Below are 144179 nucleotides of genomic sequence, written 5' to 3'. Positions count from 1 at the left end.
ATCTCCAGGTGGGGTATTCTCTAGATGGTCTTTCCTTCAGCCCCTCCTCCACTCTTTGTCCCTGTATTTCCTACCTAGAGTATTTTGTTCCTCCTTCTAGGAAGGAAAAAAGCAACCTCAGTTTGATCTTCCTTCTTCTTGTGCTTTATATGGTCTGAGAATTGTATCTTGGGTATTCCAAGATTTGGGGCTAATATTCACATATCAGCAAGTGCATACCATGTGTGTTCTTTTGTAACTGGGTTACCTCACTCAGGATGATATTTTCAAGTTCTACCTATTTGCCTAAAAATTTCATAAAGTCATTGTTTTTAATAGTACTCCATTGTGTACATGTACATTTTCTGTATCTGTTCCTCTATTGAAGGACATCTGGGTTCTTTACAACTTCTAGCTACTATTAATAAGGCTGCTATAAACATCATGGAGCATGTGTCCTTGTTATATGTTGGAGCATCTTTTTTATTTTTTTTCTTAAAATTACATTTAACATGTTATCCCCTTTCTTGGTTTCCCCTCTGGAAATCCCCTGTCCCATCCTCTCTACCCCTATTTCTATGGGGGTGCTCCCCCACCCACCCACCTATTCACCCATGCATTCCTGCCCTGGCATTTCCCTACACTGGAGCATCGAGCCTTCAGAAGACCAAGAAATTCTCCTCCCGTTCATGCTCAACAAGGCCATCCTTTGCTACATATGTAGCTGGAGCCAAGGGTTCCTCCATGTGTATTCTTTGGATGGTGGTTTAGTCCTGGGAGCTCTTCGGGACCTGGTTGATTGATATTGTTGTTCTTCTTAATAAGTTGCAAACCCCTTCAATTTCCTTGATTTCTTTTTCTAACTCCTCCATTGGGGACCTCATTCTCTATCCCATGGTTGGCTAAGAGCATCCACCTCTGTATTTGTCAGGCTCCGGCAAAGCCTCTCAGGAGACAGCTATCTATCAGGCTGTTGGAGCATCTTTTGGGTATATGCTAAGGAGTGCTATAGCTGGGTCCTCAGGTACTACTATGTCCAGTTTTCTTAGCAACCACCAGACTGATTTCCACAGTGATTGTACCCCTGGTAGCAATCCCACCCACAATAGAGGAGTGTTTCACTTTCTCCACATCCTCTCCAGTGTCTGCTGTCACCTGAGATTTTCATCTCACCATTATGATTGGTGTGAGCTGGCATTAGTGCTATAAACTTTTCTCTTAGCACTGCTTTCATTGTGTCCCATAAGTTTGGGTATGTTCTGCTTTCATTTTCATTAAATTCTAGAAAGCCTTTTGTTTCTTTCTTTATTTCTCCCCTGACCAAGTAAGTGATCATTAAGTAGAAAGTTTTTCAGCTTCCATGAAATGGTAGGCTTTCTGTTGTTTCTGTTTTTGAAATCCAGCTTTAATGCATGGTAGTATGATAGAATACAGGGGATTATATCAATTTTATTGTACCTCTTGAGAGTTGCTTTGTGACTGAGTATGTTGTCAGTTTTAGAAAATGTCCCATGAGGTGCTGAGAAGGTATATTCTTTTTATTTGGGTAAAATATTTTGTATATATTGGTTAGGTTCCTGTGATTCATAACACCTGTGGGCTACATTATGTTTCTGTTTGATTTTGGTGAGATGACCTGTCCACTGGTGAGAATGAAGTATTGATCTCTCTTACTATTAAGGTGTTTAAGCTTTAATAGTGTTCCTTTTACAAATGTAGTTACACTTGTGTTAGGAACATAGATGTTAAGAATTGAAATGTCATCTTTGTGTGTTGTGGATTGCTGTCTGTATTTTCTGCCCCCTCAAAAGGGGTGCCTGGTCTTTTCCTCCAGCTCACCACTGGCAATCCTATTATCGTCATGGGCCACCGCCCTGCCTAGTGTTACTGGTATTGTAAGAACAAGCCATAACCAAAGTCTCGTTTCTGCCGAGGTGTCCCTGATGCTAAGATTCGCATCTTTTGACTTGGGACTGAAGAAAGCAAAAGTGGATAAAATCCCACTTTGTGGCCACATGGTGTCAGATGAATATGAACAACTTTCTTCTGAAGCACTGGAGGATGCCCATATTTGCTCCAACAAATACGTGGTAAAGAGTTGTGGCGAGAGCAGAGCCTGGCCTACCTGCCAGGTGGAACGGCGGCTCATAGAGGCTGAGCAACTGCGATTGGGAACAGAAAATTAGAACTTCTGTTTCCACCAGGAGGCGACTTCCGGATGCAGAGCGGAGCCTGGCCTACCTGCCACCCAGATCGGCGGCTCATAGAGGCTTAGCAACTGGTGGGTGGGAGACCTGGGCTGCAGGGGAGCAGAAAGATCTCTGTGGAGTACACAAGGAAAGTGCACCCCCTGCCTTGCCCTGCCCTGCCGTGCCTGATCCAGCAAACAGAAACAGAACGTTGGAACTTCTGCTCACACCCGACAACTCTGAGGCATAAAACAGGGCACGACCCATCTGACACCTCAATCAGTGGAGAACCAGGGACACAGACCAGATACAAGGGAAAGGTAAGAACATATCACTGACAACAAAATGGCAAGAGGAAAGAGAAAGAGTATATCCCAAGGGAACCAAGACAATCTAGCAACACCAGAGCCCAGCTCCCCCATAACAGCAAACATCAGAACTGCAAACACTCCAGAAAAAGAAGACACAGACCTGAAATCATGCCTCAAGACGCTGATAGAGTTACTTAAACAAGAAAGGGAGGAAAAGCAAAAAAGATTCAGAAGCTTTTAAAGAAGAAACAAGAAAAACACTCAAAGAACTCAAAGAACTAGAGGAAAACAGAACCAAAGAAATAAAGGAATGGAAGAGGGAAATTAAAACAGAAATTGACACTATAAAGAAAACGCTAAAAGAGATAACCCTAGAGTCAGAACAACAAAAAAAGAAATCAGGAGTCACAGAAGCAAGCATTTCCAACAGATTACAAGAGATCGAAGAGAGAATCTCGGGGGCAGAAGACAACATTGCAAACATAGACAAAACAGCCAGAGAAGATGCAAAAAACAAAAAGCTCCTAACCCAAAATGTCCAGGAAATACAAGACACAATGAGAAGACCGAACCTAAGGATAATAGGAATAGAAGAGGGAGAAGAGTATCAACTAAGAGGCACAGTAAATATCTTCAACAAAATCATAGAAGAAAACTTCCATACCCTCAAGAATGTGATGACCACAGGCATAAAAGAAGCCTTCAGAACTCCAAATAGGTTGGACCAGAAAAGAAATACCTCCCAACACATAATAGTAAAAACATCAAGCGCCCAAAGTAAAGAAAGAATACTAAAAGCAGTAAGGGAAAAAGGTCAGGTAACATATAAAGGCAGACCAATCAGACTCACAGCCGATTTCTCAACAGAGACTATGAAAGCTAGAAGAGCCTGGACAGACATCATGCACTCCTTAAGAGAGCACAAGTGCCAGCCCAAGCTGCTATACCCAGCAAAACTATCTATCACCATCGATGGAGAGACAAAGATATTTCAAGACAAATCAAAATTCACACAATATCTGACCACAAACCCAGCACTACAATGAATTATAGGTGGAAAACCCAATACAATGAGGGAAAATACAGCCTAGTAAGAACAAGAAAACTCCTAAACAAGAAAACTAAAAGAAGAAAAAAACACAGACACAACTCAACCCAAAAAAGCAAAAATGGCAGGAAACAGAAACAATTATTCCTTGATATCTATTAACATAAATGGTCTCAACTCCCCAATAAAGAGACATAGACTATCAGACTGGATACATAAACAAAATCCAGCCTTTTGCTGCATACAGGAAACTCATCTCAGAGACAGAGACAGACACTATCTCAGAGTAAAAAGGTGGGAAAAAACTTCCAAGCAAACAGCTCCAAGAAGCAAGCTGGAGTGGCTATTCTAATATCGAATAAAGTAAATTTCCAACCAAAAGTTATCAAAAAAGATAAAGAAGGACACTTTTTACTCATTACCGAAGAAATCTGTCAGGAGGTACTCTCAATCCTTAACATATATTCTCCAAATAAAAAATCACCCACATTCATAAAAGAAACTCTACTAAAGCTCAAAAAATACATTTCACCCCACACAATAATAGTGGGAGACTTTAACACCCCACTCTCACCAATGGACAGATCAGGGAAACAGAAACTGAACAAGGACACTGCAAAACTAGCAGAGACTTTGAACCAACTAGAATTAATAGATATATACAGAACATACTATCCTAAAGTAAAAGAATACAACTTCTTCTCACCACCCCATGGCACCTTCTCAAAAATTGACCACATAATTGGACACAGAACAAGCCTTCATCGATATAAGAAGATTGAAATACTCCCATGCATCCTCTCAGATCACCATGGTCTACGGCTGGTCTTTAACAACAACAAAGACAACAAAAAGCCCACATACACATGGAAACTAAACAACACTCTGTTAAAGGATAGCAGGGTCAAAGAAGAAATAAAGAAAGAAATTAAAAACTTTCTAGAATTCAACGAAAACGAAAACACAACATACCCAAACCTATGGGATGCAATGAAAGCAGTATTGAGAGGAAAACTCATACCCCTAAGTGCTTCCAAAAAGAAACTGGAGAGAGCTCACATCAGCAACCTGACAGCACACCTAAAAGCCCTAGAACAAAAGGAAGCAGATATACCCAAAAAGAATAGACCGCAAGAAATAATCAAAATTAGGGCAGAAATAGACCAAATAGAAACAAAAAGAACCATTGAAAAAATCAACAAAACAAAGAGTTGGTTCTTTGAGAAAATCAACAAGATTGATAAACCCCTAGCCAGACTAACTAAAGGGCAAAGAGAGAGTATCCAAATTAACAAAATCAGAAAGGAAAGTGGTGACATACCAACTGAAACTAAGGAAATTCAAGAAATCATCAGATCCTACTACAAAAACTTATACTCCACAAAATTGGAAAATCTGGAGGAAATGGATGAATTCCTAGAGAGATACAAGGTCCCAAAGTTTAACCAGGACCAAGTAAACCATCTAAATAACCCTATAACACCTAAAGAAATAGAAGAAGTCATCAAAAAAAAAAAAAAAAAAAAAAAGAGTTGTGGCGAGAGCAGAGCCTGGCCTAACTGCCACCCAGATGGGCTGCTCATAGAGGCTTAGCAACTGGTGGGTGGGAGACCTGGGCTGCAGGGGAGCAGAAAGATCTCTGTGGAGTACACAAGGAAAGTGCACCCCCTGCCTTGCCCTGTCCTGCCGTGCCTGATCCAGCAAACAGAAACAGAACGTTGGAACTTCTGCTCACACCCGACAACTCTGAGGCATAAAACAGGGCACGACCCATCTGACACCTCAACCAGTGGAGAACCAGGGACACAGACCAGATACAAGGGAAAGGTAGGAACATATCACTGACAACAAAATGGCAAGAGGAAAGAGAAAAAGTATATCCCAAGGGAACCAAGACAATCTAGCAACACCAGAGCCCAGCTCCCCATAACAGCAAACATCGGAACTCCAAACACTCAAGAAAAAGAAGATACAGACCTGAAATCATGCCTCAAGACGCTGATAGAGTTACTTAAACAAGAAAGGGAGGAAAAGCAAAAAGATTCAGAAGCTTTTAAAGAAGAAACAAGAAAAACACTCAAAAAACTCAAAGAACTAGAGGAAAACAGAACCAAAGAAATAAAGGAATGGAAGAGGGAAATTAAAACAGAGATTGACACAATAAAGAAAACACTAAAAGAGATGACCCTAGAGTCAGAACACCAAAAAAAGAAATCAGGAGTCACAGAAGGAAGCATTTCCAATAGATTACAAGAGATCGAAGAGAGAATCTCGGGGGCAGAAGACAACATTGCAAACATAGACAAAACAGCCAGAGAAGATGCAGAAAACAAAAAGCTCCTAACCCAAAATGTCCAGGAAATCCAAGACACAATGAGAAGACCGAACCTAAGGATAATAGGAATAGAAGAGGGAGAAGAGTATCAACTAAGGGGCACAGTAAATATCTTCAACAAAATCATAGAAGAAAACTTCCCTACCCTCAAGAATGAGTTGACCACGAGCATAAAAGAAGCCTTCAGAACTCCAAATAGGTTGGACCAGAAAAGAAATACCTCCCGACACATAATAGTAAAAATATCAAGCGCCCAAAATAAAGAAAGAATACTAAAAGCAGTAAGGGAAAAAGGTCAGGTAACATATAAAGGCAGACCAATCAGACTCACAGCCGATTTCTCAACAGAGACTATGAAAGCTAGAAGAGTCTGGACAGACATCATGCACTCCTTAAGAGAGCACAAGTGCCAGTATTTCAAGACAAATCAAAATTCACACAATATCTGACCACAAACCCAGCACTACAACGAATTATAGGTGAAAAACCCAATACAATGAGGGAAAATACAGCCTAGTAAGAACAAGAAAACTCCTAAACAAGAAAACTAAAAGAAGAAAAAAACACAGCCACAACTCAACCCAAAAAAGCAATAATGGCAGGAAACAGAAACAACTATTCCTTGATATCTATTAACATAAATTTAATACTTTTTGATAAGGTTTTCCTAAACCAGAAAAGTTATTAAAGTATTAATATTAAGAAAAAAATTATTGTTAACTCATAATTTTAACACATCAATATAAAATTATTGAAATATTGCTCTATTTTACATGAAATTCAGACAGCAAATTTGCTTAGTTTTAATTATTTTTTTCTTTGGTATCTATGTAATTTTTTATCTGAAATTATAAGTATAAGTATTTAAATGTTATGACGTTAGATACAATAGATGATCAAGTATCCCAACCTATCAGTTTTTAACTTATTAATAACTCCAAATGATTTCCATGTGTAAATATATTTTTCTGAACTATGACACCTTATTCTATATATTTTAATTAAAAATATTATGTACAATGATAGTAAAATTATATTCAAGCTGAAAAGAATAAAATTGAAAAACAAAATGAAAAAATGATAAAAGTTAAAGTAGAAAAGAACCTGCAGTAACTTTTTTACTATACATAAATATGAAAGCAAAAAGCCAGATATCAGAAACTATTTTTTAGGAAGCAAGATGTACAAGAACTCAAAATTCATAAACAAAAGACAGATATCAATACACATATTTTGTCTCAATTTGATAGTTAATAAAAACTATAAAGCATGATTAAAAAAAAAGAGTTGTGGCAAAGATGGTTTTCATATCCGGGTGAGGCTCCACCCTTTCTATGTCATCCGTATCAACAAGATGTTGCCTTGTGCTGGGGCTTACAGGCTCCAGATAGGTATGTGTGGTGCTTTTGGGAAGCTCCAGGGCACAGTGGCCAGAGTTCACATTGTCCTGGTTGTCATGTCTATCCATACCAAGCTGCAGAATAAGGAACACATGATTAAAGTTTTGTGGAGAGCCAAGTTCAAGTTCCCTGGCCACCAGAAGATTCATATCTCAAAGAAGTGGGGTTTCACCAATTTTAATGCAGATGAGTTTGAAGACATGGTTGCTGAGAAGCGGCTCATTCCTGATGGCTGTGGTATCAAATATATCCCCAATCGTGGTCCTCTGGACAAGGGGAGAGCCCTGCATTCTTCAGGGCTTCCACAGTGCTCTCCTATACCCTACCAAATCATATTCAACAATAAATCTCACATCAAGTCTGAAAAGAAAGGGGGGGTGCCTGTATGCAGGTGATATCAGATAATTAATCAGATAATGCTACAGCCTGTGATTAGGCAATGGAAAAAGGAGGAGCTGAACGTTTTATAAAGAGAAGAGATGGAGTCTGTGAGAGAGAGATGATACGGGGATGGAGAGAAATGTAGGAAGAAAATGAATCAGAACGATGTGGCCTGAAAGAGTCCAAATAGCTATGAATATCTTAGAAAGGCATTAGAATAATGTAAGTACCTTTGCCCCATCTAGGTATGCAGTTTGTATTTATATCAATTAAGTTTGAAGCTCTTTGTGTGGACATGTTTGGGATTGAATATTTACTGTTATAAATCTGGTTGATAAATTACAAGCCTCTGGAGTTTTCATTTTACAGAGTTACAGAGATTTGTGCCAAAGGCAGCTAGCTTTCTGCCAGCTAGCCACAGGGGCAGTTAGCCTGGGAAGATTGGTGTGGCTCAGCAGATGACTTGCTGATGGAACCATGGAAATGGGTCTGCCATTGATGGTGCTTAGCTGGTCATAGGATGAATTGTTTTTTGTAATTACACAATACATTTGTGTATATTTTTCCTTTAATGAATATGAAATGTCTTTAATTTCTTTGGATTAACATTTGCTTTAAAGTCTATTTTGTTAGATATTAGAATAGCTACAGCAGCTTGCTTCTTGGGTCCATTTTCTTGAAAAATATTTTTCCAACCCCTTACTCAGAAGTAATATCTATCCTTGCTGCTGAGGTATCTTTTCTTGTAGCTAGCAGAAGGATGAATCCTGTTTGCATATCTGTTCTGTTAGCTTTATTGGGGAATTGAGTCCATTTATACCAAAGGATACTGGTGACCAATGATTGTTAATTCTTATTTTGTTGGTGATGATGGTCATTGCAATGATAGTGATAATAGTGTTGATGTCTGCCCATACGTGTGTGCATGTTTGTGTGTGTGTGTGTGTGTGTGTGTGTGTGTGTGTGTTTCCCTTTGGTTTCTACTGGATTGACATTACTTATTGCCTGTGTTTTCATGCATGTAGTTAACTTCCTTAAGTTTGAGTTTTCTTCCTAATACTTCCTGTATGGCTAGATTTGTGGGTAGATATTGTTTAAATTTCCCTTTGTCATGAAATATCTTGCTTTATCCATCTATGGTGATTGACAGTGTGCTGGGTATAGTAGTCTATATTGCCATCTGTCATCTCTTAGGATCTGTAAGACATCAATCTATGTCTTTCTGGCTTTTAGATTCTTCATTAAGAAGTCGGGTGAGAATGGCCGAAAAACATCTGAGGAAGTGCTCGACATCCTTAGCCATCAGGGAAATGCAAATCAAAACAACCCTAAGATTCCACCTCATACCAGTCAGATTGGCCAAGATCCAAAACTCAGATGACAGCAGATGCTGGCGAGGCTGCAGAGAAAGAGGAACACTTCTCCACTGTTGGTGGGGTTGCAAGCTAATACAACCACTCTGGAAATCTGTCTGGCGATACATCAGAAAATTGGATATAGTACTACCTGAAGACCCAGCTATACCACTTCTGGGCATATACCCCAGAGACACTTTAATACACAACAAAGATATATGCACCACAATGTTCATAGCGGCTCTATTTATAATAGCCAGAAGCTGGAAGGAACCCAGATGTCCTTCAGAAGATGAATGGATACAAAAATTGTGGTACATATACACAATGGAATACTACTCAGCCACCAGAAACAATGACTTGACCAAATTCTTAAGAAAATGGCTGCATCTAGAGAATATCATCCTGAGTGAGATAACCCAGTCACAAAAGAACAGACATAATATGCAGTCACTGATAGTGGGATGCTAACTCCAGAGGCTTGCACTCCCCCAGAAACAACTCACAGACTGTATGAAGTCCAAGAAATAAAGAAAACAAAAAATATACATATATTCACAAAACAAGAAGACTTTGACTATTTCCATGTTGTGTTTTGTTTTGCATGTACTTTACACTTATTGTAACTAGTACGTTTTCAATGCATACTGTCAAGCCCTTGAAAAAAATCAAGTACTGACTAAAAACATATTCACATGGTTTTATGTAAAATTTATTTTAATGTCTGAAAAAACAGTACTGACAAAAATGTATAATTTTAAGCAAAAAATATTTAAAATCTTTACATTTATCTTTGTTTTGCAAAATAAAGTCGTTTAAAAAAAAAAAAAAAGTCGGGTGAAATTCTAATGGGTCTCTCCTTGTTACTTAGCCTTTGTTCCTTGTAGATTTTAATATTCTTTTTTTTTGTTGTTGTTGTTCTGTACATTTAGTGTTTGATTACCATGTGCTGAGGAGATCTTTTCTGGTTCAATCTATCTAGTATTCCGTAAGATTCTTCTACCTTTAGAGGCATGTCCTTCTTTAGATTAGGAAATTTTTCTCCCATAATCTTGTTAAATATCTTTTCAGAATTTTAAGTTGAAATTGTTCTTTTATTTCTATTATTTTTAGGTTTGGTCTATTAGTAGTATCCCAGATTTCATGAATGTGTTTTGTGTTAGGAATTTTTTAGATATATTTTCTTGGACTGAGTAATCTATTTATTTTATTGTATGTTCAACACCTCAGAGTGTCTCTTCCTTCTCTTGTGTTGGGTAGGTAATGCTTGTGTCTGTAGTTCCTGTTCACTCACCTATATTTTCCATTTCTGGGATTCCTTTGATTTGTATTTTGTTTATTGCTTCTATTTTCATTTTCAGGTCTTGAACACTTTTCTTCAGATCTTTGATTTTTCTTGGCTTTCTTGATACTCTTTAATGGATTTGTTGGTTTTCTCCAGTTTTATTTTTGTCTTTTCTTTGGCTTCTTCAAAGGACTTTCTCACTTCCTTTCTAAGGACTTCTATTATCTTTATAACATTTGGCTTTAAGTGGCTGTTGAGATGGCTCACAACCATCTATAAGAGGATCCAATGCCCTCTTGTGGCCTGAGGATGTATATTTAGCTTTCTCTTGCTGTTGTAGGACAGCTAGGCTTTGGGGGCTCCCTAGCTGCTGCTGATTGTATTTTTAACTAACATTTAGGCATCTGGGTTTGGGATAATTATAGGTCTAGGTGCTGATTTCTGATTTGGTCTTTGTTGAATGGGTGTTTGTTTCATGGTTTTTGTTTCCTTTTTAGTCTTCTGGTATTATGGCACAGACTCTGTCAGCTGGCATGACTTCTAATCCAGCATGGAGTTTCTTCCAAGTTGGGAGCTGAACTTCTGGTAGCTAGCTAGGCATTTGATCAGCAGGTGGTCTCTTCCTGAGTTGTAGGAAATGAAATAACTCAATGAGAAGGACAGTGAGGATTGGGGGCACCAAGAGAATACAACTGCACTACTGGTGGGGCACTTACCTGTAGTTCTGGTGGTCAGTGTGGCATCAGGTATAGGAGTGAGTCTTGGTCTTAGTTCACTTATCTGTTTTACTGAATTTCTGGTCCTGTACATTTACTACAAACCGTTGTGGTCTGCATAATTTCTTCTGACTGGTGTGGCCTGCTCCTGGGCAGCAGTAGTTTGTCCCAGATAGACCCTTAGGCACAACTCCAGGAAGGGATGTCAGTAGGGAGGGATGGGGCTATAAAATGAGTCTTTGAGGATCAAACTAAATAGTGAGACAGTTCTGCTGGCAGGCAGGCCACTCGAATCTTCTGACTGTTGTGGCTTGCACCTAAGCAGCAGCAGTTTTGTTTTGTTTTGGTTTTTTTAAATATAATTTTGGCCATAATCAGCAGACATGCAAGAGCATCTTAGAGAAAATAAGAAGAAGATAATACAATGGTTTGACTAGCTTGAATTATTATTGTAAAGAACCTAAAAATTATTACTTGATGAAGCTGAAGATGACATAGCCATTGAAAGCTATTGCTGCTCTTGCAGAAGACCTGAGTTTGATTCCTAACAAACACATCAAACAGCTCAAAACTGTTTATAATTCAAGTTCTATGGGATCTGATACTCTCTTCTGAGCTTCTTGGACATCTGCATGCAGATGTCACACATATGAACAAGCAGAAAAACACACATACAAATAAATAGTATTTAAAAGACAAAGTATACAGTATGGTATCTCCATGTTGAATGCCAGGAACAACTAATACTGAGTCTCTCAAGCCTCTGAGAAGGGAAAACTATCTCTGTCGTTTGGGTCCTGACCCAAGAGATAAGAATCTCTATATGCTGATCTGTTGAGTTCATGACTTAGTGAGCTGTTAGGCTGTAGCTACATATTTTTACCCAGAAGCAGTATGCTCTGCTGGATGTTCCTCAGAAGCACTTTTACAAAATAATGCTGGAAACCTTCTGGAACCTTAATTTACTAGGTGACTACTGCACAAACCCTATCTGGTCTTCCAGACTTGTAGAGAGCAAAAAGCCTTCTCAAGTCTCTTATACAGTAGAGTATCTACAAAGTTTAGAGAATCAACTAATACAGAAGACTTGGTTGTTCTCCAAAATACCAAAAGTTAAGTAAAATCTAATTTTAAAAAAAGTAGAATTGACAAAAAAAAAATTGATACTCTACATCTAAACTGACCATTTCATTGTGGTAGTTTGAATAAGAATGGTCTCCATAGGGTACAATATTTGCATGCTTAGTGACCACTTAGTGAAACTGCTTGAAAGGATTAGATATAATGAAAGTTGTGTATGGCCTTGTTGGTGGAAATGTGTCACCAGGGATGGACATTGAGGTTTCAAAGCTTATGTCAGGTCCAGCATCTTTCTCTGCCTGCTGCCTGAAAATCAAGGTGTAAAACTCTCAGCTATTGCTCGTGTCTGTCTGCTTATCACTATGATGATCATGAACTAATGCTATAAAACTGTAATCAAGCCCCCAGTTGAATGTTTTCTCTTATAAGAATTGTCTTGGTCATAGTATCTTTTCATAGAGACTAAGACACTCATAATGTCATTCAGAACAAAAAAAAAAAAAAAAAAAAAAAAAAAACTGAAAGTCAGTGTGGTGATTTGAATAAGAAATATCCTCCAAAGGCTCAAATATTTAAATACATGGCCCCCAGTTGGTGGTGCTATTTGGAAAGGTTATGGGAAGGTACAGTCTTCTCAGAGGTAATACATAACTTGGGAGGTGTAGATTGTCCTGAAGCTGTTTGTTTTTTAATGTTAATTCCACTTCCCCAAGAAGGGCTGCCTAGTCATATGACTCCAACTGAACCTTCCCATTTTAATTAGTAAAATAAAGGAAAGCCAGTGACAGAGCAGGGCATGGGAGGTGGAGAGGGCTGAGAGGTTGGGGGAGGTCAGAGCATGGAAGTTAAAGGTTGTGGAAACATGAAGGCTCCCAAGGACCAGCTAGACCCAGGTGATATTAATTGGCATTAAATAGCTATGAGCAAGAAGGGCTTTATTGGTTTAGTATCTTATATAAAAAGGCAGTTTATATCTTTGTCTATTTGATGTAACCTTGTTGTGTCGAGGGTTTGTGGATTGAGAGTTGAATATATAAACTTTTATGAAAATCTATCAGGCTGTAGACCTGTATTTATGTGGAATTTTGAGGTAGGGAAACAACCTAGGATGAAGCCAGAGAACAGATGGTAGAAAACTGCCAGGGAAGGGAGTTGCACGGACAAGTTGGGCTGGTAGCTTGGACCAGTCACCAGAGGTGAGTGCAGCTCCGTATCAGGGTCGGGTCTGAGGAGTGAGACCTCAGGGATGATAAAGAGATAAACCCTTACTTTATTTTTTAATATTTACTACAACAGGGAGGAATTTGGATATATATAGTCTCAATTCACTTCCTTCTCAATCTCTGTTTTATGTTTGTACTTTAAGATGTAGCACCAATGAATACTAAAATTAACTGATGTTAGGTGCCAAGTCCTAACATACATAGTTAGTCTCATCAGAGCTGGATATATAGTGGGAATGACAGCTCCAGTGGTAAGGAAGTGGAGGATTTAGAGCTCCTGATCTAGAAAACAAGGGCCCTCTGGCAGCAGATATCGCCAAGAGTTAGAGCTCACATATGCCAGTTATTCTACAGCATGAGCTCAGATAAATACACACAGAATATTTCCTAATTCCCAATCTCTGCTGTCCTCACTGTTCTCACTCCTCTCATTCAGCGTAGCCCCATGAAGAGCTTCTGGGATCTCCTAAAATCTTCTCATCTATAACAGTTGATTTGATTTTGTTTTTTGCTTTTGATTGACAGTTTCATACATTGATATAATGATCCATCATATTTCTTTTTTGTGCTTTGATCTCTTTGTATCTCCCACTGAAATTATTCTTCTGGTCAATTTCTTGTCCTACTTTGAGATCTTTTTGTGCATGATCTACTATATTTAGTTTCTCACACAAGTGAGATTACTTACTGAAATATGATTTCTCAGTGGGTATACCACTGCAGAAAACTATACATCTGCCACTAACAACAAAGAGAAGGGTGGATCCTCATGGGCCTCCCCCATCCATGATGAACTGTTGAAGGGACCCATCTAATAGGGACCTCGTGTAGATAACATTAGCTTTAGTGAGTTCATAAGTGCAATAGCTGTATCTTGACCTTGTTCTGTATTGTTGTTTGTATGTTTTTAGTATGAAACAGAGGTAGAGTCTACGATTTGCCCCTTTTGCTGTTTATTCTTTGGTGTTGTTTTTGTTTCTGTTCTCATTTTTGTATCTATGTTTATTTTTCACAGTGTTTGTTTGTGTATCTTGGTTTGGTTTTTGGTTTTTAAGACAGGATCTTGATCTATAGCTCTGCCTCATCTTGAGTTTGTGACAATCATATTTCAACTTCCTAACTGTTGAGATTTTAAGCATGCCCCCAGTCTCCAAACTATTTTGTGACATTTTTAATTCACGAATTTAGAAATAAGAACTTAAGAGGCTGGGACATATAAAAGACTGCATTACAAAGCTGCCCCCATGTTTGTTAGAAGAAACAGAGAATTTGAAAGCAGGATAGAGATTAATGCTTTACTAATTTTTATAGAGTGAGTTTTAAAGCCAAATTTTGGTATTATCTGTTCATTTTTAATGGTTATTTTATTTATTGACATTCCAAAATTTATCTCTCTTCCCAGTTTCCCTTCCTCACACCCCTATCCTCTCTGTCCCCCCCCCCCCGACACTATAAGGGTGCTACCCCATCCACCCACCCACTCCTGCCTCAGCATTCTAGCATTTCCCTATCCTGGGTCATTGAGCCTCCAAAGGACTAAGGTGCTTCACTTCCAGTGATGCTCAATATGGTAATACTCTGCTACATATCCAGCTTGAGCTGTGTGGTGTTGGCTGGTTTTGTGTCAACTTGACACAAGCTGGAATTATCACAGAGAAAGGGGCCACAGTTGAGAAAATGCCTCCATGAGATCCAGCTGGAAAACATTTTCTCAACTAGTGATCAGAGGGGCAGGCCCAGCCCATTGTGGGTGGTGCCATCCCTGGACTGGGTTCTATAAGAAAGCAGACTGGGGAAGCTAGGAGGAGTGAGCCAGTAAGTAACATCCAAATTAACAAACTCAGAAACAAAGATGGGGACATAATAACTGAAACTGAGGAAATTCAAGAAATCATCAGATCCTACTACAAAAGCCTATACTGAACAGAGCTGGAAAATCTGGAGAAAATGGATGAATTCCGAGACAGATACCAGTTACTTAAGTTAAAATAGAACCAGGTAAACCATATAAATAATCCCATAACACCTAAATAAAGAAAAACAGTCATCAAAAGCATCCCAACCAAAAAAGTCCAGGTCCAGATAGGTTCAGTGCAAAATTCTATCAGACATTTATTGACGACCTAATAAAAATACTCTCCAAACTATTCCACAAAAGAGAGTAAGATGAAACACTACCTAACTCATTTTTTGAGGCCACAATAACCCTCATTCTTAAACCACACAAAGACCCTACAAGGAAAGAGAACTTCAAACCAATCTCACTTATGAACAATGATGCAAAAATACTCAACAAAATCCTTGCAAACCTAATCTAAGAACACATCAAAATGATCATTCACCATGATCAAGTAGGCTTCATCCCTGGGATGCAGGGATGGTTTAATATAGAGAAATCTATCAACATAATCCACCATATAAACAAACTAAAAGAAAGAAACCACATAGTCATCTCACTAGATGCTGAGAAGGCATTTGACAAAATTCAAGACCACTTCATGTTAAAAGTCTTGGAAAGAACAGGAATCCAAAGCTCATACCTAAACATAATGAAAGCAATATACAGCAAACCAATAGCCAACATCAAACATAATGGTGAGAAACTTGAAGCAATCCTACTAAAATCAGGGACTCGACAAGGCTGCCCAATCTACCCCTACCTATCAAACAAAGTACTGGAAGTCCTGGCCAGAGCAATTAGACAGCAAAAGGAAATCAAAGAGATAAAAATTGGAAAGGAAGAAGTAAAAACATCACTGTTTGCAGATGACATGATAATGTATGTAAGTGACCCCAAAAATTCCACAAGAGAACTTCTACAGCTAATAAACAAGCTCAACAAAATGGCTGGATATAAAATTAACTCAAACAAATCAGTAGCCTTCCTCTACTCAAAGAACAAACATGCAGAGAAAAAAATTAGGGAAAAGATAACCTTCAAAATAATCACAAACAATATGAAATACCCTGGTGTGACTCTAACTAAGCAATTAAAAAACCTGTATGAAAAGAACTTCAAATCTCCGAAGAAGGAAATCAAGGAAGATCTTAAAAAATGGAAAGATCTCCCATGCTCATGGATTGGAAGGATCAACATTTTAAAAATGGCCATCTTACCAAAAGCAATCTACAGATTCAATGCAATCCCAATCAAAATTCCAACCCAATGCTTCATAGAGTTGGAAAGAACAATGTGCAATTTCATCTGGAATAACAAAAGACCTAGAATAGTGAAATCCATCCTCAACAACAAGAAAACGTCTTCAGGAATCACCATCCCTGACCTCAAGCTATATTACAAGGCAATTGTGTTAAAAACTTTGTGGTACTGGTACAGAGATAGGCACGTGGATCAATGGAATAGAATAGAAGATCCAGAAATGAGCCAACACATATATGGTCGCTTGATTTTTGACAAAGGAGCTGTAAACATTCAATGGAAAAAGACAGCCTATTCAACAAATGGTGTTGTTCCAACTGGCACTCAGCATGCAGAAGAATGAAAATAAGACCCTTTCTTATCAACTTGTACAAAGTTCAAGTGCAAGTGGATCAAAGATCTTCACATTAAACAAGGTACACTGAAACTATTAGAAGAGAAAGTAGAGAAAACCTTAAAACACATAGACACAGGAGAAAATTTCCTGAACAGAACACCAATGGCTAGTGCTCTAAGGCCAAATATCAACAAATGGGACTTAATGAAATTGCAAAGTTTCTGTAAGGCTAAGGACACTGTCAAGAAAACAAAATGGCAGCCAAAAGATCAGGAAAACCACACATCTGATAGAGGCCTAATATCCAAGGTATACAAAGAACTCAAGAAGTTACACACCAAAGAATCCAACAATCCTATTAAAAAATGGGGTTACAGAGCTAAACAAAAAGTTCTCAATTGAGGAATATTGAATGGCTGAGAAGCACCTAAAGAAGTGTTCCACATCCTTAGTCATCAGGAAAATGCATATCAAAGCAACCTTGAGATTCCACTTCACACCAGTCAGAATGGCTAAGATCAAAAATTTAGATGATAGCAGATGCTGGCAAAGATGTGGAGAAAGAGGAACACTTCTCCACTGTTGGTGGGGTTGTAAACTGGTACAACCAGTCTGGAAATCAGTCTGGTGATTCCTCAGAAAAATTGGACATAATAGTACCTGAAGACCCAGTTATTCCACTTCTGGGCATATACTCCAGAGAAGCTCCAACATACAACAAAGACACATGCACCACAATGTTCATAGCAGCTCTATTTATAATAGCCAGAAGCTGGAAATAACCCATATGTCCTTCAGTAAATGAATGGATACAAAAATTTTGGTCCATTTACAAAATGGAGTACTACTCAGCTACCAGAAACAATGACTTTATGAAATTCTTAAGAAAATGGATGCATCTAGAGAATATCATCCTGAGTGAGATAACCCAGTCACAAAAGAACAGACATAATATGCAGTCACTGATAATGGGATACTAACCCCAGAAAGCTCTGAACGCCCCAGAAACAACTCACAGACTATATGAAGTTCAAGAAAAGAAAAAAAGAAAAAGAAATGAAAAAACCATTATGCTTAATCCTTACACACCAAGAAAACTTTGACTAATTCCAGGTTACATCCTGTTTTACATGTACTTTATGCTCATTGTAAGTAGTAAAATCTTAATGCACACTATCAAACCTTTAAAAAAAAAAAAAAAAAACAAGAACTGACAAAAATGTATTCATATACTTTTATGCAAAAATGCTTAAAATTTGTTCATTTAATTTTGTTTTTTAAAATAAAGTTGAAAAAAATTTTAAAAATTAAATTTAAAGTTTTTCTAAATTAAAAATTTTTAAAAAACAAAAAAAGACTTGAGGTTTTTTTTATATTTTTATTTATTTAAACCAGTTTTGCCACCCAACATTATCATAGTGTTTACATCTTATTGTGCTCTTTCATAAAATGTCAAATCTGGAATCACATCCTCCCTGAACCCTTTGTAATTTATGTGCTTTCTTCTGCCAACTAAGTGAAACATTTCATTTCTCCTTAAAGATAAGCTATGATCATGGGAGCTTTGAATATGCAGACACTTTATACTGTTTATTAAAATTTGTACACCAAAAACCTGTAGCTAGTAGACCCATTAAATGAAAAACATATACTATACTTTAATTTTTGAATATCTAACTGAAATTTAACTCATCCTTCAGTTGTAAATATCGTGAATAAGCCTCAGTATTATTTACAACACATAAAGACTATAGAAATAGAATAGCAGCAATTTCCATGTCACATCTGGAGTATGGCACATTCCCCAAACATTTCTGCTAATTTATCCTCATTACTTTCAACTATGACAGTTTAAACCTACCAATACAGCATCATTTAAATGTATCATTAAAACCATGTTTCTTGTATTATGATATACTTTAGATTTAATAATTCTATTTCAATATACTTATTTTATAAACCTGTATTGAAATGTTTAAATGTTCTCAGAAAACAAAAGGCCCAGCCAGTTTTTCAAGTTCTAAAGAGCCTAAAATGTAACCACATTATATCAGCACAGTATATTTCAGTTAAATAAGTCAAAGTCTAAGTGTTTTTAGGGAGGAATTAGCATCATCATGAATGGGATAGGACAGAGAGTGGGAAAAAGTAAAAGGGAAATCAGGTGACCAATAAGATGGCAAATAAAGGTGCTTGTCATGCTTAATGGCAACCTAAATGCAATCCTGGAACTCATACAAAGTAAGGAGATTATGAACTCTACCACATTGTCCTCTGACTTCCACGAACACACCATGATTAATGTACCTCCATACACACACACACACACACACACACACACACATACACAGAGAGATAGATAGAGAGAGAAGAGAATCATTGTAAATAACATTTTAAATAGTGCTTAATCTACTTAATTCAAGTAAACATTCTTGACACCAGCAATCATTAAGTCATGAGTTTCTTTCAAAAACATCATAAAGGGATTGCCAATAATTTTTCTTTTGTTGATGCTGAATTCAATAACTTAGTTGTTACCACCTATATTCCTTACCTGTAAAGGGCACATTAACAATGGATAGCTCATGGTTTAGTGTATTTTTGTGATTCTAGAATTGAACCCAATACTGGACACATGCCTCAGACCTGGTGCCTAGTTCCAACAAATAATTGTAGACAGCCATTTTGAAGCTAATCTGTCCATGAAAAATAGTCTATGCCCTTTTTCTTTATACCCTGTAACTGGAAGCCCATCTGTCCTTCCATGAGTTGCCTTATTATGAATTTAATTAATCTTAGGTGATTCATGCTGATGTTAGAGGACTTTAAGAAGGTCATAAATAACTACTTTTAAAAATACAGGAAAACACAGGTAAACAGGGAGAAACCCTTAAAGAGGAAACTAAAATAAATCCTTTACAGAATTACAAAAAAAAAAAAAAAAAAAAAAAAAAAAAACTCAAGCAAACAGGTGAAGGAATTAAACAAAACCATTCAGGATCTGAAAATGAAAATAGAAATAATAAATAAAGCACAAAGGAAGGCAACCCTGAAGATAGAAAACCTAGGAAAGTGATCAGGAGTCATAGATGCAAGCATCACCAACAAAATACAAGAGAGGAAAGAGAGAATCTCAGGGGCAGAAGATATCATAGAAAACCCTGACACAACAGTCAAAGAAAATTCAAAAATGCTTAAAGCTCCTAACACAAAACATCGATGAAATCCAAGACACAACGAGAAGATAAAATATGAGGATAATAGGTATAGAGAGAACAAAGATTTCAAACATAAATGGCCAGTAAATACCTTCAACAAAATGATAGAAGGAAACTTCCCTAACCTAAAGAAAAAGATGCCCATGAACATACAATAAGCCTACAGAACTCCAAATAAATTGGACCAGAAAAGAAATTCTTCCCATCATATGATAGTCAAAGCACCAAATTCACAAAACAAAAAAAGAATATTAAAAATAGCAAGGAATAACGTCAAGTAACATATAAAGCAGACATATCAGAATCACACCAGACTTCCAATAGAGACTACAAAATCGAAGAAGATCCTGAGCAGGTGTCATATAAATTCTAAGAGAACACAAATGCTAGCTTGGACCACTACACACAGTAAAATTCTCAATTAACATAAATGGAAAAACCAAATATTCTATGACAAAACCAAATTTACACAATATCAACAAAAACAATAAATGAAAAGTTCCAAAACAAAACAAGGAGGAAAACTACACTCTAGGAAAAGTAATAAAGTAATCTTTTTTCAACTAACCTAAAAAAAAAGCCTCACAAACATAATTCCACCTCTAACAACAAAAACAACAGGAAACAACAACTATTATTTTTGAATATTTTTCAATATCAATAGGCTCAATTTCCCAATAAAAAGACTAAGACTAACAGATCAGATACATAAACAGGACCCAACATTTTTTTGCATACAGGAAAAACTTCTTAGTAACAAAGGCAGACACTGCCCAGAATAAAAGTCTGTAAAATAATTCTCCAAGCAAATGATTCCACAAAACAAGCTAAAGTATCCATTCTCATATCAAATAAAATTGACTTTAAACTAAAAGTTAGCAAAAAAAGGTGAAAAAGGACACTTCATACTTGTCAAAGGAAAAAAGCACCAAGATGAAATCTCAATTCTGAATATCTCCACTCCGAATTCAAGGGCACCTACATTCATAAAAGAAACCTTACTAAAGCTCAAAGAACTCATTGCACCTCACACAATAAGAGTGGGAGATTTCACCATTACATTCTCATAATTGATAGATAATGGAAATATAAACTAAACAGAGATACAGTGAAACTAACAGAAGTTATGAACCAAATGGACTTAACAGATATCTATAGAACATTTTATTCTAAAATAAAAGAATATAACTTTTTCTCCACATCTCACAGTACCTTCTCCAAAATTGAGCAAATAATTGGTCTCAAAACAGGCCTTAACAGATGCAAGAAGGTTGAAATAATCCCATGCATCCTATCAGATCACCATAGACTAAGACTAATATGAAAGCCAAACAATGCTATACTCAGTGATAACTTGGTCAAGGAAGAAATGAGGAAAGGAATTAAAGAATTGTTATAATTTAATGAAAATGAAGGAACAACATACCCAAATATATGAGATACAATAAGAGCAGTGCTAAGAGGACAACTTATAGCTTTGAGTGCCTCCAAAAAGAAACTAGAAAGAGCATATTCCAACAGGTTGACAGCACTAATGAAAGCTCTACAACAAAAAGAAACAAATGCACTCAGGAAAATAATCAAAGTTAGGGCTAAAATCAACCAAGTAGAAACAAAAAGAACTATACAAAGAATCAGCAAAACCAGGAGCTGGTTCATTGAGAAAATAAACAAGATAGAGAAGCCCTTAGCCAGACTAACCAGAGGGCACAAAGACATTATTCAAACCAACAAAATTAGAAATAAAAAGGGAGACATAACAACAGAAACTGAAGAAATTTTTAAAAATCATCAGATCCTACTACAAAAGCCTATACTCAACAAAACTGAAAAATCTATATAAAATGGACAAGCTTCTAGACAGATACCAGGTATCAGAGTTAAATAAGGATCAGATAAGCCATCTAAACAGTACCACAACCACCAAAAAAAAAAATAGAATCAGTCATTAAAAGTCTCCAAAACAAAAAGGCCCAGGACAAGATGGATTTAGTGCAGAATTCTATCAGACTTTCAAAGCAAACCTAATACCAATATTCTTCAAACTATTTCATGAACTATAAACAAAGGGAACACTACCCAATTCATTTTATAAATCTACAATTACACTTATACCTAAACGACACAAAGACCCAACAACAAAAGAGAACTTTGGGTCAATCTCCTGTATTAACATTGATGCAAAAATACTCAATAAAATTCTTGCAAACAAAATCCAAAAACACATCAAAATGATCTTTCACCATAATCAAGTAGGCTTCATTCCATGGATGCAGCGATAGTTCAATATGTGGAAATCCATCAATAAAATCCACTATATAAATAAACTCAAAGCAAATACTACCTGTCAATCTCATTAGGTGCTGGAAAACCATTTGACAAAATTTAACACCCCTTCATATTAAAAGTCTTGGAAATAATAAGAATTCAAGGCCCATACCTACACATAGTAAAAGTACTATACAGCAAACCAGTAGCTAACGTCAGACTAAATGGAGAGAAACATGAATCAATACCACTAAAATCAAGGACTAGAAAAGGCTGCCCACTCTCTTCCTACCTATTCAACATATTATTCAAAGTCCTACCCAGGGCAATTAGACAATAAAAGGTCAAAGGGATACAAATTAGAAAGAAGTCAAAATGTCACTACTTTCAGATGATATGATAGGATCCTTAAGTGTCCTGAAAATTTCCACCAGAGAACTTCTACAGCTGATAAACAACATCAGAAAGTGACTGGTTATAAAGTTAACTCAAACAAATCAGTAGCCTTCCCATACTCAAAGGATAAACATGCTGAGAAAGAAATTAAGAAAATGACACCATTCCCAATAATCACAAATAATATAAAATACCTTGGTGTGACTTTAACCAAGCAAGTGAAAGGTCTGTATGACAAGACCATCAAGTGTCTAAAAAAATAAATTGAAGATCTCAGAAGATGAAAGATCTCCCATGTGCATGGACTGGCAGGATTAATATAGTAAAATATGGCTATCTTGCTAAAGGCAATCTACAGATTCAATGTAATCCCCATCAAAAATCAAACTCAATCCTTCATAGAGTTAGAAAGAACAGTTTGCAAATTCATTTGCAGCAACAAAAAACCCAGAATAGCAAAAACTATTGTCAACAATAAATAACTGCTGGGGGAATCATGATCCCCAACCTAAAGCTGTATTTCAGAGCAACCGTGATTTAAAAAAAAAAAAAAAAAAAAGCTGCATAGTACTGGTACAGAGACAGGAAGGTAGATCAATGGAATAGAACTGAAGACCCAAAAATGAACCAACATACCTATGGTCACTTGATCTTTGACAAAGGAGATGGTGCTGGTTCAAGTACCATGTAAAAGAATGAAAATCGATCCATCCTTATCTTCTTGTGCAAACCTTAAGTCAAAGTGGATCAAGGACTTCCACATAAAACCAGATACAGTCAAACTAATAGAGAAGGAAGTGGGAAATAGCCTCAAACATATGGGCCCTGTAGAAATTTTCCTCAGCAGAACACCAATGGCTTATGCTCTAAAATTAAGAATAAATAAATGGGACCTCATAAAATTACAAAACTTCTGTAAGACAAAAAACACTGTCACTGGGACAAAACAGCAACTTAAAATTGAGAAAAGGTCTTTGCCAATCCTACATCTGATAGAGGGCTAATATCTAATATATACAAAGAACTTAAAAAGTTAGACTCCAGAGAATCAAATAGCCCTATTAAAAAATGAGGTGCAGAGTTAAACAAAGAATTCTCAACTGAAGAATACCTAATGGCTAAGAAGCACCTAAAAAAATGTCCAACATACCTAGTCATCAGGGAAATACAAATCAAAACAACCCTGAGATTCCACCTCACACCAGTCAGAATGGTTAAGATCAAAATCTCAGGTGTCAGAAGATGTTGGCAAGGATGTGAAGAAAGATGAACACTCCTCCATTGTTAGTGGATTTGCAAGCTGGTTCAACCACTCTGGAAATCAGTCTGGTGGTTCCTCAGAAAATTGGATATAATACTATCTGAGGACCCAGCTATACCACTCCTGGTCATATACCCAAAAGATGTTCCAACATATAACAAGGACACATGCTCCACTATGTTCATAGCAGCCTTATTTATAATAGCCAGAAAACTGTAAAGAACCCAGATATCCTTCAACAAAGGAATGAATACAGAATTGTGGTATGTTTACACAATGGTGTACTATTCACTTATTAAAAACAATAACTTCATGAAATTCTTAGGCAAATGAATGGAACTAAAAATTATCATCCTGAGTGAGGTAACCTAATCACAAAAAGAAAAAAACAAAAAAAAATAAAACAAAACACATACAGTATGCACTCGCTGATATATGGATATTAGCCCAAAAGTTCAGATTACCCATGATACAATTCACATACCACATGAAGCTCAAGAACAAGGAAGACCAAAGTGCAGATGCTTCAGTCCTTCTTAGAAGAGGGAACAAAAATATTCACAGGAGGAAATACATTTTATTCTTTTTTGAGACTAGTAATATCTGAGTTTACATAGGTCTCTGTGCCAAATAGTCTCTGGTCCATAGTTATACAAGCACTGTCAGATTTGGGTTTCTTCTCATTGAGTGTACCTTAAGTCAAATCAGAAATTAGTTAGTTACTCCAACAAATTCTGTGTCACCATTACACTAGCATATTTTGCAATCAAGACAAATTGTAGGTCAAAGGTTTTGTGGTTGGTTGGGCTAGTGTCCACATTTCCCTTTTGGTAGCCTGCAGAGCACCTTCTTGTAGCAAATAACCTAGAAGTGGTTAATACTTTAGGCAGGCACCAACCTGATCTCGTATGTTCAGTGAGTTATGCGGATGTCTTCGGCAAAGGAGCATTGCATCAGTTTGTGGAGAGCAACCCTTTGTCTTAGCATGCCCCTGGATTGTTTGAAGATTTTTATGGGATCACCTAAGCCAACAACTCATTTGAGTATAACTCAGTCCCTCCTTGAAAGTCTGGTCTGACTACAAGAGATGGCCTATTGGGACTCTTTATCCCTGATTCCTGTGGGTCCTCATTAGAATCACCTTCATAAATTTCAGGAAATTTCCACTGCAATAGGTTTTCACACTACCCCACAAATGATCTCAACATACTCTTTTCCTTCATCCAATCTCCCACCACTCACCTGATTCCTCTCTCTCCTGTCCCCACCCATTCCCAGTCTACCTATAAAATCTATTCTATTTGCCTTCCCTAGGAAATCCACCCTAGACCCATTCATTTACCTACCCTCTCTAGATCTACAAATTGTAGTTTGGTTATCATTTACTTAACAGCTAATATTCACTTATAAGTAAATATATGTCCTATTTGTCTTTTGGGGTCAGTCATGATAACTTTTTCTAGTTCCATACATTTGTTCATTTCCCTGCAAATTTCATGATATCACTCTTTTAACAACAAATAATGCTCCATTCTATAAATGTATCACATTTTCTTATCTAGTCTTTGGTTTAGGGACATCCAGGTTGTTTTCAGTTTTTGGCTACATAAACATGGTAGAGCAAGTGTCCTTATGGTAGGATGGAGAATCTTCTGGCTATGTGCCCAATGTGGTACACTTGGTTCTTTAATAGATTAATTCCCAGTTATCTGAGTAACTGCCATATTGACTCCCATAGTGGCTGTACAAGTTTGCAGTCCCACCAACAATGAAGATGTGTTCCTCTTGTTTCACATGCTTGCCATCACGACTGGCCATCTGTGATCTTAGCCATTCTGACAGATGTGAGATAGAATATCAAAAAAAAAGTTTTTATTTGCATTACCCTAATAGCTAAGAATGCTGAACATTTTTGTGTTTCTCAGCCATTTGAATTTCCTCTATGCATATTTCTTTGTTTATATCTGTACCCCATTTTAATTGGATTGTTAGGTTTTAAATATATACTTTCTTGAGTTCATTATATATTTATAATATCTTCAAGTCTTTGATGTAAGAAATTGAAGAAGATATCAGAAGATGAAAAGAAAGATCTTGTACAATCATAGATTTGGAGGATTAACAGTATAAATGATCATTTTACCAAAAGCAATCTCTAGAGTCAATGACATTCCCATCAAAATTCCAGCACAACACTTCAGAGATCTTTAAAGAAAATTGGTTTGTAATTCTCTTTCTTTGACAAGTCTTTATATGGTTTGGATATCAGGGTAAGTGTGGCCTCATAGAATGAACTGGGCAATATTCTTTTTTGAAATGATTTGAAAAGTATTGGCCTTAACTATTTTGAGAAAATCTGGTACAATTCTGTACTAAAGCTATCTGTTCTTGGCCTTTTTCTTTATTTTTGGTTGGAAGACATAATGACATATTATATTTCACTAGAAGTATAGGTTTCTTTAAATCGATCTTGATGTAACTTTGGTAAAAATTGTCTACCTCATTTAGATTTTCCAGTATGAGATTTCAAAGTGTATCCTTATAATTCCCTAGATCTCTTTGTTGTCTGTTATTGTGTCTACCTTTTCATTTCTGATTCTGGTCATTTGAATATTCTTTCTTCACCTTTCATTTAGCATGGATAAGGGTATGTTGTCTTCTTAATATTCTCAAAGATCCAACTCTTTATTTCATTGATGTTTTTATTGCTTCTTATTAATTATTTCAGACCTCAATTTAATTATTTCTTTCTAGTCCTCTTGAGTTTGCATACTTCTTTTAGATCTAGAGATTTCAGGTCTACTGTTGTTAGTAATATAAGATCACTTTCAGTTTTTTTTTTCTTAGTTAATTATTTATTTTTAATTTTTTAATGTAGGAACTTAATGCTATGAACTTTTCCCTTAACACCACTTGCATTGTGTTCCATAAGTTTGAGTATGTTGTGTATTTTTATGTAATTATAAAAAGTCCTCTTAATTTTTTTATTTGTCTTGACCTATTTTTTCATTCAGTTCAGCTTCCATGAGTTTATGAGCTTTCTCTTGTGTCTATTGTTGATAACCAGGTTTAATCCATAGTGGTCTGGTAAAATGCAGGGAATTATTTCAGTTTTCTTGTATCTGTTGAGACTTGCTATGTTTCTAAGTATGTGTTCATTTTTTGAGAAAGTTTCATGAGTTTCTGAAGATGATTTATTCTTTTTTGTTTAAGTAAAATATTCTGTAGATATCTGTTAGGTCCATTCGATATACACTTTTATCTCCAGTATTTTTCTCTTTAGTTCTTGTCTGAATGACCTCTGTACTAGTGACAAACAAGTATCTAAGTGTCCCACCACCAGTGTGTGAGCCTCAATATGTGATTATACTATACTAGCATTTCTTTTGCAAACTTGAGTGCCTTTGTTTTTGGGTCATAGATGTCAAGAACTGAAATGTCATCTTAGTAATTTTTTCCTTTGATTAGCATGTTGTGTCCTTCTCTATCTCTTTTTATTAATTTTTGTTTGAATTCTACTTTTTAGATATTTCAGTGGATATACCAGTTTGCTTTTTATGACCCCTTGCTCAGAATATCTTTTTCCTACCCTTAACCCTAAAATAATGTTTATTCTTGGTGCTAAAGTTTTTTTTAATAAAGAAGTATGGATCCTTTTTTTAATCTATCCTGTTAATCCCCATCTTTTTTATTGGAGAGTTTGAGACCCTTGATAGTGAGATATGTCAATGAACAATCACTGTTAATTCCTTTATATTTGTCCTTGGTGGTAGTGGTGGTGGAATGTGTTTTCCTTCTTTTCTTTTTTCTGGTGGTAGTTTATTTTTTGTGCTTCTATGGGTGGATTCAGGGTCCTTAGAATAGACCTTTTCCTTTTAGCATCTTCTGTAGGACAAAATTTGTTGATAAATATTGTTTAAATTTGATGTTGTCATGAAATATATTATTTTCTCCATTGTGATGCTTGAAAATGTTGCTGTGCATCATAGTCTGAGGTGTCATCTGTCATCTGTTAGAGTCTGCAAGACATTTGTTCAGGATCTTCTAGCTTTTAGAGTCTTCACTGAGAAGTCATGAGTGAATTCTAATAGGTCTGTCTTTTTATGCTACTTAGTCTTTTTTCCTTGCAACTTTTAATATGCTTACTCTGTTCTGTGTTTAGTGTTTTGATTATTATGAGTAAAAGGGACTTTTGGTATAATCAATTTATTGCTCTGTAAGCTTCATGTACCTTTATAGACATCTCTTTCAGGTTAGGGAAATTTGCTTCTATGATTTTGTTGAAAATATCTTCTAGGCCTTTGAGTTTGGATTCTTTTTCCTCTATTCCTGTTATTATTGGATATGTCCTTTTCATAGTGTCCCAGATATCCTGGATGTTGTGTGTCAGAAAATTTTTAGATTTAACGTTTTCTTTGACCAATGTATCCATTTCTTCTATCATATCTTTAATGCCTGAGATTCTCTCTTCCATCTGTTTTTTTTTTTTTATTCTTCTCTCATGTATTATATCTCAACCAGTTCACCTCTTTCCAAGTCACTCCCCCTGATCTTCCCTCTTCCCTAAGATCCACTCCTCCTCTATTTCCTTCCATAGGTTGGCCTCCCAAGGATATCAACCAAACATAGTATAACACACATCAGTAAGATTAGGCATATAACCTCAAACAAGTTTGGACAAGCCAATTGCCCATTAGGAAGAAAAGTGTCCCAAAAACATAGAAAAGAGTCAGAGATAGCTCCACTCCCACCATTAGGAGTCTCACAAGAACATCAAGCTACACAATCATGTATATACTCGGGGGTCAGAACTATGCAGGCTCCTTAATTTGTTGGTTCAGTTTCTGTGAGCCTATATGAGCCCTAATTAGTTTATTCTGTGGGTTGAATTCTTGCTGTGTTCTTCAACCCTCTGGCTCCTACAATCTTCCCTCTTCCTTTTCTTCACATTTCACCTAATTTTTGGGTTTTGGTCTCTACATCTGTTCCTATCAGATTTAGATGAAGCTTCTCTTCCATTAAATATGCTAGGCTCCTGTCTATGAGTATAGCCGAATATCATTAGGGATTGTTTCATCAACTTTTTTTTACCAGTTGTATTAGGTTTTATCCTTTATCTCTGGGCTATCCAGCCTTAGATTGCTTTCTTTCCAGGCAGTGTCAGGCATGGACTCCTTCTCATGGCATGGGTCTCAAGTTGAACTAGTCATGGGTTTGCCTGTCCCACAAGTTCTGCACCACTATTACCGCAGCACATCTTACAGGCAGAAAATACTGCACTTCTACCTGTAGTACTCTGTTGGTAAAGCTCGCCTATGTGGCTTCTATATGAGTTCCTAAATATCTTTTCTTTCCATAATTTTTTATTAACATTACATTCCAATTGCACCCCCTCTTCTCCCAGTCCCTTCCTTACAAATTCCTTCCTAATTAACCTCTCTTCTTCTCCTCAGAGAAGTGGATACCTCCTTGGCTGCTACCACCCTACCCTGTGATATCTAGTCCCAGCATGACTAAGCATCTCCTCTCCCAACTGAGGACCAATAAAGAAGTACAGATAGGGGGAGGGGACCTAATAGCAGGCAATAGAATCAAAGACAGAATGAACTCAATTGTTAGGAAACTCACATGAAGACCAAGGTCCACAACTGCTACAAAGGCTGGGGGAGGGACTTCATGTTCTTTGGTTGGTATTTAGTTTCTGTGAGCCCCCATGAGCCAAGGTTAACTGTACATGTTTGAACTGCCACCATCAATAAAGAAGTGTTCCCTTTGCTCCAGATCCTTAACAGCATCATCTCATGAGTTTTTTATCTTAGCCATTCTGACCATTGTAAGATGGAATCTCAAAGGTGTTTTAATTTTTATTTGCCTAATTATTAAGAACATTAAATATTTCCTTTTTATTGGATATTCTCTGCATTTACATTGCAGATGTTATCCTCTTATCCTGATCACATCCCCCCTCTCACTGCCTCCATGAAGGTGCTATATCTCCCAACCACCCTCACCCACCTCAGCACCTTGACATTCCCCTACACTGGAAAAATGAGCCTTCACTGGACCAAAGGCCTTTCCTCCCATTGATGCCAGAAAATGCTATTATTTGTTGCATATGCACCTGGGGTCATAGGTCTCTCCATGCAAATCATTGGTTGGTGTTTTAGTCCCTGTGGTAGATTTGGTTAGTTGATTATTTTGTTCTTCCCATTGAGTTACAGACCCTCTCAGCTCCTTCAGTCTTTTCTCTAGCTCCTTCATTGGGGTCCCCATATTCAGTCAAATGGTTAGCTGCAAGCATCCTCCTCTGTATTAGTATGGCTCTGGCAGAGCCTCTGAGGAGGTATCCATATCAGATTCCTGCCAGTAAGCACTACTTGGCATAAGCAATAGTGCTTGGATTTAGTGTTTGCATATGGAATGGATTCCCTAGTTGAGACAGTCTCTGGATGATCTTTTGTCCAATCCCTGCTCCTCTCTTTCTCACTTTATTTCTTCCCATGAGTGTTTTGTTTTCTCTTTTAAGAAGAGCTAAGGCATCCAAAATCTGGCCTTCCTTCTCTTTGAGCTTCTTAAGTTCTGTGAACTGTTTCTTCAGAATTCTAAGCTTTTGGAGCTAGTATCCACTTATAAGTGAGTGCATACCATGAGTTTTCATTTGTGACTGGGTTACCTCACTCAGAATAATAGCTTCAAGTTCCATCCATTTGCCTAGAAATTTCATGAACTCATTGTTTTTGAAAGCTCAGTAGTATTCTACTCTGTATATGCATGACAATTTCTGTATTCATTCCTCTGTTGGAAGATATCTGAATTCTTTCCAGCTTCTAGCTATTATAAATTAGGCTTCTATGAACATGGTGGAGCATGTGTCCTTGTTAGACGTTGAAGCATCTTTGGGGTATATGCCCAGAAGTGGTATGGCTGGGTCCTCAGGTACTACTATGTCCAATTTTCTGAGGAACCGCCACACTGATTTCCAGAGTGGTTGGGCCAGTTTACTGGCCCACCAGCAGAAAAGGAGTGTTCCTTTCTCCACATTTTTCTCCAGCATCTGCTGTCACCTGAGTTTTTTATCTTAGCCATACTGATTGGTATGAGGTGAAATCTCAGGGTTGTTTTGATTTGCATTTCCCTGATGACTAGGGTTGTTCAGCATTTCTTTAGATGCTTCTAAGCTATTCAGTATTCCTCAGTTGAGAATTCTTTGTTTAGCTCTATACCCATCTTAATAGGATGATTTGATTCTCTAGAGTCTAACTTCTGGAGTTCTTTGTATATATTAGATACTAGCTTTCCATCAAATATGGGATTGGTAAAGATGTTTTCTCAGTTTGTTGGTTGCCAGTTTTGGGTTTTTTTTTTTTTTTTTTTGTTTGTTTGTTTGTTTTTTTTTTTTTTTTTTCTGCTTAGACAGTGTCCTTTTCCTTACAATCATCATGATCAACTAGGCTTCATCCCAGGAATACAGAAACCCATCAATGTCATCCACTATATAAACATACTCAAAGAAAAAAAAATCATCTCCTTAGATGCTGAAAAAACATTTGACAAAATTCACCACCCCTTTATGTTAAAAGTTTTTAAAAGATTAGGAATTCAAGGCTCATCCTTAAACATAGTAAAAGCAATATACAGCAAACCAGTAGCCAACATCAAACTAAATGGTGAGAAACTTGAAACAACCCCACTAAAATCAGGGACTAGTCAAGGATGCCCACTCTCCCCCTACCTATTCAATATAGTACTGGAAATACCAGCTAGAGCAATCAGAGAGCAAAAAGTCATCAAAGAGATACAAATTAAAAAGGAAGAAGTCAAAATATCACTATTTGCAGAAGATATAATAGTATATTTAACTGACCCAAAAAAATTCCACCAGAGAACTTCTAAACCTAATAAACAACTTCATCAAAGTGGCTGGCTATATTATTAACTCAAACAAAACTGTAGCCTTCCTTTACTTAAAGGATAAACAGGCTGAGAAAGAAATTAAAGAATTGACACCCTTCACAATAGTCACAAAGACTATAAAATGCATTGTGTTGACCCTAACCAAGCAAGTAGTTGGTTATCTGTATGACATATATGTATGACAAGAATTTTAATTCTCTGAAGAAGGAAATTGAAAAAGACCTCAGAAGGTGGAGAGATCTTCCATGCTCATGGATTGGAAAGATCAATACAGTAAAAATGCCCATCTTGTCTAATGCAATCTACAAATTTAGTGCAATCCCCATCAAAATTCCAACTCAATTCTTCATAGAGTTAAAGAGAGCAATTTGCACATATATTTGGAATAATAAAAACTCTAGCTACTTTGTTCCATGCCAATCAACTATTTCATATTGTTGCTGGAATGTGCCTGCCAGTCATTGACACAGAATAATAACTTGACTCAGAGCAGGTTCATACTGACTATATATTGATATGTTGTATCTATTATAAAATTTGTTAATTATTAATTCGTTCTGGCTTGCACCTTCCACTAGTACAGATTATTAGCTTGTCTCCCCTCTGAAGACTCCCACAGTCTGAAGGCCTCCACGAAGATCTGCTGCCCCCAGAGCAACAGATCATCAGCTTGCATGCCCCTCTAAAGACCCCACTGTCTGAAGACCTCCCAAGAGATTTATTGCATTCAGGGCCACAGGTCTCCCAGGAGACCTGCAGCAATACAGGAGGCAAGCTCCAGACAGAGACATCCAGGCCAGTTAACAGCAGAGATAACCAGATGGGAAGAGGCAAGTGCAAGACCATAAGCAAGAGAAACCAATATACTTTGGCACCATCAGAACCCAGTTCTCCTACTACAGCAAGCCCTGGGTACCCCAACACACCTGAAAACCATGATGCTGACCTATCTCATGAATAATAATGTACTTTAGGAAGAATATAGATAACTCAATGAAAGAAATAAAGGAAAACACAGCTAAACAGGTAGAAGCCCTTAAAGAGGAAACAAATAAATCCATCTAAGAAATACAGGGAAAAAAAAAACAATAAAAGACGTGGAAAAAAATATCCAAATCTAAAAATGGAAGTAGAAACAATAAAGAAATCACAAATGGAGGCAACACTGGAAATGTAAAACCTAGGAAAGAGATCAGGAGCAACGGATGCAAATATCATCAACAGAATACAATAGATAGAAGAAAGACTCTCAGTCATAGAAGATACCATAAAAGATATTGACATAATGATCAAAAAAAAAAATACCAGGTATAAAAAGCTCCGAACCCAAAACATCCAGAAAATCTGGGATACACTGAAAAGATCCCAAAGGAAGACCAGCAGTCTCAACTAACCTAGACCCCTGAGATTTGTCACACACTAAGTCATTAATCAGGCAGCATACGTGAGCTAGTCCAATGCTCCCAACACATACAGCAAAGAACTACCTGGTCTTGCCTCAGTGGTAGAAGACAAGCCTAACCCACAAGAGAATTGAGGCTACAGGGAGTAGAAAGGCTTGGCGGGTGCAGGGTGGAAACATCCTCTTGGAAACAGAACAGAAGATATCTTCTGTTATCTTTCTTAATTTCTCTCTTCATAGATATGAAGTTTTTGTTAAACAGGTCTTTCACTTGCTTGGTTAGAGTTACACCAACATATGTTATATTATTTATGGCTATTGTAAAGGGTGTTGTTTCCCTGAATTCTTTCTTAGTCTATACATTGTTTGTGTAAAGGAGTGCTACTGTTTTTGTTGTTGTTTTATTTTATTTTTGTTTTTGTTTTGAGATAATTTGGTGTACAGCCACTTTGCTGACGGTGTTTATCAGCTATAAGGGATCTCTGGTAGAATTTTTGAGGTCACTTATGTATACTATCATGTTGTTTGTGAATAGCAATAATTTGACTTTTTCCTGTCTAATCTGTATCCCATTGGTCTCCTTTAGTTGTGTTACTGCTTTAGCTAGAACTTCAAGTGCTATATTGAAAAGACATAAAAAAAGCAGTTTTGACATGTCCTTAATTTTAGTGGATTGCTTTAAGTTTCTCTCCATTTAATTTAATGTTGGCTATTGACTTGCTGTATGTTGTATGTTTAAGTATGTGCCTTGTATCCCTGATCTCTTCAAGACTTTTAACATGAAACAGTATTGCATTTTGTCAAAGGCTTTTTTAGCATCTAATGATATGATCATGTGTGTGTGTGTGTGTGTGTGTGTGTTTATTCAGTGTGTTTATATGGTAAATTACATCAATGTATTCTCATATATTGAACTATTCCTGGGATGAAGCCTACTTTATCAGGGTGAATATGTTTTTGAAATGTTTCTGGATTTAGTTTGTGAGTATTTTATTGAGTATTTTTGGATCAATATTCATAAGAGAAATTGGTCTGAAATTTACCTTTTTTGTTGATTGTATGGTTTAGGTATCAGGATTACTTTGTCCTCATAGAATGAGTTTGGCAGTGTTCCTCCTTTTTCTATTTTGTGGACCAGTTTGAGAAGTATTTGGCATTAGCTCTTTTTTGAAAGTCTGGTGGATCAAGACACAGCTGTGCCACTCCTGGGCATAAACCTAAAAAATGTTCCAACATCCCACAAAGACACTTTCTCAACTATATTTCTAGCAGTTTTATTCATAATAGTCAAAAACTGGAAACAACCTAGATGGCCTTCAGCTGACAAAAGGATAAAGAAAATGTGGTACATATACACAGTAAAATACTATTCAGCTTTTAGAAAACAAGACATCATTAATTTTGCAGGCAAATGGCTGAAATTTGAGACTATCATCCTGAGTGAGTTAACCCAATCTCAAAAGAACATGCATAATATGTACTCATAAATAAATGTCAGCCATGAAATACAGGTACCACTCCACAGACCCAAAAAAAGCTAAACAGAGAATGGCTCAAGTGAGGAAGCTTGAATATCACTTAGAAGACAAAATAAAATAGTCATAAGAGGCAGGTGGAAGGAGGGAACTGGGAGGGAAAAAAGGAGGACTCGGAGAAAAATGGGGATTCAGAATCATGTATTGGAAAGGACAGGAGAGATGGCTATGAAAATGAATGGAAATCTGCAATTGACTGGGATGAGGAGGGAACTATCTCCAGAATGAGACAAAGACCTGGGATATGGGAGGTGCCCAAGAGTCAGTGGGGGTGACCTTTGCTGTGACTCACTACATCAGGGATATGGAACCTCCACTCGGACAAGAACTTCGGTGGAGCAATAGAAACACCCACCTACTGACAAAACTTTCAGCCCCAAATTTATCCTGTCTACAAGAAATGCAGTCATGGGATGAAGCAAAGACTGTGGGAGTGGCCAAACAAAAACAAGCCCAACCCATTCCGTGGGCAAGCACCAATCCCTGACACTATTAATGATACACTGTTATGCTTGCAGACAGGAGCATGTTGTCCTCTGAGAAGCCCCACCTAGCAGCTGACTCAGACAGATACAGATACCTACAGCCAAACAGCTAGTTTAGCTAAGGGTGTGTCTCTCTTTTTAATTTTCTCAAAAGCCCAGCTCTGGATTTCATTGATTCTTTGTATTTGTTCTCTGCTTCTAACTTGCTGATTTCAGCCCTGAGTTTGTCTATTTCCTGTCCTACTCTTCTTTGGTGTGTTTGCTTTTTTTTTCTTTTGTTGTTGTTGTTGTACTCAGACTTTCAGTTGTGAGATCTCTTTGATTTCTTTATGAAGGCACTAGTACTACAAATTTTCTTCTTAGCACTGCTTTCATTCTGACCCATAAGTTTGGTTATGTGGTACCTTCATTTCCATTGAACTATAAAAAGTTTATAAGTTCTTTAGTTCTTCCCTAATCTGGTGCTAATTGAGTAGAGAGCTGTTCAATTTCCATTAATGTATAGGCTTTCTGTTGTTTCTGTTGTTGAAGTCCAGATATAATCCATGATAGTCTGATAAGATACAAGAAATTATTACAGTTTTCTTGTATTTGTTGAGACTTGATTTGTGACTAACTGTATGATTGATTTTGAAGAAGTATCTATGAGATGCTGAAGAGTTTGGGTGAAGTGTTATATAGACATCTGTTAGATCCATTTAAGTAATTGCCTTGAGTAGATTCATTATTTCTCTATTTAGCTTCTGTCTCAATGACCTGTCCACTGGCGAGAGTGGGGTGTTGAAGTTTTATTATTAATGTGTCAAGTTCAATGTGCAATTTAAGCTTTGGTAATGTTTCTTCTATAAATGTGGGTGCCTTTGAGTATTGGGCATATATTTTCAGAATTAAGATGTCATTTTGATGGATATTTCCTTTAATGAGCATAAAGTATTCTTCCCTATCTCTTTTGATTAATTTTGATTAAAAGTCTATTTTATTAGATATTAGAGTATCTACTTCAGCTTGCTTCTTGGGTTCATGTGCTTAGCACAACTTTTTTCCAACCCTTTACTCTAAGATAATGTTTATCATTTTTGCCATGATATGTTTCTTGTATGCTTCCAAATGATGAGAGGTCCTACTTCCGTGGCCATTCTGTTAGCCTATTTATTTATATTAAGGAATTAAGTCCATTGATTTGAGAGATATTAATGGCCCTGATTGTTATTTCCTATTATTTTATTATTGGTGGTGGTGATGTTTGTGGTCTACGTGTGTCTGTGTGTCTCTTCTTTTTGGTGTTAATGTTGGTGGTGGTGTGTGGATGAGTTGTGTGTGTGTGTTTGTGTGTGTGTGTGTGTGTTCATGAGGTATATTGGTTCCCAGCTTTCTTTTTTTTTTTAAATGACTTTATTTTGCAAAACAAAGATAAATGTAAAGATTTTAAACATTTTTTGCTTAAAATTATACATTTTTGTCAGTACTGTTTTTTCAGACATTAAAATAAATTTTACATAAAACCATGTGAATATGTTTTTTAGTCAGTACTTGATTTTTTTCAAGGGCTTGACAGTATGCATTGAAAACGTACTAGTTGCAATAAGCGTAAAGTACATGCAAAACAAAACGCAACATGGAAATAGTCAAAGTCTTCTTGTTTTGTGAATATATGTATATTTTTTGTTTTCTTTATTTCTTGGACTTCATACAGTCTGTGAGTTGTTTCTGGGGGAGTGCAAGCCTCTGGGGTTAGCATCCCACTATCAGTGACTGCATATTATGTCTGTTCTTTTGTGACTGGGTTATCTCACTCAGGATGATCTTCTCTAGATGCAGCCATTTTCTTAAGAATTTGGTTAAGTCATTGTTTCTGGTGGCTGAGTAGTATTCCATTGTGTATATGTACCACAATTTTTGTATCCATTCGTCTTCTGAAGGACATCTGGGTTCCTTCCAGCTTCTGGCTATTATAAATAGAGCCGCTATGAACATTGTGGTGCATATATCTTTGTTGTGTATTAAAGTGTCTCTGGGGTATATGCCCAGAAGTGGAATAGCTGGGTCTTCAGGTAGTACTATATCCAATTTTCTGAGGTATCGCCAGACAGATTTCTGGTTCCCAGCTTTCTAATAATGGAAATTTTCACAGTGTATGTACAAGACAAACTACTCTTAAGGGCATACCCCATTCCCAAGAGTAGATACCCAATATAAAATTTACTCACTGGCATCTTTGGCAGTTCTTTGTCTCATAATGTCTTCAGATCTATTTTGTTTTTAACCTTGCATGTCCTTTGCCTATATTTTATGGCTTCTGGTTTTCTGTTTTTATGGGATTCTTATGTATATGAATATGTGTGATCCTGTGTCTATATGTGTTTGTTGTGTTTCCCCCACACCTTTGGCTCTTTTTTGTTTGTTTGTGTATCTGTTTGTTTGTGTTCATTTTATATTGCTTTATTATTATTATTTAGATGCCTGTTCATCTTCTAAGGACAGAAAGAATATGTATTCAGATGAGAGAGAGGTGGAAAGCATCTCAGAGGAATTAGGTGAGAGAAAACCATAATTAGAATATATTGTATAAAAAATCTATTTTCAATAAAGAGGCAAACAAAATATTTCTGAGCCCAAAGACAGTGGGTGGATCCACTCATCAACCCACCTGTCCCTCACTACTCTAGAGATTGAGAACTAAGTTGCGGTTTGTTTGGTGTCCTCTAGCAGGATAATCAACACTCAAGATCTATTTTTTTTTTATTTTATATATGTGAGTACACTGCTGCTGTTTTCAGACACACCAGAAGAGCGCATCAGACCCCATTACAGATGGTTGTGAGCCACCATGCGGTTGCTGGGAATTGAATTCAAAACCTTTGGAAGAGCAGTCAGTGTTCTTAACTGCTAAGCCATCTCTCCAGCCCAAAACTCAAGATCTTGAGGGCACAAACATAAGACATTCCCCTGTGTAGGTATCAGGGCTTGGCTACTTCCCATATTCCAAACAAGCATAAAGATACATCCAAGCAGAGGGGGTACAATCTGAGAGCCTTGGGAAGGAGAACATGCCCTGCCCACACCCTGCAAAGACAAATGTAGTGCACAACGACGGAAAGCAACTGAAGTAAAAAAACAGCTGTAGTGAATACTAGACACTTGCCCAATACAGACTCCACAACAAAACAAAGAGAGGAAAGAATTTAACTGATCCGGAGTTTAACTGACAGCCCCATGCACATAATGAGAAATTCACCTCAAAGCTTCATCCTTTTTGATAAGTTTCTTTTTAACAGTGTTGTGTTTGTTTTGTGTGTATATGTGTCAGTATGTATGTATAGGGACACAAGTGTAGAGGTCATGGACAACTTACCAACTGCTGAGGCACCGGCCTCAAAAGCAAGCGGCTACCAGGTTCTCAGCCTTTCGGGTGTGACACAAAAAAGATGTTGCTATGTTACTGTAAATGACAATAAATTCTTGCATACCCTTTTTCATTTCCACTGTTCCTCCAGTAACCCTTGCTAATACAATGAGCTGTAGGAAGTGCCTGGTTTAAAAGATACGTGTACACTGATTAGTTTCATATTGAGGTAGCATCTGAGTTTCCTCCAAAGTGGACTGAATATGGCTCTCTGCCCTGTGTACAGAGGGGTCTCTAGCAGTGAGGTTACAGGTGGAACACGAGCTCAGCTCCAGGTGACTCGAAGGAAACATTTCCTGCTCTAAACACACTTTTTAATTAGCTCTTCCAATAGCATCATACTAATTGGCTAATTTGGGAATGCTATGAGACCCTGTGTGCTTTAAAGAAAAGCTGTTTGTTGGTGTATTTATTTCCAACTGAGACTGTCTTATTGCTGGCAGGACAGATATTATTAAAACAGGAGCACCTGCTTATTTTAGCCAGTTTTTTTTTTTTTTTTTTTTTTTTTTTTTTTTTTTTTTTTTAATGAACATACATGAGTTGCTTTATCCTTAGGGCTTCAGGGCAAAGTATTAGCATTTTGAGTGATGGGAAATTGCCACTTAGCTGGGAAATAAATGAGCTTTAAATAGATCCCATTATTTTTTACATGTTTATTATTGTAAATGTTTCTTCAGAGGAAAAACAAATGCCCTTCTAGTTTATGATTGGAATGTTAACCTCTCACTAGCCCGGCTCTTCATGCCTGCCACTTGGATTTTCATAACTGATTATTACATAAAATAAAAGTATCCTTAACTGTCCCACATAACATTTTTAGCAAGTTTCTCATGCTGTTGGTATGTTATATATAAAAAAAATTTAGTCTGAGCTAAGAAACAGTGGCTTTTTGGAGGTTTTGTCAGTTTGATGAATTTTACTTAAATTAATAAGGCTGTCCCAAGTGCTGTAAAACATTATTTCCAAGTACTCAGAAAATCAGTGCAGAAGGATTGTGAGTTCAAGGTTAGCCTGGTCTGCATAATGAATTCCAGGCCAGCCCCAGCTAGACATGGGGACTCTGTGCAAAGTAAAAAATAAATAAATAAACTAACAAACCAACATAGTTCCCCTGTGTTTTACTTTAAATGTTCATTCTCACATTAATTACTACCAATAATTTTTTAAATAAATTTCATGTATCACTCTGAATTTTTCTGTGTAATATGAAGTGGTCTCCTTCCTCTAGCTTATGCACTCTCTTTTTATCAGAAAGTAAATTGAGCTGACCGTATCCATCCATTCCATACGGTTCAACTAAGGTACATAGGTAAGTTTAGAAATGCTATAGTGCCCTCTACTGGTAGAAATAAAGAAGCACTTCTCTTTGGCCCTCCATTCAGAGAATAGAATTCTTCCACAAAAGAAATACTGAACCAAAGTAGATAATAATTAGTCACATAGACATGCATAATAGGGGGAAGAGAAAGAGACAGGAGCCAGCAGGGCAGGGAGAAGGAAATGAGGAACAATAAGGATCTACAGTAAATCTACCTGTGGACTAAGTGTTTGGAGGTTGGAGGCTATTTTAATATTCAGCTAGTCTAGAAATATATCTGTAGGTGAGGGATTGTATATTACATGACAAAATATGTATATGCATTTTTCTAAAGTCATATGTTCTCATAATTTCAATGCAATATAAATTCTTGGTCTAGATATCTGTTTCTCCCACTCCTCCTTCCTCCTCTGACCTTTTGTCCCATCACATCTCACTCTCTGCATCCCTCAATCTTTCCACCCTCTCCTCTCCCCACTTCCTGCTTCACTTTCTACCACTCCCCCCCCTTTCTCTATCCCCATCTCTCTGCTTTCCCCGTCTTCTCTCTCTCCCTTTCTCCCTTCCCTTCTCCTCTCTCTCCCCTCTCCTCCCTCTCTCCCACCCCTTCCCTCCCCCCTCCTCCCTCTCCCCTCTCCCCCTTCCCCCTGCCCTTCCCCCTACTTCTCTCTTTTGGCAGCAGTTGATTGGGCAATGTCAGCATCCATCAGGACTCCATAAATTCATCTTCAATTATCCTGTTCTCCACGTTCTTCCATCATGCAATCTTGTTATGCCCAAAATGCTGTGATAACACAACCACTCCAACTCCAGAAACTCATTTGTAAATGCCATAGGCTTTAGTCAAATGACTTGTTTTTTAGCTTCACTGGAATGGCCCAAACCACTGGCCTGGTGTCACTGGTGGCCTGCCATTTCACTCGTGTCACTGGTGTCACCTTACTTACAAAGTTCTTCCTTCCTTACACACCTTTTTTACCTGGAAGATCACTCCAGTGGTGTCCTTAGTGCAAACTCCACTCATTCGCCCTCCTTTTCACCATCTGCATGCAAAACACCATCTCTAACAAGATTACTTCAAATCTAACATGTGCATGGTGGCTTGGGTCTGTAATGTTGGCATTTGAAAGGCAGATGCTGGCATAATGGGGATGTAGGTTATCCATGGCAGTACAGCAGTTCAAGGTCAGCCTGGGCTGCTCGGTCTCAAAAAAAAAGATAAGATTAAAAAAGCAAAGAAATCAACCAAAAAAAATTCAAAATTGAGTGACCACCTCATGATCACACACAGGAGAGGTTTAGCAGTCTGGTTCATTTTTCTTGAGCAAAACTGAGACGTGCATTTCTACCTCATGGTCTCTTACCTGCTCTCTGTGGTAAGTCTTTGGTCCTCATTCCATCTACCTTTTCACCTATGTGTCACACAGCGCAGTGCCTTTTTCCATCCTCAGACTCTTTCTGTGGCTCCTGTATCATGACTTCATTCCCTCGGGCCTTTTGATTCCTTCCCACACCAAGCCGACTCTAACACTTCTGGAGAACACTTGGAAGTCATTGTCTTCCTTGTTAAAGCCTGACTTTATTCTTTCTGTGCTTCCTTCTCTAGCAGGCACGAATTGTCCTTCATTAACCCATTTGCTTGAGACAATGGCTACCTCTGCAGGTGTTAGAGAAGCCCTTGTCAAGGTTGCCAGAAAGAGCCATCTACACTGTTAGATCTCATCTTAACTCGTCCGAGTGGTATTTCCGTTCTTCTCGACTCTTCACTTGGCTAAGGACTCACTAGATGTCAGCTGATACTATACATTCCTAATGTAAGAGTAACCACCAGTTTCCCAGTGTGGGCACGGAACAGAGGAGGGTAAACTTTTCCACCTACATGGATGGCATTCGATATTCTTCCAGTCCTCTAAAAGTATTACTGATTAATCAAAATACTTTCTCTCAATTCCCTCACACTATTTGAGAAACCATAATGTTACAGATAATGGGCTAAGTCTAATTTATACTCTGTCCTCAGGAAAATTCTACTGTAGAGAGCAGAGGATCACTTACAGCCAGTTATATACAATGCAGAATGACTATCATGAAGGTACAGGAGGATCTGAATTCACAGGAACAGCACATGATTTTTTTTCTAGAAATACAATAGCAAAATTAGATTTGAACTACTACTTAAGAAAGGGATAGAGGGGCTTAAGATATGGGTCCCAATTCACTGTAACTCCAGTTCTGGGGGATCTGATGCCTTCTTCTGTCCTAAAGTGGGTACTGAATGAGTGTAGTACACAGACATACATCCAAGCAAAACACTGATGCATATAAAATAAGTAATAAATACCTAAACAGGTGGAGGCAGAGATCTTAAGTTCAGATCAGCCTTGAATGCATGAGGAATTCAAAGTCAGCCTGAGCTGCCTGACATTCCATCTCAAAAAGTTAATTTTGAAAGACAACTATGTAAACCCTAGTAACCAAGCTCCACGTCCAGCCCTGTTTGTCCTTTGTTTAAATCTTCAGAAATATTATTAATTAGGGTTAGGGAAGGTCTCAGAGTTATTAGATGCAAAGACTTGTGACTTGAGTTCAATCTTTAAGACCTACAGTGGTGAGTCCCTATTGCTGACGCCAAGAAGTGCTTGCTGACAGGAGCCTGATATAGATATCTCCTGAGAGGCTCTACCAGAGCCTTACTGATACAGATGAAGATGTTTTCAGCTAACCATGGGATTGAGCACAGAGATCCCAGTAGAGGAGTTAGAGAAAGGACTGAAGGGGTTGGAGGGGTTTTCAACCAACCAGAAGCCCCAGAGCTCCCAGGGACTAAACCACCAACTAAAGAGTACACATGAAAGGACCCATGGCTCCAGCTACATATGTAGCAGAGAATGGCATTGTCTATCATTATTAGGAGGAGAAGCCCTTGGTCCTGGAAAGGCTTGATATCCCAGTGTAGGGGAATGTCAAGGTGGTGAGGTGGGAGTTGGTTGGTGGGTGGGGGAGCATCCTCATAGAAGCAAGTGGAGAGGGATGAGAGAGGGGGAACTGAGAAAGGGGATAACATTTGAAATATAAATACATAACATATCTAATAAAAATGCAACACACACATAAAAAAAAAGACCTACAATGGTAGAGAGAAAGAAAAGATTCCCAGCAAGTTGTCCTGTGACCTCTACAGACAAGTCTATATGTGCACACACACACACACAACACACACACACACACACACACACACACAAAATAAATTGAATAAAATGTTTAAGTATCTTCTTAACAAAAAGAAATAAATAATAAAATAAAAAGTTGATTTTAAGACCCAGAACAAGTTGAGCAGAAAAGCAGTGAGAATTGTCAAACTTATCTGAGTCAGCAGTAAATACCTGCTAATGAAATAAGAATGGCAGGGATTAAGGCAAGCCAAAGAGTCAGGGGCTATGTTAGCAGGTGGACAATGCAGTGATATCTACAAGATAACAATGTTATCAGATGATCCCTTCTGATCAAATTTTATGGAGCTAAAACAATGCTGCGTATTTAACACACCTCTCCACAAAAAGCGAAACAAACATACAAATTGACTAAATCCTCCATTCTCTCCATTTTGAAAGGTCACAGCTTTTAAGGTTAAATGTCCTTACAAGGTCATAAACCCATGTAACAGTAGATTCATTATTCATATTCCATGTTCCCAGTTTGCTCCCAGGAGGGGTCTGATTGGTGAACCAAAATTATCAATGTTCTGCCATTAGAACAAGTCAAGTGTGGAGTTAGCAGAATGTGCCATGCTGGAGACTATGATTGGCTGCAATTAAAATCAAGAAATCAGCACCATGTATCAGAATAAATACAATTTAGAAAGGGTGTGTCGTTGCAGCAATGGCAGGAAAATAACTAAATGATGAGTTAGAAGCCATTGGAGGCATGAAGCTTGATTGAAATTGTAGTTTTCTACTCTTCATTAATTCAAAGGCAAAAAGCATGAGTCACAAGACATTCATGATCTGTTTGAAAAAAAGTTAAAGTTCCTAGCACTCTGTACCTCGTAACAGCCTAAGTAAGCAGTTGGAGCAGTGTCTCCCATCAGAACTTTAAGAGTACACTGAAGCTGATTTCCATCGGGTCATTGTCTCTTCACCAAGCCCTGGTCAAAGATGACTACAGCTCATGTTAGCTGGGTTCACAAGTCAATGGCTGCTTCTTCAAGCTTACATCTGCAAGCATAAGACATCAGCAAAGAGCAAAGATACTGGTCTTAACTAAAGATAACCTAGAAAGTTCCAATGCATAGGACATTAATAAATATAACCCAGGGAGGCATGGAAATATTTCTGGCCAGACATCTGTCAGGCACCAACAACAAACATGTCTTAGACAGAGGAACTGCCAATGTAATGGCTGAGAAAAACTCCATTCTGTACTAGGCATCCATTCTAAATTCGTAAAAGACAGCAACTCTGACTTCTTGCCTGCTCCCCAAAATTGCAAAAACAGTTATGAAATGACTAATAGCTTGCTCTAGTTTCCATAAAGCCTACTTATTGCTATATGTAGGGAAGAGAAAGTGAAGCAGTTCCTCACATAGCTGTAAGTTCCACAGGAATAGCAATGCTTACCCACCTTTAAAAGTCTCTCTCCTTGTAGATGAACCCTAGTTCCAAATCCAGCCATGGGAACTAAGGTCAGCTGTAGCTTAAATTTAAAAAAAAAAAAATCAGCTATTATAATCACCGCAAGTCTTTGTCTTCCCCAGTGGATTTGAACTCTGTAGTACCAGGTACAGCTTAACTGTAAGTTCTAGTTAAAACACTAGGTATATCCTATGTCTGGCAGTAACACCAGCTCATTGTAGGTTGCCAAGATTTAGTCAGACTCAACATGGGAGCCTGGCAAGGAGGCATTCTCATGAGTCTGAGGCCAGCCCAAGCTATATAATGAGACAGTCAAGAAAGAAGGAAGGTGGGTAGCACACATCTGCAATTCCAAGAGACGAAAGCAGAAGAGTTAGGAGTTCAGGGCCATCCTCACTAGTTGCAAGTTGTGTTGAGAGGTGAAGCACACAGTACAGGCAACTTGCTCTGACACATGTATGTCCAGACAGTTGGACAGATGAGCAACAGACACATGAGCAGTTGTATAAGTAGGTTGATAAATTCTAAATTCCTGGTGCTGAGCTGAAGGTGATAGATTCTAGTGTCTTATTAATAGAATGATCTTCCCACAGCTCATAACAAGCTACCAATGAATGCAGTACTGGAGAAAGGGGCTCATGCTTGACCTCTGTGGGTTGTGAAGGGCAGATTCCAGCACACCAATGTGTACTGCTGGATACTATGGCTTATGTGGCTTTTCTGTAGCTCTCAAATCTCTCCACAATATTTTTCTGTTTTTATATTTGAAACAGGGTCTCACTTGGCAGCCTAGGTTGGCCAGGAAGTTTCTTACGTAGCCCAGGGTGGCCTTGAATTAACAGCAATCATTTAGAATCCATCTACAGTCAGGAAGCAGAGAGAAGTTTAAAAAGTTAAGAAGATAGTAAGCTTATGACCATTGTGCAGTTGTTGGATCTTAAGACTTTGCTTTTCACATCCTGCTTCTTTCAATAACCTGCTTTACTAGAGTTCACTGGAAAACAAAGGCATCCTAAGAAACCATCTTTTCATATCAAAGCCTAAACACAGTAACAAAGCATTGGAGGCAAAGTAGGATTAACTTGGCATTACAGAGCAACCAAATTTCAGAGGTGCTAAAATGGGTGGCATTCTTAAGCCTGCCAAACATTATTAACCATCATCATCTTTCTAAGCTATGAGCACTGTGAGGAAGAAGGTTCTTACAGCACTTGTCAAGTCCTTAGATGCTTTCGAGTTCACAAGAAGATAAAGTCGTATACACAGGCTCAGGAGTTACGCCAAAGCGGCAGCCAAGTTCCAACATAACAGTGAAACCGGAACATTTTAGATGAATATAGATTTAATCTCTTTTGTTTAAATGTGTAAGTTCCCAAAAATATCACATGGTCGTTTTACACTTGAAGCGGTCTGCATGCAGTAGCTCATCTAGAACGTTCCTGATGGTTTCAACACAAACTTTTCCTTGCTGGTGTTTTTTTGAAGCAAGATTCCATACATTTTCGAATTCTTCTTCAGAAAGCTTGACTCCAATGTTAGTTAATATATCTGAAATCTAGAAACAATGAATTTAAGTCCAGACCAAGATTTATGTTTTTAATTTTGTATTTTAAAAATCAAGTTCATATAATAAAATATATATTTTTTAAAACTTTTTAACATGTACTTTGACAGTCATTGGTCTTCCCCAAAAGAAGATGCGTTCCTCCCCAAAGGTCTATGTGTTCACATATGCATATTTGCCTATACACATAAAAGGAGTAGATAACAAAGTTGTAGCCCTTTTCGGGCACAGTGAGGGTACATTCCTGTAGCTTTAGCACTTGGAGGCTAAAGCAGGAATGTTGAAGTTCAAAGCCAGCCTGGGCTCCATAGTGAATTTGAGATAAACCTGTGCTGTAGAGGGAGACCTTCTCTCACTCTTGCATTGTTCTATTAAAAAAAAAAAAAAAAAAAGAGTGAAGGTGATTGCTGCCAAGACCTTACTTGGATCCCCTAATCATACATAATGGAAGGAAAGAACCAACGCACACACACACACACACACACACACACACACACACACACACACACACAAATAAATAAACAGGTTATATTTTTTAAAATCTAACTCCCAAAATGAAGATTACGTAAGTTGCAATGAAGAAAAGAAGGCGAACATGACCATTTGTACTTGTCATCACGGCACTTGGGAGGCAGAGGAAGGAAGATGCTCTTGAGTTGAAAGCCTACCTGACCTACATAGTGAGACCCTGTTTAAAGGGGGGAAGACAATTATATAATATACTCTGGGGGAAAAAAAAGAAAAACAGAACTTCACAGCATGTGACAACCAAACTGAATATCATTCATCAAGAATCCTATATTCAAGGGCTCCTATACAAGCTAGACTTCTGAGAACTCAAAAATGATAGTCATGGGCTGAGGCTAAAGCTAGGCCTGGCGCTCAGTTCATAAAGCTCTTACCTACCATGCACAAACCCTGGATTTGATCTCCAGCACCACAGGTACCAGGTACACACCTACACTCAGTAGGTGGAGGCAGGTGGATCACAAGTTCAAAAACAGCCTCAGCTGATTTGGAGGCTGCCCTGGACTACACAAGATGATAATAAGATGAATAATGATGATTGATGATGATGATGGTGATACAATAAATAATGTGGATCAGTCTAGAAACAATATGTAATCCCTGAACTCAATAGGAGGAATCAAGAAGATCATGATTTCAAGTCCAGCCTGGGATACCTAGCAAAGCTCAGTCTCAAAACAAAAATAATAATAATAATAATAATAATAATAAAACACTGGTAAAGTGTGTTTGTTCATGCAAAAATAATAATAATAATAATAATAATAATAATAATAATAATAATAATAATAATAATAAAACACTGGTAAAGTGTGTTTGTTCATGCCTGAAATCCCAATGCTTTGGGAAGCTGAGACAGGAAGACCACCAAGCTCTGCAGGCCATCTAGGCTACAGAGTGAGTACCAGGCCAGAGCAGGGTAACCAGGGAAATGCCATCTTGAAAAACACAATAAAAGACAACAGTCGCAAAAGTGGTCACAACAATAATAATGATCATTGCCAAGTCTGAAGTTTGAGGCGATCTCTGTACCTCTTCCTTTGACCTGGTTTGGAAGAAGTCTCTCTCAAATACACCTTTCTGGGAGAAGATGGAGGGGTGCAGCAAGGAGTAAGCATTGCCTTCTTCGCCGTAGTTATTCAGGTCACTGACTCGACGAAGCCGGGGAGCAGGGATGTCAGATCGAATGGTTGGAACACCACAGATGGGGTAACCTGGGTCATCAATGGGGGAGAAAAAGACACCCTGAAACCCAGCTGTAGAACCATAGCTATCAGTCACATGTGACCACTGACCCCTTGAAATATAGTTAGCCTAAACAACAGGGTGCTTAAGCATCAAATCCAAAGACTGCAGCAAAGGGAGTATAGCCAACCACAGCAGGATGCACCTTGGTTCCCAGGGCATGGGTCCCTGAGGCAAGAGAATGATACTTGAACGCAGAAGTTTAAGTAGAGCTTCCAAAGGAATTCAACATTCTCATCCGTACGAGTCTCAGTTTTATTAATATAGAACCACTTTTACTTGGGCCATTATCAAGAGGTCAGTCAAACTTACCTGTGAGACTTCAAAATGCCTACAACACACAGTTTAAACCTAAGGCCCGAGGCCTTGAGAAACTTAGCGTCTAATGTAGAGCGGCTAGGAATACTGCAAGAGTACACAGTGAACGTTGCACCTCCAGGCATGCAGACTGTTTAACTGGACAAGGAACGAGGCAAGCTTACAGATAGAAGGAACGGCTCCAACAACAGCGTTGATCTCGGAAGAAGTTGTCTTATACTGGTCAGAAACTTTGTCGCCTGGTCTCAGGATTGTCCGGAGAGTCTCTTCTGAACTTCCAGGCTCTTTAGGGACAATGTCTTTGGGATTTATTAGAAGACTTGGTTCAGCTTCTCCCATGCTAGTCTCAGTCACGTTTGCACAGTCTGGTTTTTTACCTTTAAGTAAAAACAAGGGAGACAAGACCATACAGTAAGATGTCAGTCCTCAGTGCCTGATATTCTGTAACAAGCTGGATTATTTGGCTTAGCAGGTGAAGCCACTTGCCACCAAGCCTGACAACCTGAATTAGAGCCCTGGGACCTATATGGTACAAGGGATGAACTGACTCCCTCAAGTTATTCTTTGACCTTCATATGTGCACTGTGATATGTACAGCCCCATATATGTACACACACACACACACACAAACACACACAAAAAGACAATGATAGAAATAATGATAATAATAAATGTAATGTTTTTTAAAGATGAACTTTTTTGTAGCTTTTTCCTAACAGTGACACTGAGCATTCATGAAGCAGGTTCCCAGTGCCAATACTCCACGGAGGAACAGCAAGTTCAGGACAATATGGCCTCGAATCACTTTCTGCTACTCCGATTACTTTATACCATAGAAATCTTTCCAGTCTCAGAACCTAAAAGAGAGAACCCATTTTTTTTCTTGCAGTGCCACAGTGGAACCCAGAACCTCATGGAAGCTCAGTAAGTGTTCCTCCACTTTCCTCTGTTCTCTCTTTAACTCGAGCTTAGCTTCCTATTTGGCTTGAACTGTACCGATTTGCCTAAGACTGAGCCCTAGGTGGAGATGAAAGACATACTTGGGGAGATGGCTCAGTGGGTAAAGGCACTTGCCACCAAGCCTGACAACATGCTGGAGAGACTTAACTGCCGCATGCTGTCTTCATGTGTGCGCTGTGACACACATTGAGAGCATACACAGGCACATTAAGTGTTATAAGGAATGATTCTTTAGATTTGTGTATTTTGTCTTCATGGGCTACTGGGGGGTTGGGGGTTGGAGTTTTTGAAAACTTGCCATTGTTTTTGTTTGTTTAGTTGTTTGGTTCAGTTTGGTGTTTTTTGCCTGTGTATCTAGATATCAGGTGTGTGACTGGTGCTGTCAGAAACCAGAAGAAGCACCAGATCCCCTGGAACTAGAGTTACTGATGGTTGTGAGCCACAATGTAGATACTCTGAATCCTGTAAAAAGTAAAAAGATAACTCGGACATTTACTCGGACTGAGAAGGCAGAGCTTGCCCCATCCAGGGAGAACAGACTGTGACCTGCCCCAACCCCACCCCATCTCTCCTCTTAGTAACGTCCTACATGTTAGTGAGCAAAGAGAAGCCCAGGGCCATGAATGGCTCAGCGGAAGCATGTGCAGTTTGCATCTGGGACCAAGCCCTCCGAAAAAGGATGAGAAAAAATGTCAGGTAGGACAGGGTGCAGAGTGACTTTGTGAGTCACTTAAGGAAGCTAAGACTTTCCTTCAACGAGCTAGCTATTCCACATACATTGCTTGAGGGCACTGTGACGTTTCCACAGCCATAGAAGATGGTTGGGAAATGCAGGCAGTGGTTGTAAGTCCCAAGGAACAGTTCCCCTCTGATCTATAATATGGGATGCTGCCTTGCCTTGAAACTTACAGAGCCTCTACTCAGGCACACTAATAAAGGAGAGAGAGAGAGAGAGAGAGAGAGAGAGAGAGAGAGAGAGAGAGAGAGAGAGAGAGAGAGAGAGAGAGAGAGAGAGATCAAGGAGGGAGGGGTGGTGGGAGGGAGGGAGGGAGGGAGGGAAGGAGGGAGGGAGAAGACTGGGGGGAGGGGGGCAGGAGACAGACATATACACAACCCTAACCTCAGAAAACTGCAAACTGCAGGTTTCTTTGGCCATAAAACTGAAATGTGGTCTTACAGTACTTTCTCCTGTCCCCCAAAAGCCAACTGTGAGACAAAATGTGATATATAAAAATGAGGGCATGGTGGTAAAGACTTGTAATCCCAGCACTAGGGCAGCTGAGGCAAGGGGTGGTAAATTGTAAAACAGCCTGTAATAAATAACAACAAACTGACTCAAAGACAAAACCAGAAAACAAGAAAAAGACAAAGAAAGGAGGGAGAAGGGACAAAGAGATGGGAAGAAGGAAGAATACTGACCCCAAGAAAATCTTGTCTAAACCAACCAGCTACCACCTTAAAGTTTTGTTCTAAAATCTACAAAATAAAATCCTCAAGAACTCGACTGAGAACAGAGGAAGCAGAGGCAAAGGGATCATGAAGTTCAGTGCTTGGCTACACGGGTAGTTTATACCTCAATTGCCTCCCCCACCCTCACCACTGCACACGCCAAAAAGCTCCATTGAAAACATGGTTCCAAGGAACAGGCAGTAATCCCACAGCAGTGAGGCTGAAGCACTAGTGCTGTGAATCTAGGGTTAAGTCTGGACAAGGCAGACCTTGTCTCCCAGAAAAGGGGTAGAAAGGAGAGGGACAGAAGAGGGAGGGCAAGAGGGGAGGGAGGGGAGTAGAAAGGAAGGGAGGAGAAGGGAGGAAAGGAACAGAGAGAGGCAGGAAGAGAGAGAGATGGAGGGAAGAAGGAAGGAAAGAAGGGAGGGAGGGAGGGAAGGAGGGAAGGAAGGAGGGAGGGAGGGAGGGAGGGAGGGAGGGAGGGAGGATCCAGGAGGATCCAGCCTGGACCACTGAGTGTATCTCTGACTCCAAAAACAAAACAAGAGACCAGACATAAGAGTACACGTGTATAATCCAAGGTGAAGCAATGGATTGCAATGCTAATAATAGTAATAATAATAAATAATAATTATATAAAAACAAAAAATATAGGAACTGTTTTTAGAACTGCTTGGTTTGAAAACAATCCTCTACTTTCTCTTAACCACCATGACTTGTACCAAGAAAGGTGGCTCATACTCATAATCCTAGCACTTGAGGATCAGAGTCAAGAGGGTTGCCACATATATGGGGCCATCCTGGGCTATGCAGTGAGACTTTGTCTGAAAATTAAATTAATTTAACTTTAATTTTAATTAAAAAGTAAAAGGCCTGGAAGACACATGGGTCATCAGATAAAGGTGTTTGCCTCCAGGCCTGACAACCACAGTTCTATCCCACATGAGAAAAAGAGGAAACTTCCACAAGTTGTCCACACACACACAAACACACACACTAAATGCAACAAAAATATAATGAAAAAATCAAAAAGGAAACCAAAAAAAACATATTGCCCCTCTATTTCTAAGAGGGTGGAAAGAACTGTGGTGTGGTGTTAGCAGTGCGAAAATGTCCCATAACATTCTTCATGGCTGAAGAGAATGGTGTTCCATATAGAAAGAGTCCACTCCAAAAAAATGGCTAAGTGTGGGGGTTCAGCTTTAGCCCTGCAGAGTGACAGGCCAGCCCAGGAATAGAAGTAGAAACTGCAGTAGTGTCACTTTCAGAGGAGAGACACTCAAGAGAAGTCAAAAATGTCAGAGAGTTTTTTTTAAGTTAATTCCAGCAACCAGGTGCTGAAAATGGAAGCCAGGGCAGTGTTGTTATTTACCAAATAAAGTATAACCCTCAAGTAACTCTCAAGCACCTTCTAGCCTCAGCTGATAAAACTGTACATTAGAAAAATGAAACCGTAATCATTTAGAAAAGCAAGGGAAAACAAACTTGTTCCTGAGACCACAACGTTCATAAAAAAAATAAATAAATAGAAAGCTTTTGAGGGATGATATTCATAAAATTATCTATATTGCTTTTAAGATGCCTGAAAAGAACCGAAATATCAGAGTGAAGGAAGGTTTAGGAAACTGGAAGATAACACATAAATATATAAAAAAAAAAAAAAAAAAATCCCAGCACTCAGGAGACAGGCAGACAGATGTCTGTGTGTTTGAGAACAGCCTGGTCTTCAGAGTTCTAGGGTAGCAAGGCTTCACAAAGAAACCCTGTCTTGAAAACCTAACCAACCAAACAAAGACTATGACATTTTATTTTTGTGGAATTTTTGGTTTTGTGTGACTTGGTTTGGGAGCATGTTTGAGACAAGGTCTCTATACATCTCAGACCAGCCTCAAACTCATAATCCTCCTGCCTCTGCTTCTTTGGTATTGGAAAAACAGTTGTGTTCCACCACACTTAACCTTTTGTGCAAAAAAATCATTTATTTTTATATTGTTGTGTGTATATCTCTGCATATATATCTGTGTGTCATGTACATGCCTGATCCCTGTGGATACCAGAAGGCTGCCGGATGCTCTAGAACTGGAGTTACAAACAGCTGTGAGCCTCTAAGTGCTGCAAATTGAACTTTTTTTACAGTTCCTCTGTAAGAGCATCCAGTCTTCTTAACCACTGAACCATCTCTCCAGATCCTACATAAAAATTTACAACTCAAATATTCTTAATTTCTTAAGTATGGAAATGTGACTAAGGTGGGGTTTTCAAACCCCTTTATGAGGAGCTATTGAGTTTTGAGATTCTAGGTAACTTGCTTTGAATTTTAAAATACATAGTCCCGATATCAAATGACACAAGATGAAAAGTAAGCCTCTGGTTGGGAAAGGAGGAGTTGGTGGAAATAAGAGGGTGAATGAAAGGGTAATAAGCACATATCATTAATACATTATTGTCACGTGTGGCTTGTCGAAATGAAACCCATTACTGTGCATAATATATGCTAATTTTAAAACTTTTTTATAAAGTAAGTTTTCTCTGCAGCCATAAGTAAGACAATCAGGTTCCCCTCATCATGCCTCCAATGTAGAATGGCTGTAAGCAGCAACATCTTGGGGAATCCGTGCAGCCTGTTGTTTATGTGAACTGCCCTAAGACAGTTATCTGGAGGATAGTCATCCCTGATACCCTGCCGTCTCCAATCTAGGCTCAGGACAGGAATGTGGGTACCTTTAGTGGCCCTGGGTCAGATTACCTGGGCACCCTTTCTCTCTGTACTAAGTTGAAGGATATGAACCATGTGGCTGAAGCAGTGTTCAGGGCCACATCTACATTCTCTGGCCACCAGAACATCCCCTTGTGAAGGAAGTGAGGTTTCACAAAGTGTAATGCGGTTGCATTTGAAGACATAGCAGCTGAGAAGGGGTCTCCCAAGGTTGAGGATCTATCCCCAGCTGCTGTCCCTGGGCAAGTGGCTAGCCTGTACTCGTGAATGCTGCTTAATGTTGCACCCCCACAATGTTCACCAACAAATCTCACACATAATTAAAGGGGGGAGTCTCACTGTTGCCCTGCCCCTCAGCCATGTATTTACATCTTCCTGGGTGCAATCAAATCCGTTCCTTTCATTCCACACACATCCTCTGCATAAGCAAACCTGTATACATTTTGTCCAGTTCCCCTTATGTTGCTGTGATAAATATGACCAGAAACAACTTGGAGGGGAAAGGGTTTACTATGGAAGAACATTGCTCCCTCTTTTCTCTCCCTCAGACTATCTTTCCAACAAAAGACTTGTTATTATTGTGTGTATGTGGGGGGACTGCATGAATTTAAGTGTATCACATTCATGCAGGTACCTGTGCAGGACAGAAGGCAGTGAATCCCCTGAAACTAGAGTTACATGGAGCTGCAAACCACCTGATGTGAAAGCTGGGAGTTGAACCCAGCTCCTCTGCAAGAGCAGTAAACACTTTAATCACTGAGCCATCTCTCCAGCCCCTCGGATAGCTTTTTTATACAGCCCAGACCCATCTATCTAGGGATGGTGCTGACCACAGTGGACTGAGTCCTCCCTCAGTGGACTGCATCCTCTAACAGGAATGAATCGTCAATTCAAGACAATCTGTCACGGAAGCTTATCTGGACAATCTCCCAGGTAAAATGACCCTGGGCTATGCTGAATTGACTGTCGAGACAAACCATGACATAATATCAAAATTCGTTGAGATCCTAAAAACTGTGAAATATAAAAACCCGCTTAAAACTTCAGCAAGCTCTCAAGAACTAAATACCTTTAACGATGACCCTCTTCTCATACTCAGTGACGGGTACTCTGTCTTTCCAGTTAAGGAAGTTGGCGAATTCCAGGTAGTTAATCAGGCCATCCTGATCCACGTCACAGTAGTCAAACAGATGGTCCAGTAGCATCTTGTCCAGATGCAGGTTGGCCTGGACACAAGCTTCATGCAGTTCTGCTCTGTCAATCACCCCATCTCCCTTCTGTCAACCAGTAAGCAAAGGAAAGATGAGTCTAGGCTCTGATAAAAATAAAAAAAAAATAGCTCTAGCAAGTGCATTCGGCAAATTTCCACTTCCACTAAGAGGAATCAGATAGTGTGTACATAAAGCAAGAGTCATCCTCACTGAGTCAATCTGACAGACACACTTTACATATGGAGTTTGTGATCCTGACATCAGCAAAATGCATTCAGTGCCTTTTTGTTATTAGACCTTGCACATAATAAACATGTGTGAGCCGTGCTCACAACCCTCACTTATTTTAATCCCCTTTTCTTCTCCTTTATTTTATTCACTCATCCATTCATTCATTCATTCATTCATTTTGGTATTTTATTGTTGTTTGGAGGCAATGTCTTATGTAGTCCAGTCCAGCTCAAGATCAGCTACATAACTGAGAATGGCCTTAAATTATGGTCTTTATCCATCTACCTCCCAAGTGCTGGGATGGCAGGCTTGTTCTCAAACACACTGCTTAATCATCGCCTTTAAACCACACTGTTTACACTGAGACGTAGCCAGCATAGTCATAAAACATGCTTGGCATTTCTGTTAAGCAATGTTTCGCCTGTCTGACAGCTCATTACAATATTTTATGCTGACAGAGTTTTTAACACCTTCTGTGTCTTACCAGGGCAATAAGTGGTCCTCCACATCACTGCTTACTAATGAGGAAAAATGGAGATGAGATTACAAAGCAAAGTAATCTAGTTTTCTTTGCTACCACTTCCACTCGCAAGAGAGAGAGACTGCCAACCCCTCAAGTCTTCCCCCATTGTGACAGTGTTAAGATTCATTTTTTCCAAAGAAGGAAGACACCTTCCAGCCCCCAGTCTCTTTTAACATAATAGTTTAGAGCAGATGTTCCTACACTAAGTGTTATTGGAAGAAAATTGATCAGAGAGTAGAGAGAAATTTGGCTGGTTCACTTGGGAGATGGGGGAGGGCAGAGAATTGGTACCTTTGAAGGAAGGAAGTTATTAACTAGGACATCTTAACCACTCAGCCCCTGGTGCTTTCCTTCAAGCCAGCCTTAGATGCACTCAGAGATGATGCCAAGGACCTGCAGATTTTATTTTGTACCTCTACTCCTCTTGGTGGTGGGGTGGTGCTTTGGCCAGTGAATTCTAGATACTATAGGTGAACATTGAACTTGGGATATAGATTCAGAAGAGAGAGCTTTTCTCGAATGTGGGAAGCCCTGACTTCTATCCCATGCACAAAAATAAAATAAAATATATTACTGGGTTGCCCCTTCACGAAGATTTAGGGGGGAAAACTCTGTCAAGAGAAACTACTTATGAATGAATCATTAGTTGAATTCACAGTGCCACTGAAGGTAAATCCCTGCAGAAATGGCCCAAAGAGACAGACCCAGTGAACTGTAAATAAATGAGTGTGGCCCTGGGGAAGTTCCCGATGCTTACTATTATTAACATATATTGTCTTGACAACGGAGTTATAAATGGCCTGGACTAATATGAACTCCTTTATAAAACTCTCCACAGCAAGACCAAGTCAACCAAAACTCATGAGGCTGATACTGTGCCAGGAAAACAATATGGAAGCTATGACAGAATCACAAAGTCCAGAAAGCTGAAATCGATGCTGTCAATAATGATGAATTTTCTGCCTAATACAAGGCTGATCTCCACTGAAATCACAGATACTTTGTATCCTTTAACCTCCAAATAACCATCATGCCACTCAAAGCTTAAGGAAAGCAGACAGTGGGTTAGGGGGCTGTCAGGGACCATGGTTTAGAACTGGCTTCAAAATTTACAGAGACAGTAACAGCTAGTAGCCAAAATCACCAGTTGTGACTGTGAGTCCCTCTGAGCTCTTCTCTGTCCTACCCCAGTGTTGTGCTATGCACTTTTAATGGCTGGCTCTCAGGCAAATGCAGTATAAAGAAGTCCTGACTTCATTTTTAGGGGAACTTTCTGTTGTTTGTGTCTTGGTTTTCTAGGCAGGGTCTTACCCAAACTAGCCTCTAACATGAATCTTCTGGCCTCTGGCTCCCAGTGTTGGAGCTTAGATACACCAGGCCATGCTCCTGGGGAAGCCTGATTTGTAACAGTTTCTATACTCTTTTCTTCACTGGGGCTACTGTGTAGCCGCCAAGGTGATATCACCAAGGTTGCAAACTTGATAGTATGCTCTCTCAAGCCAGTTGGAGCATAATGGCACCATTCAAATTTATTGTTAACATCTGCAGATTCTAAGTTCCCTAAACAGAAAGTCTACACATTATCTAAAAGGATGCTTAATGGACAATAGGCACTCAGTGAATAATAGAATTAATCTTATATGCCAAAAATATCCATTTAGAAAGCCACAGTTCGTTTCTTTTCATTCTTTTTAATTCTTTTTCTATGAAACTGAATGTGGGAATTCAACAGTTTTGGATTCCACTGCACTAGATCCACTGCCTTCTCAGTAAAACATCCCTTAAGGATGGCAAACATTACACTATACAGACTAAAAGCTGATGGTTTAAAAGCTACATCAGCATTGAACAATTTACAGTGATGTGATTACATCATGAGGAGCCTGCCTGGTGGCTTACTTGGATAATCAACAACCATTAAATGACTGTATTTCTTACAACTGCATTCAACATGAACTTTTAAAAAGCAAAGGACTATGCATCCCGACAGATGTCATAGTTAGATTTTCCACTGATGTGATGAAATACCATGATGAAAAGGCAACTTGTGGAGAAGAGAATTTATTTGGCATATACTTCCGTATCACTGTTCATCTTTAAAGAGAGTCAGGACAGTAACTCAAGGTCAGGAACCTTCTTGAAGCTGATGCAGAGGCCATGGAGGGGTGCTGATTACTGGCCTTGTTCAGCCTGCTTTCTTATAGAACCAGGACCACCAGCCCAGGCATAATACCACCCACCGTGGGCTGAGCCCTCCCCTATCAATTCCTAATTTTAAAATGCCCTATATCTCATGGAGACCTTTTCTTAGTTGAGGCTCCTATCATTCAGATAATTCTAGCTTGTGTCAAGTTGAAATAAGACAATCCAAGACAGCAGATTCTGTTATTCATGTTCGTGAACTGTATAGAACTGACTGGAGTAGAGCTTTTTGGCTAAGTACTTGTCTAGGACATATAATACCTGAGTTTCATCCTAATACTACCATTAAAAACATTAAATAATTACAACAGATTTGAGTATAGTAGTACACGCCTGTAATTTCAATTTGGGAAGTAGAAACAGAAGGCCCATAATCCAAGGGCAATCTATGATACTCATAACCCCATGTAAACATTGGGTGTGGTCAGGTGGCTGTCAATCTATCTCTGTTTCTTTATCTCTGTCTCTATATATGTGTATGTAAGTTTTTTTATGTGATTATTCTACCTTCCATGTTTTCATATTGAAAATCATCTTGAAATGAACTACAGATATCCAGTAGTTTTATTAAAAACCAAACCATCAAGTATATTTCCTCCTTTTTAATTTAATTTTAATTATGTCCATGTGAGGGGATATTCATGATGATGCAGGTGCTCAATGAGCCAAGAAGATAGCATCAGATTGATTCCCCGGAGCTAGAGGGATAAGTAAGTGCACCACTTATTCAGGCCCTGGAAAGTGAAGTCAGGTCTTCTATAAGACCACAGACCCATCTTCCCAGTCCCACTTACATTTTCTTTTCTCCATCCTCCACCTTTTGTTTGTTTGTTTGTTCTTTTGTTTGTCTGAGACATGGACTAAGTTGCCTTAGCTGTTCTAAATCTTGCTATATAGACCTGCCTGATGACCTCAAGGTCACTTGAGATCTGCCTGTGCCTGCCTACCCAGTGCTGAGATTAAAGGTGTATGCTGCTACATTAACTCGCTCCTACCAACATTTTTAAATGCTTTTTTAGGGGAGATGCAACTGAGTAGTGACTTATAGCTAGCTAGACAGCCATAAACATCCTTCAAAACATTGATTCTCCTGCCTCAGTCATGGAATACTACAATTCCAGTGCACCATGTATGCCTATAATTAATACAAACTTAAGTGATCTGCTTTTTTGACAATGAGAAGTGTTTTACTCATTAACACACACACAATTCCCAGGCCTAAAACTAAGGCAGTTGTTCTTAAACAGCTTAGCAGATGAGTAATAGGCATTTTAAATTAATTTTTAATATGAAAAGGGTGAGGTATAACTTTTCAATCATGCTCATCACAGAACTGAAGGTGAAAATATTTCTTTATTCTCATCTTAAAATTATTCTGCTCTTATTTTTCTCTCTGCCTCTCACATAAAGACTGTGATTTCTGGGGTAAAGGTGAATGGAAATCAGTAGTCGAGGGCAGTACTGACAGGGGTGGGAGGCACGGGGAGAGAGGGAAGAAGTAGAAGAAGAGAGAGGAATAGACACAGATGCAAGGCAGATGTGTTGCCACCTGCTTGGGAAGTAGGAACACTCAGAATTCATGGTCAATCTAAGAGGTGCAGTGAAGGTCTCTCTCTCTCCTCTCTCTCTCTCTCTCTCTCTCTCTCTCTCTCTCTCTCTCTCTCTCTCTCCTTTACTCTCACACCCACACAACTGGTATCTTAAAACTTGGCAAGCTATAAGTACGTTAAGTATCTGGAGAAGAGAAGCTTAATGCACAACTAAGATTTTTTTTTAAGTTTTCTAAAGACCTTTAAGATTTGTCTTATTTTTTCCTTGTGTTCTTGATACAAACCTTAGCTTGACCTTATTCATATCTCAGAATACTATGCTGTGCAATGGTTTATATTCGTGCTGCCCTAGATTCTTCTATAATTAACTTTTATATGTCAACAATGTGTACAGTCTTTAAATTTTGTTTATTTAATTTTGAATAAAAGCTAAATTCATAATTTAAAATGATTGTGAAACTCTGTAATAGCACACATCCTGAGCCTGTATTGATATTAAACTCATTATAAAATGGTTGGTAGGTCCACCCAAGGAGCTCTGTGGGTAAAGGTACTCTCATGCCAGACCTGGTACCTGAGTTCGAAACCTGGATCCTACAAGAGTAATAATCTTTTAAAATCCACTTTAGATGGTTTCTAAACTGCCTAGAAAACCAGGTACAATAAGGTGCAAAGGGGAGTAGAGGAAAATCAAAGCAAAGTAATAATGAAAGAAAATGCAAACGTTCACAATGCCGACACTGAAATTATCCAATGTGCTCCAAGCTACCTGGAGAGGAGGGCAGAAATATGCACATTCAAGGAACTGGGGGTGCAGTTCAGAGGACATCATATACTTAGCATGTATGAACCCTTGGGTTCAATCCCCAGCACCAAAACTAAATGAATAAATTACATTTATAGTAGTTTTTAAATTAATTGATCTTGTCCTATAGGTGCAGCTCATTGACTCAGTGTTTGGGTAGTACAGGCGAAGCCAGTGGCTAAATTCCAAGAACCAAGATATGGTGGCACAAGCCTTTAATCCTGGCATTTCGGGGGAAGAAGCAAAAGATAAAAAGTTCACACCTATCCTGTGCTACACCGTGGGCTGTGGGCCTACCTAGACTATAAAAGGCACTTTTTGGATGGATACTAGCCTCTGCTCTCCAAGGCAATAGCTTTCTATGAATGAGTTGGATGTACACTGAATGTACAATGTGAAAACACCAAAACTTAACTTTAGGAATGTCTACTGTTCCCCAGAGATCCACGTATCCTTGCTCTCAGATATAGAATTACTCAGTTCTGAGTATGCATAGCCAATTACCATGCTTCAAATCTTGAAGTCATGGTTGTGTTTCAAGTAAACATCACATTGAAGGACAAGTAATGAGCTGTGTATGACCCATAGTTTGCTGACTCCCTCCCCCCATCTGCACCAGTCTGCTATGACTTGCCTGTGCATCACAACCCCCTCACTCTGTGAGACTACTGGCCTTGTCATAGTGCCTGAAAGCCATCAGCAAAGTGTCAAAGTGATGGTGATTAAATTTCTTCAAGTGGTGGCGAGCAGCTGCAACCAAGGCTCTCTGGCGGTCCTTCCCACGAAGATATTCATCTGGACATCTGTAATGAATGAGATCACCAGCTCCTATTGAAGAAAAAAAGGAGTCTTGTATATGAATTTAAAGTATGGCCATGGAATTTTAATAGAGAGAGGGGGCAGAGAGGGACAGAAGCAGAGAGACCTAGCAACCTCTAGGAATGAACAAACACTTACATTTAATGCTGGCACTTATCCCATGTATCCCATGAGGTCTCATGTAGCCCAGGCTGGCCTCATTGAACTCAAGGCAATCCTTTCAGTCTCCTAAATGTTGGGATTACCAGTGTGTACAACATGCTCACTCAGTGTGACATTATTACACAGAATGTTTCCGTGTATAAGAAGGTACATAAAGCAATTGGTTCTTTTAAAAGTTACTGTAGCTGCTTGTATTTTAATGCTTATGTCCCCCAAATTAGTTTGCAGGTGAGGGTATGCACAAAGTTTCTTGGAACCTACCTCCACTTAATTCTGATTGGTAAATAAAGATGGATCATGCATGCAATCCCAAGACTTACAAGGCTGAATGAGGAAGATTCAAGGCCAACGTTTCAAGCTAGCCTGAATTCTATAAGACCTTATCTCAAAAGAAAAGAAAGAAAATCGATCTAGTGCAATCTAATATACAAATTAATATATTTGTTCCCCTTTGAAGAATGACACTTGTTTTATGTTTACATTGTTGAGGACTACACCTAGTCACAAGCATGTTGAACACGTGCTCTACCACTAAGTTCTCCTTCAGCCCTTTCTGTTCTTTTATTGTTATTTATAAAACAAAGACTGCCTTAGCCAAGTGTAGAGCCCACAGCTACCTTGTTCTAGGTAATTTTTTGTCATGTTGACATAAGCTAAAGCTATCTGAAAGAGGACAAATCCTGAGAACACGGTTCCATTAGACTGACCTGAAGGCAAGTCTGTGGGACATTTTTTGATTGATGATCCATGTGGGAGGGTCCAGCCCACTGCAGGTGGCACCACCTCTGGGTAGGTGGTTTTGTGCTGAATAAGAAAGCAGACTGAGCAAGCCTTGGGGAGTGAGGCAGTAAGAAGTATTCCTCTGTGGGCTCTGTTTCAGTTTGTTTCCAGGTTCTTAACCTGAATTCCTGCCCTGGCTTTTCTCAGAAGTTGAGCTTTCCACAGCAGTTTATCCCAAATTGCTTTTTTTTTTTTTTTTTTGGTTATGTTGTTTATCATAACAATAGAACGCAAACTAATATATACCCAAAGCCAGCCTGGGCTATGCAGTGAAACTGAACCAAGACAAAAGCTCAGTATCTTGGCACAGCCCTGTGATCCCAGCGGATGGTTGTAGTAGGAGAGTAGGAGGAGTTCAAGACCTGTCTTGGAGATATAGCAAGTTGGAGGTCACCCATGAGAAAACTTTTTGCTTCTTTGTTTTTAATTAAAAGTCAAGCTAGAAGAGAGACCTTTCCATCCCAGCGAGAGGGCCGGGTGACTGCCATCAAGACTCAGGAAACAGCAGAGACCCCAGAACAGCTTTGAAATCGCTCTTCCACGGGAGCTCCACAATAAGCCTTAAGCCTGCCACATGCCCTCACCTACTGTCCCAGGAGGGAACCCCTGGTGATCTCAGAGAGCAGATAGGGTGGTGCACTCTGGGATTGGGTCCTTTTCGGACAAACAGGAGGGCTGGGTGACCACAATCAAGACTCAAGACAGCTGAGTCCCCAGAACAGCCTCACAAACGCTCTTCTGCCTGAGTCTGCAAGGACCTTGCCACACGCCCTACAAGCCATCCCTGGAGGAAAATCATGGAGCTCTCAGAGAACAGGTAGCATGGTACACTCTGGGATCAAGTCCTTTCTGGCCCAGAAAAAGAGCCAGGTGATCACCATCAAGGCTCAAGACCTGCCCACAGACAGCTGAGCTCGAAGAACATCTTCACAAGAGCTCTCCCACCTGATCCCACCAAGACAGGACAGAGTCACTGCAATCAGAACTCACTGCCTGCCCACAAAGAGCTAAACACCCAGAAGGAATCTTCTTCCTGAGCCCACGGGCCCTCAGACCCACAGGAGAGACAGGCTCCTGTCAGAGACAACAAGATCACCTATAATCACAGATAACAAGGTGACAAAAGGAAAGCAAAAGAACCTAAACAATGGAAACCAAGACAACCTGGCAACATCAGACCCAGCTCTCCCACCACAGCAAGCAGTGGATTGCCAAACACCTGAAAAACAAGACTTAGACTTAAAGTCATATTTCATGATTATGATGAAGATCTCGGAGAAACACATGGATAACTCGCTTAAACAATTGCAGAACACACATAAACAAATAGAAGCCCTTAAAGAGGAAACACAAAAATCACTCAAAGAACGACTGGAAAAACAACTAAATGGGTGAAGGAATTGAAAATGGAAATAGAAACAATAAAGAAATCACAATAAGAGACAACCCTGGAGATGGAAAACCTAAGAAACAATTCAGGAATCATAGATGCAAGAAGCATCACCAACAGGCTACAAGATGTGAAGAGAGGATCTCAGGGGCAGAAGACAACATAGAAAACATTGACACACAGTCACATAAAATGCAAAAAACCAAATAGCTTCTATCCCAATAAATCCAGGATATCCAGGACACAATTCGAAGACCAAATCTAAGGATAATAGGTGTAGAAGAGGGAGAAGATTACCAACTAAAAGGCACAGTAAATATTTTCAACAAAATCGTAGAAGAAATCTTCCCTACCCTTAAGAACGAGATGACCATGAACACAAAAGGAGCCTACAAAACACCAAATAGATTGGAGCAGAAGAAAAACTCTTCCTGACACATAATAATCAAAACACCAAATATTCAAAACAATGTAAGAATACTAAAAGCTGTAAGGGAAAAAGAACAAGTAACATATAAAGGCAGACCAATCAGAATTACCACTCAGACTTCTCAACAGAGACTATGAAAGCTAGAAGATCATACGCAGACGTCATACAAACCCTAAGAGAACATAAATGCCAGCCCAGGTTACAATATCCAGCAAAACTCTAAATTACTATAGATGAAGAAATCAAGATATTCCAGGACAAAAGCAAATTTACACAATATCTATCAACAAATCCAGCCCTACAAAAGATAATAGATAGAAAAATCATACGCAAGGAAGAAAAACACATCCAAAAATTATAATAATAATCATGCAAGAAAAATAAAAGAAGAAAAGCACAAACGTGTAAGTCTACCTCTAACCAAAAATAATAATAATAATAATAATAATAATAACAGGAAACAACAATCACTATTCGTTAATATCTTTGACATCAATTGACTCAATTCCCCAATAAAAAGACATAGACTATCAGACTGGATGCATGAACAGGATCCAGCATTTTGCTGCATACAAGAAACCCATCTCTGAGACAAAGACAGACACTACCTCAGAGTAAAAGGCTAGGGAAACACCTTCTAAGCAAATGATCCCAGGAAACAAACTACAGTAGTTATTCTAATATAAAATAAAACAGATTTTTAACCAAAGTTATTTTAAAAGTTAAGGAAGAACACTTTTTACTCATCACAAGAAAAATCTATCAAGGTAAACTCTCAATCTTGAACATCTATGCTCCAAATACAAGGGCACTCACATTCATAAAAGAAATCCTACTAAAGTTCAAAGCATATATTCTACCACACACAATAATATGAGAGACTTCAACTCCCCACTCTCATCAATGGGAAAGAAGATGGAAGCAGAAACGGAACAGAGACACAACGAAACTAACAGAGGTTATGAACCAATTGGAATTAACAGACATCTACAGGACATTTTATCCTAAAACAAAAGAATATACTTTCTTCTCAGCACCTCACAGTACCTTCTCCAAAGCTAATCATATAGTGGGTCACAAAACTCAACAGATACAAGTAGATCTAAATACTCCCATGCATCCTATCAGATCACCATGTACTGAGCCTTGTCTTTAATAACAACAAAAACAACAAAAATCCCACATACACATGGAAGCTAAGCAATGCTCTGCTCAATGATAACATGGTAAAGAAAGAAATAAAGAAAGAAATTAAGGAATTTTTAGCACTTAACGAAAATGAAAGCACAACATACCCAAACTTATGGGATACAATGAAAGCAGTATTTAGAGGAAAACTCATAGCTCTGAGTGCCTCCAAAAAGAAACTGGAGAGAGCATATACTAGCAGCTTGACTAAGCACAGCTGAAAGCCATAGAACAAAAAGAAGCAGATATTCCCAAGAATAGTAGACGGCAAGAAATCATCAAACTCAGAGCAGAAATAAACCAAATAGAGACTTTAAAAAAAAGAAATATACAAAGAATCAACAAAACCAAGAGCTGGTTCTTTAAAAAAAAAAAAACAACTCAACAAGATCTATAAACCTTTAGCCAGACTAACTAGAGAGAACAGAGAGAGTATCCAAATTAACAAAATCAGAAATGAAAGGGGAGACATAACCACAAAAACTAAGAAGATTCAAGAAATCAGGAGATTCTACTACAAAAGCCTATAATCAACAAAACTGGAAAATCTGGAGGAAATTCACAAATTTCTAGACAGATACCAGATACCAAAGTTAAATGAGGATCAGATAAACCATCTAAACAGTCCCATAACACCTAAAAAAATGGAAGCAGTCATCAAATGCCTTCCAAGAAAAAAAATCCTAGATGGGTTTAGTGAAGGATTGTATCCGATTTTTATAGAAAATCTAACAGCAATACTCTCCAAACTATTCCACAAAATAAAAAAAAAAAAAGAAACACTACCCATCTCATTCTTTGAAGACACAATTACACTCATACCTAAACCACACAAAAATACTACAAAGAAAGAGAACTTCAGACCAATTTCCCTCATGAACATCAATGCAAAAATACTCAATGAAATTCTTGCAAATCGAATCCATGAATACGTCAAAACAATCATCCACCATGATCAAGTAGGCTTTATTCCAGGATGCAGCAATGGTTCAATATACATAAATCCATCAATGTAATCCACCACATAAACAAACTCAAAGTAAAAAAACCACATGATCATCTCACTAGATGCTGAGAAAACATTTGACAAAATTTAACACCCCTTCATGATAAAATTCTTGGAAAGATCAGAAATCCAAGGCCCTTACCTAAATGTAGCAAAAGCAATACACAGAAAACCAGTAGCCAACATCAAACTAAATAAAGAGAAACTTGAAGCAATCCCATTAAAATCAGAGACTAGACAAGGCTGCCCACTCTCCCCCTATCTATTCAGTATAGTACTAGAAGTTCTGGCCAGAGAAATTAGACAACAAAAAGAAGGCAAAGGAATACACATTGGAAAAGAAGAAGTCAAAATATCACTATTTGTGGATGATATGATAGTATATGTAACTGACCCCAAAAAATTCCACCAGAGAACTTTTACAACTGATAAACAACTTCAGCAAAGTGACTGGATATAAAATTGACTCAAATCAAGTGCCTTCCTCTACTCAAAGGGTAAATAAGCTGAGAAAGAAATTAGAGAAATTACACTCTTCCCAATAGTCACAAAGACTATAAAATACCTTGGGGTGACCCTAACCAAGCAAGTGAAGAAACTGTATGACAAAAACTTCAAGATTCTGAAGAAGGAAACTGAAGAAGATCTCAGAAAGTGAAATGTAAACACATAAACTATACAATAATAATAATAATAATAATAATAATAATAATAATAATAATAATAATAATAATAAAAGAATCTGAAAGAAACTACTCACAAATCTCAGAAAGTCCCTCAAACTTATCAGATCTACAAGGGCACTCTCTTTACCGAAGTTATTTATATAAGTGGCAATGACAGCTTAGAAGAGACTCTGACCCATGGAACTTCTGAGACCTGTAGAACTCTAGTATTCATTTTCATGAGCTATGCTCCATGGTGTGGTAAACTTTTGGTAATGGTGCTGCCTTTGATTTGTCCATGCTCTTGTAAGTGACCCCTCATTCACACTTCTTTAAGTAACTCCAATAAATCTATTGATTTACCGAGAGAGAGAGAGAGAGAGAGAGAGAGAGAGAGAGAGAGAGAGAGAGAGAGAGAGAGAGACCTACTCATACAAGTTCTCTGCCACCTATAGTTTGGTTGATGATTTGCTGGCTGAGGGGAGTGGCTCTTAATTATATGGTTGTACAACAAAGTGCTTATTATTTATTCTCTCTCTCTCTCTCTCTTTGTGTGTGTGTGTGTGTGTGTGTGTGTGTTCGTGTGTGTATGTGTGTGTGTCTATTTGTGTTTGTGTCTGTGTGTGTGTCTGTGTGTCTGTGTGTGTTTGTGTGTCTGTATCTCATTTTTGAAACAAGTTGTTTCTTGGCCAAGAATGTACTGTAGTGGTAGGTTATTTGTTCATATCGTGCAAATCCTTGAGTTTAATCCCCAGTACTATAAAAACAAACAATAACCAAAATAAGCAATCATCCTGACTCAGTCTCTCAAATGCTGGAATCACAGAATAAACCAAAATGTCTCAGTAGGGCACATCACAGTTTAAATGTGTTTAAATCTTGTTCCTATAGATGAATACATATGTCACTGTGTATAGTGTTCCCTCCCTGTAATCCTCAATTGGGGTGGTCTAGATAAGGCATAGTGAATAGAAACCAGCCTGATACACTGCCTCAGAAACAAACAATAAAGCATTTTCTGATTCTGTACATTTGTTATATGGCCTAAAAAATCTGTATTTTTTATTTATGTTTAACTAATATTTAATTTAATATTAAAACATTTAACCACTTTCTTATTTATTTTAATATTTTATATAAAATATATTGTAATTAATATTATATATTACATTATATTATACAAAATATATGTTTGCATTAACTATAAATATATAATTTAATGTATACTATTGTCATATTGATAATATTAATATGATATAAATACTATATATTTCTCCCCAGGACCTGTATCAGATGGCTCATAAGCCTCTGTAACTAATTTCTCTGACTTCCAAGAATACCTGCACACACACGTATAGGTGGCACGTGCACAAAACGTGAGTGCTCATACAGGCTCTTGAGTGCCTCATAGCACTCATGGGAAGGTCCAAGAACAACTCCTGTGAGTTGGCTTGCTCCTTCCTCAACATGGATCCTAGGTACCAAACTCAGGTTTTCGAGTTTGACACTGAGCCATCTTGCTAGTCCAGATTTGGATATTTAAAAATCACCAAGAATCTGCCATATTGTGACATAAGTATTATATTCAAATTAAATAGAAAGCCACCTTATCTCGTTGAGTTAATAAGTTTATATTTATTTTCTAAGTAGAAGTCATCTTAAAGTATTAATTATTAGGCCTTCAAACTGTATTAGTTCAAACACAATATGAAAAGAATTCTTATATACCATTAGTGTTATAAACCCTTAATCTTTAACATCTGAAGTTTCAAGGAGCTGACGGCATAGCTTAGTGGTTCCATACTATGGCTAGAATATACGAGGCCTAGGGTTCATCCCCAGCAGCATAGAAACGGTGCATATGTAGATATGTACACGTGTATCTATATCCACAGTGAATATAGGAGCATAACTTTCCGGAGATGTTTTCAACAGAAATCAGAGTATGTTTCCAGGGGCAGCAAGCTGAGCAGTAACAAGAACCCAGTACCTGCAGCTCTTTAGAAGAATTGGGGTGAGGGAAGAGTTGATTCATATATTTCAATACAGGCTAGAGTATAAAGAGAAAAGGAGACTCTCAGAAAGAAAGTCACTTCTAGAGCTTCAGTACAGGCTTGTCTCAGAAAGTCACTCCTTTCATGGGGATGTGTTTATTTGTCAAGAATAAAATTCACATATTTACCATATTCCTCAGGCTGGAGGCAAGCTCCAAATGTGTGCCCTGGGGGAACATTCATGGTTTCTGCAATGCTATAGGAGAAAACAAACTCTAGTTAAAGTTCTGACCATCCAAAGCTGAACATTGTCTGCCTTAGGTTTTTAGCAATCCAGACTCTCCTATAGACACATTAGGTAAATCAAAGGTAAGACATCAAAGAGCCTGGTGTTCATTTGCATTAACAGTGGCTAAAGATTTTTCTTGCTGACCATGGGGTGGGGAGGATTCAAAGCAAAAAAAAATGAGCAAAATATTTTTCCGATATCTCAGAAATAAAGATTTATGAGGGTGGTCCCCCAAGAAGCAGGGTTCCCCCCTGCTGATGGGGATAGGATAGGGGGTTTCAGAGAAGAAGCCAGTAAGGGAGGGGGATAACACTTGAAATTTAAATAAATAAAATGACCAATAAAAAAAGAAAAAGAAAAAGAAAAGAAAAGAAAACTCTATATGGAATTCTCCCTGCCCCTTCTCCAGATGCATACAAGTCCCCTGGTCTCCTGGAAGCCCACGTGCTGTAGGCAGTGAGAGTACTCCATTGATGAACTACAGAGGAATTATTTTCTTATTCGATACAAACAATTTGGTAAGACACAAACCAACATTTGGATTTTCAGTGTAACCCAGATTGGCCTCCAATTCAATAATATAGCTAAGGGTATGACCTTGAGCTCCTGACCCTCCTGCTTCTACTTCCCAGGACTAAGATCACAGATGTGTGCCACCAACTCATACCAACTACTCAGATGAGCCAGATGGAAACAAGAGAGCTGGCAAGGCCTCAAGTTCAAACTCACGGGTCTAAAACTCTTCCAAGTTTGTGTTGAAATTTTTCTCTGAAATCATCAGCTCTTTTGGATACAATTTTTGCTCCTCTTTCCCTACAAAAATGAGAAATATATAGGTATCTTTATTATTAAAATGTCATTGGCCACAAAATATAAACACAATGCAAAGGATCATGGTATCACTGCACCCTCAGGAAACAAGTCTCCAGAGGCATCCCATATTTAATACCGCACATATTGGTACTTCTATCACATGTGTTATAATAAAGTCTTTTGGTAGCTAGTATAGCATGGTCTGTGTATAAAGTGGGGTATGACCAATCCAAGGGATGGTTGAGCAAAACATTTTCACTGTAGGCATAAGGGAGAGTATAGCCAGAGGCATCTGGAAGAGTCCACAGCAGGGAGAGAGAATAGTGAACTAAACGTGAACCACAGACTGAACCAGTTTGTGGGAGGAAAGAGGTAGAGAAGAGAGTTCAGGCTAAGGAGACCAAGAGAGAGGAGGCCAAGAGAGCACATGGCCAAAATGGCAGGGCTATATAGGAATCAAAAGTTTAGCTAAAGGAAGCTCATGAGCTGCAGAAGTTTAGAGTGAGGGCTTCATGAGAAGAGCTAAGAGTAGCCAAGGGTATTGAGTGTGCCTAGAGGCCTGAAGACTCTGGTATAGCAAGCACCTCAGTTACACACTTGTCCAGAGTTTCTTCTGGACCTGACAGTCTGTGGAGATATAGCTTAATTGATGAAAACTTGCCTAGTATGCATGAGGCTCAGTTCACTTCTCATCAAAAGAAAAGGAGAAGGGAGAGCAAACAAAAGAAAACACTGCCAATATGAATTTTGAAAAGATAAAAATGTTTTCAGGCAGGACAGAAAGATGAGGAATGTGTAACATATGTTGTGGGGGAATGGTCCTCGCCACCCCACAGTCTGGTTGTGAAGTCTTTCCCTGGCTAAAAACGGAGCATTCTAGCACAATTAGCATGTGCTGTGAATCCAAGTTCCTTTTCTACAGAGATGTCTCAAGAAAGTCAAAGTAATAGGAAACCAGACACAAGGTCTATACAGTCTTACTCCTATCTCAGACTGTTAAAAATAAATAATAAGCTACTCTTAAGGCCTTTCTCTTATACCAGTTTGAACTGTTTATTTCAAAGAATGTCACTAAGAAAACTATAAAGGTTTACATAAAAATGTCTTGGGAGCAAGCACACCATAGGATATCCCCATATGTCATATACACCCTATGTACATGAGTAAATATTTAAACCAACCACATTTTGCTTCATTGAACACCCTTTTACTTTATCTGCTGTTGTCCTTCTCATTGCTCCCCATGTAATGTATTTGTCTCAAGTTAACAAGAGATCAAGTGGGATAAGGAATTCTACATTTAGGAGGAGGAGTCTCACGCTATAACCCAGACTGATATGCCAGGTCACTATCATCCTTCTGTCTTAGGCTTGAGTACCTGGTTTACAGATAATGAGCCATCAGCCTACATCGGAACTTCTAAGGATACTTATTAGTGAACATTGGGCCCATATAAGTGTGTGTGTGTGTGTGTGTGTGTGTGTGTGTGTGTGTGTGTGTGTGTGTGCTGCTCCCAATCAAACTCATGACCTTTGGTGTTAATCATTATTCATGCTGGCTTAGAATTTAAAAAAATTACATAGTAGGTGAAAAATTAAGGACCCCGTTTTAAAATTCCAAGGAAGAAGTTATGTAGAGAATAAAGATATAAAAAGGCCAAATTTTCCCCAGAACTCAGACTGCTAAGAGAAGCAAGAGTTAAGAGTCTAGCCTAAGCTGCTCAGCATGTTTGAGGCCAGTTACGTAGTACATACACACATCTCATGCACACACACACACACACACACACACACACACACAACATATACACTCACATACACACTCACACACACACACAACATATACACTCACATACACACTCACACACACACACACACACACACACACACATACACACACTCAAAAGAAAAGGTCAAAATCTGCAACAGTTAAGGTCAAAGGCTCATAATGCCCAAGTAATTATTAGAGCTTAATGATAATCCAGGCATAGTGGCTCAATCCCATAATCGCTGCACTTGGGAGATAGCCAGGAGTTTGTTGCTGTGGCTAACCTAGATATATAGTGTGCTCTGGGTCAGCAAAGTTAACATGCTAAGACTATGTCAATAAGAGAAGCTGGAAAAATGAACATTGCAAAGGACCTGACTTGAATTTCTCATACCCACATGGTGGCTTATCTGTAATTCTTGCTCCAGGAGAAGATGTTTCAGCCTGTGAAGTGTGCCTAAACTCACATGTACACACACACACACACATGCGCACACACACACACACACACACACACACACACACACACAAATGAAAATAAAACCTAAAGCAACAACAAAAAGTTAATAAAGTCTAACATTCCAACATTGGGAGGCTGAGGCAGAAAGACGGACACAAAGTCTAGGCTACTATAGGCTTCAGAGACCCTGTCGCCTGGATAGATGATAGATGATAGATAGATAGATAGATAGATAGATAGATAGATAGATAGATAGATAGATAGACATACAGACAGATAATTTTTTTTATAAAAACAGCATCATGAAGTAACTTCAGAGCAACACAAACCTCTGGGGTAACCAGACAGAATGTGAGTTGAAAGTGAAAACATTGCATGATCTATTTTTTCTATTATTGTTATGTTAAACCATGTAAACCTATTTATATCTCTTAAAATTAATTTTTAAGGGCTGGTAAGATGGCTCAGCGGTTAAGAGCACTGACTGTTCTTCCAGAGGTCCTGAGTTCAATTCCCAGCAACCACATGGTGGCTCACAACCATCTATAATGTGATCATCAGACAGCTACAGTTTACTTATATATAATAAATAAATAAATCTTTTTTTTAATTTTTTTATTTATTTTTTAACGACTTTATTTTACAAAACAAAGATAAATGTACAGATTTCAAACATTTTTTGCTTAAAATTATACATTTTTGTCAGTACTGTTTTTTCAGACATTGAAATAATTTTTACATAAAACCATATGAATATATTTTTTTAGTCAGTACTTGATTTTTTTCAAGGGCTTGACAGTATAGGTTTTCAATAAATAAATCTTTTAAAAAATAATTAAAAAATAAATAAATTTTAAACAGGTAGTTACTTATGTTCAAATGCTAAATCTCTAAGATTTACTTCTGGACTAAGAATAATCGCACTTACATCTGTAGCTCATGGAGCCAATGTAGAGCTTTAGCCATGGTGCGTCCATCATTACAGTGAGGCGTCGGGATTCCATACAAGTTAAACCTATGGAAACTTGCTGGGTTATACTTTCGGTTCTTTGCTTCTCCTGTGGGTGGTAGAAGCAGGAAACAAGACTTCTGAGTTAAGCCACACACAAAGAAAATGGTTTATTTTAGGGAAAGCGTGGTTTTTTCTCCTTGGCACAGAATCATAGGGCAAGACTGGAACGTACCCAGACAGGAAGCTGTGCAGACTCGGCTACAGATAGTAAAGGCCCTCACCTGCACATGCTGAGACACCACAGAACGTAACGTACAGAGCTCCTGGTGTTCGTGTCAGTATGAAGCTGTGGCTTATATGTGCAATCTCGGTACATAGGAAGCTGATAGAAGGATGGTGAGTTCCAGGCCTGCCTGAGCCACATAGTGAGATCAAGTCTCAGAAATAAAAAATAAATTAATTAATTAAATAAATAAATAAATAAATAAATAATTGGAAAACTCAGACAAACAAACAAACCATAGACACCACCCACAACTGGTAAGATTAATAAATGAATTCAGGAAAGCTGAAAGATACAAAAATCAATATAGAAAAATGACTGGGGGGGGGGCAATCTGTAACTACCAGAGTCAGCAGAATGACTGTCCACATGAGGCAGGAGGTCTGGTGCACAATGCCTCAGTAGTCAGTGTTGGTAAAAATTTCCAGTCTGGTACTGGGCAGTTTATTATAGGCATATTGACGTATAGTACAATTTAGAAAACAAGTTTCTTGGTATGTTTCAGAAACTTATATTCCAAAAGCTAGAAAACTTAGAAGAGATGAGGAAGTATAGCATTATTTGCAGATAATATGGTTTTATATATAAAAGACCGTAAAATCTTCACCAGGAACCCTCTACAAATAATAAACACTTTTGACAAAGTAGTAAAATACAAAATTAACACAAAAAATCAGTACCCTTCCCATATACCAAGGACAAAGAGACTGAGAAAGAAGTGGGGAGAACAACACCTTACACACATACACATGTGCGTACATGCACACTTGCTCACACACTCACACACACAGTTTGCTCTAACCAAGAAAGTAAAAGACATAATAAAAACTTTAAGACATGAAGGAAAAAACTGAGTAAGACATCAAAGGATGAAAAGATCACCCATGCTCACAGATCATAGAGTTAATACAGTGAAACAGTCATCTTACTAAAAGCAATGTACAGATTCAATGCAATGCCCATCAAAATCCTAATGCAATTCTTCATGGACCTTGAAAGAACAACTTTCAGCTTCATATGAAAACACACACACACACACACACACACACACACACACACACACAGTGCGCTCATGCGGGAAAAGAATAGCTAAAATAAACCTTAAAATAAAAGATAAAAGAAATGCACAGGGTATCACCACCAATCTCAAACTGTACTACAGAGCTACAGTAATAAAACTTAGAATGGTACTTGTATAAAAACAGACATGTTGGGCAATGGCATGGAATTGAAGACCCAGATATAATTCCATATACATCTGGACACCTGATGTTTGATAAAGAAGCCAGAGTACACACAAGAAAAAAACAGACAGCATTTTAACAAATAATGCTGGGTAGTGTAGGTGGCTGCACATAGAAAATTCAAAAAGCTTTATATGTATGTATATCATAAAATGCTCAACTCCAAATCTATCAAGAACCTGAATATAAGGTCACATACTTTATTGGATAGAAGAGACAGTGAGAAATTGTCATGAACTCATTGGCACAAGAAAAAACTTTCTGAACAGAACACTAATAGCACAGGCACTACAAACAACAATTAATAAATAGGACCTCAAGAAACTGGGAAACTTCTCTACGGGAAATGGCAATATCATTCAAACAAAGGAGCAGGCCACACCAAGAGAAAAAAGATAAGTATGACATCAGATAGTGGGTCAGTAGCTAAAATACATAAAGAACTAAATCACAACCAGACATCAAGGAAACAACCCAACTAAAAATTGAAATACAGAAATAAGCATAACATTCACCAAAGATGAAGACAAAAGGAACAAAGAGATGTCCTTAGCCATCAGGAAATTCCAACAGTCAAATGACCAAAATCAATAAAACAAATGATAACTCATGCAGGGTTGTCATTTGTGGAGTTAAAGGTATGAATGTGGGGGAAAGGAAAGACTTATCCATTGTTGATGGGCATGCACCTTGTACAGACATTTTGGAAAGCAATGTAGTAATTCCTTAGGAAGCAGGAAATAGATTTACCTAAAGATCCAGTGATGCAACTCTTGGAAATATACCCAAAGAACTCTGTATCCTACTACAAAGACATTCACTCGTCCATATCCATTGCCGCTCAATTCATAATACCCAGAAACTTGAAACAGCCTAGATGTCCATTAATGGATGAATGGATAAAGAAAATGCGATGCATGTAGACAATGAAGTATTATTCAGCAGCTAAAAATATGAAATTCTTGAACACATGGGTGGGGTTAGGAAAAAATCATCCTGGATGAGATAACATAGACCCAAAAAAGACAATTAAGGTATGTAGTCACTTTTTATAGATTTAGATGTTAAGACTTCAATAATCAAGTTACTATTAATATAATCACTGAAGTTCAGTATAGACTAAGGAATTGAGGGAGAAAAAGATCTTCCAAGGACAGGGAACTAGAATATATACTTATGGATATATACGAGGAAATATAAATGGGTAATTAAATGGAGGCGCTGAGAAGAGGGGTAAGGGAAGAACAACTGACAGTAAAGGGATATTTAAAGGATCATACAAAAATCTAACACAGCAGAAGCTTCTTAAAATGCACACATATACGAAAGAAATCTAAGTGGTATCACCAGTCAGAGCCCCAACTGGACAAACACTTGTCACTAAATGAAACCCTCAATTTCAGTGATGGATTACATCTAATTGTGTTGTTGTCCGGAGAGACCCCCAGGAAACCCCCAAACAACCCAGGCTCTCTGTTTGATATCTTTCTGAATACTATCTATTTCCATGCAGTTTGTATTTATTCAAGAAGTATCATTTCTACAGGGCTACAAATAAGTGCACTTTAAAGACTTCACGGACCGTGTTGTCACCGAACATTGTCCCTGGTGTGCTATTTAAAGCAACAGGTTTTGAGATTCGTTTACCTGCATGTTTGTTTGTTTATTTGCTTGCTTGCTTATAATTGAGACATGGTCATACTGTGTAGTTCTGATTGTCATGGAACTCTCCATATAGTTCATGCTGCTTTTGAATTTAAAGTTGTTTCTGCTTCTGCCACTCAGGTGCTAAGATTAAAGGTGTGTGCCATCACTTGAAGCTGATTTTAATTTTAATTATGTATCTATGTAGGAGTATGAGCATATGAGGTCAGGTGTCACAGGGATCCCGTGGAACTAGAGTTACAAGTGGTTGTAGACTGACTGGTGTGGGTGATGGCAACCAAATGGCAGCCTGCAAGAACATGCACATTTTCAACCACTGAGCCATTGCTCTAGTCGGTTAACAACTAGTCTTAAATATATATCAGATTCCACGAAGCCACAAAGGGTCAGATTTTATTTATCTAAACCTAGATTCTTCAGTGAAATCCAATGGATAAAGGTCAGAAAAACATTCAGCTTATCATCTGTAGTTATCCTGAGCTAATAATGTTACATGGTAACATTTGCTTTTTCTTCATTTTTAATATCCAAATTGTCTATAATTAGTTTAAGCCTCAGCACCTGAATAAGTAAGTGAAAAAAAGAAAAAAAGAAAAGAAAAGAAAATGTAGATAGTATAATGTTCATAAAGCTAATGTACCTTCCATAAAATCAGCAAATGAAAACAATTTTGGCCGCATTATTGTTTATTAGAGCTGTTCTAAGTATAGTTTTAATACTCTTGTGTGTGTAATGAGCAAATAATGCATGTGTGTGATGTGAGCGTGTGTGTGTGTGTGTGTGTGTGTGTGTGTGTGTGTGTGTGTGTGTGTGTGTGTGTGTGCTATTTCAGATTGCATGTGAAGGCCACAGAACCTTAGATGGCATGATTTTCTTCTTCTACTTTGTTAAGACGGGGTTTCTTTGATATTTTCTGCCAATGCATACCTAGGCTATCTGGCCTGAGGTCTTTCAGAAACTCTCCCAACTGGAATTACAAACACATCATACTCTACTCAGCTTTATGTGGGTTCTAAAGGTATAAACAATTCCTCATACTTGCCCAGCAAGCACTTTACCAACTAAAGAATGTATTCAGCCCTATTTTAAGTAGTTTCCAAGAATTCACCAATTTACACAAGCACACACACACACACACACACACACACACACACACCCTCATAAACACACATAGACACACACATTTAATTATGGTTATCTGTTGTTGTGTCTGTTTTCTTATAGGCTTTTGCTATTCTGAAACATGGTCTTACATAGCCAAGGATAGCCTAGAAGTTCTAGTATCTTCCTACATAAGTCATCATGGCCAGCTACAAATAAACATTCTAACAAAACCAGGTAGAGTGGAACATTCCAATAGTTGCCTCACTTGGGAGATGGAGACTGAAATATCAAAAGGTCAAGGTAGCCTTCAGCTACATACTACATTTTAGGCAAAATGCTATTTTCATAAAAACTGTGGCATAAAGTATAAAGAAAGACAGGTTGGGAAGCAGAAGGAGAAAGATAAGGAGTCATAAGGAGAGGCAAGAAGTCAAGGGCAGGAGGATACTATGTTCAAGTGACAAGGACAGCAGCAGTTGGAGACAAAGGCAGAGACTATCCATCCTTGGGAACACATTAAGGAGTGTTGAAACCAGCAGAGATTAGCTGAGAACGAAGAGACTAGCAGACTCCACACAGGGCTTTCTCAAGACCCAAATCAGAGTCTAATAACTTCATTATTGTATCCAGACTGCATATCCATTATGTAACATATCCATTCACATATTTTTAATTCAGGTGTATTTTATAGCACTATAAAATTTATGTTGATCCTTAAAATCATTCCACTGCTGCAAAGTGATTAGACAAGATCTCTTAGTAGCTAATAGTGGTTGTTGTAGGCCCCAAGCTAAGCATTTTGCATGTACTCGACTCTCACAAGGTCGCCATGGCACTCAAGAACTAAGATGGATTGATGATCAGCTATACACACTATTCAAGTTCTAAGACAGAAAATGAGCAAACTAAAACTTGATTCAAACCTGTTCAATTCATAACCTTACACACTTGGCCAAGATTGGTGTGGCACACCTCTAGTCCTTGCTGGGGGAGGGGTGGAAAGCAGAGGGCTGAGAAGGAAAGTTATTACTTAAGTCTAAGAGTTCAAGAGTGACTTGCAGTATCAATATACAACCTGAAGTTAACCCTGTGGAACAGCTCTTCTCACCCAAATCCTGCCAAGAGAGAGCTGGTCTCATAAAAGTGCTGTCACTCCTAAGTTAACAGGCTCCCAGACTCACAGGTGGGACAGGCTCCAGTCAAAGAGAGAAAGACCAGCTAACACAAGAGATAACCAGATAGAAAGAGGCAAGCACAACAACTTAATCAAAAGAAGCCAAGGCTACTTGACATCATCAAAACCCAATTCTCCCACCACAGCAACTGCTGGAAACCCCAAAAGTCTGAAAAAGTAAGATTCTGATTTAAAATCACATCTCATGATGATTATAGAGGGATTTAAGCAGGTTGTAAATACCTCCCCCCAAAAAATACAGAAGAACGTGAGTAAACAAGTAGAAAATCTTAAAGAAAAAACACAAAAATCCCTTAAAGAATTACAGGGAAACATAATTAAACGAGTGAAGGAATTGAGCAGACCCATTCAGGATCTAATAATGGAAATAGATACAATTTTAAAAAATCACAAAGGGAGACAACTGTGAAGATAGAAAATCTAGGAAAGAGATCAGGAGTCACAGTTGCAACCATCACCAACAGAATACAAGAGATGGAAGAGAAAATCTCAGGTGTAGAAGATACCAAAAAAATTTTTGACACAATAGTCAAAGAAAATGCAAAATGCAAAAAGCTCCTAATCCAGGAAATCCACGACAAAATGAGAAGGCCAAACCTAGGATAATAGATAAAGAAGAGGGCGAAGATTCCCAACCTAAAGGGCCAGTAAATATCGTCAACAAAATTTTTAAAAATTTCTGTAACCTAAAGAAATAGATGCCCATGAACATACAAAAAGCCTACAGAATTCCAAATAGACTGGACCAGAAAAGAAAATTCTCCCATCACGTAATAATCAAAACACCAAATGCACAAAACAAAGCAAAACTCTCAATTACCACAGATGGAGAAACCAAAATATTCCATGACAAAACAAAACTTACACACTATCTTTCCACAAACCCAGCCCTACAAAAGATAATAGACGAAAAAACTCCAACACAAGGGGGAAAACCACACCCTATAAAAAGCAAGAAAGTAATCTTCTTTCAACTAACTCAAAAAAATATAGCCACACAAACAAGGTTGGTTCAATATAGGAAATAAACTGAGAATTCACAGCAAAGGAATATTGAATGGCTGAGAATCGCCTAAAGAAATGTTCAAAGTCCTTAGTGATCAGAGAAATGCAAATCAAAATGACCGTGAGATTCCACCTTACACCAATCAGAATGGCTAAGATCAAAATCTCAGATGACAACACATGTTTGCAAGGGTGTGGAGAAAGAGGAACCCTCCTCCATTATTGGTGGGGTTGCAAACTGATACAACCACTCTGGAAATCAATTTGTATGTTCCTCAGAAAATTGGAAATAGATCTACCTAAAGACCCAGCAATATCACTCTTGGGAATATACCCAAAAGATGTCCCACCATGCCAAAGGGGCACATATTCTACCATATTCATAGTGGCCTTATTTGTGATAGCCAGAAGCTGGAAACAACTCAGATGTCCCAGGACAGATGAAATGCACTATTACAGTGAAGAGAGAGAACTTGTAGAGCCCTTCTCCAACAGAAAGACAGGCATCAAGTGAGTAATGGGGTTTCTATCTCCCAGTCAAAACTCTGACCCATAATTGTTCCTGTCTGAAAGAACTGTGGGATGGAAGTAGAAAATAGCCTAAGGAAAAGGGTCCTGTGACAGGCCCAAATGGGGATTCAGCTCAAGGGGAGGACTCAAGACCTGACACCACTACTGAGGCTATGGAAAACTAACAAAAAGGGACCTGTCATGCCTGTCCTCTAAAATACCCAACAAGCAGCTGGAAGAGTCAGAGGCAAATATTTGCACCCAACCAATGAACAGAAACTACTGACCCCTGTGGGTGAATTATGGAAAAGCTGGATGAAGCTGAGAAGGGTAACCCTATAAGAGAACCACCAGTCTCAATTAACCTGAACCCCGTGATCTTTCAGACACTGGATCACCAAACAAGCAGCATACACCAACTGATATGAGGCCCCCAACCATGTAAAGTAGAGGAAACTTAGGTCTGGGTTCGGTCAGAGAAAATGTACCTAACCCTCAAGAGACTGGAGGGCACCAGGGAGTTTAGATGTTTGGTGGGTTGGATGGAATGGATACATCCTCATGGAGATGGGGGTGAGGGAGATAGGGGTGAGGGAGAGGCAGGATGGAGGTATGAAATGTGGAACACTCAGAGGGTGGACAGGTAGTTAGGAAATAAAATCTTGAGTATGAATATAAAAAATAAAAAAAAAATAAAGAAATTGGAGAGAGCATACACTAGGAACTTGACAGCACATCAAAAAGCTCTAGAACAAAAAGAAGCAAATATAACTGAGAGAAAGAGATGGCAGAAAATAATCAAACTCTGTGCTGAAATCAACCAAGTAGAAACAAAAAGAATTATACAAAGAATCAACAAAACCAGGACTTGGTTCTTTGAGAAAATTAACAAGATAGATAAACCCTTAGGCAAACAAACCAGAGGGCACAGAGACAATATCCAAATTAACAAAATCAGAAATGAAATGAGACATAACAACAAAACTGAGAAAATCCAAAAAGAAAAAAAGTCATCAGATCCTACTGTAAAAACCTATACTCAACCAATCTGAATGAAATGAACAATTTCCTGGACAGATACCAGGTACCAAAGTAAAATCAGATCAGATAAGCCATCTAAACTATCCCATAACCCCTTTTTTAAAAAGCCATCATTTAAAGTCTTCAAACCAAAAAAAAAAAAAAAAAATTATCCAGGAACAAATGGGTTTAGTGCAGAATTCTGTTAGAACCTTAAAGAACACCTAATGCCAATACTCTTCAAACTATTCCACAAATTAGAAACAGAAGGAATACTACCCAATTACTTCTATGAAGAAACATTATGCTTATACCTGAACCAGTCAAAGACCCAACAAAAAAGACATTAGACCAATTTCACTAATGAATATTGATACAAAAATACTCAATAAAATTCTCACAAATTGAATCCAAGAACACATCAAAAAAATCATTCATCATGATCAAGTAGGCTTCATCCCAGGGATGCAGGGATGGTTCAATATATATAAATCCATCAACATAATCCACTATATGAAAAATTCAAAGACAAAAACTACATGATTATCTCCTTAGATGCTAAGAAAGCATTTGACAAAATTCAGCACCCCTTCATGTTAAAGTCTTGGAAAGATATGGAATTCAAGGCCTATACCTAAACATAGTAAAAACAATATTCAGCAAACCAATGGCCAACATCAAACTAAATAGAGAGAAACTTAAAGCAATCCTACTAAAATCAGGGACTAAAAAATCCTGTACCCTCTCTCCCTACCATTTAATATAGTACTCAAAGTTCTAGCGCAAGCAATTAGACAACAAAAGTAGGCCAAAGGAATACAAATTGGGAAGAAAGAAGTCAAAATATCACTATTTGCACATGATATGATAGTATACTTAAGGCACCCCAAAAATTCCACCAGAGAACTCCAAAACCTGATAACTTCAGCAATGTGGCTAGACATAAAATTAACTCAAACAGATCAGTAGCCTACCTCTACTCAAATGATAAACAAGGCTGAGAAAAAAATTAGGAAAATGACATTCTTCACAATAGTCACTAACAATATAAAATACCTTGTGACTCTAACCAAACAAGTGAAAGATCTCTATGACAAGACCTTCAAGTCTCTGAAGAAAGAAATCAAAGAAGATCTCAGAAGATGGAAAGATCTCCCATGCTCATGGATTTGCAGGATTAATATTATAAAAATGGTCATCTTGCCAAAAGCAATCTACAAATTCAATGCAATTCCCATTAAAATTCCAACTCAATTCTTCATAGAGTTATAGAAATTTGCAAATTCATTTGGAATAACAAAAAGCCCAGGATAACCAAAACTATTCTCAATAATAAAAGAACTTCTGGGGGAATCACCATTTCTGTATTACAGAGCAATATTGATAAAACTGCATGATACTGGTACAGAGACAGGAAGATAGATCATTGGAATAGAATTGAAGACCCAGAAATGAACCCACACACCTGTGGTCACTTGATCTTTGACAAAGGAGCTAAAACTATCCAGTGGAGAAAAAAAAAAAGAGCAGTTACAACAAACGATGCTGGTTCAGGTGCTGGTTCAACTGGTGGTCAGAATGTAGAAGAGTGCAAATCAACCCATTCCTATCTTCTTGTACAAAGCTTAAGTCAAAGTGGATCAAGTACCTCCACATAAAACCAGATACAGCCAAACTAATAGAAGAAAAAGTGGGGAATAGCCTCAAACACATGGGCACTGGGGAAATTTTCCTCAACAGAACACCAATGGCTTATGTTCTAAGATCAACTATAGACAAACGGGACCTCATAAAATTGCAAACCTTCCGTAAGGCAAAGGACACTTTCATTAAAACAGCCTACAACAGATTGAGAAAAGGTCTTTGCCAATCCTACATTTGATAAAGGGCTAATATCCAGGAAATACAAAGAACTCAATAAGTTAAACTCCAGAGAATCAAATAGCCCGTTAAAAATTGAAGTATAGAGTAAAACAATGAATTCTCAACTGAGGAATACAGAATGGCTGAGAAGCATCTAAAGAAATGTTTAACATCCTTAGTCATCAGAGATATTCAAATTTAAAAAATCCTGAGATCCCACCTTAAACCAGTTAGAATGGCTAAAATCAAAATCTCAGGTGGCAACAGATTTTGTCCAGGATGTAGAGAAAGAGGAACATTCCTTCATTGTTTTCGGGATTGTAAGCTGGTACACCCACTTTGGAAATCAGTCTGGTGGTTCCTTAGAAAATTGGACATAGTACTACTTGAGGACCCAGCTACACCACTCCTGAGCATATACCCAAAAGATGATCCAAAACATAACAAGGACATATGCTCCACTATGCTCATAGCAGCTTTATTTATAATAGCCAGGAGCTGGGGGAAAAAAACCCAGATGTCCTTCAACAGAGGAATGGATACAGAAAATGTGATACATTTACACAGTGGAGTGTTAATCAGCTATTAAAAACAATGACTTCAAAACGCACAGGCCATCTGCCACTAGGAACAGCGGAGATCCAGAGACACAGGCCTGGTGAGACTGTGCTGAGAGTATCTGGGTCACAGAGAGGTCTGGGCTGAGGGCGCGGAAAGCACACCCCCCATAGGTTCAGGCAACAGGAACTCTGCCGTAGGGACTCGGTTTCCACCCGCAGGGCCCGTGCGTGCGGACCAAATGCTCAGGCCATGTGCCACCAGGAACAGCAGAGATCCAGGGACAACTTTAAAATAAAGTTGTTCAATTAAAAATAATAATAATAATAATAAAAACAATGACTTCATGAAATTCTTAGGCAAATGGATTGAAACTAGAAAATATCATTCTGAGTGAGGTAATCCATCACAAAAGAACACACATGGTATGCACTCACTTCTAAGTGTATATTAGCCCTAAAGCTAGGAATACACAAGATACAATTCACAGACCACATGAAGCTCAGGAAGGAAGTGCAAAGTGTAGATGAAAAGTCTTTCTGAAAAGGGGAAACAAAATACTCAAAGTAGAAAATATAGTGACAATGTGTAGAGCAGAGACTGAAGGAAAAGTCATCCAGAGACTGCCCCAGCTCAGAATTCACCCCATATACAGACACCAAACCCAGACAATTATTGAGGATGCCAAGAAGTGCATGTTGATAGGAGCCTGATATAGGAGTCTCCTGAGAGGCTCTGCAGGAGTCTGACAAATACACAGGCAGATGCTCACACCAACCATTGGACTGAGCACAGGGTCCCCAATGGAGGAGTTAGAGAAAGGACTTAAAGAGCTTAAGGCATTTGTAACCCATAGAAAGAGCAGTAATATCAACCAACCAGACCCCCACACACACAGAGAGAGCTCCCAAGGACTAAACAACCAACCTAAGAGTACACATGCAAGACCCATGGCTCTAGCTACATATGTAGCAGAAGATGGCCTTGTCAGACAGCAATGGGAGGAGAGGCCCTCATCCTGGCAAGGCTTGATGCCACAATGGAGGGAAAATGCCGGGATGGAGAGTGGGTGGGTGGACGAGGTAGCACTCTCATAGAAGCAGAAAGTGTGGATTCGATAGGCGGTTTCCAGAGAGAAAACCAGGAAAGAGGCTAACATTTGAAATGTATACAAATAAAATGTTCAATTTTTAAAAAAGAGTTTAAGAGCATTCTAGGCAATGAAGATTCTTAAATGTGGTAAGGGGTGGTGCTGACATTCTAATAAGTATTGTAATCACTAAAGCTAAAACCACTAAATAAAATAAGATCCTATATTTCCTTTTTCTCAGCTGACATTATACTTTATTTATCATTGTCGTGCCTGTGAGTTGAGAAGTGTACCACAGTGCAGAGGTCAGAAAACAACTTTCCATATTCTTCTTTCTCAACAGGGTTATGTGGGTTCTGGTGATTAAACTCTGGTCACAAGCTATTTGTTTTGCTTTGCTTTGTTTTATGTACATTCTGAGGATTAAATGCTGGTGACAAGGTTTGCATGGTAAACTCCCTTACCCAATGAGCCATCTCACTATGATTTTTATTGTAATAATACACGTCTGCATTTATTTTATTGTTTTTCTTGCGGTCTTGAAAGCAAGTACTCACTTGAGTCAAGAAGAAACTAGAATTTGCTGGGTAGGACAGAGTGGCCTCAAACTTCTGGCAGCCCTCCTACCTCAGCTTCCTTAATGCTGAGATTATAGGAGTGAGTTGCCATACCAAACTATTTCCTTTCATTCATTTGTGTATTTATTCATTCATTTATTTATTTATTTTTGAGGCACGGTCTCAATATATATAGCTTAGGGTAACCTGGAACTCAGAGATATTTGTTTCCCTTAACCTTCAGAGTACTGGGGTTACAGGCTTGGACCACCATTCAGGGCACTTGCTTGCTTGCTTATTAGGTTGCTGGTATTCTTCTTCTTAAATATATAGCTTCAATATGCACACCATGCTAACCTCAAACCTGCAGTCCTCTTTTAGCCTCTTGAGAGCTGGGATTATAATCACCTACTATCATGCCTAGCTAGTTCTATATTTTAAGAAAGCAATACATTTGTCTACATGTTCCCAGCTACCACGGTTTATCATGCTTTGAATAATAGTAAATTGCCATGTGTGGATCAATTGCATCATCCATGAGGTGTCTAACTTCATGAACATTATGCTCTGGGCATTTCTTGACAAATTTGAGGGTCTCAGACCCACTTTCTTCTGGGCAAAACTTACCTGCAAAATAATCATTGTGAGAGACAGTGTACAAATCATGTCCTTCCTGTCCTTCTTTAAGCACATCTTCGAAGGATTTTGGTGGATTAACAATGTCACGAGCAGACAGTTCTGAAGAAAGAATCAACAAGATCAATATTAAGACCTCCTGGCTATTTGTTGTATATAGAAACTACATCCAATGACAAGTTTGGTCTGATGGGGTCATAAGCTACACATAATGCCTAGAAGATCGCATAGCCAATATAAACAAATATTTATCATCAAAAACAAGATAAGATAGACATTGTGGAGGAAGGAGGATCAGGACTTCAAAGCCAGCCTGGGTGACATAGTGAATTTGAGGCCAGCTTAGGCTACATGTGACCCTGCCTTAAAAGAGAGGGGCAGGGAGGGAGAGGAGAGAACGAGAAAGGATCAGGAGGAGGAGGAAGGGAGGAGAGGGAAGGGATAGGGAGGGGAGAGAATAAGTCTATGCATCATTTTGCTGTAGAGTTCTGAGCATTCTAAAGATGAGAATTCTGCCAGAACTGCTGGGTTAACCTCAGCCGTGCTCCAACTCCAGTTAAATTCTCAGTCCAGAGACTTGAGAGAATGAGCTTATATTTGATCCCAGCTTCCTGGGAAAATGCAAACAATTCTGAATCCCAAATTAGAAACACTGTTATCCAGTAGAATGTAACAGTGCAAATTTGGGCAGTTATAATTTGAAGCACAAACACCTAGTCTGTTTTGATCTGAATCTCCACTCTCGACATAGCCAGAGGTAACAGGGAACTCATGGAGTCAAGAAGAAATTCCTCCTCCCAAAATTCTCAGTTTACATAGTGAGCTGTCTTGTTTCACTTACTGTTCTTCCAAGGCTGGGGGTTGAATGTGGGTATGCATACTAGACACTACGCTGTGTCTCTTGCCCTCTTTTTTTTTTCAGACAGGATCCTTACATACACATACACACAAGAGATTGTCCCGCCTCAGCCACTGAGTGCTAGGATTATAGGCACAACGTTCCATCTCAATTTAAATGTAAAGTCTTTCTTACAGGCTCATGTATTTGAATTCTCTCCCTGCTAGGTAGCATGGTTTGGGGAGGTTGGCAGGTAAGTGGATGCTGGGCTGTTATAGCCCAGTCTCGCTTTTATTCACTACTTCCTACTCCATGGATATGTGAGAGTGCCTTGGCTGCCATGAACTCCACCAAGTTTTCCTTATCATAATGGACTGTGCTTTCCCAAAATATGAGACCAAATTAACCCATCCATGAGTTGATTCTGCCAGTCATCATAACAAGAATGGCAGCTAATGGACACCACTATGCCCAGCTTACTCAATATTTTTTATGAAATTTTTTTCTTATTTGAAATGGGGTCTCTTATAACTCTGGTGGCCTTGAACTCCTGATCTTTCTCCTCTGCCTCCCAAATTCTGGAGTTATAGACATGTGCCACTGTACCTGGCTATTACCTAATAATCTTTTAAATGTCACCCCACCCCCTGTTCCCTGATTCCTGACAATCTGTCAATATGTATTACTATGTTAATCTCACCGGCCCTCTTTTGGCTTTTCTGTCAGGGACTGAAGTCTTTGAACTAACCACTAATGCTATCAGAAGTTGGTGATAGACTACTTGCCTTCTTGTATGAGACCCCAGTCCCAATCTCCTGAAAGAGTATGGAGCGGGAGGAGGAGGGAAAGAAGAAGGAAGAAGGGAGAAATGGGGGGAGAAAATGAAGAAGGTAGGATGGAGGGAGGGAAAGAGAGAAAAGAAGGAGAGAGAGAGAGATAGAGAGAGAGAGAGAGAGAGAGAGAGAGAGAGAGAGAGAGAGATAGGTCATGTTCAAATAATATGAAAGGAAAAACACTGTAGTAGCACATGTCAGCCAGCATAGCATCTAGCAAAGCTCCAGGCCCAGTTGGGCTGTACAGTGAGACCTATTTTTAAAACCAAAGTTAAAAGATTCTCTGTGGTTGCAACTCAGAGATAGAAGACTTGACTGGCTTGCCAAGATTCAATCCATAATAGAAAAAATTTTCCTATAAAACACTACTTGAAGATTTTTAAATATTTTACCCAAAGATTTTTAGATGTTTATGTTTAATGTACAAAGACATATTATAATATGTCTCTTTCATTGGGTATATGTCTTAAATGATAATTCAAACCCCACAGTGTGGCTTATGTCTGTAATCCCAGAGCTTGGGAAGTAGAGGGGAAGGTTCGAGTGCAAACATGAAGCTGGTAGATACCTTATCTTGAAAAACACAGTAAGTGATTAAGTAAGTAACTGAAGGAAGGTCGGTTAGTGGAACCTAATGAAGACTATATCCTCCAAGTGTTTTGACAGAAAAGTGTCTGGCATATAATGGGCTATGCTTCAGGATCAGACTGACTACAGTCAGAATCCAGTGGGATGCCAGGCATGATGAACGACATCTTTCATCCCAGCCCTCCAGAGGCAGAGGAAGGTAGATCTCTAAGAGTTCAAAGTTTTTTTTGGGGGGGGGGCTTAAGATAAATTTTTATTGCCAAAATATTGTATTCACATATCTTTTTTTAAATGGTTCTATATTTTTTGGTTTTTTTTAACTTTATTTTAAAAAACAAAGATAAATGTACAAATTTTAAGCATTTTTGCATAAAAGTATATGAATACATTTTTGTCATTGCTTGGCTTTTTTCCCCCAAAGGTTTGACAGTGTGCATTAAGGTCTTACTAGTTACAATGAGCATAAAGTACGTGTAAAACAGGATGTAACCCGGAATTAGTCAAAGTTTTCTGGGTGTGTAAGGACTGAGCATAATGGTTTTTTCTTTTCTTTTCTTTTTTCTTTTCTTGAACGTCACACAGTCTGTGAGTTGTTTCTGGGGTGTTCAGAGCTTTCTGGGGTTAGTATCCCATTATCAGTGACTGCATATTATGTCTGTTCTTTTGTGACTGGGTTATCTCACTCAGGATGATATTCTCTAGATACATCCATTTTCTTAAGAATTTCATTAAGTCATTGTTTCTGATAGCTGAGTAGTACTCCATTGTGTAAATGTACCACAATTTTTGTATCCATTCATCTACTGAAGGACATCTGGGTTCTTTCCAGCTTCTGGCTATTATAAATAGAGCTGCTATGAACATTGTGGTGCATGTGGAGTTCAAAGTTTCAAAGTCAGTATGATCTACATAATAAGTTCCAAGTCAGGCAAGGCTACATACTGTGAGAGACCCTGTCTCAAAACACACATGCTCACATGCACGAGCACACGCACATGCACGAACACAAATAGCAAAACAAACCCACAGACAATCCCGGGAAGTTTTCACTCAGACAGTTCCAGTGTCCAGTGGAGGTAATAATGGCTTATTTTGCTTTCATGGACTCAATGAAGCAAACAGAAACACTATTTTTTTTGATATGTGAATCATTATGTCCATTGATACAGAGAGTATCAGAAAGTAACCTAAAGGTCTCAGTCTGCCTCCGGCTTACACTGCATTTCTTTCCACTGCTCTGTGGCCCAGTGCTTTGCCGATCGCAATGGAAGAAATCGCCACACTCATCACTGACAATGGCTCCGGCACGTGCAAAGCTGGCTTTGCTGGTGACGTCGCCTCCAGGGACTTGTTTCCTTCCATCGTCAGGCGCCCCAGACACTAGGGCATCATGGTAGACATGAGCCAGAAAGACTGGTAGGTGGGTGACAAGTCCCAGAGTAAGAGGGGTATCGTGACCCTGAAGTAGTCTATCTAGCACGGCATTGTCACCAACTGGGATGACATGGAGAAGACCTGGCACCACACCCTCTACAATGACCTGCATGTGGCCCCTGAGGAGCACCCGGTGCTTCTGACCGATGCCCCCCTGAGCTCCAAAGCTAAAAGAGAGAAGACGACACAGATAATGTTTGAAACCTTCAATACCCCAGCTAAGTACGTGGCCATTCAGGCAGTGCTGTCCTTGTATGCATCTGGGCGCACCACTGGCATTGTCATGAACTCTGGTGATGGGGTCACACACACAGTGCCCATCTACGAGGACTACCCTCTTCCCCACGCCATCTTGCATCTGGACCTGGCTGGCCGGGACCTGACAGACTACCTCATGAAGATCCTGACTGATCGGGGCTACAGCTTTACCAGCACTGCTGAGAGGGAAATTGTTCGTGACATAAAGGAGAAGCTGTGCTATGTTGCCCTGGATTTTGAACAAGATATGGCTACTGCTGCATCATCTTCCTCCTGGGAGAAGAGTTACGAGCTGCCTGACGGGCAGGTGATCACCATCGGCGATGAGCGGTTATGGTGTCCAGAGGCACCAGCCTTCCTTCCTGGGCATGGAGTCTTGTGGCATCCACGAGACCACCTTCAATTCTGTCATGCAGTGTGATGTGGACATCCGCAAACACCTGTATGCCAGTACAGTGCTTCCTGGTGGTACCACCATGTATCCAGGCATTGCTGACAGGATACAGGAGGTCATAGCCCTAGCACCCAGCACAATGAAGATTAAGATTATTGCTCCCCCTGAGCGCAAGTACTCAGTCTGGATTAACGGCTCCATACTGGCCTCACTGTCCACCTTCCAGCAGATGTGGATCAGCAAGCAGGGGTACGACAAGTTGGACCCCTCCATCGTCCACCATAAATGCTTCTAGATAGACTGAGCAGGTACCAGGCATCTGCTGCATGAGCTGATTCTGAAGTATCGATTTGCCCTGGCAAATATACACACCTCATGCTAACCTCATGAAACTGGAATAAGCCTTTGGAAAGAAATTTCTCCTTGACATTTGTATCTGGTGTCAGCACTGAATTGTAGAACTTGTTGCTGATTTTTGACCTTGTGTTCAAGTTAACTGTTCTCTTGGTATATGTTTAATACCCTGTACATATCTTGACTTAGTCTTTAGTTCATGTGGCTTGGTCACTTGGTGGCTGGGGAGAGCACACTGTGGAAGAGAAGTCCCCAGCCTGGTGGATCTCTGTGAGCACCGCACTGTGATCAGTACAGGGTGTTAACGGACAGCAGACTTCCAGGACTTCCAGGATGTCCCGAGGCTGACAGGGGTTCCTGAGCCAGTCACCACTTCTTACCAGTCTAAAAGGGTGGGGAAGTCCAAGACTTAGGACCCAGTTTCCATTCTGGTTTTTTTCCCTCCTGACCGTCATGGGTTGTTACTTGCCTTAAGTTGGGAAGGTTTGTATCGGCACCTATCAATGTATCTATCCTTTTAATTTATGTAAGGTTTTTTTTTTGTACTCGATTCTATAAGAAATGACAAATTTTGGTTTTCTGCTGTTCAGTGAGAACATTAGGCCCCAGCAACATGTCATTGTGTAAAGAAAATAAAAGTGCTGCAGTAAAAAAGAAGAAGAAGAAAGTAAGTAATCTAAAAGAAAGAAACAAATGATAGGAAGGAAGGGAAATAGGGAGGAAGGAAGGAATATAAGAAAGGAAGAGAGAGATCCCTCTATGACCACTATGATGCCATCCTTTTACTCTTACATGAGGACTTCAGTCATTTCTTTCTCTGTGTGTCACTCTCCAGGTACCAAGTCAAGATACAAACTAAGTAGAAAACAAAACAAGTATAGGTTCAAATAGAAGCAGAAAACTAAAAGCAAAAAAAAGAAAAAAAAAAAAAAACAGCAAAACTGAGACTGTAGTTAGGGGACAGAGAGGAAATGATGTCCACTGTAATCAGGACTGGCTAGAAGGAGAGAATGGCTCAAGCAGAACACAGACCAAGTGTGAAAACTATGTTCATCTTTTACCATTAACAATCCTTCATACCACCAACAGAAAATATACCAATGGCATATTTAAGCCAATTTAATAAGATATATGTCCCCACCTCCTCCGGCCCCCTCTTTTTACTACCTCTGATGGTCGGTGTCCCTAATGTTGTGTTGATTATATCTATTCCTTTAGGCAATCCTGGTGTTTGATCATGAGATTTTCCCAGTGGTGCTCGTTGATGGCTAAAATATATAGATTCTTTTTTCTCTTTCATTTTCTGTTGAAATGTGGTAATGGGCTGTGGGTTTATCAATGAGCTCACCTAAAAAAAATTATAGAATGTCCATGTAAGAAAACTAAAATTCTAATGAGAAAAAAATATAATTAAAGTGATATTTACCCATCATCATTGGTTTTGCTCATCTTCCAATGAACCATAGAAATTAATAATGAAAAATTTAACAAAGCAGATGTAGAACTGTGTCCTAGCTCCTGGGGGAACTGAAGCACCAGGATACCATGCACCAGGCAGGTATAGACTACAGAGAGAGTACAAGACCAGATGAACATATGGTTCAGTAGTGGAGTGCTCATGAGACTGTAAGTTCAAGCCAAAAAGCCAGAAATAAAATAAAATTAAATTAAATTAAATTTAAAAGGCCTAGAGATATAGCTCAGCAAAAGAGCACTTGCCTATCAGGTACAAGACCACGGGTTCTGTTCCCACTATTAAGTAAGTAGATAGATAAGAAGGTAGGTAGGTAGGTAGGTAGGTAGGTAGGTAGGTACATACGTACGTAGGTACATACATACATACATACACACAGAGAAAGAGAGAGAGAGAGAGAGAGAGAGAGACAGATAAATGAAACGTTTCTACAATGGTGCTAAACAGCTTATGAAAGAGGTTTCCAGGTTGTTGATTCAAATCAGCAGGTATGACATCCACAGAACACAAATCATTTCCACCAACTTTCTCAAGCATATGCAACCCAGTTTGGCTTGATGACACAGGACTGGAATAACTTTTAAGTAGTGGAGGCATAAGAATTGAGGCCAACTTGGATTACAGGATAAAATTTTTAAATAATGAAAGATAAAAATTTTAGAAAGCAATGGGCATGGTAGCACATACCTTTAATGCCAAAACTTTGGAGATAGAGGCAGGTGGATCTGAGTTCAAAGCCAGCTGGTCTACAAAGCAAGTTCCAGGTTAGCCATGTCTATGTAGAAAAACCCCTGCCTCAAACAGATAGCCAAAAAACAAAAACAACAGGAAACAAAAAGTAGGGAAATAGGAATAGAAAGACAAGAGAGAGAGAGATACTGGGCATGGTACATTGTCTCAAAAACAAAACAGAAAATAAACAAAAGAAGATCTGAGACATAGATCAGCAAGAAAAGATACTTACTTGCCCAGAGAGCCTGCCAATGTAACTTTGATCCCTAGAACCCATGTAAAAGGAGAAAATAAAGTCTACAAAGTTGTCCTCTGCATCCCTACATGCATACCTACACATATAGCGCTTGTATACACACACACACACACACACACACACACACACACACACACACAATGTGGGAAAAGGTTTTTAAACAAAAAAAGATAGAGGGTTGGTGATGGGGTTCAATCCTAGAGTTTACCCAGCATATATAATACCTTGAGTTCCAGCTTTAGCCCCACCAATAAACTTAAATAAATAAAAGGCAGATGACAAATATAGAAGGAAAAATAGGTAGGTAGTTAAATAAGCAGTTACACAACAATTGTATCCAGGCAGTCAGCATCAAATGCTTTGTGATCCACCCAAGATATGCAAATGCTCTCTGGAGGGTCTCGAGGGAAGAGGAGCAGGCCTCTCTCTTAATGGCTGATAAGGTCTGACGACCTTTGTCTATACTGTGGAAATGGGATGCCACAGTCTCGTACCACCTGAGGAACAGTAAGGACTGGGCTTGGAACTGCTGCTTCCGTCTCCATTCTTGGTTACTGTGGCTTGAAAATTCAACCCATTGCCCAAGACTAGTGTTTTTAGAAGCCAGAATAAGGAAAGAGAATAGCCACAGGAATTATGAATTTTACTTACACCTTTATTTGTGCAACTTTCTAACTTGGAAAAGCAATATCAATAGAGGAAGCAAAAGGAAGGTTTACCGGCATTGAAAGTTTAGACCGTATCCCATGTGTCAAATAAGCTGCGATCTGGGGATCGTTTGCTCTGCCATAGAAGACTCTTTCTGCTCCAGGAGGTGGATATCTGAAGTTGAAAAACTTTTTTGCCTCTGGGGGAGTCATAAGCTGAGAAAAGGGAGACAAGAAAAGAGAAGCGTGAAGCATGAGTTTCAGTATCAGCTCAGCTTCCGAGGCACTGAGACTTCATCCAAAAACTGGGACCCCCCCTCTGAAACATGTTTACTGACAGAAATAAGATACTTTAAATATTATAGTTTGAGGGGCTAAAGAGATGGCTCAGTGAGTTAAGAGAACTTGTTGCTCTGGCAAGAGAACCCAGGTTCGGTCCCAGCCCCCACATGTTGGCTCACAACTCTATAAGTCCAGTTCTAGGGGAATCTTAGGGTCGATTCTGACCTCTATGAGTATCAGGTATGCACCTAGTGTACAGTCATAAATACAGGTAAAGCACTCATACACAGAACACCAAAATTAATTTTAAAACATCTTCAAGATTATAATTTTTGGGACTGGAAAAGGCTAAGTAGTTATGTGAGCACTTGCTGTTTTTCAAGGCATCTTAAGCGGGGTTCTCTAGGTTCTCTGCACCCACATCAGGTGGCTCACACATAACCCCTATCACTCTAGCTCCAGAGTCCGTGCCCTTTTCTAGTCTCCATGGATGCATACACACATGTGGCGCATAGTCAAACAGACATCCCTCCCCGCCACCGCCAGGATCCAGGTTACAAACAACCCATAATTCCTACTGAAATACATTGAATCCTAGGATTTTTGGTAAACTAAAAGAAATGTATATTTTAATTTTCTTTGACAAAACCAATAGACATCACAAAAATCTAGTAAAGGTTCAGAACTGACTACATCATGTCTGTGCACCTTTCATGAGGAAAGCCGAGTCCAGTCTCCTAGTCTCACGCTCATCCTACCAACAGAAAAGGCTGGGAAGTGCTCACCCTGGGAAGCTTTTCAGTCAAACAGTTTGCAACTCTGTATCCAACTGGCTTAACTTTTCCGGCCTTAGAGAAAACAAAACAAAAAAAAACAAAAAAAAAAAAAAAAAAAAAATTGATCATTTCAGGGTGAAGAGAGAGCGTTGTTAAAGAATGGAAGGTATTTCAAACTTGACCTGAATCTCAAATGCTACTAAAATAAAATAAAGGAACAATTGGATAGATAGTAAACAAAGAAGTAGCAACAATGCATCCAGTAACTCGGTGACAATATGAAGTGCTTACCTGTTTGAAACACTGTGTTTGTTTAGGTCTGGAACTGGCTTTGTATTACAGGATGGCCTTGGCCTTGAACTCCTAATCCTTGCCTGCCCCCTCCCTAGTGCAGACATTACAGGTGTGTGCAAAGTCAACAGGCTTTATGACAATTCTCCGGCCTCTGCCACCTTGGTGTTAGGATTACAAGCATTAACATGATTGAACACAATCTTAACGTTTTTTCACTGGCTAACTATTTCATTTCCAAATGTATGAAATATATCTGTGTTTCGAACAAATTTGTTTTTTTTTTTTAAGATACATCATCTTATGTAGTCCAGGCCAGTCCCTAAATCACACTTCCCAGCATCAGTCTCTAGACTTGAACAAACTCTCACCGAAACCCAGAAAATACTTTTATACTTACTAGCATATTGCTTGTAGCCCAGTCCCTAGAGAAAATGATTCAAATAGTACTTGGCTTTGCCCACTTATTTGTAACCTGGGATTTTATCTGTCCTTCCTTTGCTCAAAGTAAAGCTAGTAAGAATGTACTACCAGAAATACAACACATACATCTTTCCCCTTTATCTATTTCAAGGTGGCTGGTATTTTTATAATGTGCTCATTACTCTTTTAAAAATTGAAATATCTGGGAACTAAGCATGATGGAACATTTCTATAGTCCCAGACTCCAGAGTCTGAGACGGGGATTCCCAAGAGTTCAAGGCCAGCAAGAGTTAAAATTACAAAATCCTGTCCAAAACAAATAAAAGGAACAGGGACTTAGAGGCATAGCTCAGTTGGTAGACAGTTAAACATGAAGTCCTGGGTTTGACTACCAGCACTGCACAAACCAAGCATGGTGGAGCAACCTGCAATACCAGCACTTGGGAGGTAAAGGCCGAAGAATATCATCTACATAGAAAAGCAACGACTATCTTGAGATTCATAAGACCTTGTCTATAAAAAAAAAAAATAATAACCTCTAAGAATCAAAATGAATCACATAAAACATACAATGGAATTTTGAGCTGAAGTTAACAAGAACCAAAAGACACAGTTCTAGTCCCTTTCCTTATCCTTGCTCTGCTTAAAAGTAGGATTTTGACTTGCTCATGTGAAGTGTCCCACAACCCAGCAAGAGCAACTCCCAGCACCTGAGGACAGTCCATTCAGATGATCCTGAAAAAACACACTTCTGGTTTCATTTTATTGCTGTGATAAAACACTGCACAGAACCAATACAGGGGAGGAACGCTTTTATTTGGTTTACACTTGTAGTTGACAATGTACCACCAAGGGAAGTTGGAGCAGAAACTCAGTCAGAACGACCTGCTATTTTACACACCCCCTCTGATGAAGGAACTCACAGTTAAGACAGCACAAAGAAACCATGGAAGCATACTGCTTAATGGCACACTCACTCATGCTTAGCGTTCTTATGCAGGCCAGGTTCACCTGCCTGGGGAATGGTGCCACCTACAGTGGGCTGGGCCCTTCTCTATCAATTGACAATCAAGACAATCCCTCTAACAAACATGTCTACAAGTACTACAGGTCAAGATAATCTGGGCAATTTTTCACCTGAGACTCCTTTCTATGGTGAATCTAGGCCAGTGGTTCCCAGCTTATCACAACTCCTTTGGGGGCCATATGACTATTTCCCAGAGGTTACATATCAGATATTTACATTATGGTTCATAACAGCAAAATTACGGTAATGAAATAGCAATGAAAATAATTTTATGGTTGGGGGGGTCACCATAACATGAGGAACTGTATTAAAGGGTCATAGCATTAGGAAGGTTAAGAACCACTCCTCTTGGCTATGTCAAGGTTAATAAAGTACACACAATCTCTGCCATAATAGCCTGTGCCTTGCATTATTTATTCTTAAATATTTCCTTTTTGAGCCTTTATAATCTATCATTCCTTGAACTACTTCTCTGTCCCTCCCTACTCTCCTTCTTTCCTTCTGTCATTTCCTCCTTCCTCACTGCCCCTTCCATCCTCTCCCCTCCATCTTCTCCCATCTCTGTAATGCCCAACCTGTCATCTCAGGTTTCTCAATAGTTGGGGTTCAGAGGCGTGTGCCGTTTGCCGCCAGCTGCTCACCCTCTCTTTTACTGAAGTACTAATAGGCCCCTGAGTGTAGCAATTTTTTTTTGAGGTTCCCTTACTTTCTGTGACGCCCTATGCCTATAAATGATGATGTGCCAGTTTCTTGTTAATCTTTCTTCTGATAGCTTAATGTCTATTTCTACAGTTCATAAACTGAAAATAGCAGTATAAAAGCTTGCCTCTGTACTAATTCAGAGGTTCCGATTTTAAACCAAACAAAATCACTTTGCATTTATAGTGAAGTGTTTGTTTGTTAAAACAAAAAGACCATTTTGAATGTTAAAATAACTTTGTATAGCATGAAAATTTGTGGGAAAATCACTGGAGGTGCAGACCTCCACTCTCTCTTGGCTTTAGTAGCCATGTTCAAACACTGCTTGCTACTCATTGCTTTGCTTCGCTTTTTTTGTTTTATTTTGTTTTGTTTTTTGTTGTTGTTTTTTTTTTTTTTTTTTTTTTTTTTTTTTTGAGACAATTTCTCATTCTATATCCAGGATAGCCTGAATTTGTGACAATCCTCCTGCCTTGGCCTCCTGAAATCTGGGATTACAGGCAAGAGCCACTCTACCTGCAGAGGTTTGAATAGGTTTGGCCCCCAGAGATGCATGTGTTTTAATGCTTGGCCCACGGGGAATGACACTACTAGGAGGCGTGGCCTTTTGGGAGTAGATATAACCTTGTTGGAGTAGGTGTGGAGTTCCTGGAATAGGCGTGACCTTGTTGAAGGAAGTATGTCACTGGATGGGCTTTTGAGGTTTTCTATGTTCAAGCTCTGCCCAGTGTAGAAAGAGAGTCTCCTCCTGGCTGCCTTCTGATCAACATGTGGAACTTGAGGTTCTTCCAGCAACATGTCTGCCTGCACACTGCCAAGCTTTCCACCTTGATGATAATGGACTGAGCCTGAAACTGTAAGCCAGTCTCAATTAAAAATTTTTTAAATGAGTTGCCTTTGTCATGGTGTTTCTTCACAGCTATGAAACCCTAAGACATCACCTGACTAGTCACTGTCTCCTTGACACTCTCCTTGTTCCTTTCAAAGAAGCTAAGGCAGAAAGCTCACCAATTTGAAGCTATCATAAGCTAAAGAGAGAGGAAGATAGGGAGGGCAAGGGTAAGAGAGAGAGAAAGAGAGAGAGAGAAGGAGGGAGGGAGGGAGAGAGGGAGATGCTTACATGATAGATCATGACTAGAATCTTGACAACTAGAAAGACTGAAACAGGAACATCACTGTGAGCTTCAGGCAAGTTCCAGGCTAGCCTTCACTTCAGTGTAGAATGAAACTCTGCTTCAAAAAAATATTGAAAAGCAAAAGAAAAGTAGAGAAAGAAAGGAAGGGAAAGTGTGTGGCAGGAAGAGTGGAAGGTAGCAGAAGGTGACATTTTAGAACTATGCACTTGGGAAACTGTCTTTGCTAGGGTTTTTGTAACTTCACTAAAACACATGACCGAAAAGCAAGTTGGAAAGAAAAGAGTTTGTTTCTGCTTATACTTCCTTACTGCTGAACATCAACCAAGGAATCAGGACAGGAACTCAAACAGGGCAGGAACATGGAGGCAGAAGCTAAAAGGAGAGGCCATGGGCTGAGCCCATTCCTATCAATCACTAATTAAGAAAATGCCTTACAGCTGGATCTTCTGAAGGCATACTTTTAATGGAGGTTCTCTCCTTTCAGATAATTGTAGCTTGTGTCAGATTGGTATAAAACCATCCAGCACAGAAGCCAAGGGCCAGGATACATATGTGTTTGAGGCCAGATCAGAAGCCATTAACAGCAGAACTAGTCTAGAAATAAAAACAGGCACACCCAAGAGGAGAAGCAGTAGCTGGGGTAATTTGCTGACAGACCAGAAAGCAGAAAGGTTCAAGAGAGTTCAAAAGCATAAATGCAGAACCAAGGAGAACAAAATTCCAGGGCACCCAAACAAAATTCTACAGGATCCATATAAGCTCCTTAGTAGCATTTTATCTTTGAATTTCAGCATAGGAGTTCTACTCAGAATACCTAAAGATCACTGAAGTAAAAGAGATTTGAGGCTGAAGCAGGAAGATTGGGAGTTCAAGATCATATGAAAGACTTATGAAACATAAACATAAACAACAATAAAAGTCCTTTCTGAATTGAGTGGTGGTAGCACACACCTTTAGTCACAGAACTCAGGAGGCAAAGGCAAACAAATTTTTGAGTTCAAGGCCATCCTGATCCAGAACAGGAAAGGCTACACAGAAAATTTTGTCTTGAAAATTTTTAAAAAATCATCCCTTCACTGGACAGTCCTAGTTTTATCTTGAGCTGAGGTCCAAGGACCGTTGTACAAAAGAATGGTGAGTTCAAGGCCAGCCTGAAATACATAGACAAAAGAACAAAGTGAGTTTCATCAGAACCAGCGGCCTGCCCACAGGTCAATGGGTGGTTGAAAGAGCTGGAGGAGGGCTCTCCATCCTAAGTGGCAGGGTGAGTCAACTTCTTCTGCCCACTGTCTATTGTGGGAGAGGCCACCCAGAGCTCTCAAGGCACAGGCAGCAGTACTGCCTGGGAGCACACACTTCCAGCCCAAGGCCAGACACAGCCCTTCTGCATCAGGACTGGGCTCTGCCATTGGAACTCACAGCCTACCCAGAGAGACAAACACCCAGGAACAATCTCCCTCTGGAGACCACAGTCCACAGATCCACAGGAGAGACAAGGTCTAGTGAGAGACAACAAGGTCACCTAGCATCACCTATAACAAGATGGCAAAAAACAAGCACAAGACTCTAAGAAACTGAAACCAAGACAACCTGGCAATATCAGAACCCAGTTCTCCCACCACTGCAGATAGTGGAGATCCCATTTAACTAGAAAAACAAGATTTAGACTTAAAATAATACTTCATGATGATGGAGATATTTGAAAAGCATGTAAATAACACAGTTAAAGAAGTACAGGAAAGCCAGGAGAATACACGAAAACAAGTTGAATCCCTTAAAGAGGAAACACAAAAACCACTTAAAGAGCTAAAGGAAAGCACAAACAACCAGGTGAAGGAGCTGAAAACAGAAATAGAAACAATGAAGAAATCACAAAAGGAGACAATCCTGAAGTTGGAAAACCTAAGAAAGACAACGGGAGTCATACTTTCTAACATCACCAACAGGATACAAGAGATGGAAGAGAGACCCTCAGGAGCAGAAGATACCATAGAAATAATTAACACAACAGTCATAGAAAAATGCAAAAAATCAAAAAGACTAACCCAAAACATCCAGGAAATCCAGAACACAATGAGAAGACCAAATCTAAGGATAATAGGTGTAGAAGAGATCAAAGACTCCAAACTGAAAGGCTCAGTTAATATCTTCAACAAAATTATAGAAGAAAACTTCCCTAACCCAAAAAAAGAGATGACCATGAACATACAAGAAGCCTGCAGAACCCAAAATACGCTGGACCAGAAAAGAAATTCTTCCTGACACATAATAGTCAAAACAAAAAAAAAAAATGCTCAAAACAAAGAAAGAATACTAAAAGCAGTAAGAGAAAAAGGACAGGCAACATATAAAAACAGACCAATCAGAATTACACCAGACTTTTCACCAGAGACTATGAAAGCTAAAAGATCCTGGACTGACATCATACACACCCTAAGGGAAAACAAACTCCAGCCCAGGTTACTATATCCAGCAAAACTCTCAATTACCATAGATGGAGAAACCAAAATATTCCAGGACAAAAAAAATTTAGACAATATCTGTCCATAAATCCAGCCCTACAAAAGAGAATAGATGAAAAACTCTACCACAAAGAGGGAAACTTCCCAATAGGAAAATCAGGAAACTAATCCTCTTGCAACAAACACCAAAAAAGAAAAGCACACAAACATAACTCTACCTCTAACAACAAAAACTGAAGAAAACAACAATCACTACTCCTTAATATCCCTTAGCATCAACGGACTCAATTCTCCAGTAAAAAGACATAGACTATCAGACTGGGTACATAAACAGGATCCAGCATTTTGTTTCATACAGGAAACTCATCTCAACAACAAAGACAGGCACTACCTCCGAGTAAAAAGTTGGGGGAAAAAAATCCAAGCAAATGGTCCCAAGAAACAAGCTGAAGTAGCCATCCTAATTTCGAATAAAATATATTTTCAACCAGAAGTCATCCAGAGAACACAAGGAAGGAAGGACACTTTTTACTCATCAAAGAATAAAATCTATCAAGAGGAACTCTCAATCCTGAATATCTATTCTCAAATTCAAGAGCACCCACATTCATAAAAGAAACTCTACTAAAGCTTAAAGCATATATTATGCCACACACAATAATAGTAGGAGACTTCAACACCCCACTCTTATCAATGGACAGATCATGGATACAGAAACGGAACAGAGCACAGTAAAACTAACAGAAATTATGAAACAAATAGATCTAATAGACATCTATCAAATATTTCATCATAAAACAAAAGAATATGCGTTCTTCTCAGCACCTCATGGCACCTTCTCCAAAATTGACCATATAGTCGGTCACAAAATAAGCCTCAACAGATACAAGAAGATTGAAATAATCCCATGCATTCTATCAGATCACCATGGACTAAGACTGGTCTTCCATAATAACAAAAACAACAAAAAGTCTACATACACATGGAGCTAAACAATGTTCTACTCAATGATAGCTTGATCAAAAAAGAAATAAAGAATAAAATTAAAGACTTTTTAGAATTTAACAAAAATGAAGGCACAGCATACCCAAACTATGGAATACAATGAAAGCTGGGCTAAGAGGAAAACTCATAACGCTCAGTGCTTCCAAAAAGAAACTGGAGAGAGAATACACTAAAACTTGACAGCACAACTGAAAGCTCTAGAACAAAAAGAAGCAAATACACCCAAGAGGAGTAGAAGCCAGGAAATAACCAAACGAAGAGCTGAAATCAAACAAATCAAACAAAAAGAACTATACAAAGAATCAACAAAACTGAGAGCTGGTTCTTCAAGAAAATCAACAAGATTGATAAACCCTTAGCAAGAATAACCAGAGGGTGCAGAAGGAGTATTCAAATTGACAAAATTAGAAATGCAAGGGAACACATGACAACAGAAACTGAGGAAATTCAGGAAATCATCAGATCCTACTACAAAAGCCTATACTCAACAAAACTAGAAAATCTAGAGGAAATGGACAATTTTCTAGACAGATACAAGGAACCAAAGTTAAAACAGGATCAGATAAACCATCTAAACAACCCATAACCCCTAAAGAAATAGAAACAGTCATCAAAAATATCCCAACCAAAAAAAAAAAAAAGTCCAGGACCTGATGGGATTAGTGCAGAATTCTATCAAACCTTCATAGAAGACCTAATACCAATATTCTTCAAACTATTTTACAAAATAGAAACAGAGAGAATATTACCCAACTCATTCTTTGAAGCCACAATTATACTTATTCCTAAACCACACAATGATCCTACAAAGAAAGAAAATGTTAGAACAATTTCCCTCATGAACATTGATGCAAAAATATTGAATAAAGTTCTTGAAAACCAAACCCAAGAACACATCAAAACAATCATTCACCATAATCAAGTAGGCTTCATCCCAGGGATGCAAGGATGGTTTCATATACAAAAATCCATCAATGTCATTCACTATATAAACAAACTCAAAGAAAAAAATCATGTGATTATCTCCCTAGATGTTGAGAAAGTATTTGACAAAATTCAACATCCTTTCATGTTAAAAATCTTGGAAAGGTATGATTTCAAGACTTATACTTAAATATAATAAAGCAACAAATAGTAAACCAGTAGCCAACATCAAATTAAATGGTGAGAAACTTGAAGCAATCCCATTAAAATCAGGACTAGACAAGGCTGTCTACTGTATCCCTACCTATTCAGTATAGTACTGGAAGTACTAGCCAGAGCAATAAGACAACAAAAAGAGCTCAAAGGGATACAAATTGGAAAGGAAGAAGTCAAAATATCACTATTTTTAGATGATATGATAGTATACTTAAGTGACCCCAAAAATTCCACTAGAGAACTTCTACAGCTGATAAAAACCTTCAGCAAAGTGGCTGGATATAAAATTAACTTGAACAAATTGGTAGCCTTCTCTACTCAAAGAACAACCAACCTGAGAGAGAAATTGGAGAATCGACACTCCTCACAATAGTCACAAAGAATATAAAATACCTTGGGATGACCCTAACCAAGTAAGTGAAGGATCTGTACAGGAACTTCAAGTCTCTGAAGAAGGAAATTGAAGAAGACCTCAGAAGATGGAAAGATCTCCCTTGCTCATGGGTTGGAAGGATCAACATAGTAAAAATGGCCATCTTGCCTAATGCAATCTACAGATTCAATGCAAATCAATTCTTCATAGAATTAGAAAAGGCAATTTGCAAATTCATTTAGAATAATAAAAAAACTAAGATCTCAAAAACCATTCCCAACAATAAAAAAAACTTCCGGAGAAATCACCATCCCTGACCTCAAGCTGTATTACAAATTAATTGTGATTAAAAACTGCCTGGTATTGGTACAGAGGTAGGAAAGTAGATCAATGGAATAGAATCTAAGACCCAGAAATGAACCCACACACATATGGTCACTTGACCGTGGACAAAGGAGCTAAAAACATTAAATGGAAAAAGGACAACCTCTTCAACAAATGGTGCTGGCTCAACTGGCAGTCAGCATGCAGAAGAATGCAAATTGATCCTTTCCCATCTCCTTCTACAAAGCTCAAGTCCAAGTGGATTAAAGACCTTCACATAAAATCAAGTACACTGAAACTAATAGAAAAGAAAGTGGAGAAGAGCTTAGAACACATAGGCCCAGGGGAAATTTTCCTGAACAGAACACCAATGGCTTATGCTCTAAGATTAAGAATCAAGAAATGGGACCTCATGAAACTGCAAAGTTTCTGTAAGGCCAAGGACACTGTCAAAAGGACAAAGCAGCAACCAACAGATTGGGATAAGATCTTTACCAATCCTACATCAAATAGAGGGCTAGTATCCAATATATAGAGAGAACTCAAGTAGTTAGACTACAGAGAATTAAATAGTCCTACTTAAAAAGAATTGCCAACTGAGGAATTTCAAATGGCTGAGAATCACCTAAAGAAATGCAAATCAAAACAACCCTGAGATTCCACCTCATACAAGTCAGAAATGCTAAGACCAAAAACTCAGGTGACAGCAAATGCTGGCTAGGAAGTAGAGAAAGATGACCACTTCTCCACTGTTGGTGGGGTTGTAAACTGGGCATATACCCAAAAGTAGCTCCAATATCTAACAAGGACACATGCTCAACCATGTTTATAGCAGCCTTATTTATAATAGCTAAAAGCTGGAAAGAACCCTAGATGTCCTTCAACAGTAGAATGCATACAGAAATTGTGGTACATATACACAATGGAGTACTACTCAGCTATTAAAAACAACCAGTTTATGAAATTCCTAGGCAAATGGATGGAACTTGAAACTATATCATCCTGAGTGAGATAACCCAGTCACAAAAGACCACTCATGGTATGTTCTCACTTATAAGCAGATACTAGCCCAAAAAGTTTGGAATACCCAAGAAACCATCCACAGAACTTATGAAGCTCAAAAAGAAAAAAAGATCAGAATATGGATGCCTTAGTCCTTCTTAGAAGGGAGAACAAAGCACTCAGAGGAGGAAATACAAGGTCAAATAGAGGAGCAGGAATTGAAGAAAAGATCTAGAGACTGCCTCACCTGGAGAACCACCCCATATGCAGTCACCAAACCCAAGCACTATTGCTGATGCCAAGTGTTTACTAACAGGAACCAGATATGGATTCCTCCTGAGAGGCTCTGCCAGAGTCATATAGATAGAGATGAGGATGCTTGCAGCTAACCATCAGACTGAACACCGGGGACCCCAATGAAAGAACTAGAGAAAGGACTGAAATAGCTGAAATATTTGCATCCTCATGGAAAGAACATCAGCAACCAGCCAAGCACTGAGGTAGAGAGGGTGACTGGGAGAGGGAGCACCTTCATGAAAGCAAGTTGAGGGTGAGGAGGGAGGGTAGTGGAGGGAAGGGTATAACATTTGAAATGTAAATACAGAGAATATTCAATAGAAATGAAAGAAAAAAAGAAACGAAGTTGTTGAGGTCAGCCCTCCCTATTGTAATGGTAGTCATTTTGCTCCATGCCTTCCAGCTATTTCATCTTACTGCTGTAATATGTAATATATAATATGTAATAGTCATTGATGCAGAAAAATAACTTGACTCAGTCCAGGGTTATGTTGACCACATGTTATGCTCTCTATGTTATGAGGTCTGTTAATCTTAAGGAATTCCACAATTATAAGCTTCATGCAGAACCCATCAAATTAAAGGTTAATATGAAGTGTTGTGTCTAAAATGGCTTGAGTCAGGGCTGACCACCAGGTAGCACTTTCAGCGCCTGCATATGAGCTCAGTGTGGGTTTTGTGGTTTTAGCCTTTATAAGCTGACACAGAAAAATGTTTGAGGTTGTAGCCTTAGACCCCAAATTCTGAGCTACAGCCCTGATCGATCAGTCTTAGGTTTGTGTTCAACAAACCATCTGTGTGTGTCTGAGATGAGTTTTTATGTGGTTTGTGGGGTGACTCCTGAACCTCAACAGAGCAATTTCTCCTTTGGGGTGAAACAAGTATGAGGGCAACCTGGGTTCCATAACACAACACCCTGTCTCAAAAACAATGAAGCAGGAACAGCTCGGTTATCCTGTGTCTTATTTACTGTACCCAAAGATTATTGAAGAGTGTAAGCAGCAGAACTGTGGTGCTTTGAATTTGCTTGGCCAAGGGAGAGGCACTTTTGGAGGTATGGCTTTACTGGAGTTAGGTGTGGCCTTATTCAAGGAAATGTGTCACTGAGGGTGCGGGCTGTAAGATCCTTGACTTAGCTGCCTGGAAGTAAATCTTCTGCTTTCTGCCTTTGGATATAGATGGAGAACTCTCAGCTCCTCTTACACCACACCTACCATGATCTCACCTTGATAACAATAGACTGAACTTCTGAATCTGTAAACTAGCCCCAATTAAATGTTGTCCTTATAAGAGTTGCCTTGGTCATGGTGTTTGTGCACAGCAATAAAACCCTAACCAAGACAGAGGGCTAGAATGCAAAACTTTGTTGCATGCTAAGCAACCAGTTTTCAACTGATTTGTAGATTGACACCTTTCTTTTATTTTTTGGTTCGGTTGGTTTTGGCTTTGGTTTCTGAACAGGGTCTCACCTTATAGCCCAAACTGGCATGGGATTCATGGCAATCTGTCTTACCCACCCAACCAACCAACCACACCCAGCTCTGATACTTTCTTCCCTTAAGCTTTTTGCCTATGCTGTTTGTAAAACATCTCTACTAGATTCGTGATTAAATAATGTATTTCTATGATGGAAAAAACATTTTTAATCTTCCTTTTTTACACCTGTATTGATTTCATTGTCTGTCACCATCACTTGATTGAGCCTAAAGCTACAGGACAAAAGACATACACTTTCCATCTCATGTTGCCCTGGACTCACACAGTGATGACTAAGAGAGTTTGCTGAAAGACAGACAATACCAAGTGAATAACGAACCTAAGATGAAAGTCTCTCCCCCCTCACCATATGAACGTTAGAAATCTTGATAATGTCAGTGTGTTAGAGGGTTGAGGAAATGGAGAGAAAACAAAAGTCAAAGGTGGAGAAGGAGAAACCACAAAAAAACCACGGGTGTGTAAGCAGCAGCAAGCTAACACCTAGGATGAAAAGCAGGGAATCAGAAGGCATCTAAGGAATTTCTGCAGAGTCCAGTAGCAAAGGGGTTAAAATCTGGTGCTGGGCAGTGGTGGCACATGCCTTTAATCCCAGCGCTCTGGGAGAAGAGGTAGGTGAATCTCTGGGTTGTCCAGGAGAGCCAGGGCTACCCAGAGAAACCCTGTTTCAAACAACAAAACAACAACAATATAATTACATTCTTGATAATAATAATTGCATTTTTAATGAAGGCTACTATGTACTGACTAGTTTTATGTCAATTTGACACAGCCAGAATCATTAAAGGGGAGGGAACCTCAATTGAGAAAATACTACCACAAGATCAAGCTGTAGGCAACCCTGTAGGACATTTTCTTAATTAGTGATTTATGGGGGACGTTCCAGATTACACATGGTGACATCCCTGCACCAATGGTCCTGGGTTCTATAAGAAAGCAGGCTGAGCAAGCCATAAAGAGCAAGCCAATAAGCAAAACCTGTCCATGGCCTACATCAGCTCCTGCCTCTAAGTTCCTGTCCTGACTTCCTTTGATGAGGAACTGTGATGTGGAAATATAAGCTGAATAAGTCCTTTCCTCTTCAACTTCCCTTTGGTCATGGCATTTCACTATGATAACAGCAACCCTAACTAAGACAGAATCCTCACAAAACTTTGCTATTTGTCTCCACAAACACAAACCAGCCTCACATCATCTCAGTAAAGACATGACTACCCATGAATTCAAGGAGAAACCCTAGGAGAAACAAAAACAAACACACACGATAGCATGAACTTACACTTGGCCAGCAAGGCACCCGATCAAAGAATTTCCCTGAATATATGGGTCTGATGTTCCCTGGAGGCTCCACTCCAGGTTCGGTGCTGGCAGGCTCCTTTTTCTCTTCTGGTTGTTGGGCAAATGGACACTCAGAAGGTTCTCTTACTAAACCTATTAGAAGCTCTGTATTCTTGCCTTCATCTGATTCCTGGGTTTGTGGCAACCCAATGTCTACCTCCTTAGGAGGCGTCTCTGGGTAGGGGTTCACCATGACACATGTGGGCTCTTTTTCCAGTTCTTCTCTCGGTTCCAAATCTACAACAGGCTGTTTTTCCGCTACAGCATCTGTCCCGGCAGAACCACAAGCTAGAGGCCTCCTTGTGCTCCCTGCGGCCTGTGGACTCGCATGTACTGTGCCCAAAGGAGGGTGAAGTGTCCCTCCGTAGGGAAGGCAAGGTGGGAGTCCCTTGTTTTCTGACCCCACTCTTCCTGGTAACATACCCAGAGCTTTTGATCCCTGCAAGGCAAAGCCCTGGGTGGGCGTCCCAGAAATAGTATGTCTTTCTATTCCTACACCAAGAGCATGACAAGGTGGCGATTTTGTTTCTGATGATGCCATCCTCTCCCTCCATCTTCGATCTTGTTCTAGTCTCAATTCGAATCCCAGCTCCGTGGGAGATTTTGATCCCCTAAGTATCCTGTCTCTTATATCGTCCTTTTGTTCTTGAGTGAATCCAAGTTTCGAGAATTCAGGTTCTCTCGTCCTCTGGGAACTCATCCCTAATGGAGAATCTGAAGCTTGCAGACGTCTGGGGGACCCCACTCTCACAAATGAACACATACTCCCGGTACTCCCTGCAGCCTGCTTCCTGCCTAGGAGAGTAGATGGAGTCTGTTTACCCCGTTACCTGGGAAACAGACTAGGGGCGGGGCTTGGCGAGCAATTCTTTCCAGTAACCCGCCCCACCCATCTCTCTTTCACAGTCGCTCTGAAGGTTTCACTCCTTTACTTTCCCAGAATCCTGGATTTTGTTTCGCCGCTCCCTTTCTGTGTGTGTGTGAGTGTGTGTGAGTGTGTGTGTGTGTGCAGATATTACAAAAGTTGCAGACCCTGGTAAAGCTTTCAACTGCTGAGTCATCTCCCCAGTACCAGTCTGTGTTCACCCATAATCCCCAACTTCTCACACATTCAGGTGGATACTAAACCTGATGTTTGCCAAGTTTTCTTTTGCTTCCCAAGTTATATATTCCTATTTTCAGTTTCAGACTGAGTCAAGCATGGTATAGTTACAGAACTCAGGGGGTTGAAGCAGGAGGATAGTCATGAGTCCAATGCCAGCCTGTGCTAAAAGAAAGAGGGAAAGAACAGGGAAGGAGGAAGAGGGGAAGGAGAAAGAGAGAGAGAGAGAGAGAGAGAGAGAGAGAGAGAGAGAGAGAGAGAGAGAGAGAGAGAAAGAGAGAGGAATTGATTGATTCAGTTCTGATGGCTTCTTCATTGGTGACCTGAAAGAAAGTCTTCATCTTGGGCTGATCATTCCTTCTAGGTCCTCCCTTGCCCACAAGTATCTCCAGTGCTTGGAGTTATCTTAATGCTAACGAATCTGGAAAGGGCAAGGCCTATTATATCATTTCTATAATCTCAGTGTTCAGAGGCAGAGAGACAAGAGGATCTCTATGAGTTCCAGGTTAGCCTGGTCTACAAACGAGCTCTAGGCCAGCAAAGGCCACTTAGTTAGTTAGACCCTGTCTCAGAATCACCACCCTCACTGTCCACCCCCTTCAACCCCCATGATGGTTTATATATGCTTGGCCCAGGGAGTGGCACTATTAGAAGATCTGGCCCTGTTGGAGTAGGTGTGCCACTGCAGGTGTGGGCTATAAGGTCCTCATCCTAGCTGCCTGGAGGTCAGTATTCTGCTAGCAGCCTTCAGATGAAAATGTAGAACTCTTAGCTCCTCCTGTACCATGCCTGCCTGGACGCTGCCATGTTCCTGCCTTGATGATAATGGACTGAACCTCTGAACCTGTAAGCCACCCAATTAAATGTTGTCTTTTATACGAATTGCCTTGGTCATGGTATCTGTTCACAGCAGTAAAACCCTAAGACACCAGCCCCCTCCAAAAAATTCACACATAAACACTCATTCTCCCTACCAGTGACATTGTGCACCAATCCAGAACTTCAGGCATGACAGGGAACCTCTCTTCTACTGAGGTAAATCTCCAGTTCTAAAGAATGACTTTAACAGGCCAGGAGATTACTCAGTGGATAAAAACACCTTTGCCAAATCTGACAACATCAGTTCAGTTGACAAGGTCCTTATACTGACCCCCTTGTTAGAGCTGTTCTCTGATCTCTACATGTGCCCAGTACAACTCCACCTTCACCGCCAAGTACATAGAAATGTAATAAAGAAAAAAATTAAAGAACTACTTGAAATTCTAGGAGGTTATATTTTACAGCTGTAATATAGAAATATCTCCTTCTTATAGAAAAGAATCTTTTTCTTGTATTCAAATGTATATGCTAAAGTCTGAAGGCTAGGCATAGTGATGCAAGCCCGTAATCAGAACACTCAGAAGAGAGACAGGACAACTGCAAATTCAAAGGCAGCTTTATCTACAGAGCAAGACCCTGTCCCCACCAAAAAAAAAGTGGAGCTATAACACAATAACATAGGGTATTTTGTAAGCATGGCAAATTCAGCTTTACTGCTTTCTTGTGGGAGATATTCTATAAATTGGGGTTGCATTTTTCTCTTTTTCTTAAAGATGAAATATACATAGCCCAAGCTGGCTTCTACCTTACATTGATAAAGGAAACTTTACTAAGGCCCAAAACACACATTGAAACTCACAGAATAATACTGGGAGACTTCCACATCCCACTTTCACCAATGGACAGATCGTGAAAAGAGGAACTAAACAGAGACACAGTGAAACTAATAGAAATGGTTTAAAAAAAAAAAACAATCCTCAACAGATACAAGAAGACTGAAATAATCTCATGCATCCTGTCAGATCACCAAGGTCTAAGGCTAGACTTCATTAACAATAAGAATAACAGAAAGCCCACAAACACATGGAAACAGAACAACTCACTACTCAATGATAACTTGGTCAGGGAAAAAACAAAGAAAGAAATTAATTGGCCTTATCAGTGATAGCCAGAAGCTGGAAATAACCCAAACATCCTATGACAGAAGAATAGATACAGAAAATGTGGTTCATTTACACAATAAAATACTACTCAGCCATTAAGAATGAGGACATCCTGAGTTTTGCAGACAAGTAGATGGAAAAAGAAAATATCATCCTGGGTGAGGTAACTCAGACCCAAAAAGACATGCAAAATATGTACTCACTATTATGTGGCTATTAGCCCCCCCCCAAAAAAAGTACAGAATTCCCAAGATACAGTACAGAGAACTCAAAGAGGTCAACAAACAACAAAGAAGGAAGCAGGACTGAAGTCCTCAGGGCCAGCAGAAAGGATGGAAACAGGCAACTTCAGGAAATAAGATGTTGGGAGGATGCTCCAGGATGTACCAGAAACTGGGGAGGTAAATCACCCTCAGGAATCAAGGAGGGGTGCCTAGATATAATGCCCTACAGTGGGGAGAGGGAACTTGGAGAGCCCACCTCCAGCAGAAATACAGGGCATCAAATGAGGGATTGGGGTTGCCATCCCACAGTCAAAACTCTGACCTATAATTGTTCCTGTCTGAAAAAAACTACAGGGATGGGAATGAAGAAGAGCCTAAGGAAAAGAAGGTCCAGAGAAAAGTCGAAAAGGGGATCCGGCTCAAGGGGAGGTCCCAATGCCTGACAACATTACTGAGGCTATAGAGCACTCACAAAAAGGGACCTATCATTCTGCTACAACATCAACACTGGATCTTTGCCCAAAACTCCTGGATATTCTATTGTTGTCCTGTGTCATGGAGATCCTGAAGCTTTGGATCTACCCAGCTGGCCCTTTCACTGGCTCCAACAATGCAAAGATAATGTAGATTTTGGGGTGGGCCAACTCAAAGCCCTGGATCTGGGCTTGCGTGGTAGTTGAGTTGGTCAGTCCTCCAGATCTCCTGCACCCATATCACCATGGTGAGCTCTCCAGCTCACCCAGTGCTGTAGCTGGCCAGGATCAGAGCCAGCTCTTAGGCACTAAAGTGCCTCTGCCGCCACCACAGGAAGCAGAAGAGCTGGCCTAGCCCTTTGCCAGCTGCAAAATTTGGGAGAGTGGGCCCCATACCTCGACAGGGCAGCACAGTAGAGCTGACCCTATGTAAGCATGGGAGTAGGAGAGCTGACCTGGAGGGCTTCAGAATGGGAGAACTGACCCTGCAAGCCCTTGCAAGCTGCAGCATTGGGTGAGCTAGCCATGGCAGTGTCGGGGCTCACCCTGGTGGCACAGGTGCAGGAAGACTGGTGGGCTAGCAGCCTACTGGGCTGCCCAGGCAAAGCCAGCTCTCCCAAGCACTGCAGCTGGCAAGGGACTGGGTCATCTTAGCACAGCCTTTGGACATTGATGGGGTTCTAGACTGCACCCGAACCAGATATATCCTCATTGTCTTTAGAACCATAGACCCATACTGTTGTGTGGCTACAGGCCCAGACTAGCTTGCATCAGCAGCATGGGCAGGAACTTTACCATGACCTCAGGCAGTGGACAGGCTTCTCACAACATGCTATTCTTCGTCACCCTCACATCTCTAGTTCTGCCTCTCTTCATAATATTCTGCTTCTCTTTCTCTCCCCTCTGGGCTGGTAGGCCTCTGGGTGTCTTTTCTGCCTGCACCATATGGCATTGTGGTAGGTGGGTCTTTCATTTTTCCAGTAGTTTTCTTGAAAGGTGCTACTTACCAAAGTTAAATCACAATCAAATAAGCAACTTAAAACAGATCTATAACCCCCAGTGAAATATAAGTAGCAATTAAAATTCATCCAACCTGTGGGCATAATGTTTTGTGTACTGTGTAAAGGTTATCCTTGTGTTATTTAAATCCAGATTTCGCTGCTTTTATATCCTGTTTCAATTTAGACAAGATATTGTAATGGTTATATGAAGAATGTTCTGTTTATGTAAACCGTTCTTACCATTTATTCTCTGCCTGGTGAATAAATCCTGATCACCCAGTGGCTAGGCAGAAGATAGAGTAGGGCAGGGCTTCCACCAGTCAGGGAAATGAAAAAGACAGGAGGGAGTTTCAGATCAGATCACCACAAGGAGAGGATCTGAGAAGACACCATGAAAGAAATCAGAGACCCAAAAATCTAGATCAATAATAATATGCAAGAATCATGGCATGGAACTGGGAGGTAGACAGAGTAGCATAGGAGTTATTATAAATCTTTTAACTGCCCAAATATTGATGTGCAGCTTGAAATCAATCTTGGTTTCTCTGTGTGGTTATTTGGGACTAGCAAAGGAAAAGAAATACAGCCTCTGGATTAATTTACTACATACATTTATATTAAAAAATAATTTATTTACCCATCCTGAGTGGAAAAAGAAAAAGAAGAGAAGATAACTGCTTCTAAATGTGGTGAAGAAGATATCTTATTATAGATATGTGGGCAAGCATAGCAAAAGGCAGACATAACAGGGAGAGTTCACTGGTTATAGCCCTGAATCACGTGGGAAGAGGAGGGAAGGGAGAGAGGGAACCAAGAACAGCAGCCAAGATACCAAAGGTACAAAAGGAGCAAAAGAAATCAGGTAACCAAATGTCTGGATTATATAGGGTAGAGCCTCTGGGGAAAAGCCTGGAAAACACGGTTGATGTTTGGGTATGCCTGCCACACCTTGTAACAAGTAGACTGAAACAGGCTGTGATAACCTGGAGGCCAAGTGTGATTTAATATGTTAAATAAGCACTTCAGCCTCTTGTCCCGGGTTTGAAACTTAATACCACCACCACCACAACAACAACAACAAAACGCCCAAGTCCAGATGGTTTTAGTTCAGTATTTTATCAGATTTAAAAAAAAAAAAACTTAATGTCAAAATAAAAACACAAGGAACATTGCACAATTAATTTTATGAGACTATCAATCACCTTAATACCCAAACCACACAAAGACCACAAGAAAGAAAAAAAATTACTGACCATCTTCCCTTATAAAGATAGATGCAAAATTTCTCAATGAAATACTTGTAAATAGAATCCAAGAACATCAAAAAGATCATCCATCATAATCAAGTAAGTCTTATCCCAGAGAAGTAGGGATATTTCAATATACAAAAACCAGTAAATATAATCTACCATATAAACAAACTGAAAGAAAAAATATCACATGGTCATCTCATTAGCTGCAGAAAGGGCCTTTGATAAAATTCAACACCCTTTCATCATAAAAGTCCTAGAGATTAGAGATACAAGGGATATACCTCAACATATTAAAAGCAGTTTACAGCAAGCCTATTATAGCAAACATCAAATTAAATGGAGAAAAACTCAAAGTAATTCCATTAAAATCAGAAACATGACACAGTTGTCTGCTCTCTTCATGTGTATTCAATATATTACTTGAAGTTTTAGCTGCAGCAATTAGACAACTAAAGGAGATCAAGGAGATACAACTTGGGGGGGGGGGAAGTTAAAGTATCTTTACTTACAGATGATATGATAATACACATCAATGACCCTAAAAATTCAACTAAAGAACAACAGCTGATAAAGGCTCAGTAAAGTAGATAAGTACAAAATTAACCAAAATTAGTAGCCCTCCTATATATGCAAATGAGAAAAGAATTGAGAAAGAAATCAGAGAAACAACATTTTCACAATAGCCTCAAATAATATATCTCGAGGAAACTCTAACCATGAACATGAAAGACTTGTTTGAATGCAAAGTTCAAGTCTTTGAAAAAGAAATTGAAGAAAGTATCAGGAGATAAAAATATCTCTATTGCTCATGGATCCATAGGATTAATATAGTAAAAATGGCCGCTTTAGCAAAAGCAAACTATGCAGTCAATGCAATACCCATCAAAATTCCAGTATAATTCTTCCTAGACCTCAAAAGAGCAGTACTCAACTTCATAAAGGGAAGAAAACAGTAATAAAAGAATTCTGAACAATACAATAACTACTGGAGATATCACCATTTCTGATTTCAGGTTGTACTACAGAGCTATAATTATAAAAACAACATGGGGGGGATACAGCTCTCTATACCCAGACCCAAGCTGGAAGAGAGCCAGTCTCCCAGGAGTGCTGACACATCTAAAAGCACAGGTGAGACCACCTGTCCCAAGAAGAACCAGCCCAGACCCCTAAAGACACAGGAACCTGGGAGCAGTCTGGGACAGGAACCTTCCAGTATCCGCCAGTCTCCCTAGCTGACCCTGTGCTACAGCTCTCTATACCCAGACCCCACTGGGAGAAATCTGGTCCCCCCAGAAGTCTTGACATACCTAAGAACACAGGTGAGACAACCACTTCTACTCAGAGGGACCTGCCTGGAGCCTTTGCACACAGTAATTGAAAAAAAGTTTGGGACACAATGCTTCCAGTTTCTGTCTGTACCCTGTGCTGAACCTGTGCCACAGCTCTCTGTGCCCAGACACTGCTGGGAGAGAGCTAGTTCTCTAGTAGTGCTGACACACAGGTTTACAGGACGGTCAAGCCACTGTCAGAATCACCAAGACCAGCTAACACAAGAAATAAGCAGATGGCAAGAAACAAGTTCAAGAACCTAAGCAACAGAAACCAAGAACACCTGGCATCATCAGAACCCAGTTTTCCCACCACCGCAAGTCCTGGACAACCTAAGACAGCAGAAAAGCAAGATCCCAATTTAAAATCACAATGCATGATGATGTTAGAGGACTTTAAGCAAGTCATAAATAACTAACTTAAAAAACATATAAGACAACACAGGTAAACAGGTAGAAGAACCCCTTATAGAGGAACAACAAAAACCACAAAAATCCTTTAGAAAATTACAGGAAAACAGGAAACTGGTGAAGGAATTGAACAAAAACCATCCAGGATCTAAAAATGGAACTAGAAACAATAAAAAAGTCACAAAGAAAGAGGACACTGGAGATAGAAAACCTAGGAAAGGCATCAGGAGTCATAGATGCAAGTATCACCAACAGAATACAAGAGATGAAAGAGAGAATCTCAGGGGAAGAAGATACCATAGAGAACATTAACACAACTGTCAAAGAAAATGAAAAATTAAAAAAGTTTCTAACCCAAAACATCCAGGATCCAGGACACAATGAGAAGATAAAACTTGAGGATAATAAGTACAGAAAAGACTGAAGATTCCAAACATAAAGGGCCAGTAAATACCTTCAACAAAATTATAGAAGAAAACATCCCTAAAGTAAGAGATACTCATGAAGATACAAGAAGCCTGCAGAACTTCAAATAGATTGGACCAGAAAAGAAATTCTTCCTGTCACATAATAGTCAAAATGCCAAATGCACAAATCAAAGAAAGAATATTAAAAGCAGTAAGGGGGAAAAGTCAAGTACCATTTAAAGGCAGACCTATCAGAATTACACCAGACTTCTCAACAGAGACTATGAAAGCTAGAAGATCCTGGGTACATGTCATACAGATGATCCTCAGAGAACACAGATGCCAGCCCAGGTTAGTATATCCAGAAAAACTCTCACTTAACATAGATGGAGAAACCAAGATATTCCAGGACAAAACCAAATTTACACACTATCTTTTGACAAATCCAGCCCTACAAAGGATAATAAATGGAAAACTCCAACACAAGGAGGAAAACTACATCCTAAAAAAAAGCAAGAAAGTAATCTTTCAACTAACCCAAAAAATGACAGCCACACAAACATACCTCAAAGCAAATGGCCCCAAGAAAAAGCTACAGTAGCCATTCTAATATAGAAATCAACTTTCAACAAAAAGTTACCCAAAAAAGATAAAAAAGGACACTTATATATGACAAAAAAAGCTAACGACATGAAATCTCAATTCTGAATATCTCTGCTCCAAATGCAAAGGCACCTACATTCATAAGAGAAACATTACCAACACTCAATAAACACATTGCACCTGACACAATAATAGTGGTAGATTTCAACACCACACTCCCATCAATGGGCACATCATGGAAACAGAAACTAAACAGAGACACAGGGAAATTAACAAACGTTGTGAGCCAAATGGATCTAAGAGATATCTATTTTGTTCATCCTAAAACAATATATACCTTTCTGTCAGCATCTCATGGTACCTTCTCCAAAACCGACCATATAATTAGTCATAAAACAAGCCTCCACAGATACCACAGATACAAGAAAATTGAAATACTTCTATGCATCCTATCAGATCACCGTAGACTAAGACTAGTTTTCAATAACAACAAAAATGACAGAGAACTCACATACATATGGAAGCTAAAAATGTTCTACTCAATGATAATTTCATCACAAAAGAAATTAATAAAAAATTAAAGACTTTTTAGAATTTAATGGAAACGAATGCACAACATACCCAAACTTATGGGACAGCATGAAATCAGTGCTAAGAGAAAAAAGAAACTGGAGAGAACATGCACTAGCAGCTTGACAGCATACCTAAAAGCTCTAGAACAAAAAGAAGCAAATACACCCAAGAGAAGTAGACAGCAGGAGATAATCAAACATTACCCAATTCCTTATATGAAGACTACTCTTGTACCTAAACCACACAAAGACCCAACAATGAAAGAGAACTTTGGACCAACCTCCCTTATGAACATTGATGCAAAAATACTCAATAAAATTCTTGCAAACTGAATCCAAGAACACATCAAAATAAGCATTCACCATGGTCAAGTCGGCTTCATCCCAGGGATTCAGGAATGGTTCAACATACAGAGATACATCAACGTAATCCACTATATAAACAAACTCAAAGGGGATAAAAAGCACATGATCATCTCAGAAGATGCTGAGAAAGCATTTGACAAAATTCAACAGCCCTTTTTGTTAAAAGTCTTGGAAAGATTAGGAATTCAATACCTAATACCCATACCTAAACATAGTAAAAGCAATATACAGCAAACAAATAGCCAACATCAAACTGAATGGAGAGAAACTTGAAGCAATCCAACTAAAATGAGGGACTAGACAAGGCTGCCCACTCTCACTCTACTTATTCAGTATAGTACTCAACGTCCTAGCCGATACAATTAGAATACAAAAGGAGGTAGAAGGAACACACATTGGAAAGGAAGAAGTAAAAATATCTCTATTTGTAGATGATATGATCATATACATAAGTGACCCCAGAAATTCCATCAGATAACTCCTACAGCTAATAAACAACTTCAGCAAAGTGGCTAGACATAAAATTGACTCAAACAAATCAGTAGCCTTTCTCTACTCAAAGTATAAGCAGGTTGATAAAGAAATTAGGGAAATGACACTGTTTACAGTAGTCACAAATAATATAAAATACCTTGGTGTGACTCTAAGCAAGTGGTTAAACAATCTGTATGAGAAAAACTTCAAGTCTCTGAAGAAAAAAAAATGAAAATATCAGAAGATGAAAAGATCTCCCATGCTCATGGATTGGAAGGATTAATATAGTAAACTTGACCATCTTGCCAAAAGCCATCTGCAGTTTCAATGCAATCCCCATCAAAATTCCAACTCAATTCTTTTTTTTTAAGATTTATTTATTTTATATGAGCACAGTGTCATTGTCTTCAGACACACCAGAAGAGTGTATTGGATCCAATTATAGATGGTTGTGAGCCACCATGTGGTTGCCGGGAATTGAACTCAGGACCTCTGGAAGAGCAGTCAGTGCTCTTAACCACTGAGCAATCTTTCCAGCCCCAACACTATTTTTTTTTCATTTTAAAGTAATTTATTAATGAAAGAATCTTAATGCGTGTTCCAAAACAAATGTTACTTATAAATTCACATTAAGCATTAACAAAATACAGGGTTTTTTGTCTTTGTTTTTTTTTTTTTCAGCCCTATAGCTTAGCCAAGCACTGACAAAAATGTATTTGTATACATTTATGCAAAAATGCTTAAAATTTGTTCTTTTATCTTTGTTTTTTAAAATAAAGTTGTTCAAAAAAATAAAATAAAAACCAACTCAATTCTTCATAGTGTTAGAAAGAGCAATTTGCAAATGCATTTGGAATAACCAAAAGGCCTGGATAGCAAAAACTATTCCCAACAATAAATAAACTTCTGGGCGAATCACCATCTCTGACCTCAAGCTGTATTACAGAACAATAGTAATAAAACCTGTATGGTATTGGTACAAAGACAGGGAGGTAGATCACTGGAATAGAATTGAAGACCTAGAAATGAATCTACACACCTATGGTCAGTTGGTTTTTTACAAAGGAGCTAAAACCATGCAGAGAAAAACAGAGAGCATTTTCAACAAATGGTGCTGGTTCAACTGCTGGTCAGCATGTAGAAGAATGCAGACTGATTCATTATTATCACCCATTACAAAGCTCAAGTCCAAGTGGATCAAGGACCTCCACATAAAACAGACACACTCAAACTAATAGAAGAAAAGTGGTGAAGAGCATCAAACACATTGGCACTTAGGAAAATTTCCTGAACAGAACACCAGTGGTTTATGCTCTAAGATCAATAATAAACAAATGTGACCTCATAAAATTGCAAAGCTCTGTAAAGCAAAGGACACTGTCAATAGGACAAAATGGCCACCAACAGCATAGGAAAAGATCTTTGCCAATCCTACATTCGGTAGAGGGCTAAGATCCGATATACACAAAGAACTCAAAAAGTTAGACCCCAGAGAATGAAATAACCCTATTAAAAAATGGGGAACAGAGCTAAACAAAGAACTCTCAACTGAGGAATATATCGAATGGCCGAGAAACATCTAAAGATAGGTTCAACATCCTTAGTCATCAGGGAAATGCAAATCAAAACAACTCTGTGATTCTACCTCACACCAGTCAGAATGGCTAAGATCAAAAACTCAGGTGACAGCAGATGTTGGCAAGGAAATGGAGAAAGATGAACATTCCTCCATTGTTGGTGAGTTTGCAAGCTGGTATAACCACTCTGGAAATCAGTCTAGAGGTTTCTCAAAAAACTGGACATAGTACTGCCTAAGGACCCAGCTATACCACTCCTGGTCATATCCCTAAAAGATGCTCCAACATATAACAAGGACACATGCTTCACTATGTTCATAGCAGCCTTATTTATAATAGCCAGAAGCTGGAAAAAATCCAGATGTTCTTCAGTAGAGGAATGGATACAGAAAATGTGATACATTTACACAATGTAGTACTACTAAACTATTAAAAACAATGACTTCATGAAATTTTTAGGCAAATGGATTGAACTAGAAACATACAAAAAATACACATGGTATGCACTCATTGAAGAAAGACCAAAGTGCAAATACTTCATTCCTTCTCAGATAGGGGAACAAAAATATCCATAGGAGGAAATATTGAGACAAAGCTTGAAGCAGAGACTGAAGCAAAGGCCATCCAAAGACTACCCCACCTGAGGATCCAGCCCATATATAGCCACCAAACCCAGACAATGTTGCTAATGACAAGAAAGACATGCTGACAGGATCCTGATATAGTTGTCCTCTGAGAGGTTCTGCCAGATAATGCCAAATACAGGGGTGGATGCTCACAGCCAACCATTGAACTGAGAAGGTGGTCCCCAATGAAGGATTGAAGGAGGTGAAGTGGTTTGGAACCCCATAAGAACAACAATACCAACCAACCAGAATTCCCAGGGACTAAACCACTATCCAAAGAGTAGAAATGGACAGACCCATGGCTCCAGCTTCATATGCAGCAGAGGATGGCCTTGTTGGGCATCAATGGGAAGAAAATTCCTTGGTCCAGCCAAGGCTCAATGCCCTAGTGTAGGGGAATGTTAGTGTAGGAAGACAGAAGGGGGTGAAAATGTGTGGGGTCACCCTCAATGAAACAGGGGGGAGGATGCTATATGGGGATTATGGAGGAGAAACTGTGAAAGGGGATAACATTTGAAATGTAAATAAAATATATCTAATAACAGTAAAATTTTAAAAATTAAAAATAAAAACAGCATGGTATTGGTATAAAAACAGACACATTGATCAATGGACTGTAATTAAAGACCCAGTCATAAATGCACACACCCAGGGACACATTTTAATGAAGAATCCAAAAGTACACATTAGAAAAAAAAAAGAGCATCTTCAGCAAATGGTGCTGGCCAAATTGGATGTCTGAATGTAAAAGAATATAAACAGATGCATACTTTTCACCATACACAGATCTCAATTCCAAATGGATCAAAGACCTCAACATAAAACCAAAACCAGGTACACTAAACTTGGTAGAAGAGAAATATTTATAGAAATGTTCAACATCCTTAGGCATTGAAGAAATACAAATCAAAATTCCTTTGAGATTCCATCTTATCACTTCTCAGAATGGCTAAGTTCAATAACACAATTGACAGTTAAGCAGGTGAAGATGTGGAATAATAAGCGAACACTCAATCATTGCTGGTAGGAATGCAAATTTGTAGGGCCACTGTGGAAATCAATATGGCAGTTCTTTGGAAAATTGGGAATCAATCTACCTCCAGTAATACTGCTCTTGGGCATATACCCAAAGGATGCTTCATCCTACCAAGTTTATTACTGCTCTAACCATAATATTAAAAAAAAATAAAACCCTAGTATCAATGTAGATGTTTCTCACCAGAATGATTAAAGAAAATGTTATTAAATAATAGTAACCAACCTACAATCCATAGACCCAAAAAGATTAGGTATAGAAGAGACTAAGGGGGCATGTGGATCCCCTGGAGGGCCAGATACAATAGGTATTATAGGTGGACTGGGGAAGAGAGGTAGGAATGGGATCATGAAGTGAAGAGTAGGAGGGAACCGGCGATTATGGAAGAGAATATGAAGAAAGACGGAACTGAGAGGCTTTTGAGGAATCATATGAAAATATAATACAGTAGAAACCTCCTTAAAATATATGAATCCAATCCTAGCAAGGTCTCCTAATAATGAAGGATACAGAGCCCCAGCTGGACATCTCTGGTCCCCAAATGAGGCTTCCAGTAGCAAAATTGGGTTTCATTCAATTAAATTATTGGCCAAGGGAGTCCCATGTAAATCCCCAAACAATACAGGCTGTTGCCAGGATAATGGGGTTGCTCTCACAAAATGACAGTGGGACCCCATTGCTGATGACAATAATACACACACTACTCACCAAACATGGAGAGGCTGAACTGGTACCTACATGGGGCCTTTACCCCTATATTTTAGTTTTGTTTGTGTGAAAAGGTACTCTGAAATCTACCAAAAGAGAAATGTTGACACATACCCAACCACAAAACCTTTGACCTACAGTCTGTCCTACTTGTAATACATGTTAGGGCAATGGTGACACAGAACTTGTGGGAGTAGCCAACCAATGCCTGATTTGACTTAAAGCCCATGAGTTCCATGAGATGGAAGCCATACCTGACTCTGATTTGATTGACCAAGAACCAGAGACTAGACTATATAACCCAGAAGACTAGGGTAAAACCAAACACTAGTGGCCTAAAAAAAAAAAAAAAAAAAAAACAATGAAATGACTCCTAATGATATTCTACTATACTCATAGATCTGTGCATTATTCAGTCATCATCAGAGAAGCTTACTCCTATAGCAGACAGGAACGGATGCAGAGACTAAGAGCCAGACATTATGCAGAAAGAAAGAAAGACTTTGAAACAAACAGCTCTAAATGGGATGTCTTCATCAAATCCTTCTCCTCGGAGTTTAGGATACCCTGATGAAGAGAAGGTAGAAAGAATATAGGAGCCAGAGGGGATGGAGGATACTGGGAGAGCAAGGCCTTTTAATCAACATGAGTAAAGTTCATATGAATTCACAAAGAGTAAAGCACCAAGCACAGGGATGCCCCCAGTGGTCTTCATAGCTTTCAGCTATGTATTTATGAATATATGTGTGAAAGATATCATAACTTTCAGCTTAGTGTTTTTATGGACTCCTGAGCATATGACAAGTTGGTCTCTGATTCTCATGCCTACTTTTTTTTTTAAATGGTAAGGTTTTTTTTAAATTTTTGTAACAACTTTATTTTACAAAACAAAAATAAATGTACAGATTTTAATCATTTTTTGCATAAAAATATACAATGCATTTTTGTCAGTACTTTTTTTTCAGATTTTAAAATAATTTTTACATAAAACTGTATGAATATATTTTTTAGTCAGTACTTGATTTTTTTTAAAGGTTTGATAGTATGCATTGAAAACTTAATAGTTATAATGAGCATAAAGTACATGCAAAACAAAATGTAACATGGAAATAGTCAAAGTTTTCTTGTTGTATAGACATTTTTTTGTTTTGTTTTGTTTTGTTTTCTTTATTTCTTGGACTTCATACAGTCTGTGAGTTGTTTTGGGGGCAGTGCTAGCCTCTGGGGTTAGCATCCCAATATCAGTCACTGCATATTATGTCAGTTCTTTTGTGACTGGGTTATCTCACTCAGAATGATATTCTCTAGATGCAGCCATTTTCTTAAGAATTTGGTCAAGTCATTGTTTCTGGTGGCGGAGTAGTATTCCATTGTGTAAATGTACCACAATTTTTGTATCCATTCATCTTCTGAAAAACATCTGGGTTCTTTCCAGCTTCTGGCTATTATAAATAGAGCTGATATGAACATTGTGGTGCATATATCTTTGTTGTGTACTAAGGTGTCTCTGGGGTATATGCCCAGAAGTGGAATAGCTGGGTCTTCAGGTAGTATTATGTCCAATTTTCTGAGGTATCGCCAGACTGATTTCCAGAGTGGTTGTATTAGTTTGCAACCCGAACAACAGTGGAGAAGTGTTCCTCTTTCTCCTCAACCTCACCAGCATCTGTTGTCATCTGAGTTTTGGATCTTGGCCAATCTGACTGGTGTGAGGTGGAATCTCAGGGTTGTTTTGATTTGCATTTCCCTGATGCTAAGGATGTCGAGCACTTCCTCAGATATTTCTCAGCCATTCGATATTCCTCAACTGAGAACGTTTTGTTTAGCTCTGTACCCCATTTTTTATTAGGGTTATTTGATTCTCTGGTGTCTAGCTTTTTGAGTTCTTTGTATACCTTAGATATTAGGCCTCTATCTGATGTGGAGTTGGTAAAAATCTTTTCCCATTCTGTTGGCTGCCATTTTGTTTTCTTGACAATGTCCTTAGCCTTACAAAAACTTTGCAATCTCATTAAGTCTCATTTGTTAATCTTTGACCTTAGAGCTTGAGCCATTGGTGTTTTGTTCAGGAAATTTTCTCCTGTGCCTATATGTTCTAAACTTTTCCCTGCTTTCTCATCTAATAGTTTCAGTGTATCTGGTTTAATGTGGAGATCTTTGATCCACTTACACTTGAGCTTTGTACAAGGAGATAAGAAAGGGTCTATTTTCATTCTTTTGCATGTTGAGTGCCAGTTGGACCAGCACCGTTTGTTGAATAGGCTGTCCTTTTTCCATTGAATGTTTACGGCTCCTTTGTCAAAAATCAGTTGACCATATATGTGAGGGCTCATTTCTGGATCTTCTATTCTATCCATTGATTCACATGCCTACTTCTATACCAGTACCATGCAGTTTTCAAAACAATTGCCTTGTAATATAGCTTGAGGTCAGGGATAGTGATTCCCGCAGATGTTTTTTTGTTGTTGAGGATGGATTTCGTTATTCTAGGTCTTTTGTTGATCCATATGAAATTGCACATTGATCTTTCCAATTCCATGAAGAACTGTGTTGGAATTTTGATAGGGATTGCATTGAATCTGTAGATTGCTTTTGGGAGGATGGCCATTTTTAAAATGTTGATCTTTCCAATCCATGAGCATGGGAGATCTTTCCATTTTCTGAGATCCTCCTCAATTTCCTTCTTTAGAGGTTTGAAGTTCTTGTCGTACAGGTCCTTCACTTGCTTAGTTAGAGTCACACCAAGGTATATCATAGTTTTTGTGACAATTGTAAAGGGTACCTTTTCCCTAATTTCTTTCTCCACATGTTTGTCCTTTGAGTATAGGAAGGCTACTGATTTGTTTGAGTTGATTTTGTATCCAGCCACTTTGCTGAACTTGTTTATCAGCTGTAGGAGTTCTCTGGTGGAGTTTTTGGGGTCAATTAAGTACACTATCATGTCATCGGCAAAGAGTAATGTTTTTATCTCTTCCTTTCCGATTTGTATCCCCTTGATCTCCTTTTGCTGTCTAATTGCTCCAGCCAGGACTTCCAGTACTATGTTGAATAGGTAGGGGGAGAGTGGGCAGCCTTGTCGAGTCCCTGATTTTAGTGGGATTGCTTCAAGTTTCCCACCGTTAAGTTCTATGTTGGCTGTTGGTTTGCTGTATATTGCTTTTATTATGTTTAAGTATGGACCTTAGATTCCTGTTCTTTTCAGGACTTTTAACATGAAGGGGTGTTGGATTTTGTCAAATGCTTTCTCAGCATCAAGTGACATGACCATGTGATTTTGTTTTTTGAGTTTGTTTATATGGTAGATTATGTTGATGGATTTCCTTATATTAAACAATCCCTGCATCGCAGGGATGAAGCCTACTTGGTCATTATGAATGATCGTTTTGATGTGTCCTTGGATTCGGTTTGCAAGGATTTTGTTGATTATTTTTGCGTCTATGTTCATAAGTGAGATTGGTCTGAAGTTCTCTTTCCTTGTAGGGTCTTTGTGTAGTTTAGGTACGAGGGTTTTTGTAGCCTCAAAAAATGAGTTGGCTAATATTCCATCTGATTTTATCTTTTGGAATAGTTTGGAGAGTATTGGTGTTATATCCGCAATAAATGTCTGATAAAATTCTGCACTGAACCCGTCAGGACATGGGCTTTTTTTGGTTGGGAGGCTTTTGATGACTTCTTCTATTTCTTTAGGTGTTATAGGGTTATTTAGATGGTTTACTTGGTCCTGGTTTAATTTTGGGATCTTGTATCTCTCTAGGAATTTGTCCATTTCCTCCAGATTTTCCAATTTTGTGGAGTATAAGTTTTTGTAGTAGGATCTGATGATTTCTTGAATTTCCTCAGTTTCAGTTATTATGTCTCCACTTTCCTTTCTGATTTTGTTAATTTGTATACTCTCTCTTTGCCCTCTAGTTAGTCTGGCTAGGGGTTTATCAATCTTGTTGATTTTCTCAAAGAACCAACTCTTGGTTTTGTTGATTTTTTCAATGGTTCTTTTTGTTTCTATTTGGTCTATTTCTGCCCTAATTTTGATTATTTCTTGCCATCTACTCTTCTTGGGTATATCTGCTTCCTTTTGTTCTAGGGCTTTTAGCTGTGCTGTCAGGTTGCTGATGTAAGCTCTCTCCAGTTTCTTTTTGGAAGCACTTAGGGCTATGAGTTTTCCTCTCAGTACTGCTTTCATTGCATCCCATAGGTTTGGGTATGTTGTGTTTTCGTTTTCGTTGAATTCTAGAAAGTTCTTAATTTCTTTCTTTCTTTCTTCTTTGACCCTGCTATCTTTTAACAGAGCATTGTTTAGTTTCCATGTGTATGTGGGCTTTTTGTTGTCTTTGTTATTGTTAAAGACCAGCCATAGACCATGGTGATCTGAGAGGATGCATGGGAGTATTTCAATCTTCTAATTCGATTGAGGCTCGTTCTGTGTCCAATTATGTGGTCAATTTTCGAGAAGGTGACATGGGGTGCTGAGAAGTAGGTGTATTCTTTTACTTTAGGATGATATGTTCTGTATATATCTATTAATTCTAGTTGGTTCAAAGTCTCTGTTAGTTTTGCAGTGTCCTTGTTGAGTTTCTGTTTCCATGATCTGTCCATTGTTGAGAGTGGTGTATTAAAGTCTCCCACTATTACTGTGTGGGGTGAAATGTATTTTTTGAGCTTTAGTAGGGTTTCTTTTATGAATGTGGGTGCTTTTTTATTTGGAGCATATATGTTAAGAATTGAGAGTTCCTCCTGACAGATTTCCCTGATAATGTGTAAAAAGTGTCCTTCCTTATCTTTTTTGATAACTTTTGGTTGGAAATTTACTTTATTCGATATTAGAATAGCCACTCCAGCTTGGTTCTTGGAGCTGTTTGCTTGGAAGTTTTTTTCCCACCCTTTAACTCTGAGAAAGTGTCTGCTTTGTCTCTGAGATGAGTTTCCTGTATGCAGCAAAAGGCTGGATTTTGTTTATGTTTCCAGTCTGATAGTCTATGTCTCTTTATTGGGGAGTTGAGACCATTTATGTTAATAGATATCAAGATATAGTTGTTTCTGTTTCCTGCCATTATTGCTTTTTTGGGTTGAGTTGTGTCTGTGTTTTTTTTTTCTCATTTTAGTTTTCTTGTTTTTACTAGGCTGTATTTTCCCTCATTGTATTGGGTTTTCCACCTATAATTCGTTGTAGTGCTGGGTTTGTGGTCATATATTGTGTGAATTTTGATTTGTCTTGAAATATCTTCATCTCTCCATCGATGGTGATTGATAGTTTTGCTGGGTATAACAGCTTGGGCTGGCACTTGTGCTCTCTTAAGGAGTGCATGATGTCTGTCCAGGCTCTTCTAGCTTTCATAGTCTCTGTTGAGAAATCAGGTGTGAGTCTGATTGGCCTGCCTTTATATGTTACCTGACCTTTTTCCCTTACTGCTTTTAGTATTCTTTCTTTGCTTTGGGCACTTGATGTTTTTACTATTATGTGTTGGGAGGCATTTCTTTTCTGGTCCAACCTATTTGGAGTTCTGAAGGCTTCTTTTATGCTCTTGGTCATCTCATTCTTGAGGGTAGGGAAGTTTTCTTCTACGATTTTGTTGAAGATATTTACTGTGCCTCTTAGTTGATACTCTTCTCCCTCTTCTATTCCTATTATCCTTAGGTTCGGTCTTCTCATTGTGTCTTGGATTTCCTGGACATTTTGGGTTAGGAGCTTTTTGTTTTTTGCATTTTCTCTGGCTGTTTTGTCTATGTTTGCAATGTTGTCTTCTGCCCCTGAGATTCTCTCTTCGATCTCTTGTAATCTATTGGAAATGCTTGCTTCTGTGACTCCTGATTTCTTTTTTTGGTGTTCTGCCTCTAGGGTTATCTCTTTTAGCATTTTCTTTATTGTGTCAATTTCTGTTTTAATTTCCCTCTTCCATTCCTTCATTTCTTTGGTTCTGTTTTCCTCTAGTTCTTTGAGTTCTTTGAGTGTTTTTCTTGTTTCCTCTTTAAAAGCTTCTGAATCTTTTTGCTTTTCCTCCCGTTCTTGTTTAAGTATCTCTATCAGCATCTTGAGGTATGATTTCAGGTCTGCGTCTTCTTTTTCTGGAGTGTATGGAATTCCGATGTTTGCTGTTTTGGGAGAGCTGTGTTCTCTTGTTGCCAGATTGTCTTGGTTTCCTTGGGATATATTCTTTCTCTTTCCTCTTGCCATTTTGTTGTCAGTGATATGTTCTTGCCTTTCCCTTGTATCTGGTCTGCCTCCCTGGATCTCCACTGGTCCAGGTGGCAGATGGGCCCAGCCCTATTCTATGCCTCAGAGTTGCCGGGTGGGAACAGAGGTTCCAAAGTTCTGTTCCTGGTCCCCGGATCTGGCAGGTCCCTGCGTGCGCACTCCACATAGATCTCTTTGCTCCCTGGCTGCCAAGATCCCCCACTCACCAGTTTTTCAACCTTAGGAACTGGCAGTCCGCGTGGCAGATGGGCCGGGCTTTGTTCTGCACTCTGAAGTCGCCGCCAGGTGGAAACAGAAGTTCCAAAGTTCTGTTCCTGGTCCCAGTTTTTCAGCCGTAGGAGCTCTCATGCCTACTTTTGGGGCTCTTTTCCTTTGGTGGGTTTTCTTGTCCATTTTCAATGTGATAGGTGTTTCATATTTTTATATTTTATTTTGTCATATTTGGTTGTTATTGCTTAGAAGCCTGTTGGTTTGGTTTTTGTTTTGTCTTTTTGTTTTGTTTTGTTTTTTCTAAACTATGTCTTTTGGTTTTTTTTTTGTTTGTTTGTTTCTTTGTTTTTGAGACAGTGTTCCTCTGTGTACCCCTTAATGTCCTAGAACTCACTCTATAGAACAAGCTGGTTTCAGACTAACAGAGATCTGCCTGACTTTTCTTCCTGAATGCTGGGATTAATGGTGTATACCACCAACACCCAGAAAGAATCTATTCTCAATAAAAGTTTTTAAAAAGAAAAAAAGAGATGTACCTGATCATAACCATAGAGCCATCTTCTCAGCCTTTTCCACCTTTTTGTCATGTGTTTTTGAGGTATGGTTCTTTCTTTCTGTGTGTTTTGTTGTTGTTTTTGGTTTGTTTAGGGGAGTGTTGGGGGTTTTGGGGGGGTTGTTTGTTTGTTCATTTTTTGGTTTGGTTTGGTTTGGTTTTGGTTTGGATTGATTTGGTTTTGTTTTGGTTATTTGAGACAGGTTTTTGCTGTGTAGCTCAGGCTGTTCTAGAATTCATTCTGTAGACCAGACTGGCCTTGACCTCAGAGATTTTCCTACCTCTGCCTCCCAAGTACTGGAATTAAAGGCGTGTACCACCATCACTGTTCTACCCTAAGACAAAGTTTCAACCAACCCAGGCCAGTGAATTCAATACGCAGTTGAGACTGGCCTTGACATCCAGATCCTCCTACCTTAGGCCCCCAAACGCTGGGATTTTGCCTGTGATCCTCCATTCCTGCTTATTTTAGAACTTTCTAGATTATCAGTATAAATGTTCTCCCCCTCAGTTATTTAACTGAGTTGATAGTCTGTAACTCGGTATGTGTTTTTCTAAAGGTTCATTTACTCATCATTCCACAAAAATATATTGAGTCTCAACTTTCTTCAGTACTGAAAACCAAGAGATTATCACTATCTCATTGGATTTATGTTCTAGTTGGAATGAGAAAATACCAAGTAAACTAAGAAAAGCACTTCGGATAGATAGTCTTAAGAACTGTGAAGAAAACAGGAAGCTTTAAATGGAAGAAAGTACTTGGGGACTGCACAGGCTTAGGAGTTCTTTTAGTAAGTGACATTTGAGATAATACCTAAACTATGTCCTTCAAATTTAATTATTTAATTTTTCGCTTTTACTAAGCATAAACTCTAATATAAGTTATATCCGAATTCTTACCAATAGTTTTAAACATTACCAGCTAGAGTGGCCTGAAGGTTCTGCCTAGGAGGTGTAGACTCAAAGAGCCCAATTTGGTGGATGTCAAACATGACTTCCTGGAAATATGGACTCCACCACAGATCTTCTCACCGTTCCACAGCCCCAGAGGAGGAAGATTCCACAACTATGCTGAGTCAACCACTAAGTGTTCATGCTGACTATGGCTTCCTGTTGGGCATTCTCGATGTGTACCATGAGCACTTCATGCAGTGGGTCAGGCAGGGCTTACATACAATGTGCTTCAGGTTTTTTTTGTAGGTTGGTACCAAAAGAGAAATGAAAGTTGAGACAAAAGAAGCTGTTGGATCCCTTTAGAAATCATGGGATCTGTAGTTAATATCAGGTAGTTTTAATCCACCTGGCAGGGGTTTGCTGAAAGAGCAGTTTGTGCTTCTAACTCTAGGTGTCTCTCTAGCCTCAGAATAATCATCATGTGACATGGGCTGGCTTAGAACACACCACCCTCGGCTTCTTTAATTGCTTATTTTATTTATTTACATTTCAAAGGTTGTCCCCCTTCCTAGTTTCCCTTCCACAAACCCTCTATTCCATCCCCCTTCCCCTGCTTTTATGAGGAAGCTCACCCACTCACTCCTGCCTCACTGCCCTAGCGTTGAGGCACATAGTCTCTACAGGACCAAGGGTCTCCTCTTCCATTGATGCCAGCCTGGCTCTTTATTCCAGGAAATATTTCACAATTATGAAAAGGCACTCGTCTTTAGGTATGCAGACTGTAAAGTGTTTCAAACTATGGTCTTTAGAGAGAAGAGAATCTCAGTTGAGAAAATGTCTTCATATGATCTACCTGTAAAGTATATTCTTAATGATGGATGGAGGAGTGTCGGGCCATTGTGGTCAGGCTACTCCTAGGCTGGTGGTCCCTTTCTATAAAGAATGCAAACTGAGTAAGACATGAGGGGGAAAAGTCAGTAAGCCGCATTCCTCAGTGTGCTCTGCCTTAGCTCCTGCCTCCATTTTGAGACCATTTGGAGTTCCTAGCCTGGTTTCCTTCACTGAAATACTATGATGTAGAAATGTATGCCAAATAAACCCTTTCCTCTCCCCCCACCCCACCCCCCACGTTTTTCCATGCAGTTTTTTGTGATGAATAACTCCTGTCTGGCTTTACCATCTTCCCTTGGCTCCAACCTGAGTGGACAACTGCTAGATCTGCCTCCTAGTCCGAGAAGTATCTTAACAACTGCCTGTGACTCTTGACTAGCAACTTCTCATTGTTAGGGGGAAAGGAGGGAGCTTAAAGGCAGACACTATGGGATTGTCCCAGAGACAAGGAGATGGTTGATGAAGTGTGTGTACTGTCCAGTAACACCAAAAGTGGAACTTGAGTTTTCTCTCTGTTTTCCTGTGCACCCTGTCAGACACTTAACTCTTCTACTCATAGAAGCCTTAGATCTACAATTTAGCTATGCAAATTATTTTTAATAATTTAAAAATAGCAGTTTCAACCAGTGCTTTCTTGGTCATATGTAGTCCAAGAATTAATAGTCAAGGCATTTAACTGAAGTGGGCTCTTTAGTTGAGGCTGGTGCAGTGAGAGTGAGCTAGTCCAGATCTGTATAATTTGCAGAACACATTTAGAACTTGGGTTACATGGATGCCTCTCAGACCTTGGGAACACTGACTTCCCAGAGTTGTCTGTGTCTGTGTGTCTCTGTGTTACATGCCTCTCAGACCTTGGGACACTGAGTTCCCAGAGTTGCATGTCTCTGTGTGTGTGTGTGCCATGCTAGCCATGTTCACAAATAGGAAGTTAGTAGAAATAATTTCAGTAGGGAACTGGAACTGGTTTTTAAGCTGCCCCGAAGTAAATGGGAATCCTGAGAGGCAGCATGTGATGGCTGTATACTCAGTCATTCCCGGCTTGGAACTCACTTCATCTTTGCAGCAGCCATAACTCTAGACAGGTCTCCTGGCTAAAGAAGGTTTTTTTTTTTTTTTTTTTTTTTTTTTTTTTTTTTTTTGCTTTGTTTTGTTTTTGTTTGTTTGTTTTGTTTTGTTTTTTGTTTTTTTTTATTTTTGTGGTAACATGCAGCTTCTCTTATATAAGGATAGGGGTGACATCATAGAAGATGAAATTGCTTATTAGCTCCATGGGCTTTGGCAACCTTCCAACAAACCTAAATATCCTACTTTTCATGTGGACTTCTGGGGAAATGTGCATGTACACCATACATGAGCAGTGGCAAGGGTTGGAAACATGAGGTGGTAGGTGGGTATACCAATTTATGCTTGTAATCCTAGCCCTTGAAAAGCTGAGGCAGGAAGATTATATTGTGCTATGTATACAGTGAGACCGTGGGGAAAGGCAAAGGTCAGGCCCTGCATTTTCTCTATTTGTCTTTCATGGGATGTTTTAAGGGTCTCTCAAGAAGTCCAGTCACTCTGGTGTACTCTAAATTTTTATTATCTGTAACACTACTAAATAATCCAGTATGACACTTAAGATACTTGATTCCCTTATGTTTCTGTGTCCCCTCTGGTAGGGATGGAGTAGCTGTTCAAGAAAGTAGGTGAACCATATTAGGTCAGATCATTCTTAATGGCTTATCTCTGAAGTCATCAGCCCTTGAGTATCTGTATTCCAGACTTAAAGATTTTGTCTGGCCCTTGGAACTCTTCTCAGAATTAATGTGTGGATCATATATTTAATGAAAAATTAACTAAAAATGAAGTTTCCTACTCTGGGAGCACATCACAAAGAGCTGGGGTATGTTTTGCTGATAGTTGAAACAGAAGATCAGTCATATAGGTGGGATTATCAGTGGCAAGCTGTCAGTGTCTTTAGGTGTGACATCATTGCTCTGGAACTGAGTCCTTATCCCTGGGGGAAAGTCTTCTGGGGCATTACATTCCTTGTTCCTACATTGATTTTTTTGCTTACCACTTCCCTTAAGTTTCCCACATGCCCAGGCCTCCTGAGCCATGGTTTTCTGTGCATTCAGCTAGGTTGCTCTTTCTCCAGTATTGCTGCTGAGAGAAAGGTTCCTCCCCCGAGGGATGACTGTCTGACTCTGCTGACTAGTTCCCAGGAAATCAGCACCTTAAAGGCCAATCTGAAAAGTGCTGAACTGCCCATTGCTCACCTTCAGACTCTTTCCACAGACTCTTCTGCCCCTCTGTATTCAAATTGCTGTAATCCCTCAAAGTCTATTCTGTGCCACTAGCTTGGCTTTAGGCCTTTTTTGAATACCTGAGTCCTATGATGATGAACTAATACGAAGGCAGTGTCCACTCTCTTTGCTTTTCAGGGACCCAAGTCTGCGCCTTTCCCTTGCTACAAGTCTGTTTGCTATAGTCATCTAGTGTGCTGGGGAGAGGTAGCCAGGCAGGCTGCATAATCTACAATGTAGAGGGCTGAGGGAGGTTTGGGCACTCTCTGCTACCACTACTAGGATGATATTCAGACAAGAGGAGACCTCATACTGTGACCTGACCCAGGACCCTCCCTGGAAGAGAGCTCAGCCCAGCTGTATTTGAATGAGTGTGTGTATGTGTTTGCATGTGTGTGCTCATGTGCACTGTGGTGTAAAATGACTGTTATCTGGTTATGTAACTCTCGGCAGTTGAGGGACTCACCAGAAGATTCCCTCAAGCCTGCCCAAGACAGGTTTTTTTCCTTGTACCCTCTTCAGAGGGATCAGAGAGAGGGTCCAGGTGGGTTGAAGGGGTTGCAACAGATAACAAGGCCACACTGCTGCCAGAGGAGTTGGGGGAAAGGGGAGGGAGATGAGGTTGCCCCAAGGCTCTGGTACCTGGCTTTAGTTTTCTGTCTTCTTTCCTCAGGACACCCCTGAGGCCCAGGACCTGTGCCTGGCTTAGAGGACCATCTGTAGCTGTCTGATCCAGCTGCTGATGTGATCATGGGCTTCCCTCCTCTCTCAGCAGGGCAGACATTTCTGCCCCAGGGACTGGGCTGTTTCTATGACGTATTTATTTTTACTTGTGTTTCATGTCACTTTAAAAAAAAAAAAAAAAAAAGCAAACAGAACAATTGTAAGTCAGTATAACTGCCTATCAGTTTTCTTTATTTCTCTTTTTTGACTAGCTAATGTTCTGCTTATGCACACATAGAGACCAGAGGAGGACATCAAGTACCCTGCTCTATCAGTATCCCATGCCCTATAGACAGAGTCTCTCACTGAACCTAAAACTACATTCAGAGTTAGGAAGCCCTAGAATCTTCCTGTTTCTGCCTGCCATGGTGCTGGGGTTACAGGAAGAAAGAAAGACCCTCAGCTTTTCACTTTTGGGTGCTGGTATTAGAGCTCATACCTTCCTCCCTGCATGTGTTCTTATGTGCTGAGCCATCTCCTTTGCCCCAGATCAACTATTAATAGCCCTTCTTATCATTGCTTTGTTTTCTGGCTTACGAAATGAAATGTCTAAATTATTTCCTTCAATGCTGTGATAAAATATCTGACGCAAGCAACTTAAAGAAGAAAGTATTTATTTTAACTCACAAGTCTAAGGCACAATCATTACAGAAAAATCAAGGCACAAAAGCCTGAAATAGTGGTTGCATAACATCCAGTCAGGAAGAAGAGAGTGTGGTACAGACAACCATGTTTGCTGAAACACATTGGGAAGAACTAGGAGATGTGGCTGAGTTAGAAGAGGTGTATCATTTGAAGTAGGCTTTGAGGTTTCAAACATTCCTATTATTCTTACTTTCCTCTCTCTTTGCCGCTACTTTTGGGTTAGATTTAATCTCTCAGCGATTGCTCCAGCACTATGTCTTCCTGTCTGCTGCCATGCTCCTCGACATAATGGCCCTGGTGGTCATAGAGTCATTGACTGTAGCCCTCTGGAACTGTGAGTCCTAGATTAAATGTTTTCTTTTATAAGTTGCCTTAGTCATGGTTTACTGTCACAGCAACAGAAAAGCAACTGAGAGAGAGAAAGAGAGAGAGACAGATAGACAGACAGACAGACAGACAGACAGAGACACAGAGAGGGGGGGAGAAAGGGAGAGACAGAGGGGGGGAGAGGGAGAGGGAGAGGGAGAGGGAGAGATGCTAGTATTCAACATGTAGCCTAGGACACTAGCGAGAGAATATATAGGGTAGATTTCAAATTTCAACTATCTTAAGTAATTCCTTACAAGTTAGTATATACCCTTGTCATCTAGATGATTCTAGATCCTAGATCCTTTCTAGTTGACAATCTACATTAACCTCCATGATGGTTCATATATACTTGGTCAAGGGAGTAGCATTATTAGGTAGTGTGCCCTTGTTGGAGTAGGTGTGTCACTGTGGGCATAGGCTTTAAGACCCTCACCCTAACTACCTGGAAGCTTCTCCCAGCAGCCTTCAGATGAAGATGTAGAACTCTCAGCTATGCCTGCATCATGCCTGCCTAGATGTTGCCATGCTCTTGCCTTAACAGTAATGAACTGAACCTCTGAACCTGTAAGCCAGCCCCAGTTAAATGTTATCCTTTATAAAACTCGCCAAGGTCACAGTGTCTGTTCACAGCAGTAAAGCCCTAACTAAGACAACCTGTAGATTGTCCTGAAGCTGTTTGTATTTTAATGTTAATTCTACTTCCCCAAGAAGGACAGCCCAGTCAAATACCAAGAGGTGACTTTATCTAGACCTTCCCATTTTAGTAAAATAAAGGAAAGCCGGTGACTGGGTGGAGCAAGGGAGGTAGAGAGAAGAGAGGTCTAAGGTCAGGCAAGTGGTGGAGGTCATGGCAAGATGGAGGTTCACAAGGACCAGCTAGACCCAGGTGATATTGAGTGGCATTAAATAGCTATGAACATTAAGGATTTTATAGGTCTATTATCTCATATAGAAGGGCAAGTTGTATCTCCGTCTATTTGATGTAATCTTATTCTTTAGAGGGTTTGTGAATTGAGAGTTGAATATATAAACCTGAACGAAAAGCTATCAGCTGTAGAGTTTTATTTATGTGAGATTTTGGAGTAAAGAAACACCCCAGGACAGAAGCAGAGACCTGGCTGTAGAAAACCGCAGAAGAAGGAAGTTCCAAGGACAAGTTGGGCCATGGTGTCGGCTCAGGCCTGGCAACAGAGGTGCATGTGGCTCCGTATCAGGGTCGGGCCTGAGGAATGAGACCTTAGGGCTGATAGAGCGATAAAACGTTTATTTATTTTTTAATATTTACTACAACAACCACCTCCATGCCATTTGTTGTGTATGACACAAATGAGTTGCCCAAAATAAAATTAAATAAAAATACAGAAAAGCTTAGCTTAGTTGTAGGGTGACTAGCACGTGAAGGATCCTGGGCTCAAAGATCATTATCACAAAAATAAAAAAATAAAAGTGAGCCAATTAGGCGTGGTGGCTCATGCCTTTAATCTGAGCGCTAAAAAGTAAAAATGAAAGGACTGGAGGGAGTTGCAGGTAAGTTTAAATTATATGCTTGAGGCTGTCTTAAGAGCCTCAATAAACAAATGGTAAATTGGCATAATAACACATGTCCAATAATCCCAATGCTGTTTGAAGTAAAAAGAAGAAGAATCTTGAGTGTTCAAGCCAACTTTAACTACATAGTAAAATAGATAAACAGTAAAAATAAATGCAACCATCCATTTCCATATATGCAAAAATTAGTTCTTCAGATAAACAGGGACTGAAGAAAAATGAAGAAGTTAGACATAGTGGTTCAGCATTTGGGAGGAAGGGACAGGAGTATCTCTGTGAGTTCAAGGATAGCCTGGTCTAGATAGTGAGTTCCAGGACAACCAGAGCTACATAATAAAACCTTGTTCCAAAACAATAGAATAGATACTTTGATGAGAACTGTAGAGATGATCTGGAAGCTATGAGTAGTTGATAGACACTTGGGGATTTGTAATCCTGTGTCTGGAGAGGGGAAGGCAATGTGGATACTATGCACAGTATTTTAAGTCATTACAACTATAATGAGACCCATCCATTTTGTACCTTGCTTTAACAATTTCTATTAATTAGTAGAATTCCACATTAGACACTAAAGTATGAGTAATTATCAGTTTTCTCCAGTTATCTATGGTCAGGGGAGAAACAAAGTAGGGATGGTAACATGGTATCTGTGGCAACCTAACAGCAAAGCCTTATTATGGTATTCTATTCTCTTTAAAATGACACTAGACAGAACCCAGGAGAAATATGTGAAAGTCCCTGCTCTAATTCCTGGTACCACCAGTAAACTAAATAAATACTAGCAAATAAGTCAGCACACTTCCAGGTAGGCATTCTTACTAAATTGTTAAATACAGATTGTATTCATAAAGAATTAAAAGACAAAATCAGCAGATAAAAATGAATGAGAAAGCAATACTCTAGAATAGAACTGTGGTTCTCAACCTATGGGTCATGAATCTATGGGCCAAACGATCCTTTCACGGGGTCACCTAAGACCATCAAAAAACACAGATATTTGCATTACAAGTCATAACAATAGCAAAATTGCATTTATGAAGTAGCAATAAAAGTAATATCGGGGTCATCAGGTGGATCCTGAGAGGAGAGGCAGGGCAAGGCAAGAACAATGTGCTTAAACAGATAATAAATTAATTAAAATTAAATGTCCAATTAACCCAACAATGGACAGCTGTGAATGGGAAATAAACAAATCTAGTAGTTTTTCAGTCCCATTACGCTGTTTCAGCTGCCATCTGTTATAAGCTGGAATCCCAAAGTAGTTTCCTACAGACCTGCTGGCTAGTAAGTGCAAGCAAATGAATAACAGAAAGAGCCTTCCTTCTTCCAGAGTCCTTATGTACACATTCAGCAGAAGGTATAGCCCAGATTAAAGGTGTGCACCACCAAACTTGCTCTGTCCCAAACTGGCCTGGAACTCAGAGATCTGCTTCCCTCTGTCTTTTGGGATTAAAGGTGTGCACTACCTTGCCTAGACCTAAACTTTTCAAGGTTACTATGCCTCAAGATCTCCATGTCAAGATTTGAGTCAGAAACCTGTGTCTTTCAGCCTCAAGATCTGGATCACCGGTGTGTCCTCCATTTCTGGACTGTAGTTCATTCCAGATGTAGTCAAACTGACTACCAGGAATAGCCAACACAAGGCTGTAATGCCATTTGCCAACAATACTGATAGCCTAAATTTGATGTCCAAGACCCTCATAGTAGGAGAGAATCAATTCCTACAGGTTGTTATCTGATCTCCACACATGCAGCCACAGCTACATACTCTAACACGGACACTAAATTAACTCACAGCTTTCTAAAGAAGTACAATGAAGAAAATGCAGAGTGAAACCAGAGTTTAAGGATTGGCTCCATTAGCAATTAATAAGATACTGCCAAACATTTTTGCGTCAGAGCGTGACTGGAAAATGAGTAAGGAATGGGCTTAAAAGGCATGAGTACATGTTAATTCTAGTTCATCTGGACACCAACATGGTCCACACATTGGGATTAAACAAAGTCTGGAAATTATATATATTTCAGTGATAAAAATTAATAATGGTTTATGAGGGAAAGAAAAGGGGGTTGGCAAAGATGATACAGGAAGTGCCAAGACTGGATGACTGTTAATGTGTCACTAAGTGGAAGCAAGTTTAGAAAATAGGTTTGTGTTTGCGACATGCTGTTGACATGACAAAGCTGATGTGAGACATCTATCCTGTTTCCCTATTCCTCCTGTAGTTGCTACAAGCTATTAACATGACTAGTCTGTTAAAACAAGCCCTTAGGATAAACTGCCACAGATATTTATGTATGACACACTCTGTTTTTTTAATAAGCAGGGAGTTGATCTGAACGACTGGCTTGTTAAGGGTTCGAATCACCTCCATTGCACAACATGAAATTAGCAACCACAGGATAGCTCTGCCCAGGTCTATGTCAAACAAGCAGGGTTTCCAGACATGACAGAGATGTTTCACAAATGAACTCATAGCTCCTCTGACTGCATGCACAACACCTGTAAGAAGATCAATTCAGCCAAGAGTCCAGCATAATTGGAGGACAGACTCATGCAGGTCTATTATGGTTAAGGAGCTAGTGTGAAATTCACAGCTCAAAAGAAAAAGTCAGTTTCTTCTGATGGGTCTCCTAATAGGCTGCTCATGTCCTAGGGTATGGCTGTAAGCCCTTACACAAACTTACAGCACTAAGTAGACTCAGGGGGCTGGAGACATGGTTCGATGTTTAAGGGTGTTTGTTCTTACAGAGCACTGGGGTCCAAGCTACATGTTGGCTTATGTTTGTCCATAACTCCTGAATAAAAAGAAAGCATGGCTGCTCCAAGGGATAGTTGAGGAGACAATTTTTATTGTAGATATGAGAAAGAGTACAGCTAGAGGCATCTGGTAGAGTCCAGAGCAGTGAGAATAGTGGACTAAACATGGCCAGTAGACTGAACTAGACCAGGAGAGGAGAGACAGGGAGAGAGGGGGAGTATTGTTTTATAAAACAATGGAGGTGGTGCAGTTGAAAGCACCTGGGCAGACATTCCCTCTGACAAATAAGGCCATGAGACAGATTTCATATAAAAGAAAGTTTATTGACAAGAAGGGAAGGGAGTGAGAAATGAGGGAGAGGAGAGGTTGGCTTGGGACATGTGGGGAGAAAGAAACAGAGACAGAGAAGGAGGAGGGGAAGAAGAAAAACAAGGAGAAAGAGGAAGCAGACCAAAAGCCAAGAGCAGAGGAGCAAGAGAACCAAGAATGGCAGGGTTATATAAGAATCAGAAGCTGGGGAGCATGGACATTGGTGACATAGGCCTTTAATTCCAGCCCTTGGGAGGCAGAGGAAGGTGTATCTCTGTGAGTTCAAGGCCAGCCTGGTTTACAGAGCAGGTTCCTGGACAGTGAGGGCTACGCAGAAACCTGTCGTGGAGGTTGCGGAGGAAGCAAAGCAGGCTAGATGAGTTCAGGGAGGGGCAGGGAGTGAGAACAACTGAGAAGAGCTACACATGCTGAGGGGTTCTGAAAGGCAGGTTGACACCTTAGGATGCTAATAAGCATCACAGTCATTGGTCCTAAGTTTCTTTGGGGTCTGACATTTGTTAATAAGGTGAAATCTCTTCTGCTTTTTAGTTGAAGTTAGGGGCTCAGGAAGGCTGGAATGTTGGTCAAAGGCATGGAAGGAAGAGAGGAGTCCGGGGGACATCTGTTTCACTAGCTGCACGTCTAGCTTACATCTGCTTTTAGCAAGTCCATGGCTCACTTGTTTCATTTTGGAGCAGTTTACAACCTTCAGCTGGTTGGAAATCTGCTGGGAGAGCTATAGACTAGGGACAGAAAATAAAGTTAAGGAGCTTACAGGACAATCTTTATCTTGGGTGTATACTTGAAACTTCCAGACATGTGGTCCTAGTATCTGGGGATATAAAAATAGTCCCAAGACTAGAAGAAGCAGACAGAAAGAGGGAAGGACAGAGGGAGAAAATGGGGGGTGAGGGGTGGCACAGGACACATGACATCCACCCTTAGGAATAGGTAGTAAGTTGAAAGCTGTTGATTGACAGGAATGTTTATATGGGGTGTGTTTGACTTGTGACAAATGGATCCAATTCTTGACTGCCTGAAGCTTACAAGAGTTTTTAAAGTTTACAAAAAGAAATAAAATCTTAGATATACTATTATTGCCAGTGTTTATAATCTGTACTGAAATCCTCATTGTAGAAAAAGCAGTAGCCTCGCATGTTTAGTCATAGCAAAAGCTACGTTTTTGGATTAAAGGCACGAATATTCTTTCTCTGTTCAGCATGATAAGAAGACAAGAAAATTTAAATTTTGGGGTTTGGGACTACGATAACAGTAGGGCTAGACTAATAGCTTATCTGAACTCCAGTGATTAATGTTAAAATAATTCCAACCTTTTGGGAAGTTTAGTATAACAAATAGCTTCGGAGGGAAAGAATTGAAGCATTTCAAATTTTTACATACTTTAAATCATTTTCTTAGGCCCTCACAACTTACTTAAGCTTTCACAACCAGACCTTTACAGCTTATATTTACATCCCCAGGGTTACCTTTCTTAGACAGTCACACATACATAAACTTCAGCCCTTTTCTTTTTATTCCATCATTTATCATGAGACATAAATGTGTGATTGCTGAAAATAGTCATTTCAAAGGAAGTCCCTTTAAACAAATGACTAGTAAAAAAAAAAGTTACATTGAAATCTGTTTTGTGAGTTTATCTTCCTGTCTCCATAGGACAGCTGATACCTAGAGAGAAAAGCAAGTCTTAATTTTTGAGCATGAAATTAACTACTAGCTCTCTTTGTTCCTCCCTGTTCCGAAGACAGCTGCATCTTCTCGTGCAGTGTCAGCCTTGTCTCTTGGACAAGATGGTAAAGGTTGGTATGAATAGATTTGGCTGTATTGGGAGTCTGGTTACCAGGGCTGCCTTTAGCTCTGCATCTGGCAAAGTGGAGATTGTTGCCATCAACAACCTTTTCATTGACCTCAGCTACATGGTCTACATGTTCCAGTATGACTCTACCCATGACAAATTCAATGGCACAGTCAAGGCTGAGAATGGGAAGCTTGTAATCAATAGGAAGCCCATCACCATCTTCCAGGAGAGAGATCCTGCTAATATCAAATGGGGTGATGCTGGTATTGAGTATGTGGTAGAGTCTACTGGTGTCTTCACCACCATGGAGAGGGCTGGGGCCCACTTGAAGGGTGGGGACAAGAGGGTAATCATCTTCAGCCAATGCCCTCATGTTTGTGATGGGTGTGAATCATGAGAAATATGACAACTCACTCAAGATTGTCAGCAATGCATCCTTCACTACCAACTACTCATCCCTGCTGGCCAAGGTCATCCATGACAACTCTGGCATCATGGAAGAGCTCAAGGCCACAGTTCATGCCATCACTACCACTAAGAAGATTATGGATGGGCTCTCTGAAAAGCTGTGGCATGATGGCTATGGGGCAGGCCAGAACATCATTCCTGCATCCACTGGTGCTGCCAAAGCTGTGGGCAAGGTCATCCCAGAACTGAATGGGAAGCTCACAGGCATGGCCTTCCATGTTCCTACCCCCAGTGTATCTGATGTGGATCTGGTATGCCACCTGGAGAAACCTGCCAAGTATGATGAAATCAAGAATGTAGTGAAGTAGGCAGCAGAAGGCCCACTAAAGGGCATCCTGGGCTACACTGAGGACCAGGTTGTCTCCTGTGACTTCAACAGCAACTCCCACTCTTCCACCTTTGATGCTGGAGCTGGCATTGCTCTCAATGACAACTTTGTGAAGCTCATTTCCTGGTATGACCATGAACATGGCTACAGCAACCCTGTGGTGGACCTCATGGCCTACATGGCCTCCAAGAAGTAAGGAACCCTGGACCACCCACCCACCCCTAGCAAGGACACTGAGAGCAAAAGAGAGACCCTCAGTTGCTGAGGAGTCCCATCCCAACTCAGCCCCCAACACTGAGCATCTCCCTCACGATTTCCATCCCAGACCCCCAAAATAACAGGAGAGGCCTAGGGAGCCTTCCCTACTCTCTTGAATACCATCAATAAAGTTCCACTGCAGCCTCCCCCCAACCCCCCCTCGCCACCACTCAAAAAAAAAAAAAAAAAAAAAAAAAAAAGAAAGTAAAGAAAGAAAGAAAAAAGAAATTAACTACCAGGCAGCTGCAGTTTGCAGGGAGGAACTGGTTTGCTTGCTCTTGTTAAACGATAAATCTGCAGTATAGCCATCAACATCATCAGAGATCTGAGAATAATGAGTTAGAGTAGGAAGTATAAATCAACTGGCCTCTGTAACAACTAAGATGACAGAGACTTACCAACTACCTACACAGTTCCCCGAGGCTCCCAGACTGCTTCACTGGGGCAGTTTGTCAGTCTTCCGCTGTCACATAGGACAGTGTTACATCGCCAGCTACCACAAAGCAGGACAGCATTGGCCTTCAGCTGCCAGACCCGGAATTCCTGGGAGATTTTCCTGTGGAGGAAGAACTTGGGAAAACTGACCTACCTTAGTGGAAGAGTAGGTCAGTCAACCCAACAGTGTCCACATTCTAGGCAGGGTCCTGGTGGCAGGTGAGTCACAGGGTAGTTATTTGCCCAGTGATTAGCACTGCTAGTATCCAGGTGGAGTGTGTCAGGTCCAAGATAAACCCAGGACAAGTGGCTATCTGAGATTCATATTAGCATACCAAAGCATGTGCTAGCTTCACTCAGAGCCCATAGTTCCTGTCAGCTCCTCACCTGGCTCCCACCTAAACCTCTCCAACCCACGGGCTTTACTTCCCTTCGTCCAGCTTCTGATTCCTGTAAAGTCCTGCCATTTTGACCATGTGCTCTCTTGAACCTCTTTGGCCTCTCTCTGCTCTCTTCCTCCCACCCATTCCCCACCATGTCTGCTGGCCATGTTCAGTCTACTTCTTTCTCTCCCTGCTTTCAACTCTTGCAGATGCCGCTGACTGTACTTTTCACCCATTGACAATAAAAACCTTCTCCTCAACCATACTTTAGAGCAGTCATAGGTCTTCATTTTTTTCAGTCATTTATGTTCCATTGTTTTCTTTAAAGACTGTAGTGTTTGGTTTCAGATCCTGGGACAAGAGTATGTATCTTACATAAGAAAGCATACCTGGCCTCCAGGTTCTCCCAGCATACCTCAGTGCCTACCTGGCAAACCCTACCCCCAACCCTGAGCTTTCCAGACCAGGGTTGGGCTGCCTTTCCCCTAGAGGCTCTTCCCAGTATAATTCAGACATTTTGGTCTCTTCTCTTTTCTTCTCTCTGCACATACCTACTCACACTAGCATTGTTCTTTCTTTCTCTTCCTCCTCCCCCTCCTTGAAGCCAGTGAACCCACCTTAGAGATAGCACATGAGGGTGTGTGTGTGTGTGTGTGTGTGTGTGTGTGTGTGTGTACGTACACGTACATATACATACATGTAATTTAGTCTGGTTTGAATTGGCTCATTTCACTGGCATTGTCCTTAGGAGGTTGCATTCTGTCTGTCATGTGACTTTTTTTTTTTTAGTTAAACAATTTGAATCTGATATTCAGCAGATCTCTGAGGAGTTTGAGGACCATCTATTAAATATATCTGATTTAAAAGAAAATACTTTACGTTTTTAGTTAGTTGCTTTAAGCTTAACCTTGAAAATATAACAGAAGGCTAAATAAATCTTGTCCCTTTAAAATATATTACATTTGTACATAGCATAACTACAAACATAGTTCTGATCACATTAAAGAACTTGATCAAATATTTTAAGGTGACTATTAACTAGCTTGTCTTAGTTATCTTAACAGTTTACAACAAGTTAGTAGGTTTTATAGGGTTAGGATTTTACAGCTTTATCCCTGTTAAGTTTGAAACTTACAAATTTTAAGTTGAAGATTTAATTAAAGATCCTTTGACATCCAATAAAACTATAAACATAGGCCACAGAGTGACTGGGAACTTCACTTTTCTGACCCTTTCACAGTGTATTTTCATAAAATATCAAGTTTTTGAATAACTAAGTCTATCCAAATAGCTAAATCTTGATAAAGTCAGTGAAGACAAAGAAGATATATATATATATATATATATATATATATATATATATATATATATATATATATATAAGTTTCTGTGTATGTACATACATTTTAAAGTGAGTTATTGCTTACCTGAGTAAACCTAAGAAATCTATAAACCATATTTATTAAACATACTTTATTAATCAAACATGTTGTTCATTATTTAAATTTTTCTAAAATCCTGGTCTTGAACAGTTAACAAAGACATAAGTAGTTACACATATGTCTCTTAGTCAGTTCTTGTTAACCCGAGTACACTTACATAACCTTAGGAATATGTCACCATGCAAAAATTCATTCTATCCAAAATATTTTGCATACATGCTCCTTTTTAGTCTAAAATAGAGATGCAATGAAAAAAGGGCTCAG

General features: G+C 39.3%; 1 protein-coding gene and 2 pseudogenes across 3 annotated transcripts; 2 read left to right on the top strand and 1 right to left on the bottom strand.

Moving 5' to 3' along the window:
- Nucleotides 1-1840: 1840 nt before the first annotated feature.
- LOC308421134 (large ribosomal subunit protein uL16-like) lies at nucleotides 1841-7347 on the top strand (annotated as a pseudogene). The gene is made up of 2 exons: nucleotides 1841-2069; nucleotides 7148-7347. The product of its transcript is annotated as a large ribosomal subunit protein uL16-like (transcript).
- Nucleotides 7348-46014: 38667 nt separating this feature from the next.
- EFHB (EF-hand domain family member B) lies at nucleotides 46015-108020 on the bottom strand (the record flags this gene model as incomplete). Its single annotated transcript, XM_080917176.1, has 13 exons — nucleotides 46015-46188; nucleotides 47758-47939; nucleotides 48453-48665; nucleotides 54483-54690; nucleotides 60609-60763; nucleotides 68558-68625; nucleotides 69388-69471; nucleotides 72627-72756; nucleotides 85372-85482; nucleotides 91247-91427; nucleotides 93261-93404; nucleotides 94256-94318; nucleotides 107199-108020. 13 exons carry the CDS (start codon nucleotides 108018-108020, stop codon nucleotides 46015-46017), a joined length of 2535 nt encoding a protein of 844 aa, XP_080773302.1.
- On the top strand, nucleotides 88913-90020 carry LOC308420673 (actin, cytoplasmic 2-like; annotated as a pseudogene). The gene has a single exon. The product of its transcript is annotated as an actin, cytoplasmic 2-like (transcript).
- Nucleotides 108021-144179: the final 36159 nt, after the last annotated feature.

Source organism: Micromys minutus, assembly GCF_963924665.1.
Source record: "Micromys minutus genome assembly, chromosome: 5".
NCBI lineage: Eukaryota > Metazoa > Chordata > Mammalia > Rodentia > Muridae > Micromys > Micromys minutus.
The sequence above is the reverse complement of the archived record's forward strand: the minus strand, read 5'-3'. Positions and strand labels throughout refer to the sequence as shown.